The following is a 118,849-nucleotide window of genomic DNA, read 5'->3' on the forward strand; positions in this document are numbered from 1 at the left end:
GTGTTTGAAGCAGTATAGCTTGGGGGAGAAGCCATGATCTCTGCCCTTCCTTGCCTCGGTATTCCGATCTCAGTTCTCTGTATCAAGTTCCTGTTTGATCCAACCCCTTACATCCATGGGAATTACTGGACTGAATCTAGTTAAGGGCTCCTGCCATGTGATCTTTCATTACTTTCTAGTGCATGGAGCTCTGGCCTGGAACTCAGCAAATGGGGGGTTAAGACTGATGCCCTGGCCTATCTCCTCCCCTCTCCATTCCAGACTTCAAAGTCCACAGAAAGCTTGCTTCCCTGACCCCACAGTGGCAGCTCCATCATCAGCTCCTGATCGGTTCAAAACAGCAGATGCTGAGCCCTGGCTGGGCTGCTTGCACTCTACTTTCTAGCCATCTCCTAGGGTAAGCACCAGCATGTTAAGAAAGTGTGGGGCCGACAGTCCTTGCTCCTCCAGGAGAGAGGCACCTGGAGGTCGCCTCACGCAGGGCGTCTGTCTCACGGGTTAGACCTAGAAGGCACCCCACAGGCAGAAGCCCTCGTCTAAGGACCAGGACTCTGGGACTCTGTCTAGTTTGTGATCAGAGCAGATGTTTACTGGAGGGTTAGCAAGTAGAGCAATAGGGGTCACCGGCCCAGGGAGGGAGGCAGGGGGTTGGCAATCGCAAAGAACCTGGCAAGAAATGGAAACGGGAGTTCAGGGACCAGAATTAGTTCTGTTAGTATTAATGTCCAAAATCTATGCTAAATTATTCACAAATCAATGTCCAATTATTTTAATTTTTGGCTCTGGTGACTCGGTAACCAGTGCTGGAACACTGTCTGGGATGGCCTGCTTCCCTGGGGCCAGACCTGCTCTGTGGGATCTGCAGCTCCCAGAGGAGCAACCCTCACAGACTCCAGGCCAGTGGGGGTCCCAAGGCTCAAGGCCTGTTCCTCTCGCCCTCATCTGTGGATTTTTCCAGCTGCTTTTCTTGACCCAAGGATCACATAGGGATACAGATGGAAGGAGGGGGAAGCAGGGAAAACAGTCAGAATGAGCTGGGGAAGAGGCAGACGTGAGGAAGAAGGGATGGCAGTAGTGGTCCAGCCATATGAGACAGGACACTTGGGACATCTTCTCAAGTAGGGGCTGTGTTGGGCATGGTAAGAGAGGTTCTTAGCAGGCAACTCCCCCCCTTTTCCCCCAAGTTGAGGAGAATTGGGAGTTCCTATTATGGGGTGCCTCCTTGTAGGACTGGGCTGAAACCTCAGAGCCCCAGCTGCTAACATCTGGAGCCAGGATCATGTCTGCTAACAAAGGCTGGTGGGTACCACCTGAAGGCGAAGACAGTGTGTCTGAGAAGTTCCTGAGGAAGACCAGGGAGTCTCCGCTGGTGCCTGTAGGTGAGTGGTAAAGTAGGGAATGAGGGGCCTTCTCTCACGGAAAAGGTCTCCTAGCCCTTTCAAAGGAAGCAGAGGACTCAAGTGTCCTGCCCACGGAACAGCCAACATCTAGGAGAAGAGTGAACCAGCAGCAAAGGTGCCAAGGGAAGGGACACGCCTGACAAGGAGTCTAGATGGGTGGAGGTGGTGGCCAACTGACGGCCTGGGGTGCAGGGAAATGGGGGGCATCAATACCAGCATCAGGATGGGAAAGAGTGGTCTGGCGTCTCCCAGGGCTTCCTTTCTCCAGGCCCTGGGAGAAAAGAAAAGTAGCTGTGGGAGCCAACATGGCTGGAGGAAGGTCCGGAGCAGAGCAAATGGGGGGTGGGGGAGGCCCGTGATGGGCTATTTGTATGTAGAGGGCTCACTGGAGATAGACAGCCACTTTGAAAATGCCATTGGGAGTAAACAACTCATGGTCTCCCACCATGAAGCGGCGCGGAAATAGGGGTTTATCCAGATGCCCAGCCTGCCCGGCCTGCAAAGGGTCTCATCAGGGGAGCCATATGATCGGTGACTGAGGCCCAAAGGTCATGTTCTCTGCCTACAGGCTTGGGAGGCTGCCTGGCAGTGGCAGCATACCGGATTTATCGGCTGAAGGCTCGTGGTTCCACCAAGATGTCCATACACCTGATTCACACCCGAGTGGCAGCGCAGGCCTGTGCCGTGGGTGCGGTCATGCTAGGTGAGGGGCTGGTGAGGGTCACAGAACGAAAACGCAGCTTGTTAGACAAAATCTGGCTGTGAGTCCTGATGGTTAAAGGACAATGATTTCAGTCCCACCAGGCTCCACAGCAAGTGGAGGTTTGGGTGAAACCCTCAAACCAAGCCATTTTCAGGGGTCCCTGCTTGGCCTCCTGTCCCAGGCCCATGGGGATGGTGCACAGTTGGTTTTATGGCAGTCTGTCCTGAGAGGTGAGAAAAGTCACACAGCACAACACATGCTGAATTTCCCTTCCTCTGTGGGTCAAGGGGTAGACAGCTACTTACTAGCTGTGTGACCGTAGACAAGTCCCTTTCTCTGAGCCTCAGTTTCCCCATGTGCAACATGATGGTAAGCACCCTGGCTTGCCGACCTCGCAGGTTGCTGTGGGGTTTCTCAGAGAGGTAATCTACACGGAAGGGCTCTGCAGGTACTTGTAGCAGCTACTGAGAGCTAGAGCAGAAAGGGAAGCTGAGCAGGGAAGCTGGACCCTCAGGGGAACGGCTGCAGTCAGGCTCCTGGGAGAGCCAGAGGATGGCTGCAGGGTTGGGTGTTACGGGCTGTTTTCCCTTCTCCTTCCTGCAGGTGCTGTGTACACGATGTACAGAGACTACATCAAAAGAACAGCACCGGGTGCCGGGGAGAAGTAGGATTCCTGTAGGGCCCGGGGCAGCCAGAGCCTCGTCCATCAATCCCTGGTACGTTCCTAATAAAGCATTTTGAGGAAAATCAAGTCTCTCCTTCACACGGGGCAGAGCAGAGTTAGGGACCAGTAGTGGCTGGTGTGTGTGTGTGTGTGTGTGTGTATGTGTGTGTGTGAGAGAGAGAGAGAGAGAGAGAGAGAGAGAGAGAGAGAGAGAGACAGAGAGAGAGAGAGAGAGAGAGACAGAGAGTGTGTGTGTGTGCGTGTGTGTAGGTTTAGAGAAAGGTTTGGAAATCAGAGTTCTGGCCCCCAGCTCCAGGGGCAACAGCCTCCAATCCCAGAAGCCCAATACCTCCTAAGCCACCCCAGGTCCCAATCAGAAGCAGCACGGTAGAGAGGACCGGGTGGTAGGTGCAGGGGATGGGGGTGGGGGGGTGGCAAGAAAGTGGCCCCGATGCTCACAGGAGCACTGGATTAAGAGGCAGGCGTCCCTCCCACCACAGGCCGCTGCCCTGGGGACCCAGGCAGGAAGACTGCAGCTGGGAGAAGAGACTGTGAAGCTTCACAGGAGATGACATATATTCATTCAGAACCCAAGTGCCAAGACCAGACTATTGGAGGAAAGGGGGAGGGGCAGATGGGTAGGGATGAAAGGAACAGAGCAAGGCAGAGGTCAGAATGTTCTGTTCATTTAAAATCCATGTCTAAGGTCAAACTTGTAAAAAAAAAAAAAAAATTCCATGTAAATCCTGAAGACAGGGCCCCTTGGGGTTAAACACTTTGTCCCCTTCTCCTTCTCCGAGCCCGAGCTCTTCTCTGTTCCCTGGGAATGGAGCCAGGCAGAGGCTGCAGAGGAACCAGGAGGCCAAATACTCTTCCCTCATTGGGACTCTGGGTTGGAGGCTTTGGGGTTGTTAAAAATGGCCACAGCAGCTCCCAGATGCTCTCTGACAACATGGAGTCCAGGTCGCACCAGGTCCCAGCTTCAAGTCCAGGATACAGCCCACTGCAGGGAGCAGGGGCTGCCAGGAGTCCCGACACTCACATGGGGTAATTGAGCACAACATCCTGCTTGGCGAGCTCCAGCAACATGGGATCATCAAAGAACTTGCTGATGCTCACATCCTCACTCAGTCCCTGCAGAGAGTGGGGACAGATGTAAGAAAGAGCCCTATGTGGTGGTCGATTGAGCTGGAGGCCGCCTGAGGCCTGTGCTGGGGTGGGGGGCTGGTGGGGTGAAGCTGTGGACCAGCTATTTCAGGAGTCACCACTGGACAAGATAAGGCGCTCCCTTCCTGGCCAGACTGTGTCCAGGGTCTGGTGGCCCGAGGCCTGGACAGATTGCACCTCTTTGCGTTGTACGGTAAACCGCTCTCAGTCTTTGGGAGAAGGGTCCCAAAGGAAGAAATGAAGAGAAATCCAACTCCTGCCAAGAGCCCTGGGGATTAAGGGCTGGCAATGGGCCTGAGGGACACATACCTTCCTGCGACGGGTTTTGATCATGAATTCTCGGGCCAGGTGAGGAGCTGGTTGTGGCTCCAGGGGACGGATGACAATGCTCTTGTCCAGAGGATCACCGGGCACAATCTGAAAGGCAAAGTGGTTTCCAATGGTCCAGCACTTTTCTCTAGGATGTTGGAAATCTCACTTGGGATTTGAAAGGGGAACAGACCAGAGAAGACTGGCCTTGAACAGGTGGGAGGCCGCACTGGCCAGCCTGCACCATTTTCTCACCTGCCAATGGTGGAAGACAGACAAGGAAAAGGCCTGCCCCTGGGTGTGAGTCCGCAGATCGGTCTCAAAGCCAAAAGAGTCAATGGCGGGGATGAAAGCTTTGATGGTGTAGAGAGGGGAGCCTGGGATGGGTGCATCCTGAGTCACATGCCCCCTGCGACAGAAAAACAAAGGCTGAGTCCCTCATCCTTCAGAGACCAAAAGCAGAGAAGGAATCTGTCCCAAATATACCACAACACAGAGTTACCATCAAAGAAAGAATAACCACAATCGTGCTACAGTGGATGGAAAAGGCTGGGAGGGGGGCGGGGAGGGCTCAGTGTCATTTCCCATGGCAGCCAAAGGGGTAGTGACCGCTACATGAGAGTGGCAACACTGAAGGGACAAGGTCCTACAGACATTCCCCCACTGACACATTTCAGTACTTTCCCCGGGGGGTTCTCCACTGAGAGGGGTCTAAGAAGGAATCTCAACTTTTTATCTGCAGTGAAGCAGGGGTCTGCCTTAATCCTTTCCTACTTCATTTTGAAAAAACAGCTCACTAGGTTCTAGGAGCAGGGACAGTACAGGAGGTCCACCTCCTTCCCCACGGAGCCCAGTTACTCTTGCGGTGCTCCTGTTCCCTGCACCATCCCTAACATGCCCACGGCTCACCTGCGCCTGGCCAGGACAGTATACACAGCAGAGACACAATCTGCAGGGGCCTGGACCTCCACGAAGTAGTAAGGCTCCATCAGACGAGGAGTGGCCTGCAACAGGGCAAGAAGAAAGAGTTCCTTAGCTTGGGTAAGGCTGAGGATTGAGGACCTGGACAGAGAAAAAGGCTGGAGGGACTGTGGTCTTGAGACCTGCATAGCTAGAATTTCCACATAGTGCGCCAGAGCAACTCAGCTCCACTCACTTACCATGAGGAAGGCAGAATAGACAACTCTCCTGGCCGTGGGGATGATTTGGCCCCCGCCCCGGTGCAAGGGCTCTTGGGCAACCACTGCATCCAGGATCTTAAACTTGACATTTCGAATCACTGGAAAGGAGATGGGGGAGTTGATGACTGAGGAGTGGTTCTGGTGCTAGTCAAGGGCCCACGTGCAGGGAGGGCACCAGGGAGCCTCTAGCAGCATGGCAGCTGTCTTAAGATCACAAAAGATATGGGACAAAATCACCCTGCAGATGGGTGTTCTGATAGGATACCAAGGCCTATAGCAGAGGACAGAAGTTAGGCACACTTCTTTATGTTTGTTTCAGGCCACGCTCAGGCATTGTAAAGCTTTCCTAGAAGTTTATGGGATTTTTTTTTTTTGTAGATACTTAATTGTTTTTGGATATAGAGTAAGTGCTAGGAATTGCACCTTCCTGCCCACTAATCCAACCTCGTCTATAAACCACTCCGATCCCATCTTCCTCTTTATACCTCTCCTCAAGCACATTCCTTCTCAGGACTGAGAAGCAAATGTCCGTCTAGAAATGACTTCCCTTCCAGGATGTCCCAGGCAATAGCACTTGGATGGGGAGGGAGGAGAGGCAAGAAGAGGAAGCTGACCTAGGACATGGAATGGCCCCATGTACCCCAAGCTGCTTCTCCTGCCAGGTCCTGTACACGAGCCCACCCCACCCCACCTCATACACCCAGGCAAAAGGACCCTACAGGGCTGGAGAGGGGGAGGCAGAGGCACTGTCAGAACTTACACTCATCACAGAGGGGCCCCTCCCTGGTTCCCCACTGGAAACCTTGAACAATGCTGTCCTTCACTGAGCCAAGAAGAGCCTTGTCCACCTGCACAAAACATGAGGGCCTGTGAGCAGTGACCCTGGCAACAATCAGTTTAGAGGGAGGAGAAGGTAAGTATACTGGTAAGAAGATGCACCAGAAGACACAAAATACTTCTGGGAAAGGAAGTACACTTTGTAGTTTCTTCCACTCCACAGCAAAGAAACCACTGCACGGCTCCCGTTAGTTATGCTGTACCTCAGAAGGCAGGGTATCATCCACCAGGATGTTGGGGCCGGTGGCATCAGGGCCAAAAGCCCAGATAGAACGGGCAGCCAGCAGATCCCAATCGTACTTGGTCTGGAAGAATTCTCCCAGTTTCTTCCTAGGGGAAGGAGGAGGAAATGGAGGTTTTCCGGCAGCTCTGCAATTTCTGCATCCTGGGGTCACAATTCCCGTCTTCCCGGGGGACAGTTTGCTTCCCAGAAGGACACGTGGTATCAGAGCCTGGGGAGGCAAGCCGTAGCGCCTCGTCTCCTTTCAGCCTTGAAACCAGAGCCACATTCTCACCTGTTCCACGTGATCTGGACCACCTCATTCTCTATGTCCTCGGCGAGGCCCTTCTCGAGAGGCTCAGCAATCATGGTGATCTTATTCCTAGTCAGAAAGGAAATGAGTAATGATGAGGATCAACAGAACTTGAAGAAGGGGCATTCCTAAGGAGAGGGTGACAAGGCAGTTACATCAGTAAAAGCCAGAGGAGCAAAACAGAGCAAAAACGTTCATTTTCTGTCTTCCTTCACTTGAATCTACCACTCTTTAAAAAAGTAGGGTCTCAGGGCATCTGGCTGGCTCGGTCAGTGGAGTGTGTAGCTCTTGATCTTAGGGTTGTGAGTTCGAGCCCCATGTTGGGTGCAGAGATTACTTAAAAATAAAATTAAAAAAATTCCCACAACAACAGAACTGTTGCCAGGGCAAAACTGTAAGATGATCATATTATACGGAGAAAAGTGGCAGTTGGGACACTCATCCTTGGGGAACCTACAGCAAAGAATTCCACAGCATCATGTCTACAGGCCTAAGGCATGAGAGTGCTAGGTTAAAACTCAAGCATCCTACGCCCCCATCCTGAGACCTAGGGAGTCTCTATTTCCACAGTACTTGTGACTGGGGTGGGGTTGAGGAGGGAGGAGGAGAAAGTGTCCCCTGTCAGTCCCAGGGTCACTCTGACACCCAGCTCACTTCTTATTGGGCGTTTCAGCAAAGCACTTGAGGGAAGATGTCTCCACCACCGTCTCACAAAACGTGACAACGGGATCAGCCACCTGGGAAACAGAATAAATTGTTAGGCAAGATCTAATTTTGTTGGAAGGACAACATTCTGCCAAAGGGAATTCTGAGGTTCCCTTGGCACTACCTTTGTGACAAACCCTTGTCTTAATCAGCATCAGCAATGAGTACAATAGCAGGTGAGAAGTCCTTACCAGCACTAAGGAGACTGAGAAAACTTCGTGGAGTGTGGAGTTTATGTTCCTGAGCCAAGAGTACGTGGGAGTCAAACCTGGGCCTAAAGTATCATCCCCCAAGGACGCTTTCAAGGTCTGTTCAGCCGTCCCACAACCACTCACTTAGCACCTCCCGTGGCTCTGTCACAGCTGACACTAGGGACTGACTGGCGGGATCCCCTTCCACTCTCAACACCTGGCTCTGAGTAGCAGAGCTCCTCCCTGAAGCTCCCACGTGGCCAGCCACCAGGGAACTCAGTATCTTCTAGACCACCAGTCCTGGGCACCTCGGGAGGAGGATCCAAGAGGGGTACTTGAGGGTGCTCTCTCCCACCACCACAGGAACTGGGAGAAAACGGGTACCATCTAGGAGACTGGGGCCATGCAATGGGCACTTTAATCAAGGGGCCATGTCACAACCTAACGACAAATCCAGGAGAACCAGTTCTCACTCTCTCCCTGAAACCCTCCGCTGAGCCCTAATCACCAAAGATGGGTTAACTGTATAACTGTTTCCTTAACAAAAGACCAAGAATCACTTTGGCTTGGGAGCCTGGACTTTAAACTATGACACAGAGAATAACCCTGCAGAAAGGGGCAAACCAGATCTCAAATACCTTCCCAGATAGGGAGCAATAGGTCATGCTTTTCCCTAACATGTCTCCTCCCCAGTAGGGCCCCCCCTCTTCCCCCAGGCCTTCCAGGGGAATCAAGGGTTTGGTTGCTTATAAAATCAGTCTGGAGCCATGAGTCAAGCTCCTGGCCAGGCGGGTACTCAAGAAAGAGGATGCTGATTTACCTTGATGTCGATCTCTGAGTACATCTTCCGTAAATCGTGCATCACACAGTCGAGGTACAGCTCCCCAGTACCCAGAATCACGTGCTCTCCAGACTCTTCCACCTGAAACATAACAGGCCTGGTGGTCATAGCCTGGACCTCTTATGCCAGCAACAGCAGCTAGAAACAGAATCAATGCTAGAGCCCAGGAGGAGGTGCCCAAACCCACTATCAGAATCAGCCACTCCTCAGCATCAGTTCCAGCCTCTTCAAGAAGGATCAGTGGGGAAGTGACCAACGGGTAAATCCTCAGGACATCTGGACCATTCAGCACGGTGCTGCTGGGCATTAGGTCACCGATTTAATTTCCAGCATAACTGTTTAGGGAAAACCCTGCCCTAAGTCTATGGACATAAGCTGACCCTTTAGCCCTGGCCAGCTACTCAGAAAAGTATGCTAGCAGGCTCAAGAATGTAGAAGGATCAGAATGATCACTTTTCCTTCTATATTTTCTGGAAAATCAATTCATAGTGTATATATATATATATATATATATATATATATATATATATATTTTTTTTTTTTTTAAGAAAGAAAAAAAATTATTTCCTCACAAAATGTATAACTGTGATTGTCATTAATCCCGGTCCCTGATATTTCTTTTTTTTCAATATTTATTTACTTATTTTATTTTTTATTTTTTTTTTAAATAATTATTTTATTTTTATTTAATTTTATTTTTAATTTTTTTAAATTTACATCTAATTTGGTGCAACAATGATTTCAGGAGTAGATTCCTTAGTGCCCCTTACCCGTTTAGCCCATCCCACCTCCCCCCGCCCTGTAACCCTGTCTGTTCTCTACATTTATGAGTCTCTTCTCTTTTTATATAATTTTGGTTTCCCTTCCCTTATGTTCATCTGTTTTGTCTCTTAAAGTCCTCATGTGAGTGAAGTCATATATTTGTCTTTCTCCAACTAATTTCACTTCGCATAATACCCTCCAGTTCCATCCACATAGTTGCAAATGGCAAGATTTCATTCTTTTTGATTGCCAAGTAATACTCCATTGTATATATATACATCTTCTTTATCCATTCATCCGTCGATGGACATTTGGGCTTTTTCCATACTTTGGCTATTGTTCATAGTGCTGCTATAAACATGGGGGTGCATGTGCCCCTTCGAAACAGTACACCTGTATCCCATGGATGAATGCCTAGTAGTGCAATTGCTGGGTCGTAGGGTAGTTCTAGTTTTAGTTTTTTGAGGAACCTCCATACTGTTTTCCAGAGTGGCTGCACCAGCTTGCATTCCCATCAAAGCATACCTTCTAAGACACATCTCTTTCTCATCTAAAGATACTGTGGAATATGAACACATTCATGTACACTCGCAGCACCCCCCCCCCCCCCCAAACGTGTCTTGTTTTCAAATGACAGTAACAGACAGGGAATATTTGCTTTCGACATAGGCTGCTGGAAGCTGATCAGAGACAGCTGGTGGATGTGAAGCAGTGGGCGGCACAGACCTGTCACCGGGGGCAGCTATTGCAGACCTTGAACATACCTTGGTGGTGAGGGATGGATAGCTCTTGTTGACCTTGCGCAGACCGTCCAGCATCTTGGGTAGCTCTGAGGGGTTGACTGGTTCCACAGCAATCTTGATAACAGATGTGGTGTTGAACTTCAAGGGGCGGAAAATCTGAGCCTGAGATTCAAAGTGCAGAGGAGTGAGGGCACGTGGCCTGAGTAGGCACCAAAGGTACAGAGGTCAGAGAGGAGGAGACCACTCCCCAACCAGGAGCCAAAGTGCTGCTGGGAGGCAGCCTGAAGGGCCATTTATTCCCATGTAATTTGGCAGAACAAACAGCAGGGAAAAGATAAAGCAACTGCTCCTAACTCCTAGCAACTGAGTGGAGTACAGGGAGAATCGAGCTGGGTCCGATCTAGAAGCTTCAGCCTGTGCTCAGGCCCAGAACCAGGAAGCGGCAGTGACTCCAGGTTAGTACCCTGTGAGTTCCCATGGGACCCTCTAGCTTAAACTAATCCAGTTGCCTTTTCAGAAACTCTACCTCCTCATTGCCTCGGGGTTCAGTTATGGTTGCTGTCTTCACAATTGGTTGATCAACACCTTCGATCAGAACCCAGTTGCCAGCAGGAACACGGTTCACCTCAATGTGGTACCTGGGGCAACAGATGACTGAAATAAGGAGGGGTGCCAGGCACTGAGCCAGGAGCAGGGGTGAACCAAACATACATTCCATTAGGGGAGGGGTACAACAACCAACCATGTAACCTCACATATATGTACAAATGACCCAGGAACAATGGGGCCCCAAGGCCCCATGTAGTTGAAACTCCACATATATGTTCTGACTCCCCCCAAAACTTTTTTTTAAATCTTTTTTTTTTTAAATTTTTTTTTTTTAACGTTTATTTATTTTTGAGACAGAGAGGGACAGAGCACGAACGGGGGAGGGTCAGAGAGAGAGGGAGACACGGAATCTGAAACAGGCTCCAGGCTCCGAGCCGTCAGCACAGAGCCCGACGCAGGGCTCGAACTCACGGACCGCAAGATCATGACCTGAGCTAAAGTTGGACGCTCAACCGACTGAGCCACCCAGGCGCCCCATCCCCCCAAAACTTAACTACTAAAAACCTACTGTTGGCTGGGGGCCTTACCGATAACATAAATAGTCAATTAACACGTTTTGTATGTGCATTCTATATGTGTATTCTACACTGTACTCTTATAAAAAAATAAGCTAAAGAAAAGAAAATGTTAAAGTCATAAAGAAAAGAAAATACATTTGCAGGATGATAGTGTATTTACTGGAAAAAAAAAAACCCACATTAAAGTGGACTCATGTAGTTTAAACCTGTGTTGTTCAAGGGTCAACTGGAATTACAAACTGGTTAGCACAAGGAAGAAAGCTCATGGTATTTTAGGAGGACAAAAGAGGAAAACCTAATTTCAGGTGGATACTACTGGTAAGCAAGGCCCTGCCCAAGGGGTAGAATGTAAGGAGATGCCAAAAGCACCACAGAAGATACTGTAACTCTCCTAGGCCATCAGTCCTCTGCCTTCTAGGGAATGGGTGGATTTGGAGAGGGAAAGGGGGCCATCGGCAAGGTACAGCAGGCACGTCAGAACAGAACTGCCTTGACTCTGCTAGCTAAAAAGCCGAACTTATGAATTCACAAGCAGCCCAGAGGCCCAAGCTAAGTCTGATGCTGCAGATAAGGAACCTATAAGGGATCTAGCAAAATCTTCTATCTTGGTCAAAGAATAGTCCGTGGAGGTTGGGAGACAATTTCTTTTGGGAAGAAACATAAAGGTTGTGACTTAGAAACACAGAAGAGGAAGAGAGGATTAAAAAGAGTAAAAATAGAAAACTTACAAAAGTTTATATAAGCCATTCAAAACTCAAAGGCAAGGCTCTTGGCATTATCCCAACAGTAGCTGCCTTTTGGCCCTAGCAACTCTGGGTAGTAAGAAATAGAAGTCAACAGATGTGAGGGAGGGTCAGCTGATGCCCTATTGAAGTGGCCCATGCAGCTGCTGTGACAAGGCCAAGGCATGCCTCTATAGGCTACTATTGGCGGTACCTGGCCACAGAGATCCAAAGGCGACCCACGGTGCATATCTGGGAGTCTTCCTCATCCTCCAGGGTGTAGTTCTCCCCCAGCACCTTCACGGGCTGCCCAGCATGGATGGTGCCACTCAGCACCCGACCAAAGGCATGAAACTGAACTCCATCATCCGTGCTGTACATCTTGGTGGTGTGGCACATCAGGGGACCCTGGAGGTGGGGACAGAGTGCAGGCTCAACCACACATATTCCCAGGGTAAATACCCTTGTCTCTACCTCCTTGGACAGCGATGACACGGCTCTGCGAGGAGGCTGCCCAGACCTAGAGGAAGGTGTGTCAATCTCCTGGGAAAATTCCAAACCATGCCCTACCCCCTGATTAGTTAGCAGATGTCATAGGCAGAGCAAAGCAAAAAAACTTTCTCTTTTCTCTAGGAGGATGAGGGCAATGGCGAAGAAAAGCAGGTTTAGGATGGCAGATTGCCACTGTTAACTTGCAAGATTACAAGACTTGCTTGCCCCAAATTCCCTCCGAAGATGTAACACAATTCTCAGTTGGTCGTTCATGCTGAGAAATTAGACTAAGAACAGCTGGGAAAAAAATTTTTTTTCAATTAATAAATTAATTATTTTTAAAGTAAGCTGTGTAGGTCCAATGTGGAGCCTGAACTCATGACCTGGAGATCAACAGTCATATACTCTACTGACTGAGTTGGCCAGGCATCCCTGGGAAAGACTTTTTTTAAGTACATTAAAAAAAAAAATTATTGGGGCGCCTGGGTGGCGCAGTCGGTTAAGCGTCCGACTTCAGCCAGGTCATGATCTCGCGGTCCATGAGTTCGAGCCCCGCGTCAGGCTCTGGGCTGATGGCTCGGAGCCTGGAGCCTGTTTCCGATTCTGTGTCTCCCTCTGTCTCTGCCCCTCCCCTGTTCATGCTCTGTCTCTCTCTGTCCCAAAAATAAATAAAAAACGTTGAAAAAAAATTAAAAAAAAAATTATTTACTTTTGAGAGAGAGAGAGAGAGAGAGAGAGAGAGAGAGAGAGAGAGAGAATCCGAAGCAGGCTCTGGGGCTCAAACCCACAAATTATGAGATCATGACCTGAGCCAAAGTGGGACGCTTAACCAACTGAGTCACCCAGGTGCCTCTGGTAAGGACCGTTTTAAAGCCCAAAGCTGACAAAGTTAGCTACCATTTTTTGAATGTTTACTGTCTATCAGGCACCATGCTAAACACGACTGTAAAACTTTCTTACTCTTATTTAACTTTTTAACAGTCATATACATACTATTATCCTCATTTTATCTACCAAGACTCTAAGAAAGATAGAATAATTTTCCCAAAATCATAACACTAGAAGTGGTAACCCTGGGTCTTGAATTCAGGCCTGTTTGACTTTGCTAACGGGGGGTGGCAAGCAAGGATGGAAAGAAGGCATCATTCCTATGACCAGAAAACAGTATCTCCAACAGAAGGAGGAAAAAAACCAGAAATGGGGGTTTTCCCTTACGTCAGGATCACAGTCGCTCATGGCCTCGCCGAGATCAGAATCCACACCGCCAGTGTAGGTGTGCTCAATCTTGGGCTTGGCGCCCACCTTTGGAGAGGGGATATGCTGCACACACATGTCCACAAAGCCTGTGGAGGGAGAAGACAAAGCCATTACTCTACACTCACAGGGGGAAGTGACGGTGAGTTATGGATCCACTGGTGATGGCCAGAAAGCTCAAAGTGCAGGGACTCATTTTCAGCTCTTAAGCTAGGGCACCGTGAGCCCAGCGGGAAGTACAGCCTTGTTTCCTGGGAGTATGCTCTAAGAGCAAGAAGCAGGGCTCAATGGTTCCTTGAACTCAGGTGACAAAAATTTTCAAGTGTCTGTTATCAATTCATGATCTTTCATTGAATATAAGCACTTACTGAGCACTTACAATAAGTACCCCAGCTCTTTAGATCTACTCAGAACAATTCGAGTTGACTCTCTCTTCGGGAAATACTGCATATGTTTCTGTTCAATACATCATCCTGTTTTCTTTTCTTTTTTTTTTTAACATTTATTTATTTTTCAGAGAGAGAGAGCAAGCGAGCAGAGGAGAGGCAGACAGAAAGGGAGACACAGACTCTGACGCAGGCTCCAGGTTCTGAGCTTTCAGCACAGAGCACAGCGAAGGGTTGGAACCCATGAACCGTGAGATCATGACCTGCACCCAAGTCAGACGCTTAACCGACTGAGCCACCCAGGCGCCCCATCATCCTGTTTTTCTAACAGCCAATAGGCCATGAAAGAGAAAACCTCCATTAGCACCTTGGGGAAAGCAGATCTGTTTTCAGTTGGTGTCTCCTAGGTCAGATGGATGGCCAGCCGAGAATGAACTACTAGAATCATGCACCTTGTGGATTTAGACACCTAATAACTACCAGAATCAAGAGACTGCTGGGGCGCCTGAGTGGCTCAGTTGGTTAAGTATCCGACTTCCACTCAGGTCATGGTCTCATGGCTCGTGAATTCAAGCCCCATGTCGGGTTCTGTGCTGACAGCTCAGAGCCTGGAGCCTGCTTCAGATTCTGTGTCCCCCTCTCTCTCTGCCCGCCCCCTGCTCAAGCTCTACTGTCTCTGTCTCTCTCTCAAGAATAAATAAACATTAAAAAAATTTAAAAAAAAGGAGAGAATCAAGAGATTGCTGAGGGGACCCTTAGTCATTACCTTTACTACTTCCCTTATTTTACAGATGAGAAATTCGAGTCACAGAAGAATCAGGTGGCTGACCCAGGTCTCACCACATGGAAGGGCCAGGGCCACAATAGGAACAAGATTCAGGTCTTTCTCAATAGGTCTAGGGCTCATTCTACTATATCGCCTGCCTTCTGTGCCACTTAAATAGAGGAGACAGGAGCTTAGGAGAAAAGAAATCTGAGCCTGCTGCTTTTCCCAGTATTTCCCATTGCTTATGAGTCTATTTACATCACTTATGAGTCTCATAAAAATACTAGAACCTTGGAATCTGTTTCAACATCTCCTTTATTTGCACGCTCCTCCTGGTAGGGAAATATAATTGCTTTTGTTTCCCAAGATAGAGTTCTTGGTACCATCCACCAAAGGAAACAGCTAGGAGAAAAATGCAGGTGCTGTACATCCGGCTTGCAGTTTATTTAAAAAAGCCTCACATCTCTGCACATCACTGGAGTGAGGAAAAGGTCCCCCTGATACGTGTGGCAAAACATGACAGTGATGGGAAGGGGGCCATGAGCTCTTTTGTTACCTGTGAATTCACCAAAGAATTTTTTGCAGACCAGCCTGAGCAGGGGGCGGATATTCAGCTTAAGCTCTTCTTTGGTCAGATGAATGCCAAGCTCATCCAGGGTCCTGGGGAGGCTGGTGTCCACGTCACCCACAACCTGTGTTGGTACCAAATACCATGTCAGCTGTAATGATGGCCCCAGCATGCTGCCTGCTATAGAGGGCAAGGGAAGGCCAAAGGGCAATTTGAAGGGTCACTGTGCCAAGTTCTCTTCTACAGGGAGAGCTCTTGGCAAGGACAGCCATTTGGTTTGAGAGAAATCTTTGATATCTACTCTTCAAACCAATCCTGGGGGGAAAAAAGGGGTTGGTTAAATAAACCTGGCCCTCTCTGATGACCTTCAGTGCTGCCCCTTGGTGTCTGAAAAGCAGCATCTCACCCCACTCAGGAAATCCCTTACTCTTCCCTATTAGAGACTTCTCAGATTTAGAGGATCACTGCACTGGAAGGAACCAAAAAAGGTCACCTAGCAGTCTATCTGCTGGTAGGGCAAGGCCAAGCTAAATCATTCTCAGCAGACTCAAGGTCTCTAATGAGACAGACTCTATAAATTTCTTTTATTAATCCATTCCAGTCTGACACAAGATACTAAGTATTTTTCAGCACTAATAAATTTTAATCATGTTATTTTGTCTTGTTGCTATGTTTTACTCTTTTGTCAGCTGGTATGGCCACACACATTTTGTGTATATGTGTGTGTTAACTGTGCACAGTGCTTATTAAACACTTGAATATTTCATAACTGTCTTGGGAAAAAGGTCTACGAAAACTCCTGTACAGTGTTACCCCTTTACTTCTGCCTTTTAGGTAGCACAAATTCATGCAAACTCAATGTTATACTCTTTTCTTTGGAGAATCCTACATGTCTAACTGCATCCTTACCACTGTCTGATGCATCTTTTTTTTTTTTTTTTTCAAGTGAGTTATATGTCCAATATGGGGCTTGAACTCACGACCTGGAGATCAAGAGTTGCATGCTCTGCTGACTGAGCCAGCCAGGCATCCCGTGATGCATCCTTTCCGATTTGACAAACATCACATATATACAGGTCCAGAAAAGTCATTAAAAAGCAAGCTAATACAGTCATTCTTTTAATGGCTACAAAATACTTGAGATGTACCATAATTCATTTAATCAGATTCTCACTGATAAACATTTAACTTATTTCCAGTTTGTTTCCCCTCTTATAAAATGTATATATATATATATATATATATATATATATATATACACATACACACACACTATACATAAACCAATTATATCTGTAAATCAAATCCCTACAACTGAAATTATTAGTTCTCAAGTATCAAATCTTTATACAAAATTTCTCCATTGCCTTTTCTTTCTTATCTTCCCCCCTTCACTCTGAATTCAACGGCACTTAGAGGACCATAGATCTAGAAGACTGGTGAGCAACTATCCTCATGCTTAGTAAAACAAAACTGAGCAGGTTTAGGGGCAGGGGGAAGTCTGAGTTCACCAACTTTTGCACTCTGTGTTTAGAAAGGCAGGCCTGAACCAGGCAGCCTGACATTCTCACCTGAGCAAGGATCTTATACAGAGGCTCCAAGATAAACTCCACAAAGCTCCTCTGGGAGCTGCTGGTTGGGGCCTTTTTTGTGAATTTTCGTCTATTAAGAGGAAAAAAAAAAAAAAAAAGAGTTATGGGTGGCCCAGCAGGGAGAAGGCTATGTCACTGACCCCAAGGGTGAATTTCCTAAGTTCTGAATCTGAGCAGGGTGAAGGAGAAGGAATGTGTATGTGATCATAACATTTCCAAAGAGAGATTCCCAAGAGAGCATATGGTTATGACTCTCGTGCATGCCTGAGCTGAGCTGTGAAGACCTCAAGAGAAATAGGCTCATCCTGTTAAGAGCTCATGAAGCCAAACCACTTAGAGGAGGATTATTCATGTTTAATAAAAAAGTAGGCTTTGGGGCACCTAGGTGGCTTAGATGGTTGAGCGTCCAACTTTAGCTCAGGTCATGATCTCGCGGTTTTTGAGTTTGAGCCCCACATCAGGCTCACTGCTGTCAGCCTGTCAGCACAAAGCCCACTCCAGATCCTCTGTCCCCCCTCTCTCTGCCCCTCCCCTGCTTGCACTACCCCCCTACCCCTTCCCAAAAGGTAGGTTTTAATCTTAGGAACTCTTTCTCTGTCCTCACTTCCTGGAAAAATGAACGCCCCCTCTAGAGAGTCACATCCCCACTCTACTTACGTTTTGGGGTTGAAGTAGATGTCACCCCAGAGTCTTTTAGCAAATTCCTGGTAGTTAATGTCACCTGTAAGAGAAGCCATATGATTATAATCTACCTAACAAAGTATTGTTTGAAAGTCTGCATACGTGGTTCCAGACGCGTAAGTGGCTTATAGCTGAGGAATTCTAGCACATTCCTTCCCGAGGTCTGGACATTTCCTTGTACCCAGGCAGGCAGACAAGGATACTGAGGCATAGACAAGGACAGGACTGGCCCAAATTAGACATGGCTACACTGGAGCCAAAATGAGTACCCAGGCAGCTCTATGTCTAGGAAGCAAAGAACTGAGCTATGGACAAGGATACGGTTTATATGCTTTCCTTCAATAAAATAGGCCCAACCGCCCACATGCTATGCTCTGTCTGCACCTAAACGCTGTTCCTTCCAGAAGTGGGGCTTAATGGCTCCTTCACTCTTCCCTGATCCACATAAGCTCTCTGCTGCCAGTATGGGCAGTCTCCCAGCTGCAATGCCACGCTAAAGCTCAAACTAGCCCCAAGTCTCTGGAAGGCAGACATCTAGCCCTCTGGAGAGAAAACTCCAAAGCCTACCTTTGTCTCATCTTTTACCAATTAATATTTTTGGTTTGACTGTAACTCTTAATCCTGGTCAGGCTGAGCCAACGGTGGCTTTTAGAATTCAAGATCGTCTCAATCAAGAGCTCCTGTTAGTCAATTTGGTCACATCACCAACTCTGTCATGAGTATTTCTATCTAGATGATTTCACTCAAGATGCCATAAAGGATATTCATCACTTTTCCCCTAAAGCCATGCTCCCCTTCAGACCATTCCCCCTTTTATTGAGGCTACCTTGGCATTTCATCCAGGTTCAAAATCTTTTTCTTCCCCACTTTGCTAATTACCAAATTCTTCCCTTCTTTCCCACATTAGTTAGTGACTCTCTCTCCTTTGAACCACTGTGTCTTTTACACGCCTCTATTACTGCACCTTATAGTACAGCATACTCACTGGACTGAGTTGCTTGAGTGCTCACAAGAACTAGGCCTAGCATGCTGGAAGTTTAATAAACGCTCAGTGGAAGAAAGGGTGAACTTCTCTCTGGTTCTTCTCCTCCTTTTCAATCTCACTAATAACAGGAACCCAATATTCACGATCCTGTATCTGAATACTGGTGAGAATGTCTAACCGGGTGTTCCTTCCTGTACCCACCCTTCTTCCTGGCCTATCTTCTATCAGCTTTGCATGTGTCAGCCTACCCCAATCTTTAACAGCTCCCAACTGCTCACAGGATAAAGTCAAAATTCCTTAACCTGGCATTCCAAGCCTTCCTCAATGTGGTCCCAACCCAGCTTGTCCACAGCTTTACTTCAACTCTCCCCTTTGGTGAAACAGTTCACCATTATTAAATAGGCCATGGGTCCAAACCACCCACCTCTGTGCCTCCTCTTTCAATGCTGCGAATCTAGAACTCCCAGCTCTCTACTCTCCACCTGCCCATGAAGACCCATCTCCTCCTGCCCAAACTGATGCCGTACACTGTTGTTCAACACTCTATAGGTTTCCGTCTACCCCTTGGACAAAGTTCTTAGAAGTCAGAGATTGTTCCCCATGCGTTGCCAGATTCTTAGTTAAGAGGACATGACATCAACTGTGGAAGTACGGTGTGATGGAAAAAACATCAAGTAGATTCTAGTCCCAAGCCCACCAGTAGGTTCTGTAACCCTGGGCATAGTTTTCCCATATGTGGAATGAAGGGGAAGGACTCAATGATCTCTGATATTCCTTTCAGAGCTGACTTTCTAGAAGTCCCAAACATGACTTTTCTCCCCTCCCCTCCTTTGTAAAAATATAAGTATATAGAAAGAATGCAAATGGGGGAGAGGGGTAGAGGGAGAAAGAGAGAGAATCCTAAGCAGTCTCCATGCTCAGTGCAGAACCCAATGCAGGGCTTGATCCCATGACCCTGGGATCATGACCTGAGTCAGATGCTCAACCAACTGAGCCACCCAAGTGCTCCCATACACGGCTTTTCAGGAGGATGATATTGGAACCCAGAGCTGGCTCCTTTGTAAACTAACAGTGGGTTCCTAGGATGGGCAATACTTTCTCCTGAAGCTCAGGGCCATTTTCAATCAGAAACGAAACCATTAATACACTGTAATTACAGAAATGGTCTTGGATTTTGCTTCACATGCTGATGTAAAGAATATGCAGAGACCTGGAAACCAGAACCCTACTCAGGTAAGTTTTATTTATTATCCATCTACTTTCCCTTTTCAAAAGAGCCATCTAGAAACAACTAAATGTATACCTAACGATAAGAAAGTAGTTAAGTTATAGCACATCTATACAGGGGAGTAACTGGCAGTGACAGAAAATAATTCATAGAAATGAATTTTAATAAAATAATTTGGCCAATTCCTGTGATCCGATGCTGAGTGAAAATTTATCTGTGTTATGTTTTATATATTACACATGTCCCTCTATAAAATGTGATCTCATTTATGCAGAACACTAAACACAGAAAGAACTATAAAATGTTTGCATGGTTATGGTAATGAGGTTATGGGTGAGTTTTGCTTTCTTGATGAGATTTTACTGTATCGTCCACGTTTCTACAATGAGGATGCAGTGGATAAGTACATATTAAAAAAACAAACAAACAAGTTGCATTTGCCCATTTCTTTCACAAGAGCAAAGACGAGGTTGAAGGACCACTGAGTGGTGAGAACAGAAACACTGGAGCTCCAGTGCCTGTCAGCTGTGAGACCTCTCACCGGGCCTCTCCGCAGTCCTCAAAACGGGGTGAATTATGACCTCCTCGAAAGGACAGTGTTGGACACTCAGGACATGGTTGTTACCGGAATCTGAGGGAATTGGGAGGCACAGAGGTAAAGAGCACAGGAGTCTCCTGCAGTTGGGAAGCCGGCCCCAGAGCTCTGTGCCAAGGCTCCGGGACCTGTAAAATCATTCAGCTGGGTATCCCGGCGGACTACAAATCCAACTTGAGCTCTTGAGTAGGCCTACAAAATGTCCATGTGCCTACAGATGGCTGGAGAGACAGCTAGAAGAAGCACCACTAGTGACAGACATTCCATCCCTGAGGAAGAGGTCTGAAAGGGCTTTGTGGCCATGGAGAATTACTCTCGGAAAATATCTGTCTCACGCTAACAAAGATTCTTATTCCGAAAATGAGCTCCCTTTTCACCCATTTCTTCCACAGTCACCTTTATTCTTCTATTCTTTAGAAGCCACTTGGCCCAAAGAAAGGGTCTAGGGGCCAAAAAGAGACCGAAACGTGACAATAATAGTTGATAAAATGCTCCCCCAAACAGGGGACCCTGGCATGAAGCCAATTCTAAACTCTTCAGCAGGAAAGGCACCCGTGACTCTGGGGAAGCTGGGAGAAAGCCCGCCAGCCAGAGCTTACCGAAGGTGTCAGCATAGATCTTGGCAAAGGAGCCGAGTGTGAAGCAGATGCTGTACTGGGAGCTGGAGAAGCAGACGTTGCCCAGGAGTGGGGAAAGGATCAGGTTCTCATCGGTGGAGTACATGCTGAAACAGAGACAGTCATGAGTGCAGAGCCGGGCTGTGCAGCAACACCAACATAATGCCAAGGGTGAAGGGTGGGGACTCTGTGTCATCACCCCTCTCCAGCCCTTGTTCTCAGAAGGGGCTTGCATAACACACTCAAGCGCTGCCAGCGGCCTGGCCCAAGAAAGTGACATGATGGAGTTGTTCCCTAACTCCCAGTAACAAGCTGACTTCCCAGTGCTGGGAACTTCATGCATGATCCTGGAGAAGTTAACTGCACCAGACAGACAAGGGGAAACTTGGAGGTCAGAGACAAAGCTCTTGAAACACAGGAAAGGAATCTGATGTGAAAGTGGAGTACCTTTTTGAGAAATCTCAATTTCACAAACACAACAGACATAAATATCAGAAGTGAATAAAAAACAAAAGAAAAAATAAGGGCAACTTTGCTCCCCACTCTCACTGCCCAGTTCCTCTTTATTTTATTAGGCGTTGTTATACAAATTCACATGAAAACTTTATCTTAAAGGCCACGCAGAAGCCACAGCATCCCAAGTTCACTAAAGTTTCAAAGAAAACCAGCTGTATACAGGAATTTAATCCACAACCCTAGCCTCACTGACAGATTGTTTTATGTAATTTCTTAATTTAGAAGTGAAAGTATTGGCTTCTAAAGAGCAGTTTCCTACCTTATTCCACAATATCCCAAGTTATGTTCCCCAGAGGCAACTGCTTTCAACTTTCTTAAAGCTGCTTTCAGAGCAATGGTCCTCATATTTCTAAATAATATGCTCACGTTGCTGTTTCTTGTTTAGAGGCTGAGATCAGACTTCTTATTTTGGTGATCAGGATTTAGCCCCATCCTCTATTTTACGGTAATAAATAAGTTTATCACTTCATCTTTGGGGTTCCTGATATTATGTTGGTCTCCAGTCATTCTCGGCCCTTCTGGAGCCAGGGAGAAGAGATCACTGTTGAGAATTAGTACTACATACGGGGGAGGCTCCTGAAGGTAAATCTGTCTCTGGCCACGGAGGTACCATCCCCAGTCCTTAACTGGAGAGGTGTTCTCTCAATAGGACAGCTTCATCCTGGGCCCTTTGAGGGGCCACAATAAGTCATCCAGTCCTTCTGTCATCCTGCAGTAAGACTGTCTTTATGATATATTTAACCTATTCTTCAAAGTCACCTTGATACTGTATTGTGAGGTCTCCCAGCCATCGCTCATACTTATTAATACAAGCCTGAAATCCATCTTGCTGAAAAGCAACTATGTCCACAAAAACAACAGCCAATAGTTCCTCCACTTACCGAATCTGTGTTAATAACAGCAACTAACATCATTCATGGGGCAGGTACTGCATGCTAAGCACTATGCTAAGTGGGTTACATCAAATATCTACCTGATTTCTTTAAAAAAAAAAAAAAAATTTTTTTTTTAACGTTTATTTATTTTTGAGAGACAGAGCACGAGTGAGGGCGGGGTAGAAAGAGAGAAAGAGAGAAGGGTGCGAGAGCACGCACGCTCATGCTGAGCTGTCAGCACAGAGCCCGATGTGGGGCTCAAACCCACAAACTGTGAGACCATGACCTGAGCCGAAGTTGGATGCTCAACCGACTGAGCCACCAGATGCTCCAAATATCTGATTTCTTATCACATCCCATTAGGTAAGCGTTATTATCATTCATTCCCTTTTTACAGAGGCAGAACCTGAGGCTCTACAAGCATCTCTTGCCCAGGTTCACACACTTGGTATGGGGTGAAGGCGAGACCAAGTTGAGAGTCCCAGGTATTGAACACAACACAGAAGTGAAGGTGGGTCTTAGGCTATACAGCCGGTGAAGGCACAGGGTCAATGAGGCCGAGGTTGTGGAGTCAAACCCTATAGAGCCCTGGAATGTGCCCCTAGCCTTGTCCAAAAAGCTCGTTATGTACTCCCAAGAAATCAGGGTTGCCCCCCAGAGGTGTTCAAGGTTAAGATTTGTAAAAAACAGAGTTCCTGAGGACAGGAAATCCACACCTGGGGTCCTATACCTTATTTATTTATTTATCTATCTATCTATCTATCTATCTATCTATCTATCTATTTAAGTTTATTTCTTTTGAAAAAGAGACAGTGCAAGTGGGGAAGGTGCAGAGAGAGGGGGAAACAGAATCCCAAGAAGGCTCTGTGCTGTCAGTGCAGAGCCTGACGTGGGGCTCGAACTCACAATACTGTGAGATCATTACCTGAGCTGAAACCAAGAGTCAGACGCTTAACAGACTGAGCCATCCAGGAGCCCCGGGTCCTATACCTTATTAATCCGTTGACCTCATCTACGATGTGGCGCAGCTTATAATAAGCATCAGTTGGAGGCAGCTTTAGCTCCAGGATCAGCCGGTCAATCTTGTTGATGCACACGGTGACCGCCAGCCTCTCCTGTACTGCGTGCTTGATCAGCCGCTCTGTGTTTAGCATCACCTGAGAGACACAAGACCCAGAAAGTGGTGGTAAGAGCAAAAAGGGCAGAAAAGTCCAGAGCAAAGCCAAAGAAGGTACTATCTGAAAATACAAACTATGAGGAAAAGAGAACCTCAGGAAACTGATTACTGGGTGTAAGCAAAGGGTAAAGAGGGCACCTGGCAGGACTGAGATACGACTAAACAGCCTGATGATGCTGGGAGCCAGGTTTCTCAGTGCTGGAGAAGGGACAGAAGCAGACTTAGGAAGCAGCTATGGTACTGAATGGAACTGTGGGTATTAGGATGAAAATACGATTTCTTCTTTTTTTATTATTTATCCCATTTAATATATATGTGTAGAAATAGTTGGGGCACCTTGGTAGCTCAGTCAGTTGAGCGTCTGACTTGATTTCGGCTCAGGTCATGATCTCAGTTTGTGAGATCGAGACCCACATTAAGCTCTGTGCTCACAGAGCAGAGCTTGCCTGGGATTCTCACTCTCCCCCCTCTCTCTGCCCCTTTCCTACTCACACACATTCTCTTTCTCTCAAAATAAATAAATAAAAGTGTAAACAAAAAAATAGTTATAGATGTGTGTGTGTATGTATTATCTGTGTTCAGTGAAAAGATCTAGAAGTAATGGACCCCAGGAGCAGTGAACACACCATTGTGTTTCTTTCTATCCCAGTCCCCACTACAAGGAGCCAGAGCTCCTTGAAGAAATAGCTGATTCCAGGACTGGGGCAGGGAAGGCACAAAATGAATCCAGAACATCTTTTTGTGCCTGAAAGTAAGGAAGTACTCCAAAAAAGATGGGGCATGTCAAAAGAACAAAGGAGCTCTACCTAACCAAATCTGGGATAGAGCATCTAAATATGTAAGGAAAGTAATGGATTATAACCCACTGAATGAAATAAAAATCCACGTATCCATACTGACAATAAATAAGCAAATGGGGGAGAAAGGAAAGCCCTTCCTCAAAATAGAATTCCAACCAAAAAATATAATAGGAGGGGATGCCTGGGTGGCTCAGACAGTTGAGTGTCTGACTTTGGCTCAGGTGATCTCATGGTTCACAAGTTCGAGCCCGGCGTCGGGCTCTGTGCTGACAGCTCAGAGCCTGGAGCCTGCTTCAGATTCTGTGTCTCCCTCTCTCTCTGCCCCTCTTCCTCTTACACTGTCTCTCTCTCTCTCTCTCTCTTTCAAAAATAAATATACATTAAAAAAAAAGGAATAATAAGAGTTAGAAAATCATCATTTGCAACTACTATGGAAATAAACTAGGAATGATTAATGGAGGATAAAACTTGGGGTGCCTGGCTGGCTCAGTCAGTAGAGCATGCGACTCTTGATCTCGGGATCATGACTTTGAGCCCCACACTGGGCATAGAGCTTACATTAAAAAAAAAAAAAATTAACAGATGATAAAACTAATAGGCAAAGTTTGAAAAGGAGTAGAATGTATACAGAGCCTCAAGGTATCTCTCCACAAATTATTTATTACCAAGGGGGAAAACAGTAACTTTACACAGGAGAAAACTGGTAAACCCAGCTTAACCAAGCAATCAAAGTTAGCATCACCAATAATGGGATAAGGTAACACCATGGGCCTCCTAATGTGATGGACTAAGAACAATACAGCTACATTTGCACTTGGGTCAAAAATAACCTGAATGCGATCAGGAGCAAACATTCAACGAGGCCAAATAGAGAGACATACTACCAAACAAGTATAATTTATACTCTTCAAAAATGCCGTTATAAAAAAAACCAAGAAAGGCTATTGAATAGTTCCAATCAAATGATTCCAATTAAGAGACTGAAGAGACATGAGGACTGAATGCTAGGCAGCATCCTTGATCAGAAAAGAAAATTCTATAAAGGACACTACTGGGACAGTTAGTGAAATTCTGTAAGGTGTGGAGAAAAAGATCTGTACAACAATATTGTATCAATGTTAAATTCCCTGATTTTGGGAACTGTATTTTGGTCATGTAAGTGAATGTCCTTGTTCTTAGGTAACATGCTGAAATATTGTATTTTGAAATAATTCACGGGGAAAATACACACTCATATGTGTGTGTATACATCTACAGAGAAAGAATTACAAAGCAAATGAGGGTGTACTCCTTGTACTGTTCTTCCAACTTTTCAATAAATTTGAAAGTATGTGTATTCCAAAATGAAATCAAATAGAAAGAGGGAGAAGAAAAAAAAAAAAAAAGCAACTCTGGCTCCCTCTGCTGGCAAAATCACCAATGACAACATGAACAAGGTTAGCCAAATTACCTAATCTCTCAATTTAGAAATATACAAGATGCTTTGAGTCTTTTAATTCCAAACTCTATTTTAGAAAAACTCATTGGGGCGCCTGGGTGACTCAGTTGGTTAAGCATCTGACTTTGGCGCAGGTCATGATCTCACAGTTTGTGGGCTTGAGCACCGCACTGGGTTCTGTGCTGACAGCTTAGAGCCTGGAGCCTGCTTCAGATCCTGTGTCTCCATCTCTCTCTGCCCTTCCCCAGCTCATGCTCGAGCTCGCTTGCTCTCTCTCAAAAATAAAATAAACATAAAAAAATTTAAAAAAAGAAAAACTCATTAATATTTAAAATCCATTTACACGAATATACTCTCCTCCCTCTTTTAATTACATTTGTCATTTTATTTTGGGTCCTATCATTTTGACCTTCACTGGACAAGGAGTGAAGAACTCATACTGAGAAGTAATTGTGACCTTCATAGGCTGCCTTAATTTCAGAGCAAACGTGAGCCTTAATCCCACAGACGTTCATCATCTCTGGTTCCCAGCTCACTCAATGCCACTAGGCATTGTGTGGGGCAAACCTAACATGGAGGAGGGATCATAAGAGGGTAGCGGCAGACTCACCCCTTCAGCCGCATCGATGAAAAGGACAACTCCATCTGAGATGCGCAAGCCAGCTGTGACCTCATCAGAAAAATTCACATGTCCTGAAAGGCAAATACCCAGTAAGTCACCTGTGTGGTGGCAGGATGACGCAAATTAACTTGTAGGTAGCCTAAGGGAACACTGCAAAGCATGTGAGCCCCCAAACATGCCCCTTCCCTTCTCTCCACAACTCCCTACATCGTATAAAATCCTACCATCGTATAAAATTAGGGTAGAGTCATGTGCTTGGATTAAACTTTTATACAGGGGGTCCCCAAACACAAAAAGAAGGAAGTGTTTGCCTAGGAGGGCAATAACATCGACATTCACACACCAGCTAGGTCTCATCAGCAGTCAGCAGAGTTCTGGGAGGCACAAGACGATTCAGAGGCTGGAGAAAGGGCAAGAGGGCCTGGTGCATGAGAGATAAGCCAAGGTGCTGCTGGTGGGGACAGGGAGAGGGGCTGAGAGGTATCAGGGCACTGGGCATCCGAGGATGAGAAGAAGGTCAACCTGTCAAAGCTCCAGTTTTTCTACTTAAAACTCTGCCCTGAGTTGGTCCTTTCCATTAGATAAAGACACAGTCTGTCACAGGCAAGGTATGCTGCTCCTGTGACCTGTATGTCCACTGCCACTTGGTGCACTGACCCCACGGTTTCCTTCAAAAGACTTAGTGTGCCCGAAGCCAGGGCCATGTCTGACTCACCTTCATTATCAAGTGTCTAGCATGGGGCCTGACATAGGCTGGGATGAGTCAATGAATGAGACTCCCTAATATTTGAATATTTTAGAGCAGAGCAAAGAGAGGAGCGAAATAGAAGGCCTGCTGCACAGTGCCTGCTAATTAACTAGTCAGAAGCAAAGGAGACAGTGAAAAAGGAAATTATCTCAACGAAAGGAGAAGTGAAGGAATGTAAACACAAAGATGAAATGCTCTGTTCTATTCTGGAAAGAGAGCACAAAAAACAAGGAGGGCAAGGTTCTCATAGTAAAAGGAATGTCCCACCTGGAGTGTCCATGATATTGAAGAGGTAAGACTTTCCTTTGGTATCTGGCAAGACCACTGTCACTGGAGTGCTTTTGATGCCAACACCTCTCTGAAATCACGAAGAAAGAGTGGTCATTGGGATTTCTTCCTATGCAAGAGGAGTTCCTTCTGCTCCAGGGGCTTGCCAGTTGCTAGTAGTTACGCTGACGTCTCTTCTTGAGTGTTATTTTTATCTAGGCCTCTAATCAGAATGACCCTGAAGATGAGCTATCTTGGTGTTAAACATCATTTTTGCAGAGGTCTCATTCAAATACAACAAAAGTAAAAATAGGGGTGCCTGGGTGGCTCAGTCGGCTAAGCACCCAAATCTTGACCTCAACTCAGGTCACGACGTCACGGTTTGTGTGTTCGAGCCCCATGTGAGGCTCTGCGCTGATGGTGTGAGGCCCACTTGGGATTCTGTCTCTCCCTCTCTCTGCCCCTCTCCCCGCTCTGTTTTCTGTTTTTCTCTCTCTCTCAAAATAAACTTAAAAAAAAAAAAAAACCCACAAAAAACAAAAAGAACAAGTAAAGCGGGATTAAATCTTAACAGAGAATCCAGGATCCTATGATCTTAATACACGGTTAACAAAAAATAACTAAAGCATTATATAAGTGAAACGAAACATCCTGCTGCATTTTAGGGTTTCAAAAAAAATCAGACCCTTTTGGCCCCCGCTGCCACCATGGCACCCATGAAAAAGCTTGTGAAAGGGGCGCAAAAAAAAAAGTTCTGAAGTCTACCCTTGACTGCACCCACTTTGTAGGAGATGGAATCATGGATGCTGCCAATTTGGAGCAGTTTCCTCAAGAGAATCAAAGAGAATGGCAAAGCCAGGAATGTTGGTGGAGGGGTTGTAACCATTCAAAGGAGCAAGAGCAAGATTACTGTCATTTCTGAGGTGACTTTTTTCCAAAAGGTGTTTGAAATATCTCAGCAAAAAATATCTGAAGAGGGGCACCAGGGTGGCTCAGTCGGCTGAGTGTCGGACTTCGGCTCAGGTCATGGTCTCACAGTTTGTGAGCTGGAGCCCCATGTCAGGCTAGTTGCTGTCGGCACAGAGCCTGCTTCGGATCCTCTGTCTTCCTCTCTCTGCCCCTCCCCAGCTTGCGCTCTCGCTCTCTCTCAAAAGTAAATATTAAAAAAATTTTTTTTTAATTTGGAGAATAATCTGTGTGATTATATGTAGTTACTCGCAACAAAGAGAGTTATGAATTGTGTTACTTCTGGATTAACCACAATGAAGAAGAGAAAGATTAAAATGCATTTATCTGGAATTTTTTTTTTAATTTTTTTAAATATTTATTTATTTATTTATTTAAATGTTTTTATTTATTTTTGAGACGGAGAGAGACAGAGCATGAGCAGGGGAGGGGCAGAGAGAGGGAGACATAGAATCGGAAGCAGGCTCCAGGCTCTGAGCTGCCAGCACAGAGCCCGACGCGGGGCTCGAACTCACACACTGCGAGATCATGACCTGAGCCGAAGTCGGACGCTCAACCAACTGAGCCACCCAGGCGCCCCTAATATTTATTTTTGAGAGAGACTGTGTGAGCTGGCGAGGGGCAGAGAGGGAGGGAGACACAGAATCGAAGCCGGCTCCAGGCTCCGAGCTGTCAGCACAGAGCCTGACGTGGGGCTCAAACTTGCAAACCGTGAGACCATGACATGAGCCAAAGTCGGACGCTCAACCGACTGAGCCACCCAGGCGCCCCTATCTGGAATATTTTGTATGAGTTCTTGAATAAAACTTGGGAACCAAAAGTTATAAAAAGAAGTAAGTATTAAAAACACTCTAGTCATACATGTTAAAAAACAAAAGCTAACATCTGTCAATTACTTATCATAAGCTTGCACTGTTCAAAGTTCCTTCAGTAAATAAACCGCACTTACGAACTTGAGCTTTCCATGTGGTCATTTAAGAAACAGAGACAGAAATAAAGGAGAGAGGAAAGAGAGGGGTCAGAGAGCAGGGGAAAGATCCAGATGGAAGAAAGAGCCACCAGCTGGAATGGGAAAGACAGTGAGGTACGCTCACTGCTTTACACAGAATAGAAGCACAACGACAGAGGTACCCACTCTCAAAGAGAAGCTATTCCTAGAAAGAGATCATCATATAGATGGAATCATCTCATGGGTTTTGAGGATGATGTCATTTAAAAAATCCTGTTGGGTTTCTATATAACTTATTGCAGAAATGTAGATATCACCTCTTGGGCTTTGCCCTACTAGGCCAAATTAAAAGTAAGGGTAGGAAGGTCCCCCCACCTACCCTAAAGCTTGCCTGCCCAGCTCTCTTTCAAGTAATATATACAGATCAGGGGACGACTGGGAGAAGCAGCAAGATAAAGAGATGTGAGGTGGGAGTGAGAGAGGGAGTACAGTATAGAGCAAAGTGTTAGCATAAAGGCTCCCCCATATTCCCTATAGAACTCCTGATGGGTCTGGTGTGGGCAACAATTGGATTTCCCCAGGAACACCTACCTCCTGCTCTGTGAAGAGGATGTCAGTGTAGCACAGCTGAAAAAAAAATGAAGCGCTGTTACCAACTGACTTCAGACTCCTCTCCCACACAAACCATCAATCACTTTCCTCCACCAGCTCCCAACTCAAGGGTTTCTGCCTCAGAAGGATAGATGGAAGACAGAAGGGTATTCTACAGAAATTCCAAACAATGAGACCAGTGCCCTCTCAGATGGAAAATGCTCCTGAATGGATTTTTCTGGGGGGTTAGGGTGGTCACCGAGGACCAGGTATGGCTGGAGAGCTCAATTTGATCAAATACACTGAATTCTAAAGTGGTGAAGGGAGACATATCCAGCCTTTATGGAACGCCCCGCACGTCAAAACACTCAATCTAGCAGACACAGAACATTTATTGCTCTGAGACTTGCAGCCACACTTGGCCTCATTCACAGGCATTTAAATTTATCATGAAAACAACAAGGTCCAATTGTATTATATTTATAGAGTAGACTATTAATACTATGACAGGAAAGAACAGGCTATAAAAGTCAGGATATATCAGAACAGAGGAAAGATCCCAAGTGCAGAACAGATCATCCAAAAATACTGCAGGTTAATATTCTCTATGCTCTTGAGAAAGTTAAAATTACTTTCTTAAAGGCTATGAATAGAGATTACAATTATAAAGCAGCACTTTGTAGGTGTCATTATTTATAACAAGAGTGGGAAAGTGGAAGGAAAGGGAAAGAGAGAGACACCATATTCTGAATGGTTCATCCTAAACCCTCCACAGAATTTCTACTCACATCTTGGTCATAGCGCTTCCTGATTTCCGGGTGAGTCTGCTCTATTAAACAATCTACAAAACATGTCTGAAAGGGAAGAGAAGGTTAAGATCTGTCAAGCACAAAGGAAAATCTACTCTACCCCTCCCCCAGTGCCCAATACACCACACAACTTAGGGATAAGGAGAGGAAGAGGAGAGCAAGGAGGATTATGGGACAGCAAGGGATTAACACTGAAGCCACAGGATTATTTTCAAATGAAAGATGAAATCTTTCTTGGACAAAGCATTCCCCCGGGAAATGAAAACTTATAAAATCAGAGTAAGGCTCAATTTCCCCTCTTCTGTCCAGATGTAGACACAAGGCTGTAAGTGGCTTAGAAACAGGCTCCACCTGCTGCTCAGGAAAAGCTAGAATTTCACAAAATGGATTCACACTAGGCATGGAGGCCCCCCAGAATCAGGAGGTCCAATGTTATAGCTTCAAACCCCAACCTGTGACTCTGAGGGCTGAAAAAAAGAGCAGGAACTAAGAGAAATCCTGTTCCAAGTAGCTGAAAGTTCTCTCACCTTGCCATGGTGGAGATGGCCACAGAGGGTCACATTTCTGATAAGCTCCGAGTTATCCATCAAATCTGCCAAGAAGCTGAAAGGAGAAAGGGAAAGAGAAAAGGGACTTTGGCAAAAGCTTCCAAGTGGGGAGTGGCACAGAGCTGTTTCAGGTATTTTGTCAGGAACAACTCTCAGACCAACTGGAGAGCACTCAGAGGCACACGTGAATTTTTACATCTACGTAGTTCTGGTTCTGGCTCTGGGAACGGAAGAGACTTACCCGCGAGGTGAACCAACCTATGAAATGGGGATTTCACCAGTAAAATCATGAGATTTCAAAAGCAAGCAAGAAAAGCAAACCCAAATACCAGTACGAATACACACGGGCACGCACACAAGGACTGCCCCATTCAAAATCTCCAGGTTAGACACTATAGATTTATTCCATTAATGCTAAGGGGACTTAAAATCACTGAGAGAGCTTCTCTTTCGAAATTGTCCTCAGAGCTAGTTAACAAAACTTTTGAGAAACCCCCATCTCGTTAATGAGTTCCATCTTGATCAAAACCAGCACTGTCTGTCTTGTTTATCACCCACATTACTCATGGCAGGTAGCCTTCAGAGGACTTTGGCTCTTTGAAATCTCTAGCCCGCTTTCAAAGACTGGAAATTTGGGGGAACCTAGGTGGCTCAGTCGGTTCAGTGTCTGACTCTTGGTTTTGGTTCAGGTTATGAGCCCAGAGTCATGAAATCAAGCCCTGTGTTGGGCTCCACATTGAGCGTGGAACCTGCTTAAGATTCACTCTCTCTCTTTCTCTCTCTTTCCCTCTCTGCCCCCTCCCTAGCTCACACTCTCTAAAATAATAAAATAAAATAAAATAAAATAAAATAAAATAAAATAAAATAAAATAAAATAAAACAAAAGTTTAAGAAACAAAGATTGGAAAATTTTAAAAATCACCAGTGAGAACACAAGAGAACATGAAGCAAGTTTGGAAGATAATTGAAAAGTTGTTTCCAAAACGGCTGAATGAGGGCAGGTGAGCTGACCATTCCAGAAGGGACCCTACTCTTTCAGATGTACTAGATGTCAACATTTTTTTTTTAAGTTTCATTATCTAATAATGAGTCACAAGCACTTCAACATAATGGGGACCTTACAAATGCAATTCATCAATGAAAATATTTTCAAAAGTCTGCTGTATGAAGAGTCTAAGTACTCTACACATGTATCCACCTACTTGTGCCCTCCTTTCCAAAATATAGAATTGTTATATTCCCCAAACACTTAGCAATCTTATCAAGTCAAAATGCGCTCTGGTGGTCTCAACACTGACCATTACAATACCCAGTTCTGTCTCCAAGGGTGGCTCCTAATACCAAACTAAGAGGTTGGAAGAGAAAAGGCTGAAGTCTGAATGAGAGCCAGGAGAAAAGTTAAGATGGACTCTACATAGTCCAGCAACCATGTACGCTCAAGGAAAATTCTGGCAAATTGTAGGGGAGGATTTTTGCTTTTATAATTCATTGGTTACTTCAATCACAAACCACCTTCTACCTCCACAGAAAAATGAACCCACACTATTTGTGCAGAGAGGCTGAGAAACCTTGTAACTTACTCCATTTCGTACACCGTGACAGGTAAAGTCTGCTCCATCAGAGTGAACTTCTTGGTTTTCACCGGCTTAATTATAGGTTCTAGGCAGGAAAACAAAAGTTGTGATGTGCAGGTTGGCATAAAACATAAAAATACAGAGCCCCATTTCAGTAGACTGAGCTTTCAGAATGTATGATATGTGACATCAATTTATGTTATTCTCAAGGATCACTCATACGTTCAGACACGTTTGGGAATGCAGTTTGGCACAAGACAGAGAAGGCTCTCAAACTATGGACTGAGGGGTTTGGACTTCATTTTGTGGGAGGAAGGGAAAGGGACTGGATATTGACTGAGATCAGTGTCAGTTCAAAATCTATCCTTGCGTTTATGAAATCCAACCACTTCCCAGAAGATGAATGAAAATGATTAAAGAAGTGGAAGATCAGCACTGTGTGGACTGGGTAAAGGAGTTGGGATTCTTTGGATGGAAAAACAGCTCACGCCAGACAAAGAACTTAAAATACAGTCATAAGCACCGAAACCAAAATTCAATAAATAAAGAAGCGATTCCTATTTGCTTAGTAACAAGCTACAAGTTGTACTACATATTAAAACAGGGTTAGACAAATCTCAATTCGGAAGCAATACTGAGCATAGTGAAGAAAAACGAATGAGTTCATTCCCTGAACTTTCCACACAGACCACGGCTACAAACTGAAGCTTTCTTGATCTCACCTCTCATGACCCGGTGCCTGCTGACTTACCGGTGAGAGGCTGGGTGTCTTCCTCTTGCACGATGGTCTCCACCTCAGGACCATACACCTCCTCAGCTGTGGGGTAGTACTTCTTGTCCTCGTGCAGCACCACCTCCATCCCAGGGTGGTCCTCATCGTGATCTCCTACGTCATCGTCATCATCGTCATCATCCATCTAAGAGCAAGAGAGGGGAGGAGGTCCTGAGAGGCACACACCTTTCCTTCTCAGTGACCGCCTACGTTATGTGACTCAAGACCAATGACTTCACAGGCTTGACAGCTTCTTATTTTGAGTTCAGCGCCAGGGAGTCAGTGGGGCAGGCTCTACTCTTGTGTGATCCTTTACAAAGACAAGTCTGTACAGATGGCTCTCCTGCTTCAAGCTAGCCCCTTCCTACATGTGGATCACAAGTGGACGGAGACTGGAGAAAAGAAATCGCTTACCATAACACATCCTCTTAAGGGGAAAAATCACTTCCTTCAAGGGCAGAAGTCAGAAATAAGAGGTAGAAGCTGGGAACAAGTTCATACCTTTAAATTTTTTACTTAGATTCAGAGCTGTTCTTGAAAAATACCTTTGTGACAGATAATAACAGGTGTTGGTGAGGATGTGGAGAAACTGGAACCCTCAGACACTGCTGGTGGGAATGTAAAATGGTGCAGCCACTTTGGAAAAGTTTGGTAGTTCCTCAAAATGTTAACCACAGAGTTACCCTACGACCCAGTAATTCTGTTAATAGATGTATACCCAAGACAACTGAAAACCTAAGTTACACACACGTTCATAGTAGCATTACTCACAATGGTCAAAAAGTGGAAACAACCCAAATGTCAATCAACTGATGACTGGATAAATAAAATGTGGTATATTTATACAATGGAATATCATTTGACCAAAAAAATGAAATATTTACACCTGCTACCACATGGACAAACCTTGAAAATATTATGCTAAGTGACAGAAGCCAGACACAAAAGGCCACACATATTGTAGGATTCCACTTATATGTAATGCCCAGAATAGGCAAATCTATAGAGACAGAAGGTAGATTAGTGGTTGCCTAGGGCTGGGAGAATTGCAGGGCAGTGGTTAAGGGGTATGGGGCTTCTTTCTGGGATGATGAAAGTATTTTACAACTGTTTGTGACAAATAAAAAGTAAATAAATAAATAATATTTAAAACGGGGTGCCTGAGGGTGCTTGGGTGGCTCAGTCAGTTAAGCGTCTGACTTTAGCTCAGGTCATGATCCCAAAGTTCATGGTTCAAGCCCCACATCAGGCTCTGTGCTGACAGCTCAGTTTGGAACTGCTTTGGATTCTGTGTCTCCCTCTCTCTCTGCCCCTCCCCTGCTCATGCTCTGTCTCTCAAAAATGAATAAATGTTAAAAAATAAAACTAAAAATAAAATAAAATGGAGTGCCTGGGTGGATCAGTTGGTTGCACATCCAACTCTTGATTTTGGCCTAGGTCATGATCCTAGGATTGTGGGATTGAGCACCGTGTTGGGGGCTCTGTGCCGAGCGTGGAGCCTCATTAGGATACTCTCTCTCTCTCTCTCTCTCTCTCTCTCTCTCTCTCTCTCTCTCTCTCCCCCCCTTCCCCTCCTACCCCACCCCTTGCCTCTCCCCCTCTCCCCAACTTTTGTATGTGCTCTCTCTAAAATAAAACTTAACAGGGGCGCCTGGGTGGCTCAGTCAGTTGAGCGTCCGACTTCGGCTCAGGTCATGATCTCACGATCCGTGGGTTCGAGCCCCGCATTGGGCTCTGTGCTGACTGCTCAGAGCCTGGAGCCTGTTTCGGATTCTGTGTCTCCCTCTCTCTCTGACCCTCCCTCGTTCATGCTCTGTCTCTCTCTGTCTCAAAAATAAATAAACGTTAAAAAAAAATATTAAAAAAAAAACTTAATCAATAAATAAATAAATTAATTAATTAATTAAAATAGTTGTTTGTGATGATGGTTGCCAGTGAGAAGGAAAACTAGGGGGTTCTGGGGAAGCCAACAGAAGAGGGGATTTTAAGGAGGGAGTGATCAGCCGGGTCAGATGCTGCAGATAGGTCAAGTACGATGAGGACTGGGTCTGGGGCAGAGGTCACTAGTGACTTTGACAAGAGCGGGTTCTGTGGAATGGGAGAAGCAGAGGATAGAAATGGGTTTGACGTAAAAAGGGAGGAGAGGATTTGGAGACAGCAAGTATCACTAACTGTTTTGAGATATGCTGCAATGGGAAGCAGGGTGACAGGAAGGGGGATATTGGATCAGTTAAGAGGATTTTAAGATGAAATATCAGCATGTCTATATGCTGATGGGAATGATCTAGCGGAGGAAAAACTGGCACAGGAGGGGGAGAACTCACAGGTAGGTGAGAAGGGATGGGACCTAGTTTCTAGTAGATAGGAACGCAAACAAATCATCCATAAGAACAGGAGGGAAGGCATATGGCACAGAGGTAGGGAGGTGGGTGGATATACTGGTGGGAGCCTGTTTTCCTTCACACAAATTCCAGCACGTCAACTTCTTTCTTAAAAAGAACAAGAAACCCTCCAGTGGTATGCCGACTGGCTACCTCTATCACCTTTATTTTACACTCTACTTCTATTAACATGACCTGACATTACATTAGCTCTCTGGGTAGCTGTACATATTCTCCTGGTGGTGGCCCCACAATGGCTATTAAGCCAGTTCCCTCCGGCCCCATACTGCTGACTGCATTTTGAATCTAACTGTAGGATTTTATGTAATAATTTCCAACTACCTGTAATTAATTCTAGCTGGGTGTCCTGTTGGTAGCTCAAACTTGACAAATCTAAAATAAAACTACACACGTGCCTTTTTCTCATTTCTATTTAATAACCAGTGTTCTGCTAGTCATCTCACTGTTCCCATTTTCTTCCCCCCCCACCTCCACACCTGTGCACCCTTCCACCATGATGAGCTCCTGGCCTCCTGACCCTCCCTTCACTAAAGGAAGGGTCCCAGCATCGTGCTTTAATCACGTCACCCCCTTTCTTTTTTTTAATTTATTTTATTTTATTTTTATTTTTTGTCACCCCTTTCTCCCAGTTCTCCATTCAAGGCCTTCCAGAGTCTGGTCCCTCCTCCTCTGTGCTTCATCCCTGCAGCCGTCCTCCAAGGACTGCACTGTGGCAACTGGGAGGAGAAATCATTTCCTCCTAACATGCAACCTCTGGGCTCCTGCTCATTGCACTCCTTTCTAGAATGTTCTTCCTTCTTTCCTCCCTCCATTATCAAAATCTTATGCACCTCTTCACTGTTACATCAAAACAAAAACGTTTTTAAAGTCTGTGCATCCCGTGTGGACAGGGAGGCTACAAGAACTCTCGTTCTGCTGGAAGCAGTATTGACTAGCGCAGGCAAGGTGAGGAACAATCTGACTGCACTTCGTGAAAACCCCTGAACTAAACTAAACCCCTGAAATAAACACATTAAATATGTACCTGATCCTGGGATCTGCAACTCTGCTTTTGGGAATGTAACCCAAAGGCATTTTCACATGGTACAGAAAGGGACATATCTGAGAATATCCACTGCAGCTTTATTTTTGGGGAGGAAGAAAGCAATGCCCACCAGGGATTACTGAGCAGCAATCAGACCAGACGGACACACAGCACCAGAGGATGGATCCAAAAGCACATCACTCACTGCAGTGCCCGGTGGAAGAAGTGAGAAGCAGGAAGACACAGAAACCTGATGCCACTGCGGTACTTACGTTAACAATGCAACCACTCACATTTTATACATCATACAAACAGAGACACACGTGCACGTGCTATAATGACTACTATGGTAACAGGCATGAGAAAGAGATAAAAAGGAATTAATAAGTAAACTAAACAAGAGCAGGACCCTGCACGAGCAACAGTATCAAGGAGCATGAACCAGAGTAGGAGGAACTCAACACTAGGGACTGAGGGGAGAATGTTCACACATAGCCTAAGCGATCCCATTTTTTCTTTAAAGTATTTCTTTGTTAACAGCATTAGTAAAATATAATTGATATTCCCCCAAATTCACCCATTTTAAGTGCACAATTCAGTGGTTTTTTAATATATTCAGAGCTGTGCAACCACCACCACAAACGACGTTACGTTTTTGTTACCCCAAAAAGAAATCCTGTACCCTTCGGCCATCACTCCCCAATTCCATGGCCCGAATTGAAGGCAACCACTAATCACTCCACTTTCTATCCCTACAGATGCCTCCCCAGTCTTTGGCTCCACTATGAACATCACTTCCTCAAATACCTTTCTTGGTCATCCCAGCCAGAAATAATCCCTCCTTATAAACTATTACTACAGTACTAAGATAAAAATATTTAAATGGCACTTGTCCCTCCCTGCTTACTGCTATACATATTTTCATACTTCATCTCTCCTGGTGGGCAGTAGGTTCCTGGAGGGCAGAGATAGTGCCTTGGCTCTCTCTGTATCATGATCCCTTGCAAACAGTAAGTGATTATAAATAATGAATGAATTCCTTTATTTAGCTCAGTATTCAAGTTTGTTGAGATCACTCTGAATTAAGAGTCTGCTATCCAGTGCGTTAGCTTATGTCATGTGTGAATTCTCTATCTTCAACTAGGTCATTGATAAAATGGTTGAAAGGATGAGACCAACCATGGATGCCTGGGGCACGTCACCTCTGGTGGTGATCCATTAATCGATACTCTTCGGGTCCCACTGTTCTATCAGCTGTGACCTCTCCTACCTGTATTATAACCCAGCCCATATTCTTTCCATGAGGCCATCATGAGTTATAATGATTACCTTAGGAAGAGTGAAATAGAATAAGGACCAAAAAGACTTTCTATCTATTTGATCTGAATGAGAATGTATTCACCAATTGCTTGTAAGGTGAAAAATATCTCTTTAAAATATTCTTAAAAATTGTTTTTAATGTTTATTTTTGAGAGACAGAGAGTGAGAGGGGGAGGGGCAGAGAGAGGGAGACAGAATCCGAAGCAGGCTCCAGGCTCTGAGCTGTCAGCACAGAGCCCGATGCAGGACTCAAACTCATGGACCGTGAGATCATGACCTAAGCCAAAGTCAGACACCCAACCAACTGAGCTACCCAGGCACCCTTCTCTTTAAGATATTTTTAAAAAGAAAAACTTGGATCGAGCACATGGGTGACTCAGTCGGTTGAGCATCCGGCTCTTGATTTTGGCTCAGGTCATGGCCCCAGTCTTGTGGGATTGAGCCCCTTGTTGGGCGTGGAGCCTGCTCGGGATTCTCTCTCTCTTCCATTCCTCCCTCTCACAATAAATAAACATTAAAAAAAAAAAAAGAAAAAAAGGAAACAACTGGCTTATAAAAAAAATTAAAACCTGGGGCACCTAGGTGGCTCAGTCACTTAATCGTCTGACTTCAGCTCAGGTCATAATCTCACAGTCTGTGGGTTCGAGCCCCATGTTGGGGTCTGTGCTGTCTCTCTCTCAGAATAAATATATAAACATAAAATAATTATTAAAAAAAAAGGTGCAATGTGACAGATGTACACAGGATAATTTATGGGAGCACAGATGATCCAGTACTTTTTTTTCTTTTATTTTTCTTTTTATTTAAAAAAAAATTTTTTTTTTAACGTTTATTTATTTTTGAGACAGAGAGAGACAGAGCATGAACAGGGGAGGGTCAGAGAGAGAGGGAAACACAGAATCTGAAACAGGCTCCAGGCTCCAAGCTGTCAGCACAGAGCCTGACGCGGGGCTCGAGCTCACGGAGCGCAAGATCATGACCTGAGCTGAAGTCGGACGCTCAACCGACTGAGCCACCCAGGCGCCCCTTTTTTTTTCTTTTTTAAGAGAAAGATGAAAATTGCAATAAATTTGTTTTACCTCATCAAGATCTTTGGTCTCTCTGCCCAGTTCATCATCATCTTCATCAGAATCAAGCTCTGGTCCAATATAATTTCCAAACTCGTCATATAAGTCGGTATCCATGATGCTAAAATTCAAGGAAAAGAGGAGTTAGATTCTGGCAAGGTAGCCAAAGTCTCCACAACACAGCCCTGGATTTCTAACCTTACAGTTGACTGTATCCGTCCACACATCTCCTCTCCAGTTACAGCCACCCACTGACTGCTCCTCCCAAAGCCCTGTACTTTCCCCTCCTCGCTGTTCTACTTGTTGTCCCTGTTTCCCTTCTCTTCTCCTATTCTTGTAATACTAAAAAGATTTTAACTTTAAAATAATTTAATACCAGAGAGTTGCAAAGTAGCACAAATAATTTTTTTTCCTAAATTACTTGAGAATAAGTTGCTGACAGTGCCTCATCACCCCCTAATACTTGAGAGTAGGAGTTTAGCAAACTATGCCCTGTGGCCAATCTCGACTACTGCTGGTTTTCATACAGCCCCCAAGCTAAAAATGCCTTTTATTTTTAAAGTTGAAAAAAAAAATCAAAAGAATATTTCATGATATGTGCAAATTAATTGCATAAAATTCAAATTTCAGTGTCTATAAAAACAGCTTTATTGGAACACAGCCATGCTCATTCATTTATAATGTCTGTGATTGCTTTTACACTGTTAACAGCAAAGTTGAGTAGCTGCAACTGAGACCATATGGCTCAACCAGCCTAAAATGTTTACTATCTGACCCTTGGTAGAAAAAGTTTTCCAACCTCTGCTTCAGTGTGTGTGATTCCTACAAACAAGGACATTTTCCTACATAACCAAAACACAACGATCAAAATCAGAAAATGAATAGTGACACATTACTACCACCTAATCCACAGACCTCTATTCAACATTCACAAATTGATTTTTTTTTTAAGTTTGTTTGTTTATTTATTTAGAGCAAGCATGAGCGGGGCGGGGGGGGGGGCAGAAAGAGGGGGAGAGAGAGAATCCCAAGCAGGCTCTGCATTGTCAGTGTGGAGCCGACGCAGGGCTCAAACCCACAAACCATGAGATCATGACCTGAGCCCAAACCAAGAGGAGGATGCTTAACTGACTGAGCCACCCAGACACCCCCACAAACTGTTCTAATAATGTCCTGCACAGCAAAAAAAGCCAACCTAGGATCCCATGTTTGCATTCAACAACAGCTCCCCAGTCTCCCCTTGACTTTTATGACACCACACTTTTGAAGGTTACAGGCTATTGATTTTTGTAAAATGTCCCTTAATTTGGGCTTGCCTGATATTTCCTTATGACTAGATTCAGGTTTTGTTTTTTTGGCAGAATATCTCAGAAGTAATGCAGTGTTCCTTTCAGTGCATCTCTTATCAGGTGGTTCATGATTTTAATTTGTCTCATTAGTGGTGATGTTAATTTAATCACTCAATTATGGTGATATTTCCCAGACTTTTCCAACGTCAAGTTACTAGTTTTATCATTGTAATTAATAAGTATTTTCTGGGTTTTCTCTACTTCAATTATGGAAATTCTATTTAAAGTAATAATTCAAATGCCACCTCCTTCCAGCTTTTCTAGATCCTCAATTTCTCACTACCCTATACTGCTATAGCCTTTTGTACCTTAATCAGCATTTAATTCTGCCATGAATGAGTTTACTACTAATTAACCTCTCCAACAACCCTACAGTTTATAAGTAATAACAGACCAGAGGTGGGGTAAGGGTTAAAAGAATTCAAAGACCTAGATTTGAATCCTAACTTTGTCACTTAATAACTATGTACTTCAAGTAAGTTACTGCACTCCTCCAAATCTATTTCCTCAACTGGAAAATGGAGTGAGTAATCTCCACTGCATAAAAAGGTATGAGACTTAGAGGCGCCTGGGTGGCTCAGTTGGTAGAGCATCCTCTTGACTGTCCGTCAATCAAGAGTTGAGTGTCCAATTCTTGATTTTGGCTCAGGTCATGATCCCAGGGTTGTGGGATCAAGCCCTGTGTTTGGCTTCATGCTGAGCGTGGAGCCTCCTTGGGATTCATTCTCTCTCTCTCTCTCTCTCTCTCTCTCTCTCTCCCCCGCCCCCACCCAAGGCTCAATAAATGTTAACAAGCATTATATTTTAGCCATTCTTTTTTTTTTTTTAATGTTTATTTTTGAGAGAGAGAGAGAGTGCACAGGCACAAGCGTGTGATCAGGGAAGGGGCAGAGAGAGAGGGAGACAGAGAATCTGAAGCAGGCTCCAGGTTCTGAGCTGTCAGCACAGAGTCCCCTGCAGGGCTCGAAACCACAAACCACAGATCATGATCTGAGCTGAAGTCGGATGTTTAAACGACAACCACGCAGGTGCCCCTGGCCATTCTTGAATACAGAGACCTGTATTCCTTGTCCCTAGCTGCCAATGCCTAAGATAGTACCTTGCATGAGTAGAAGTGGATAAATGTTTCAAATATTTAATTCTGAGATAGTGATATTTATCTCAAGTAAAGGACTAGCTCTAAAACTTGTAACTAAATGTAAGTATAGTAACTTTCATGTGTATAGAGATTCTTTTTACTTCCAAAGAGCTATCACATCTGTGCTCATTTCATTCTCCCAAGATCCATGAAATCGCACACATTTTTAGAAAAGGCTGCTAATGGAACAAACCAAGCTAATGTCTACTCCAGAGTCATTGCACTTATTCTCTTCTCAAATGCTCTTCCCTTGGATATTATACCGTGTTCCTTCATTTTACTCAGGTCCCTTCCAAAATGTCACTCTCTGACAATGTCACTCTAAAATAAAAATAGTCCTCCCTGGGGCGCCTGGGTGGCTCAGTAGGTTAAGTGTCCGCTCCTGATTTTCGGTTCAGGTCAGGATCTCACGATTTATGAGATCAAGCCCCTCATCCAGCTCTGTGCTGGCAGCGTGGAGCCTGCTTGGGCTCTCTCTCCCTCTCTCTGCCCCTCCCCCACTCTTTCTCTCAAAATAAACATTACAACAAATATAGTCCCTCTACACACATTCTCCAACCCCCGACTTTCACTGTTTTATTACTATTAGCACTAGTCCCTCCTTCACATGTATCTGTTCACGTCATTTTCACTATCATCTCCTCAACTATGATTTAAGCAAAGTCGTTTGTTTGTTTTTTCACTTAGAACTGTGTTGGCACAAAACAAGACCTCGGTAAGTATCTGTTGAATGAATGAATGCCTCTTACAAGGTACAGAGAAGATAGCTGACTTGCCCACAGTTGCACAAAACTAGTGACCAAACTTCACTGCAGCTTCCCGCTACAGAATAAGGACGGAGGGAGCTTGGTAGAGAAGAAGTCAAGAAGTCAGAAATGGAAGAGGGATGAGATAGGACTGGACAGTAAGACAACGACCTCTGCCCAGGAAAGGAATTTTATACACGGTCGACATTGAGGGAAGCCCAGAATCGAGGTGCGGGCTGTGTGGGGGGGCGTCTCTTTCCCTTTCTTGCTCCACGCTTGTTTACCCATCCGTAAAGCGAAAGGGGCAGAAAGCTTACAACGTCCCTTCCAGATCTGACATTGTTTAATTTCTCATCCCAGCCGGAGCAACTTGCCCCTGACGCTGACGCCGCGCCAGCTCACCTGCCGCTCTCCCAGCCAAATGCTCCTAGTCCGCTGCCGGAGACCACGCTTCCGCCCCACGCCGCCGCACCGCTGCGCCCGCCGTTCGGAAGGACCCCGCAGACGCATTTCTGCTCCGGGGACAGTCCTTTGCCTGAGGGCCGGCTGGGAGGAATGCCAGCCGCGGACCCAGGAACCGAGGAGGTGGCGTCGTGGGTCCCCAAACCAAGATGTGGGCTGCTTCAAAGAGACTGAGGCCTGAGGAGGCACGAATCTGATCAGGCGCCTTGAAGACACCCTGAAAGGGGGGGCCTTCGGGACGATCACGTGGCCAGGCGGTTGGCGCAGTTGCTGAGCAACTACAGCTGCTGGGCGTGGTCCACGTTGAGCTGTGCTGTTCTGCCGTATCTGGGGATTCCCAAAGAAAGCGAGGAAACCAAGGCCTGAGCTTCTGGGGTGGTGGGCAGGGGCGGGGGAGCGGAAGGGTTAGTTTGTTCTCTTTCTTTTCTTTTTTTTTTTTTTTAATTTTTTTTTTTTAACGTTTATTTATTTTTGAGACAGAGAGAGGCAGAGCATGAACGGGGGAGGGTCAGAAGAGAGGGAGACACAGAATTGGAAGCAGGCTCCAGGCTCTGGGCCATCATCAGCCCAGAGCCCGACGCGGGGCTCGAACTCACGGACCGTGAGATCGTGACCTGAGCTGAAGTCGGACGCTTAACCGACTGAGCCACCCAGGCGCCCCAAGTTTGTTCTCTTTCAATGATTGGGGAGGGCTCAGAACTGGACAGGCGCCAGGACACCTGAGTTCAGTTCCTCGCCTGCCCAGACCCCTTCTAGGTGTTCAGCTTACCCACGCTGGGGTGGAGCGGAAGGGCTAAGGGGTTGGTCCAGACCTCCTGCTTCCCTGCCCTAGGGCTGTTGGTGATGGCTCCGCCACAAAGTCTGGCACAATGCGGCAAAAGTTTGAGGTTCAGAGAGGTCTCAGCAAGTAAATGCCAGAGCCCAGACTAGAACCCATGTAGAGGATTTTTCTGTAGAACGGATCAATCAGCCTCACATAAGCAGAGGTTGCAGAAGTACAGTGGCAGAACTGAAGAGGTTGCTCAAGTATCTAGGGACCTGTGCTCCAGCCCTGTTCTGTACCGAGGGATTTGGGAACTGGGATCATAGAGCCCCTTCCTCTGCCACTTCTGCTTCATTTCCTGCTCAGTCATTCCATCTGGTTTGGGTGGAAAGTATCATTCCCCATTAAAAACATTTAATGAGGGGTGAAATTTTATCCCTGGGCTCAAGAGTATAGTTAACGGTAGTTCTGCTTCTGTGGGAAGTCCTCTGTCATAGCACCTCACTATAGAGTGAGCCCATATGGAATGGTGAAGGGACTGAATCCTGAGACCCAAATGTCTCTTCAGTAGAAGCACCAAAATTAAAATATTTTTAGAGGCAGAGAACAAAATTAAGACAAGGCTCCAGGGGCGCCTGGGTGGCTCAGTGGGTTAAGCGTCTGACTTTGGCTCAGGTCATGATCCCGTGGTTTGTGAGTTCAAGCCCCATGTCCGGCTATGTGCTGACAGCTTGGAGCCTGGAGTCTGCTTCAGATTCTATATCTCCCTTTCTCTCTGCCCCTCCCCCCTCACACTCTGTCTCTCTCTTCTCAAAAATAAATAAACATTAAGAAAAAAATTTTTTAAAGACAGGGCTCTAAACTGAAAGTCAGTACTCTGTACTTTCCGTGACAAGTCTTAAGCAAGTTCTCACTGCAACTCCGCTCCCCCTGTAGAGAATTAGATTTTTTTGAGAGAGAGAGAGAGAGAGATAGAGCATGCGTGAGGGGGAGAGGGGCAGAGAGAGAGAGAGAATCCCAAGCAGGCTCCACGCTCAGCAAAGAGCCCGACTCGGGGATCAAACGCATGACTGCAGGATCATGACTTGAGCTGAAATCGAGTCAGACACTCAACTGACTGAGCCACTCAGGGGCCCTGAGTGTTTTTGTAACACCATCCAACAAGATAAGTGGAAAGAGATCCAGAGTACTTTGGGATTTTTGTAGGCTGGCAAAGAATGCAGACACATCCTCCTCCCTGATATTGACCCTCCATGATGTCCATTTCCTCTGCCTTCCTGGAAACAGATCATGGAAAGGAACAACATCATTGATTTCAAGGCTTTGGAGAAAGAGCTGCAGGCTGCACTCGCTGCTGATGAGAAATACAAACGGGAGAATGCTGCCAAGTTACGGGCAGTGGAACAGAAGGTGGCTTCCTATGAGGAGTTCAGGTTCGCTTAATGCTGTTTTTCTCAGCTCCTGTTACTATGTGGACGAGTGTGGATAAGAGCATGTGTTTTGAAGTCAGACAATTCTGGGCTCAGTCCTGGCCCTACCTTCTGCTACGTATCTGATCTTGTGCAAGTTATTTAACCTCTCTGAGCTTCTATCCCTCATCTGTAAGAGAGAGTAACTATTGTTACGATTAAATAAATAATTACATGTAAGATTTTGAGCACAGTGCCTGGCACATGGGAGGTGCTCAAAAGCTGTCAGCTATTGTTGCTGCTATTATTATTGTCATATTGGCTTGTTGATAGGTTTAGTCTCTATTATGCAAAGTCTAGCCACTTCACATCCACAGATAGCATTAAGTCCGTCCTCCAGTCGCTGGCTTTTGCCCACAGGGGTATTGTCCTTGCATCACATCTGAAGCCACTGGAGCGGAAAGACAAGATAGGAGGAAAGAGGACTGTGCCCTGGAACTGTCACACTACTCAGAGAGGGACCTCCCAGGAGGAGGCCACTGAAATCTCCCAGGTGGGTGAGGCCCAGCCTCTTCAGCCCAGTAGGATTCTGTGCCCAAACCTCTAATCCTGTCTCCTTACCACCCATACTTCTTCCTTATTTCTCATGTTAAACCAACAGAGGCAGATTTCTGCCTCCAATCCCAGAAAGAAAAGCAACCAGCAGATGGTGAGGGTGAGTTAATCTGGGTGGAACAAGTCGGAAAGGTGGGCCAGGCAGGTCTCCTCCACGACTAGTCCTTTGACTTGCACTCCCAGATGAGACTGGAGTTGTTCTGCTCCCAGGTTATACGGTAGGTAGTATAGTGATCCTGTGTCACTGTTGGGAGACAGGCCCAGCCTGTCAGATTCTTAACAATCACCTTGAATTCCTTTCTCTCTTTCTGAGGTTTCCATCATCCCTCTGCCCTGCTCAGAGTAAAGCCTGACTTACTCTCATAGAGCAGGGCTATGTCCGCATTCATCAATGGGAACATCCCGGTACAACTGAGATTCTCAAATCATGGCCGGGTTCCTTGGGACCCTCCCTCCCTGTCCCATTCCCAGTTCCCTCATCTGAAAACCAAGTCTACAGGGACCATAGCCTACCCAGTGCTCAGAGAGCAACACTAGAGCTAAGATGAAAATCCACAGTCTTCCCTCACTGTCACTGTCTCAGTGTCGCAGAGCAGCTGGGAGAACTCTGGACTTCCTTTGCTTCCTTGTGATCCAGGAGAAAACACTTCTCCAGCCCGAGACCTCCGCAGAGTTCTACCGTGCTTGGCGGCGACACCTGCGGAGTGGGCCAGAGCGCTACCAGGCCCTGCTGCAGCTCGGAGGTCCAAAGCTGGGTCACCTCTTCCAGATGGACGTGGGGTTCGGACTTCTAGGGGAGCTGCTGGTGGCACTGGCCGAACACGTGAGGCCAACCGACCGGTTGGTGGTGCTAGGGATCCTGCGCAGCCTGGCCAGCACTGGGCGCTTCACCCTGAACCTGAGCCTGCTGAGCCAGGTGGAGAGAGAGGCCTGCAGAGGCCTGTTTCAGAAGCTGCAGGCCATGAGTACTCTCAGACCCACAGAGGAGGAGGAGGGGCTCGGCCAGGAGGAGGAGCGGGGTCTGGAGGAGCAGCCTGGTGAGATCCAGGAGGAGGAAAGGCTTTTGCAAGAGTTGCTGGGGGTGTACCAGGTGGATTGACCGGACCAGTTGCCTCCAGAGCCCCCCAGTGGTCACTGGAGGCTTTTTCTGCTTGTTGTCCTGGGGGCTCTGCAGGACTGTAATGAGAAGCCCACACCTGATTTCCTTCTCAGCTTGGAATTTTCAGAGCAAATAAAAGAATCGAATCTTCCTGACTTTTCCAGCCCCTTGGTGGCTCAGTATTCTGAACTATGTAGATCAGCAGGATGGTCAAGGGCCTAAGAACTTGAAAGAGTTTTGCTTCCCACCCTTCCTCTGCCAAACCCCTAGCCCATGGCCATGAGAGATGAGTGTGGGCCCAACCAGATGCTGGCTATACCAGTTAAAGCCTCCACTCAAAAAAAAAAAAAAAAAAAAAAAAAGGAAAAACCAAAATCATTAATCTTCTGTGGTAAACAAACACTGATCTCCATAGCTCTTAACAAGAATACCCCAACAAATGATTGGACATTTAATCGACAAATAATCAAAGGCTACCTCCTTTGAAGTAAGGTATTTTCCTCAGGGACTGAATTCCTGTACAGGTTGGGCCTGGGAAAGCCCCAAGCAATCAGGTTAGGTCTGGCCACTCTCCTAAGCTGCACATCTGGCCAGATGTGCAGGCGGGTGGGTTTTCCTCAACTCCTGGATTAACCAAAGAGAAAACCTTTCCACCAAGCACCCAGGCGGGGCCTAGAGCAGGAAGGCAGAGATTTTCCTGTTCTAGCACTTCTCATTCCGGTTTCCCCTGACCCATTCTTGAGTGAGTGCCAGCGTTCTAGAATGGGGAGAGGACCAGGTTCTAGAATGGTTTTCCCTCACGATCCTATCTGGAACAGGAGAAGGGCATCCTGTACATCAGCTAGGAATAAATTGCCTGGCCTTTGGCCACTTTCTCTGCAGACTCTTGCTTCTCTTCCTGGCTGCCCAATCCTTTCTCACCCTGACAGTGATTTCTAGAAGCCCAGACCTTTAGTGCCTTGGTTTTGCCCTGCCCCCTCTGACCATTGCCTCCTGCAGGCATGAACCTGGCCCACACCACGGTGCTCCTGTGGGTGTGGGGGAGTCTCCAGGCCTTTGAAATCATGGAGAAGGAGGACATCTTTCAGAGGACCCCCTGCCCTGCTTTTCTGATATTTGACAACGCAGCCTACCTGGCAGACATGAGCTTTGAGCTTCCCTGCCGCTGCAAGCCTGAGGAGGTGTCTGCTGTAGTCTGGTACTATCAAAAACACCTAGGGAGCAGCCACACCAAAGTGCTGACAGACTTCGACGGGCGGGTGCTGACAGAGGAAACCCAGGCGCGCGTGGGCAGTGACATGCTGGTCCGCTTCAGCATCCGCATGTTCAGCCTGTTGGTTTTCCGGGCCCAGCCCGAGGACTCGGGCTTGTATTTTTGTGGCACCCGCAAGGGGGACTACTTCTATGCCTATGATGTGGACATCCAGAGCGGTGAGGGAATGGTGGCCACCTTCAAGGACCTGGGCCAGGAACCCTTTGCAGACGAGCACCGTGGGAGCCTCCACATCTTCACCGCCTTCTGGGAGTGGACCCCCTGCGACCGCTGTGGGGTCCGTGGGGAGCAGTGGCGCATTGGCCTCTGCTACTTGAGGAGCCCAGATCTCTCCCCACGCTACCAGAAGACGCTGCCCGATGTGGTGTCCTGTGGTTCGCAGGCCGTGCCCTGGAAGCTTCGGGCCACGGCCAGGGAGCATACGCCCGAGCTACTGGTTCAGAGCTGCGTGGTGCCCTGTGAGAAGAAGACGACCCAGCAGGGCGTGATGGCCATCTTCAGTTACGTGTCCAAAGTGGGCAGCCGGCCCTGGGTGCCTCAGGTGCCCATTCAGTTCCACCAGCAGAGGCTGGGCCACGGACTCATCATCTCCTGTCCCGGGGCCCGGCCGGAGCACGCCGTGGCCTGGGACAAGGACCGCCAGTACCTCTACCGAACGCAGTACCTGAAGGGCGTCAACAGGTCCATGAGGGTGTTCATCGACCACGGCAACCATCTCCACATCCGCTTCACCCAGCTAAGTGACCGGGGCATCTACTATTGCTGGCGGCAGGGGGTGCAGGTCGCTGGGTTCCGACTGGGTGTCACGTCTCAAGGCCGCTACCGGCCCTCATTCTCGGACCCTGAGACTCGCTCCGCCGTGGAACTGACCCTGATAGGCTACCTGTTCATCACGGCAGTCTTTGTCGCCATTCACCTCTGTCGTTGCTGCTGTTACTTATTTCGCTGTTGTCCCAACTTCTCCCCCTAGGCCCCCCTCTTCCCCAGCTCTGAAGACCAGTTGTACTCAGATGTGTCTGTTAAATGATACCGGATGCCTCTGGGTGGGCATCCTGGGCTGGGACGTGTGGCAAGGGGTGGGGGGTGTGGATAAATCTGTTAGTTACAACCTGCTCCTTGGCAAGTGGGGAAGCCTGAGGCAGGTAGGAGACAGGGGACTGAGGCCGGTACAGAAGTGGCCAGAGTGCACGTCTTCTGACATCATGCTCAGAGAAGGAAGAAGTGAACGTAATATTTATCAAACAGCCTTTTTGATGTTGGCATCATGTTTGAGGTGCTTTATTTTCTTGCCTTCGAGGATTGCCCAGTGGGTACTGGTTGAATTGGGGTCAGCAGGGAGAGGAAAAGGGAGCCTAGTACCTGTCCTCTTTCCCTTCCTCCTCAACCTTGACCCCAGACTGGCAGGTAGAAATGTCAGGTTTAGGAATAAAGGTAAAAACTAGAATGGGGAAAAATGCAGGAGGAAAGTGGAGGTCAAAGTTAGGGCTTTCCCAGGACTGGGGACTGGGTGAGAAGAGGGGTAGAGGGATGGAGGGGGGAGGGGGGAGGGGGGAAGGGCACCAGGGCTGCCATGTGGAGCAGGATTGGAGGTGGGATTTGTCCTGTGGCTGCTGCCACAAATGGGGTTTGGGGTCTCAAGATGATCAGTAATAAGAAGCAAGTTGAATCTTGTCCAAGGCTACTTCCTGCCCCCTCCCCCAGCCCCAGCCTCTCCTGAACAGATCCGAGTCCACTCCCGGGAAGGACATAGCAAATGTCTTTATTTACTTCAGTGACTAAAGGCTGCATGGTGCCCTCAAGGTTGAAGGTTAGCAACAGTGGGTGGCTGGGAGGGAGGGGGAAAGGGCACCAGGTCTTAGAAAAAGGGAGGGACTCTCACTTCTCTGGCCTTAACGGGGTGAGGGGGACCATGGAGCAGGCCCTCTCAGCCCTGTTTCCGGACACAAAGAGTCCTGTGCCTGCCCACCCCAACCCCAATCTTCCCATGGAGCGGTGCAGGTGCTCTGGGTGGAAGTGTCTGCCCTGCACTGCCCCACCTCCAGACTGCAGGAACACAAACCAGAGCCTTTACTCTGCTCATGCCTCCCATTTTCTAAATTATAAAATAGGGTGCTACCTACAATATGGGGATACATTTTGTATTTGATAAAAGGCGCTTGGGTTAGGGAAAAGCAGTGGGTCATGGAGGGTGGAGAATGTCAGATATGTGGCAGTGGCTTCACTCAGCAGCCTTTGCTGGGGTCTGGAGGCAGCAGCAGCGTTGGCTTAGAGGTTGGGTGGAGGGATTATGCAGTAAGAAAGGAGCCTTTAGAACTGGGACAAGGTGTGCCCTGCCCCCGGGGCCAGCAGCCCCCCTCTCTCTTATTTCAGCATTTTCAAGGGGATGAGTCACTTCCATGATTCCCACAACCCAGAGGCCAAGTGTAACTGGCCATCCACAACCCCCATCTCTGATGTCTAGCATCATCCCAATGGCCTCCACCATCTCCACCTGCCTCCCCTCCAGCATTATGGAGGGAGGACTCCTGGGCTTGACCTCTCTGTACCCAACCTAGAGGTCAAGCAGCTCCCCTCTACTCCTTCTCAGCACCCCTTCCCTCTCCACTTACACTATAGATCCCCCAAGTCCTGAGAATCAAGCTCCCACATGCCCATGGCATGCCGACAGGGTGCCCACGTGGCAGCTCAGTGGGACTGAGACACTTGAATCATCACCCAGGAGGCCCTTCTGGGATCTGGGCAGGCCAGGTATTCTGTTCAGTGATTACTCCAGGTGGCAGGATGGCCCCACCCACTCTCAGACTGCTCAGGGTCAGTCTAGAAGAAGAAACCTCTGTGGGGATTTCCCTTTCCTGTCCCAGGGTCTCCTTCTTCTCCAGCAGCCTGAGGACACTCAAAGGTCCACTTCCCAGGTACCCTCAGGGACCTCTGGCTCCGCCAACAGTTGCCATGACAACGGGGAGTAGGGAAATCCAGGTGATTTATTGGGGTCCCTACCTTCCCCCACTTCTCTCCTTCCTCCTAGTTCTAACCCAAGCTGCTCACCCTTTGGGGTGAGTGCCTTGTTAGTTGGAGTTACTGGGTGCAGGGGGCAGGGGGTGCAGGCCTAGTACTGACAGAGCTTAGGGCAGCGAGCTGGCATAGAGACCGAGGGATGAGGGGAACAGCTGGGGTGGGTGGGAACTTGGGTCTGGGGAAATCAGCTATCAGAGACGGGGACAGCAATCCCATCTCCTGCTCAGGCCTCTCACACTATCGGGTAGGGGCCACCTTGGGGGTCCTGCCTCACATCACATCCTTGTGCTCCTGCTTGGACTCCTTAATGACCTGCAGGGGACAGAGAAGCGCACAGCACATTAGTTAGGGGCCCACACAGACATCAGGCCCACTACCGCTAGGCTATGTGACCTTAGACAAGTCCCCAGCTTTCCTGGGTCTTTCTTTTCTATGCTGGGAACCAGAATTCTCCCATGCAGTTGTCAGGAAATGAGGTAACACCTGTAAGCACTTAGCACCATGCCTGGCACATGGTGGCCTGGTATGGTAAGATTAGCCAGTACTGTTGCTGGCATGATGGCAAGGCGGTTATGCCAAATCCCCTCTTCCCTTTCCTTTTGCGGGTTCCTTTTATCAAGCTGCAAACTGAAAGATGGGAGTGAAAACTGCTAACTTTAATTTTCTTCTTCTCTCCCCCAGGCCTGTGCTGGGGGCATCTGAGTCAGGGTGAGACGGGGGAAGACCCGTCAGTGCCTAGGCACCCAGGCTCCCTAGAACTGCCAGTGGAAGGGATAGGGAACTGAATTACATCCAGGTTCCTTCCCCTCTTCCAGAGCCTCCCTGGGAAGCTTTTCCGAGTGATTAAGAACCTTCTCTGTGCCAGTTCAGGCTTTTTTCCAAAGCCTGGCTTCGAAAATTCCTGGAGGCAGCCAGAGCCTGATGGGGCCAGAGTCTCAGGTCTGCCCTCCTTACCTCTCCATCCCGCATCTCCACGGTCTTTACCACAATGTTCCTCTTAAGGTGGCCTTCTGACACGGACTTGGTGTCCAGGCTGGTTTCTGCAGACATGGGGACAAGAGGTCTGTGGGCTCTTGGGTCACTAGACATTTTCCCCCACCCCCAACTTCTCTATGAAACCCACAATCATGAGGATTGAGTATGAAAGTCTATCCCAACCAGGCAGAGAGGGCCTAGGATCCTTCATTATTATTATTTTTTTAATTTTATGTTATTATTTTTTAATATGAAACTTATTGTCAAATTGGTTTCCATACAACACCCAGTGCTCATCCCAACAGGTGCGCTCCTCAAATATTATTTTTATTTTAGAGAGAGGAGGAGAGAGCACAAGCCAGGGAGAGGGGCAGAGGGGGAGAGAGAGGGAGAGAGAGAGAGAGAGAGAGAGAGAGAAATGCAAGCAGGCTCCACACTCAGTGTGGAGCCCAATGTGGAGGTTGATCCCATGACCCTGGGATCATTACCTGAGCTGAAATCAAGAGTCGGACGCTCAACTGACTGAGCCACCCAGGTGCCCCGGGCCTAGGCTTTTTCAAAGGGGATGAAGACCCCCAAAGTCCCCATGGTGCTAAGCAAGGCCTGGCTGCTCCATCCAGTGCTCTGCTCACTTTCCTGGCCTGGCTGCATTTCAGTCCCTCTGCAAGCCGTCACCTGGCACCTGGCTTTCTGACCACCCAGCACTGTGCCAAGGAAGGAGCACATGAGCTTTGAAATCAGGCAGGCCAGACCTCAAGTCCCAGCTCAGCCACAAGACTGTGGGCAAGTTAATTTACCTCTTCCAGCCTCAGTTTCCTAATCTGCAAAATGGGGATGATGGGGTCTACTACTCTAGGTGGGAATGAGGAGTCCTTTAACTGAAATAATGTATGTTAAGTGACTAGCATGTTATTAGTGCTCAATAATCGTGGGTCCCTTTCCCGTTCCTGTTCCCCTCTTCTACTTCCCTCTGCCAATTCTCTGGGCCCTACTGACCCTTTACTGTTTGGCACCTGGCAATATTACCTCGACGACCCACTCTGCCTGGTTAAACTTCTGATACTGAACTAAGCCCTGGGGGATACACATATCTAGTGTTCCTAAATTTCTGGAGCAGAAGATTTTTTTTTTCCTTAGACAAGAATCATTTGAGGGCCACTTACAAGTAAGAAGTCATTTAGGTCCCCCCCCGCCCCGAGAGGAAAATGTAACATGTCACACTAATATTTAAAATTAAGAGCAGGGAGCATAAAACTTTATCCACTACGAGAGCAGCAATCCAGGGGGAAATGATCCTCTGGGCTGAGTCAGCCCTGAGCTGAGCCATGGAGCCTTGGGGACAGACGAATCAAGCAGAGAACCTGGCCATTGGGCACAGCAAGACCCTAGGGGCCTCCCGGTGATGGGGAAGAGGAAAGGCAGAGGCTGGCGTTTGTTCAGAGGCCCCAGAGCATCTCATCTGAGCACCAGAAGACATATCACTTTGAACACCAGCCAGCTCTGCTAGTTTAACCTACATTTACTCTGTGCCAGGTCCTGGGCTGGGCACTGAGGTTGCTGGGAAAATGACACAAGCTTGGCCCTTTAGGGAAAAACCTGGGAGGAGGAAGCCCGAGAGGGCAGGGAAAATGGGCTTGGTGAGGCTCGTTCCCCGACAAGCTGAGAAAAGCACTGTGTCTGAGAGGCAGGCTGCTAACCGAGAGCCGGCGGGGCTCCATTTACAATCTGGTGAGCCTGTATTGGTATAACTTGTATTGTGAGCCTTTTGAGATGTCTTGTGACCTTGTGACTTTCCCCTTCTTTGGTGCTTTTGCCCCCTGTAGTGACAAGCAGTTAAAAAAACAAAAACATAAACATAAAACACTGAGAGGGGCAGAGCTTGCTCAGGGATCTGCGGATAGGACAGAGGTTGAGACCTTCACCCGGTTCTGCTATAGGATGGGGCGCAGGGTTAGGGAGCAGGACACAGGGCAGAGCAGGACAGGAGCAGCTGCGGGCCCCACCTGGAATGCCCTGGGATACTGTGTTCTGGCTGGAAGCTCTGTGGTGAATTATGAAGGCCCCCTGGGCCCCTTTGCCCTGGTCCTTGGCCCCACGCCAGAGCAGCAGCCCACACGGGGCAGGAAGCGGGAATCCAACACCCTGCCCACAGGGCCCTGCTCTACTGACCTCGGATCTGCAGGTTGGAGAAGGTCTGCACAGGAATAGTGATGCTGAAAGACAGCAAAGGGAGAAGAGTGACTGGGCTGCCCAAGTCATCCCCAGGTCAGGTCCCGGTCCAGGGTTATCGTGACAGCCTGAGGCCCTTCTCCTTGCCAGGAAAGGCTCAGCCCATCTCCTGGCTTTCCCCAGCAGCCAACATGCTCTCTGGGGCTGCAAGAGTCTGCAGGGGGCTGGGGTATTGTCTGGGAGGGGAACATGTCTTTTGGAAGGACAGTGGAGGCCCAGAAGATGGCAGAAGGGAGGAGGAAGTGGTGAAGAAAGTTCCGAGGAGGCAAAAGAGGTCAGTCGAGGGAAAAGAAGTTCAGTCTTCATTGGGAGGGTGGGGAGCGAGCCTTTTAGTTTGGGGGGTGACCCAAGTCCTTGCCCTGGGATCTCATGGATTGAACTGAATCCATTCATTCATTCACCAAACATTTATGGAATATAACTGTGTGTTAGGCCAGCACTGTGCTGGGTACGGGGATAGGAGGGGTCTGGACGCAGGCTGTATAAGGCAGTCCCTGAAAGGAGCAAGGAGAGACCAGGGAGGGGCAGCAGGGAGGATTGACTCCCTAGGGCTCACCGGTTCTCCTCGCCCTCCAGCAGCTTCCTGTAGGTGGCGATCTCGATGTCCAGGGCCAGCTTGACGTTCAGCAGGTCCTGGTACTCCTGCAGATGCCGTGCCATCTCGTCTTTGAGGCTCTGCCCCTCCTCCTCCAGCCGGGTCAGTGCCTCCTGGTAACTTGCCGCCTCCCGCGCGTGGCGCTCATCCTGCTCCCGCATCTGCCTCTCCAAGGACTCGTTCTGTGGGTGGAGCGAGCTGGTGCCTCGGGGTAGAGTCACACCACCCCCACCCATCCCAACCAGGACCCCTGCCCTACCTCTGCCCCCCCCCCCCAAGTAACTTTTCAGAGCCCCAGCCCTCAGTCCTGGTGCCCGCCCCTGGCCCTTCTCTCCAGGCTGCAAGGCTGCAAGGGTTGCAGGTCCCCCCTCCGGCTCGCCCACACCCGCTGAGGCCCCGAGCTCACTGTGCCGCGCAAGGACTCCAGGTCGCAGGTCAAGGCCTGTAGCTGGCGCCGGTAGTCGTTGGCCTCGTGCTTGGCCTGGCGGAGCAGCTCAGCGTTGCGGGCTGCGGCATCGGTCAGGTCTGCAAACTAGTGGGGAGAGGATCCTAAGCGGGGGCGCGGCTGGGCTGCACGTCTGGGGCGCACGGCTGGGCGGGTGGGAAGGCATGGTCTCTGGGAAATCAGGGAGATGGGCAGGACCCCAGGCTTGGTGTCCAGGTCTCCCCCAGGACTTTGGCTCTGGGTGGGATTATTCCCATAGACGGAGACCCAGGGAGGGAGGGCACACAATGCCCTGTAGGTCTCCCTCACTGAGCACAGTGCTTGGGCAGGGGACGACTGAACAGATGGTATTTGCCACAGAATCCAGAATCTCCTGGGTTGGCAGCTCTATCCAGGAGCCTGAACCCTGTCCTCCTCTGCTGTGGACAGGGGGTTCTGGTGAGCAGAACCCCGGGTTCTAATAGCCCTCTCTCCCCCCAACTTGGAGTGAAGCTCTCATGGCTCCATCAGGCCTTGACCTGCCCAGAACCATCACTGGCTTCTGCCACTGATACTCCTCAGCTTGGACCCTGGACTAGCATCCCCGGGCCACTGCCCCTCCGTGCTTTCTTGCACTCAGAATACCCCATCCCTCTTCTCTTCAGGTCCTTAGGCTGCTAGTCTTGCCGAGCCCAAATGCCCTCCCTTCGACAATATCCACCCACCCGTATATAAACTCTGCCCAGCAGTGTTCTCTCTGGACACCATATTTGGGTGCACATCACATCTCCCTGGTCGAACATGTCTCTGTGTCCTGGGGAGTGCTGACAGGCAGTGGATGCTCAGTAACCCAGGACACAGCAGAGGCATCAAGAATGAAGGCTCCCAAGGGCAATGCGTAGGGTTAGACACCCAGTTCTACCATTTAGGAACCGTGTGACTTTGGGCAAATTAGTTAACCTCTCTGGACTCCAATTCTCTCATCTGTCAAAGAATAGTACCTTCTTCATAGTGAGTAAGATAATGCCTGCAAAGCACAGGGCCTGGCACACAACGATGTTGGCTAGCAATAATAGTAGCAGGAACAGTAATAATGATAATTAACAGTCATGATAAGTACTTATGGGAAGTTATGACGTCTGTGTGGCCCTGGGGAAGCCACCTCACGTCTCTGGTGAAGGTCAATCACCCGAAGAGGATCCTCTCCCAGCCTTCTCCACCCCATTCCCCCATTCTTTTGTATGGAGCCAGGAGGGCTGCCTGGAGGAGGCAGGCTGGCCCACAGTCAGGGCTACCTTGGACCGATACCACTCCTCTGCCTCATGCATGTTGCTGGCCGCCATTGCCTCGTACTGCGTGCGGATCTCTCTCAGGGCTGCCGTGAGGTCCGGCTTGGCCACGTCCATCTCCACATGGATCTGCTGCCGGGCCAGCTGCTCCTGAAGCTCCTGCACCTCCTGGCCAGGATGAGAGAAGGGATGCCAGGGCTTGGGCCCAGGCCGCAGCTGGGGTTTCCCCACAATGCTATGCCCTTGTCTGCCTGCCCCATGGACCCTGACATTGGCTAAGGGAAATGGGACAGTCCTAGTTAGAGGCAGTGGCATGGCACGGGCTAGGTGAGGCAGAGGGTCATTTGGGGGCCTCATGGTCCTCCCAGGTTTGGCCAGGCAGGAGCACTGCAAGTGTGCCTGGGGGTTTCCAGGTTCCATGGAGTCGTGGATTCCTAATCCGTAATCTGAAGTCAGAGCTCAGTGGTGTCTTTTAAAAATAAATAGCTTTCACTTAAATGGAGACAGGTGGCAGTGGGGGTGATGTCAGAGAGACTGACTGTGTGACCTCAGCAAGTTCTTTAACCTCTCTGGGCTTCAGTCTCCTCCTCTGTGAGGAGGAGATAGTACTGGAAGGGTTCCTACCTCACGGGGCTGTAGTGAAATAAAAAATGAGAGAGACAAGGCCTGTTATAATTCTCAGCAAGTGGAGTGAGTGTGTGAGAATCTTACCAGGGGCTGAGGATGCTCTCTTGTCTCTGTCTCCCTCAGCCTCTCTGTCTCTCTGTCTCTCTCACTTTTGTTCTGTCTGTCTTTGTGTATTTCTCAATCTCACCCTGTCTCCATCGGCTTCAACCTCGGTGTTGGCCTTACCTCCTCATGGATCTTCCTCAAAAACCGGATTTCCTCCTCCAGAGATTCAATCTTCCTCTCCAGATCCAGACGGGCTAGGGTGGCTTCATCTGCTTCCTGGAGTAGGGAGGGTGCAAAAGGCTGCTGGGACCCCAGACTCCTCTTCCCCACTCCCTAGCCTTGTCTGATCCCACCTTCTGTGGCTGGGGAGAGCAGCACATTGCTCTGGAGGGCTGGGCTTGGGGGCTGTGCTTGGGTGAGCTGCCCTCAACCCCTTACCCCCCTCCCTTGCCCCTCCCATCCCCCTGACCTGTCGATAGGTGGCCAGGTTGTTTTCGGCCTCCAGCCTCAGGTTGGTTTCATCCTGGAGCCTGGGGTAAGGGGACACATTTCTGGGTCCAGGCTCTTCTGAGGATCTTGGACCCCTGCCCCAGTCTCCCTGGAGGTGGCTGCCAGAGAGACCCTCTACCCCCTCCCCCCACCCCCAGGACCAGTGGAATGGCAAGAGAAGTGAGGGACAGAGGGTCCTAGACAGAGCCTTGACCAGGAGGGTGAGCAGACAAGGGCCTTTGCTTTAACTCATTACTGAGGTGCCTTATCGAGGTTGGTGCACCTGCTCCTGCTCACACAGGCCCCTCTGCCGGCGCACACTCACTGCCGCATGCACAAACACACTCATCCTCCTGCACTTGAGGGCACACACGCATGCCCTGCCAGCTCAGCAAAACACCGTGTCCCTGGGGTTTCCTCTGACTTTTGGAAATGAGTTTTATTTGAATCTCTGCTTCACAGCTCTGCAAGCTGAAGTGGCCTGACCAGGGTCATAAGCAGGTGACAGGCAGCATCACCTGTGTTCTGAAGCCAGGCCTGCCTGCTCTCTCCCTCACCTCCTTTCCCCCAGAGCCCAGTCCCCCTAGTGCGCACCAGTCTTCTTTTCCCGTTCCTCCTCTGTACGGACCTGGGCTCCACAAGGCCACCAGGCCCTGCCGTGAATGAAGTGCAGAGACCCTGCCTGTGGGGTCCCTGACTCTTCCCACAGAGCTTGCCCCAGTGGGGAGGTGCTGAGAGTGCACCCAGTGGGGAGGTAGGTGCAAAGGGGTCTTTGGGTGGGTCTTTCCCCACCCAGTGGGGAGGTGCAAAGAGGTCTTTGGGAATCAGGTCCCTGAGACTCTAGGCCCCCTCCCAGGGCCCTCCGGTCATCTTGGGGAGCGAGGACAGCCCTCGCCTCCCAGAGGTGGGGCAACAGAGGGGCCGAGGACCATGGAGGCAGAGCCCCCTGCCCGAGACCCGGCTGGCCCGCAGTCACTCCTGCTGGAGCTGGCGGGGGGCATCTTCCCTGTTCATGTGGTCCCTCTCCCTGGACCCGCTCCTCACTTCTGCCTCAGGGTGCCCAGATCCTGCGCCAGATTGTCTCTCTCGACCTCGAGCCGGGCGCTGTTGGCGGTGAGTTGGTCGAGCCGAAACCTTAGCTCCCGCAGCTCAGCCTGGTAGACGTCGGCCAGCTTGGTGGGCTCCTTGGCCCGCAGCTGGTTCAGCTCCGCAGCCAGCGCCTTGTTCTGCTGCTCCAGGAAGCGCACCTTCTCAATGTAGCTGGCGAAGCGGTCATTGAGCTCCATCATCTCTGCCCGCTCACTGGCCCGGGTCTCCTTGAAGCCGGTGTTGAGGGCCCCGGCCAGGGAGAAGTCCACCCGGGCCGGGAGCGGAAGCGGCATCCGAGCCAGGGAGAGGCGGGTGCCTGGCCCCAGACGGCGGCCGGAGGCCAGGCCTCCCCCCACCATCTCCGAGGAGGAGACGTAGGAGCGGCGAACGGCTGAGGTGACCCGTCTCCTCTCCATGCTGGCCCAGCTCTGTCCGCTCCTGGGAAACAACGGCTTTATGGAGGCGTGGGCCGGCCTGGCACCGCCCAAGCTGCCCCTGGCAACGCCCCCTGGCATAGCCTGAGGGGGAGGGGCTGGGCGACAGCTCAGCCATGGGGAGAGCTCTTCTCACCCCACCGAGGTCACTGTGCCCAGAGGCAGGGCCTCCTGGGCACGCCAGCCCCAGCCCGGACACAGACAGAGGTACTAGTGGGCAGTGCCTGGGGCCGGATGCTGGGTCTGGGGCCCTGACCACTGGGTGAGGAGGCCCTTTCTCTGGGAGAGTGGGCCAAGAAAGAGCTGGACCAGATGACCTCTGACCTGCTTTCCACTTCTGAGATCCCATAACCCAGGCCTTCCCTACTCAGCACTCCTGCTTCAAGTGGCTGCTAAGTGCTGGGACTTTGGCAAAGAACAAACCCAGTTCCTCCACAGCCTCCAGAAGCAGCCTCCAGTTACAGTTTCCTGCCTAGCCCCATTCCTAGCAGACTGTTGGACTCCTCCCCTCAGAACACAGGCGTCCCACGTTCCTGCTTTCTCCCCTTTCCCTGAAAGTCTGGAGCTGTGGGCTGTAGTTGGACACCAGCCCTTTGTCTAGAAGGTCAGTGAAAGTCCCTGTCTAGCAGTGGGGGGGGGGGGGGGGGGGGGAGGGTGATGGAGGGAACGTGGAAGCCCCGAGGGGGCAAGAGAGGCAGAGGCTGCATTCCCTGGCCTTCTCCCTGGGCCACACTTAAGCTCCTGCCTCAGTCCCACTGGACTCCTGTCCCCCTTGCTCAGCCTCTCTGCACCCCTGCCCGGAGCCGGCCTTGACAGCTGCACAAAGCAGTTATGGATGAGCTGGCTGTCCCGGCTCCTGTCTTTGTTCCTACATCACCCTGTTTCTCTGGCCACCCCTCACCTCACTTTCACATTGGAGATTTATCTCCTTCGAGTTCCCACGCATCTGGCTGAAAGGATGGGAAAGGTCTCTGGGGATGGGTCAGTTTGGGAACCCAGGAGCTGCTGGGCCCATACTAGGTAGCCCAGGGCCTGCGCCCTATAGCCTGATGCTTCAGATCCACCCCCCGCTTCTGTTCTGATCCCTCAGGGCCAGAGCCTCACCTAGGCCCCTCACTCATCTGTGTCCTTGGACTTCTGGGAAGCGGGCAGCCTTCCTCTCCCCACCCCCCTGCTGCCCATGCCCATGCCTGGGCCTCTGATCCCTTCTCCTGGGCACTTGCTGAATAGAGCCTTGTTTTCCACCACTGGTCAGGGCGCCACTCAGAGAGGGCAGCCCCTGGGGGACTGTGTTGTCTTTATCCCAAGATGCCAGGCTGTTAGGCAGAGTACAGCCCAAGCCCCCAGCTCAAAGACCTTCTCGGAAGCATCTGAGGGGGCTGGGGTGCAGTGGGGAGCAGGCTCTGTGCCCACCCCTGACTATTGTGTCTGTGCCAAGGTGAGTCATTCAGTGGGCACAAGGAGAAGGCCCTGGGGTGGCAGGGGGCGGCCAGTCCAGCTCTGCCAGGTCTCCAGCTCTGTAGACAAGGCCTGGCTGCCTGCCCCCTCGCCAGCTCCCAGAGCCCGCTCACACCCCTGAGCTCCAGTCCGGGCAATGCCTCTTACCCCACACTGGGTAGATGCTCTCCATTCGGGCATGTTATGGGCTGCTTGCCGAGGTTTCCCCTGTGAGTTCCAGCACAGAGAGGGGAGGCGAGGGTCCCTAAGTCTTCAGCCACACCTGATCCTGGACCTGAGCAGTAACATGGGGAGGGAAATCTTGAGGAGGGAACGCCCCATGATTTTTGATCCTGCTGAGGATTGGGGAGCTGGGAAAGGTCAGGGGACATTACAAGAAGAACAAGACTGAGGGCAAACCCTCGTCCCCACTATTCTCTGTGTCTGCGAGCGGCTGTCCTTCCAGCTTGCCGGGCAAGTCACAGTGTGCGGACTTCTCTCTCCGTTCCAGTAAAATCTAGTTGAAGGGAGTGCAAAGCCATCTTGGAGGGAAAAGATGTCACAAGAACAGGAAGGGCTTGGCAGTGAGGCTCACTGAATCGCACCTGTGTGTGTGTGACACAGCACTTGGGCAGCAGCAGAGGGAGGCCCCCCTTCACCCGCTTCGGCCACCTGCCCTGGACCTGTGTCACCCAGGCTTCTCACTCCATCTTCAACCTCCATCTGACCCTAGACCCATCCCCCACGCCCAGCCCTTAACCATCCGAAGATGTCCACACAAGAACCAGGCTGGTTGTGGTCATTTGCCAAACTTTCATTATTTTATATCACACATTCATCGTGGAAAAATCAGAAAACACAGATAAGCAAAACGAAAAAGTTCAATTAGCCATGATTTTGCCACCTGGAGATAATAAACACTACCAGATTTCCCCCCACATCTATAAATTCTTGTTTTTTTTTTTTACAAGTGGGCTCATGCCGTACAAATTATTTTGTAATTTGTTTTTTTTTTCACTCAGCAATATGTTGTGAACATCTTTACATATCAATAAATATTTATCTACATCATCATCTTAACAGCTGCATGGCTCTCCACTGTATGCATTCATTTGCCCAAGCTTTATTGTTAGACACACACTCATCCCCCGCCCCGCCTCTCTCTCTCCCTCTCTCTGTTCTAGATCCCACTATGCCGCCCAGTTGCTTCAAACACATGCAGCTCCCAGCATCCCCCACTACTCCCATCCTTCTGGCCTGGCTGAGGCCCCATCTCTGCGGCCCCTCCTCTCCTGCCTCCCTAATCTAAGGGCCTCACCATCCGAAACCTCAAGCCAATCCCTAGACTGATTTCTGGATAGACAACAGAAAGCTGCAGGCCTTGGAGAGAGGATGCCTGGATGTCCCTCTGCAGGGCCTTCAGCCAAGATGTGCCCCCACTTCAAGCCAAGGTGGGGACAAGATGGTCTCCCACCCCCTATGCCCCTCCCCTGTGTCAGAATCTGCCAGGATGCCCTCCTGCTTACAGGGCCCAAGTGCCTCCTGGGACAGATCAATAGCACACCTGGCCTCAACCCACACACCAGATGCCTAGCGTTTTCTAAATTTGCCAGCTTCTAATTCAAGCCACTAGACTGCTGCCCACTGGCTCTCCTTGTGCCCCTGCCCAGTTCTCAGTGCCTGGCACAGCATGGCAGTCAGCAAGCGTGGGTGGGATGAAGAGAACTTGGGTCTCTCTGGTGGACTCCATGGCCACTACTGAGTCCATCCATCCCATGTGGGCCCCGGCCCCGAGGAAGGGAACCAGGCCCTGGTGGCCACTAGATGGCACTGCGCAGCTGCCCAGGTTCAAGAAACAGCAGGGCGCCGCAGAGGGGAGAACACGGGTCTCACAGCTGTAGGTAGAGTTTCTAAAACCCACATTTGTATCACCCAGAGGGATCACTCCATTTATTCTCTTGAGTTGCTTCTAACTGCTATGACAGTGCCCTCTAGAGGAGAGCAAGGCCATGGGCATTCAATGGCTATGTGATCTTGGATGACTTCACGAACTTTCTCCGAGTCTCCATTTCCACACCTGTAAAATGGGGACTCGCCGCACTTACTTCCAAGGTGGCTGTGAGGATAAAGTCAGTGAAAGCCGGACACAGCAGTTGCTCTACAAACCATAGACTCCATTTAATAACACGTCCCTGGTGCTTTACCTATTTACATGTTAGCAATGGGGCGGGCCTAGAGGGGCCAGAGCTGGGTCCTCCAGGGGGCGCTGGTATGTCTTGTTAGCTCCACTGGGGGTGGGGAAGGGACAGTGTATAGGTACCTTCCCAGGACAGTTACCTGGGAGTATGGAGAGGACACAGGGGGCACCAGCCAGTGAAGAGAGCATAGGAGGCAACACCATTTGCCCCCAGACCACGAGTTGTGTGTGGCTTTGGGGCTGCCAGGAGACAGGTGTGAATTACCTCTGACTACCCCGGAGTAGCAGCTTGCTTTCCCGCCTCCCTGACTCCCCCCAGGGGCCCTGTCCCTCCATCCTTGCCCTTCCCCAGCCATAGACTTGAGGCCCACAACTCCATTGGCTTGAGAAGCTCTGGTGTTTTTATATTTTATTTTATCTTTCTCAAGTAGGCTCCACACCCAACGTGGGGCTCGAACTCACGACCCGCAGATCAAGAGTCGCCTGCTCCACTGTGAGAAGATCTTAGTGTGTCAACATGTCCCATCGGAGTGGGTCTCTCCTGCACCTCAGCCTGAGGCTTCCCAAGGAGAGGGGCCCCATGGATAGGGGCTTCCTGATGTTAGGACCTATATCTTTCCATCAGAATGGAGTCTCCCTAACAATATGGTCCCTCAGGACACCCTCTCTTCTTGGATGGGAGCTCCCTGATGCAAGCGCTCATGGTTCACCATCAGACAGGAGCTCCTTGAGGGCAGGGACTGTCTCCCCTTTTAGCCGGAGAATGGCTACCTCAGGCCCTGGCTGGTTCCTTCTCCTGTCATCTGTCAGCCTGTGCCAAGCCAGCTCTGCTGGTGAGAAGTGCCCAACTCCTGTGGCTGGGAAGTGGCCCAGCTCCTGGACGAACCCCCAGACTCCTTCCCCTTCCTCTTTCCTGGCCGCTGTCAGCTCGTGGTTGGAGGCATCAGCTCACTCACCTTCACAGACCCAGGGGCCAGGCTGCGGCCCTGGGGTTAATAAACTTGGACCCTTTCTCTCCCTGCCTCTCCCCACCCTCCCGGGTGCTTCAGCCTGCCCCCCACTTTCCAGCCTCTAACCCTGAGACCTGCTTTTTAATTGCTTTCCCCGATCTGTTCTGCTCCCTGCTCCCCTCTGTCTCCCTGCCTGACTGAGTCCCTCTGGGAGGGTGAGAGGCAGGGGCCAGATGTGTCCCTGGTGGGAGGAGAGGGCTGGCAGGCAGCCTGTTATTTCCAATCCAGTGGTCCTCCAAATGGACAGGATGCACCAGGGAACAGGGGTGGAAAGGCTGTAGGCGAGTTGAAGGGAACACTTAAGGAGAGCTAGAAAATACAGCCATGGTCTCCAGGCCCTTGGGGGGGGACTCTGGTCGCTTCCTCCCCCTACAACCTCCATCCCAAGCTCTCTGAGGTCCCTCTTCACAAAAGAACCACGGAGGAGGGGAAGACAACCATGAACTAGATTCTGTCTGGGAACCAGGATCCCCCAAGCTTAGCTAAGAGACAGAGAGGACATTCCTGGGAAAACTGGGAGACAGATGAGCAGGGGCCTGAGATGGAGGACTGCTAAGTTAGTAGCATGCCCCACCCCCTCTGGTGACAAAGTCCCCTGTGGGGGCCGAGCTGATGGCTGGGGGTGGGAGGACCCAGGGGGAAAAGCGGGGTCCCTCCTGTTGACAGGTCCCAACACTGAAGGAGGTTTGGGCTTACACTCGGGTGAAAGGGACAGGCACCATCCCGACTCCCTGCGTGAAGGGACAATGTCTTGTTCTGTGTCTGCAGCTCCTGGCACTGAGCCTGGTTCTCTGAATCGGACAGGACTTGGTACCCCAGTGTGGGGTCCAGACACCAGCTTCGGGGCCTCAGGTGGGCAAGGAGATGGGTGCAGAGGGCCTGGGAAGAGAGTATTCTAAACTCCCAGAAGTGGAGTGAGGGGCTCTGCCCAGAACCCCAAGGTGAGAGAGGCCAGGTGAAGCAGGAAGAGGGGCCTTAGATCAGGCTGGGCCTGCAGTGGATGGGGGGGCCATTGATTGCCGTGTCTCCAGGATGACTCTCTTTATGTAAGAACAATCCAATCTCAGAACCTCATCGCTGCCCACGGAGGTCAGCTGGGAGCTGGCTGTCAGCTCGCTGCCCCCTCAGCCCCGGCCAGCTCCCTGCAAAGCTGGGACCAGCCAGGCTGCCTCCTGGCCAGCGGGACACCGTGCAGCGAGCACTCCCAGCCCGACCTCCTGTGATTGAGGGCAGGAGCCACACGTGCTTAACTCCATTGGCAGAGTCTTTGTACATTTAATGGGTCACCCGAGAGCATATCTTGCACCATGGAGCCACAAATGTTTGCTGAGCGAATGGCCGGTTGCAGAACATCCTTGTCAAGAGTGACCTCTTCCACTTGCGGGCTGCCCCCAGCCTAGGCAAATTCTGCCTCGTGCAATGGACCCTGTTGTGTGAGGCTTGCCCTTCTGGCCCTCGTTACCAGCCGCCTTGTCCTGTGCCTGCTGCCCCGGTGCTTGCAAGGGTGATGGTGACCATCAAATGAGATAATATATGTGAGGGCCCCAGGAAATGCGCAAGTTATTCCATTTGAATCCAACAGCACTCAGCCAGGTCTCCTAAGGTCAAGGCACCACGCCAGGCCGCTGGGGGCTACAGATGTGGAGCTGTGACTGCTTCTGTGGGAATCATGGAGCATGGGGGGAAAAACTCATTAAGACTAATTGGAGAGGCGGGAACCCCAGGCACGCAGAAAGAAATGCCTGTTCACTTCTAAAGGCAAACAGCTTGGTGTTATGCGAAGAACCAGACCCTGGTCCGAATCCTGGCCCTGCCACTTGCTGTCTAACCCTGGGCACGTTTTGTTAACCTTCTTGAGTCTCTTTCCTCATTATACCTCATAAGGTCGCAAAGTTTTGTGAGATGCCTGCAGCTGGGCAGGACCCAGGGCGCCTCTTCTGTGTTCTTGTCTCCATTCCTCCAAATAGGAGTCCAAACTGAGTGGGGCAGGGCTCACCAGGTAGAGGGGGAGGTTGCTCCCCCAGAACGGCGAGGACTCATTGGAAATTAGCATTATTTACACACTACTCAAAATGTGCTAAATACCTTTAACATGTTTGTTTTGAGAAGCAAGTTAAACACAGACTCCTATAATTTTATTTACACTATTAATTCATTCAGCCAGCCACATCTTCCTGGAGAGACAGAGGTGAACCTGTGTTGAACCATCACAACCCAAATGAGTGGAAAGGAAAGCCACGAATAGGGTTGAGAGTGGGGCTTTTGGAGCTGAAGGAAGACTGTACTGGGTTCAAGCGGTCGGGGCTTAGCCTTGAGCCTTGAGCCTCACCTGAGACCTGGGGCCGCTAAACATGCTCCCTGACAGCAGGACTCTTAGCAACCTCTGCCCAAGGCCGCAGAAGGATGGTGCAGGCCTGTACGTGGGATGCTTTCTTCACCCACTCAGGAGCAGAGGCCCTTGGTGGGGGATGGGGCCACGAAGTAAGCAGCAGAGCTCACCCTTAGGCCCAGACCTCAGGCTGCCGAAGGAGGCAGTGGGGAACGCTTTCTATACTCAGAATCTTCTGGGGAAGGTTGCTATCCTGTGCAGGCATATGGAAAGAAACACACACCAAGGATGGAGATGGTTTATTAATCATTATAATAAAAAAATATATCTATATCTACATGTACATATATATGTATATATGCAGAAATAAAGGATCAGAGGATATAAACTCGAGTATTAACAGCTCTTACATCTAGGTGGTAGCATTAAGGCTGAATTTCCCTTTCTTCTGTACGCTTCTTTTTACACTGACTGTGCATCCTGTTTGCAGTAGAGTAAGAAATGATAAAGCTATCTTCATTTGGAAATCCAAACACCACTATCATCCACATCATCACTAGGATAGCAGCCCGGGGCTGGGGCTCCTGCTCTAGGCTGCAGGGATGAGGCTGACGGTGCCTCCCTCTCTCACACACCAGGGAGAGTCAGGCTGGGAGCCCCTACCGCACCCAATCCCATTCCATCCCATCCCAGCCTCGCCCCTTCTTCATTGCACAGCGGCCATGACTGCACAGAGCCCTCTGTTAGATGGGAGGGGAGGAGCAAAGTCCCCCAAGGCCACCTGCTCGCGTGGAGAGTGTTATGAACTAGGGGAGGTAAGGTGGTTGCACCTTTAAAATAGCAACATGTTGACACTCAAGATGAATATATACAGGCTGAGAAACTGAGTATAACAAGAGAATGATAAAGAGGGCGGGTAGCAAAATGAATGGCTGGTGAGGAGTGTTAATAAAGGAAGAGGGTGTTGCCCTTAATTGCTCCGAGGTGAGGAAGGCAGGTCAGGGCTCCTGGCACAGGCGGTTCCAGGGACCACGAGGAGCTGGTGGGTCAGGACACCTTGGTGATAGAGTTCCCAGATGACAGGGCTCCTCCAATCCCCATCAGTTCCTGCTGGCTCCTCTGGTTGCCAGGGCAGCGGGGACTGGAGGGGGGTTCTGCAGGCCAGTTGGATGGGGACAGGCAGGGAGGAAGAAAGTCAGGTTCTGTCCCACTGCTCCCCACCCCCACTCTTCTCCCACTTCTCTCATCAGGGTCCCTAAAACGCTGGGAAATACCCCAGGCCTTCCTTTCACCTGGGTCTTGGCCCTCCTGTCCCCTCTTGCTTCCTGTTTGCATCTCCCATTGTGGCCCAGACCATCCCTGTCCCCAGTGCCAGTCACCTGGGATTGTGAGGGGCCCAGCTGGCCTCTTCAAGGTGCTGCTGGGGAGGCGGGCGATGCGGCTGCGGCCACGGGCCACTCCCAGGGAGCGGGAGACTGAGGAACTGAGGGAGGGAGGGAAGGAAGGAAGGAAGTTAGGAAGGTCACAGCCACACCTTGGGACTACAGGGTAGGGGTGGAGGCGTAGAGCTAGACACTAAACCTTGAGAGCAGGGGGAGACCAAGCACCAGCTCGAGCTTCTAAGGCCAGATCTGAAGGCAGGAAGAGGCAGTGGGAAGGAGAGCTTCGTGGGGTATAGCAGGGAAGTAGAGGTGAGGGGTGGGTGATCTGGTCCCCAGATTAACCAGTGAACACTGACCGTCTCCCTCATGGAGAGGAGCCTATAGCCTTTCACTAAAGAAGGGAGATACCCTTCCCTTCTGGTACAATCCTGTACTAGCAAGGGTCAAGGGAACCCCATTCAGTAAGAGAATCCGATGCTGGCCCTGCTCACAGGACCCCTGCTACTGGCTCCAAGGGGTCCAGAGACACAGTGGAGCCCCGTAGCTGGCTCAGCATCCGCTGCCCTGGAGAAAGCTCTGTCTCTCCCCACGTACCCCCCAGCCTCACCTCGCAATGTGCCTCTTCTTGCGGGCTGAGCTCCCAGGGAAGGAAGATGTTGGTTTGGGGCCTTTCATGGTGAACAGGGGTACAGGTCCACTGCGGGAGGGAGGGAGGTAAAGGAAGGCAGGTCAGGAGGGAACCAGGAAAAGGTGCCAGCGCCTCCTCCCTCCAGCCCCCAGCTCGGCGGGTGGGGAGGTTGGATAAGATGACCTCTGAGGTTTCTTCCTACTTAGAAGTGGATTCCTCTGCCTGCCTTACTCGGCCTGGGCTGACAGCTGAGTGACAGGCCTGTTCTGGGAGAACATCCAGATGTCAGTTTCTGGCACGTGCAGGGAACTGGAGTTCAAACAATTTGACCCTTCCACCTGCCTGGCTGTGAGTCTGTTACCGAGAGGTGGTGCAGGCTGTAGGACGGGCAGGGGGTGTGGGCAGCCCACCGCCCTTGGCCTCACAAGTACAAGGTCAGTCTGCCATTTGTTCTTGGCTTTGGACTGTCCCGAGCTGATCATCCTTCCCCTTTCCTGTGGGTGGAAGGTGAAGGTGAGAGCTTCATCGTCTCACTGAAAAATGGCTGAGTAAAATTTTTCTGAGGATCCCCTGCCCAGTTCCAAATGCTGGGCTGGAGGGTGGAATCCGGGGTGGAAATGGCAGGAGCACATATTTATCAGCGGGACTTGGGACTGAGACTGAGCCAGAGAGTACCAGTGATGCAGAGGGACAGAGAGGGCTAGGCCCCTCCTTATTCCTGCTCCCTGCTGGCCGTCCCTGAGAGGGGGTCCCGTTAGCTCCTTGTGGGCATGCCACAAACCAGCACAGAGCCGGCGGCTTTGAAGTATGGACAGATAAGCCAGGAAGGAGCAGCAGTCCCGGGCCTGGGGAAGCGACACTGCTCAGACCAAAGGGGGAAAGACAGCAAATGTCCGGCTCTGAGAGTCAGGCTGGCTTCTACTCTTTGCAGCACCTCTGTTCCCTCGCCGACTCCCCATCCCTGGCCTGGAAGGATGGGAGGGAGGCTGGAAGGGAGACCCACCTGGGGATGAAGGGCTGATCCAGCGTGCTCGGCTCCTGGGGAACATTCTCCCAGCCAGTGCATTCAAGGAAACCCAGTTTTGAGGGGGGCTCCTCTGAGAGGTCAAAGGTGGCGTTGAGGTCCCGAGGGGGCAGGGCCAGAGGAGTAGAGCAGTTCTGCACGGCAGAAGGGCCCAGGGGCACCCGGCTTTTGATGACTGTGGCTGGGCAGATGCGAGGGGAGTGGCAGGAGGAGGAGGCCTTTCCCCCTCTGGGGGTGGTGGGCCCGAGTGAAGGCTGAGCCTCAGGCAGGGACCCCCTCCTCAGGCAGGGCAGGAAGGACTGGCGCTGGCGTTTGGTCCCCAGCTTTGGGGCTGGGGGGCTGTCTGGCTCTGAGGGGCTCGGTCTCCTCCTCCTCTTCTTCTCTGTGGGCCGCCGGGCTACCTGGGCTGGGGTGCGGTCAGGCCCTGGTAGGACCCCCAGAGTGTGCATGAGGCCACTCAGTCGCCTTGCCATGGTCCGGGTCACGGGGCCAGAGTATCCTGGAGACTCTGAACACAGAGAAGGCAGGTGTTACGGGGAGATCAGGGACCATCCAGAAGGAAGGAGAATTTGTAGAATTGGGGGAGACACAGGAGCCTCTAACTCCACAGGTCTGCTGGGACTCCTGTCCACCGCTGCATGACCCAGCAGCTGAGGGCCCAGCCGCCCCTCAGCACGAGCTGGGTCTTGGAGAGGGCATTGATAGAGGCAGAGCAGGGGCAAGACTCACCTGACTCTAAACGCAGCTCCAGAGGTGCCCCCCTGGCCGGGCCGGGTGTGCCTGAGGCCTCGGCTCTGGGCTCATCTTTTTCCTCTTGTACCAGCTGCTGTAGGGTCTCGAACTCTGTGATCATGTCGGGGGTCAGCAGGTTGGCTGCTTGGAGCAGGGAGTACTGTCGCTGTGCCAGGCACAGCACCTTCAGGGCCAACCTAGAAGGGAGGGGAGGGGATCCCGCCCCTCCTCAGACCTGGCCCCACTGCTCCAGCGGTGAGGGGCACACGAGGGTGGGTCCCCTGGCTCCCTCCTGCCTTGCCCCCCACACTGGCGCGCCGGCCTCCCTGCCCTCCCAGCTGTGGCTCTTGCCCCGCTACCCCCTTGCTGGAGACCAAGGCTGGTGGAGATGGTCACAAGCAAGGCAGGAGGGAGGCTTCACCCCTAAATATGCGCCCTGACAAAGACAATGACCTGGGAGGTAGGGAAAGGGCACTAAATGGCCTTGGACCAGAAGGTCTGAGTTTCCTCTCAGCTCTGCCACTTACTAGCACTTGACCTTGAGTAAGTTCATCCACCCAAGGGCAATGTAAGGTAGCAGCAGTGAAAGCTAGGCTCAGGTCAGCCTGCCAGCTCAGATCCAGGCTTCCACACTTGCTGCTGTGTGATCTTGGAGGCACTACTTAACCTCAGTGTCCACATCCTTAAAACGGGGATAACAAATACACCCACCTCTTAGGGTGGTTGGGAAGATGAAATGAATTATTTGGTATATAAAGTATTTAAAGAGGACTAAGCACTGTAAAGTTAACTGTGACCAGTAAAATAAAAACCTCTAGCTTGTCAGGACAAGAGGAGATGAGATTAGATATGCTGTGTTCGTCTCGGTTCTGAGAAGACCCTCGAAAACGCATTTAGTCCACTTCATGTGGGGATCCTGAAAGAGCTGGTGTGGATCAATGCACACTTCACATGCACTGAGGGGCTATTTAAAGGGAATTATGAGGGTAATGCGATTATTGATATTGTACATTTAGATTCTCATAAAGCAAATTTCCTTCCTGTGAGGCACGCCTCTGATGAAAGAATGGACACAGTTATCTCGGTGGGGATTACTCCTGGCCAATAATTTATCCTCAGGTAGCTCTACCTGCCTGGCCATCCCTGAGCCCCCTCCTCTGCCTTCAGTGTCTGCTTGGGGAATCCAAACTCATTTTATAAAGCAGCCACCAGGCCTTTTTGAAAGAAGTCCGGATATAAATTAAAAAGGACACAGCAGAAGCTCATTCTACATCTGCCTGAGAAAAGTGAGTGTCTAGGGAGAAATGCATGGGCTTGGATGTCAGGTGACCCTGGTCTCACCCTGTCCCTCTGGCTGTGTGGCCCTGGTACCCCATCTGGCAAGTGGGGAGCTGGTCTACACCATGGGTTTCCAAATTAGGTTTCACGAAACCCATCGGAGGACATTTAAAATGGAGCTCTGCTTTATCTGTTCTACATATTAAACTTCAGCATAAGATTTCATTTGAAGAAAGGACTTTGTAGCTAAAAAAAATCCTGAAAAACCACTGAACTGGAAAATCTAAGATCCACTCAGTGCCCTGGTGGTCCAAGATTCTAAAGTCTAAAGCCAAAGAGAAATGATTTTCTATTATCTGGTTGTTAGGGTGTTTCCAAGTATGGAGAGGATCTAGCATGTTCTGCAGCCCCTAATACATGGGGTCTTCTGTCACATTTTATTAGTGTCTGTTATTAGCCCTAAGAAGAAGGGAGAATAAAGCCTATGTTCCCCAAATCATAGCTAAGAGTGAAGCACCTTGTCGGGGACCACAAAACCAGAGGCAAAGCAGAAAGGAGAGCCCTGGCGTTCTCCCTCTTCACAGTGGGGGACGCCAGAACAGGGAAGGGACCCTGACTCATCAGTGGGAACCCTGGGGGCCAAGGGGACATCCTGCCAGCGCATCCTGGCCACTCCAGGGCCCCGGGGAGTCAGCAGCAGGAGTTAGATAATGAGCCGCTGATTATTCAGGCTGCAGCATTTTTGCTGAGTAGGGAACAGACACTCCCCAACAAGAAATAAAATTAAACAGGCCCTTCTGTCCGGAAGCTTTAAATATACTGCCTAGCGTGAAGCGTGCCGGGGAGGCAGGAGTGGGGTTGGCAGCAGCAAAGCTAAGTGGCAGGGGATTTATGGTCTAGGGGCCAAGGAAAAACATACTAGCAGCACCTCTCTATTAAGCACAGAAACAAGGGTCCAGAATCCATTTCTCTTTGGCTCTGGGTGGTGGTCTGTATTTACTTCTGAGAAAAAATAGCCACAATCCGTTGATGAAGACACTTGATAAACGCCTGACTCGGGACGGCTGTCCATTTCTCAGCCCACCACCCAACTTCTCTTGGCTGCTTGGTTCCTCCTTGCAGAGGACAGACGGGCAGCTCAGCCCCCAGTCTGGGAAGCACAGCACTAGCCAGGCAGCCCTGCCCTAACTTGGTGCTTGCCAGCCAAATTCTGGATGGAATTTGGTGTTTTGCTCGCCAGTTATGTGGAAGAATAGAGATGACGGGTAAGTACACAGAGTAGGTGATAATCTTAAGTCGTTGAAAGCAGATCAGGGACAACATTGAGGGAAAAAGACTCGACTCTCAACTAGAGCAGAACCAGAGCATTGGCGACGTGCCGAACACCGGCTCCCCCACCCCCACCCCCGAAGGTCGGAACCCATCGCCTGCCACCCTGGACCCCGGAGAAGAACAAGAAGACACCTACTGCTTAGAACAGTCCCTGCCCAAGTTCTGTGGTGAGAGGCAGCCCGTGTCTGGCTTGGGCTGCAGGGTCAGGCCTGGGGACCTTGGCAGTGGGTGTCTGAGGGTCTGCTCTGGTACCTGGATTGGAACCTGAGGAGGAGAGGAGTCACAGGTAGAGGGGCCAGGATGGCCACCCTCCCCCACATAAGCAGATCTTAAAGTCCTTCCCTCCTCCAAGGGGGGGATGAAAGAGGGGATCTTGGGCGGACTGGGTCCCAGTTGATCCTTTCTCCGTCCCAGACTCCTCCTCTCTCCCTGCTCCCCTTCTGGTAACATGCATGCTTGTCACTTCCAGACATAGGCTCTGACAGGGACGCCCCTTCCTGCACAGGATCTGAAAGCCCCTTAATGACTAACACGTAAGACATCCAGGTGGGGAGCCCAGAACTGAAGAGACTCTGTGAGCTGAGGAGGGACATTGCTTCCAACCCTCCACTAGCTCCAGGTCCTACCTCCTCGGCTGGGTTGTCTTCCTTGTCCTCTGGGGGCGGTTCCCGGTCTGGAGAGTTCCCTTCCATGACCCTCCCCACCGGGGCCTCTGGCCCCAGGCTCTCCTCTGGAAGGACTGCAGACCCTGGGTGGAGCTCTGGGGTGCAGGGCTGGCTGGGAAGACGGGACGGTGAGGGGCAGCTGGGAAGGATAAGGGGGAAAGGAGGGGACTTGAGAGGCGGGAAACAGGGTTAGGTGGGGAAAGCAGGGAGGGGTGGGGTCTCTGTGGCACCAGGTGGCAGAGAACCATAAGGGATGGATGCCTGGGTAACAAGTGGGCAGTAGCAGAGGGTGAGAGAGGGAGTTGGTGATTTCCTGGCTTAGGAAACAAGGATGCTTGTCTGTTAATTTTACCTTCTTTTAAATAGTATATGCTCCTTATACAGGCTGGGGGGTGTCACTAACTCATCTGACACAGATCATTTCTTCTATTCTTATTTTACTGAGAGGTGCTATTAGGGCTGTCTAGAATACGCTGTGTCAAATGAGAGAGCACTGGAGGTGGCAATCAGTGTCCTGGGCACTGGCTGGGAACCCTCAACCCCAGGTGGCAGCACAGAAGCTGGGGAAGGGGGGTTTTCCCTTCTGAGCTAAAGAGGGTAAGCATGGCGGCAGGACTCACGCTTGCTGGGGAGGGCCGGATCTGGGGGATTTCGGGAGGTCCTGCGGTGGCGCCTGGGCTCCCGCCTCGTACATTTGGAGCTTCTCCCTCAGGGCAGCCACCTGCAATCAGAGCAACCCAGCCTCTCAGAGCCCCAGGTGAGCACAGGAGCTGAGGGGTGGGCACGGAGCCCTGGCGGCGCCCCACTGCTCATCTCTGGCGCCCTGCTTCCCGGCCAAACTCCCCAGGAGGGCTCCTCACCTCAGCTTGCAGCTGCTGGCAGATGGTGGCATACTGGCTGATGTGACAGTCCAGGCTGATCACATTACTCTTCAGCTAAGATGCGGGGCAGAGAGGGGGGCAAGGTACAAGAGAGATTTCACGTGTTCATTCAAAGCAGCTTTTAGCCACCACCTCCGATGACCAGGCACTATGCTAGGCGCTTTACTCACATTCTCAAGAATCACCCTCCCGACTGGGGAAACAGATCAGGGAAGGGCAGCGATTTGCCTGGGACCACAGCAAGAGGCAGAAGGATGCTTTTGAACCCAAGACTCCTGACTCCCTGATCAATACACTCTCACCAGGCCAGGGGCTTCCCAGCAACAGCTCCAGGAGCATCAGGGCTCCTCAGAGGAGGCAGGGACAACTCTGCTTTTATCTGTGTTACATGTTACTGTTTATGTTGTTTGGCTGAAAATATTGTCCTGCTGCTAAAAACAAGTCTGAAAAAGATCATTGGCCAGCACTTGGCCACCTCCTTCCGTTGTCTCCCTTTTTTTTTTTTTTTTTTTAATTTTTGAAATGTTTTTTATTTTTGAGACGGAGAGAGACAGAGCGCAAGTGGAGGAGGGGCAGAGAGAGAGGGAGACACAGAATCTGAAGCAGGCTCCAGGTTCTGAGCTGTCAGCACAGAGCCAGATGCGGGACTCGAACTCATGAACTGTGAGATCATGACCTGAGCTGAAACCCAGAGTCAGACGTTTAACCAACTGAGCCACCCAGGCATCCCTTATTATTTTTTTTCAAGTCTGGAGACTGTCCTGCCTCTCCTGCAACTGGAGTCTTTCCAAGGATGGGTACTACATGGCTTCTATAGCAGACTCGCCCTGAAGACTGAGCCTCGGGGACTTCTTCCCTCTGCCTTGGGGGAATACTCAGGTAGCGGAGAGAGCTGTGTGGGTCCCACCCCTTCCTCCTCCTGCACCCCCCACAACAGATTGGCCATTTCTGGCTGCCACACACCGAGAGCTTGATCTCTTTGGCCCGGTCAGCATACTTGAGGGTGTTGTATGTGTCCTCGTAGGCCAGACTGGAGGGGCTGACGGTAGCGATCATCACTGTGCGACAGTTGCCCCCGATGGAGTCCTTGAGCAGACGGGTCAGTTTGCTGTCCCGGTAGGGCACGTGAGACTTACGGCCCTGGGGAGACAGAAGGGGGCATGGGGTGAGGTAGCCGGACTGGACGGATCCAGGCTGAGACCCAGGGCTGGAGGGAAGGAACTTTGGTTTTAGGCCCTGGGTCTGTGCGGTTTTACCTTTGCGTCGGCCAGGGCGTTGAGGACGTTGATGAGGGCCAGCAGAGAACGGTTGATGTTGGCACCCTCCCGCAGCCGCTCCCCCTTCGCGTGGGTGCTAGACGCCCGCTCCGAACCAGCCAGGTCAATCAGGCTCATTTTGGCCACTTGAAGGGCCTGAGTCAGACCTGGAACCCGGTCCTGCTGCTTCACGAAGATCTGGGGGCAGATGGTAGGGGTGAGGGGGTGCTGGGTATCAGGAGCCCCAGCTTCAGGCTCCAACCCCTGACCCCTCTCACCTGGAAGATGGCATGGGAGCGGGAGGAGGTAGCATTGGCATCAGTCGGGTGCTGCGTGCGGTTGCGGTTCCCCCTGGTCAGCATGTCCAGCAGCTGCTCAGCTGAGGTTGGCTACGGAGGAGATGCCCAGGAAGGGGGCTGCAGTCTCCCCAAACGGGGCTTCTCCCCCAAAAGGGAGAGCCACTCTTCAGAACCAATGTCACCCCCTGGCTCCCACCACCACCCCACGATCCGGGGGATCCCCAAACTGCCTGGTGAGAGAACCCTGGGGCTGTTCCTGCCGCCGAGCCCAACCCCATACCTGGTGGAAGGAAAGTCCTTGCACCACCACGCCCTTGTCGGGGTCCTCACGGATGGCCAGGGGCCCCTTGGGCTCCAGGAGGTCGTGGATCTGCTCATTGTACACCTGTAGAGAAAGGAAGCAAGAGAGAGGCCTGAGGTGCAGGGCAGGGGCAGCATGCCAGAACACCATGCCAGGAGTGGCACTTTGCAGGATAGTGTTAAATGGCGAGAGCAGGACGGACAGGTTTAATTCCAGTGCAGTCTCTCTCAGAGCTGCGTCTATGCTCTCTGGGCTCTCAGCGAGCCCCCATCGGCCCACTTCCTACCACCCTCTCTCCCCACTCTCTCTCCCTTCCCCCCACCTTTAGGGGTTGTGAGAACGAGGGGTGAGGCTGCCCAGGGCCTGTGAAGGAACAGCCCTACCTCCTGGTAGCTGATGAGCACCTCGAATCGCTTCTCCTCCTGGTGGGCCTCAAGCCGCCTGTACAGTTCCATGGTAGTCAGGTACATGATGCCGGGGTCCCCCTCTCTTCCCAGCATGGTGTGCGTCTTCCCAGCCCCGGTGGCCCCATAGGCAAACACTGTGGGGGACAGAGTGGGGGTAGGGTGGTGGCAGAGCCAGATCCGCCTTCCCTAGGGGTCCCCTTGCGCATTTCCACCCAGGCCAGCCCTCCCCTTCTCCCCTAGCCCCTCCCTCCGCCTCCCTGTGCACAGCTCCACTGCCACTGCCCACGTGCATCCCACCGAGTTCACACTGTGGCTTTTGAGTTCTCTATGCCTATGGCCCAGCTCCCCTGTGGGCTTGGGGCTTCCAGGGCAAAGGGGTCTCTGCTCTGAGTGAGAGCTTCTCCCTTCCCCAGTTCAGGCAGCTTCCTCTGCTGCAGGCCTGCTGTTCCTTCCCTCACATTACTAACCTCCATTCGTGATCATGCATTTGTGGGGGTGATTTGTGATGAAAGTCTTCCCCCCTCTAGAACGCAAGCATGAAGGGGACAAGGAACATGTCTGTCTGATCTGCTTCTAGAGCCCAGTAGAGTGTTTCACAAAGGAGAATGGAGGACCCACAGGAAATGAAAGGGCCAGAACCCTCCTCAGCAAGTGCCCAGCGGAGGGGAAGGTGGGCACATGTCAGAGGGCAGATGAAACCCTTAGAAGGAAGCAGGAAGGCAAGGGCACTACCAACCAGGGCTTTTCCTCCTCGTTGCCCAGATTCTTACCTGAGCAGTTATAGCCCTGGAGGAAGCTGTCCAGAATGCTGTGGGTGGTGTGCTGGAACACGTCCTGTTGGGTGGCCGTCTCACCAAAGACCCGGTCAAAGACAAATGTCAGGTCTTTGCCCTTCTTCTTGGGGCCATCATGGGTACTGCCCCATTTCAGGCCAAGGAAGCCCCCATCGGGCTCCTCAGGGTCAAACACCAGCACCCGCTCATCCACCACCTGAACGACAGGCCGCCGCTGACTCTCCAACTCCCGTGGGGTGGGAGGCCGGACCCGCACCACCACGCGCACCTTGCTGTCCTCCACCGCCATCACCATGGCAACACCTGGGCAGGCACACAATGGAGATGAGGACCAATCTGACCTTAGGCCTGACGAGGCGCCCCCTCAGCCTTGTTGCCGGTCAAAGGCTTTCTCTCGCTCCCTCCCCAACAACTGATCTTCATCTGATACCTCAAGAGAATAAGAATTGCCAGCACCCATCAGTAAATATCTCTTTCTCACTTGAGATGCCACCTATCCAAATGACTTTAGTGCTTTCAGAGGCCCACGACTGGGCTCCTATGTTCCACAAATCTGTCTACACCCGTGCCAGTGCCACAGTTTCCATCTCATTCCTTTACGGTATGCTTTTTATCTAGTAAGGCAAGAACCACCTCCCCTTCCAACCGCCCCTCCTGCCCCCATTAGACTTTCTTTTTCATAAATGTCTTTAATTTTTTTAACATTTATTTTTGAGAGAGAGAGAGAATGCAGGGGAGGGGCAGAGAGAGAGGGAGACACAGAATCCAAAGCAGGCTCCAGGCTCTAAGCTGCCAGTACAGAGCCCGATGTGGAGCTCAAACTCACAGACCCTGAGATCATGACCTGAGCCAAAGTCGGCTGCTTAACCAACTACACCATCCAGGTGCCCCTTCAGAAATCTCTTAACTATTGTCCATGCATTACTGTTCTACTTGACTTTGGGAAAATGTCATCAATTCCACCCCCAACCCAGAACACAACCCCCCAAACCCTATTGGGATTACAAATTGGAATAGTATTGTTTACACATTTATTTTATATTAAAACTTTCCATGCAAGCACATGGCTATTGCCTTTCTATTTATTCAGATATTTCTTACGTCCCTCAGTTAAGATTTTATAGGTTTTCATCTCTTCAGATAGGTTCTGTAATTGTCTTTGTAATACAATTCCCAAGTACTTTAATTGCTCTTATGAAAGGAGAACTTTCCTGCATCTCCGTTTCCAGGTGGTAATTGCTAGTGGAAGAAACACAATTGTTAATTATACATTTGCCTTCTACCCACTCCCCTTAAACTCTTCCTAATTCCAATTGTTTTTATTAGAACTTACTGAGTTTTTCGAGTACATAGTTATAGATCAGAAAAAAAATTTTTTTTTACCTTTTCTCCGTGGTTATGCCAAATATTTTATTTCTTATCTATTGCATTCCCTAGAACTTACAAAACAATGTTGAATAATCATGATGATAATGGGCATCCTTGTCTTGCTCTTGATCCTAAAGGAACTAACATTTTAGTGATTCACTATTTAGAAATTAGTTTTGGACAAATAGTTAATTATCATAATAGGAATTTCCTTCACTCTTTTTAACTTCAAGTTGTTATCAGGAATGTTTAGAATTTTACCTAATGATCTTTCAGCATCTCCTGATATGTTTATGTGGGTTTTTTTCTCCTTTATTTTGTTGATGTGGTAAATTTTTTGATATTATTCTTGGTATCAAACCAACCATGCATCATTGGTAAAAAAAAAAAAAAAAAAAAATCCTACCCTGGTCACACTGAAGTTTTCCTTTTTTTTTTTTTTTTTTGAGAGAGAGGGCGCAAGTGAGCGAGGAGGGGTAGAGAGAAAGGGAGAGAGAGAGAGAGAGAATCCCAAGAGGGGCAGAGAGGGAAGGAGGGAGGGAGGGAGGGAGGAAGAGAGAGAGAGAGAGAGAGAGAGAGAGAAGTGGGGCTCACTGAAGCAGGGTTCATGCTCACCAGAAACAGGTCTCATGCTCACTAGATGAGGGGCTTGAACTCAGGAACCGTGAGATCATGACCTGCGCCGAAGTCAGATGCTTAATGGACTGAGCCACCCATGCGCCCCAGAAGTTTTCCATTTTTTAAAATTAATTAATTAATTAATTAATTAAGTTATTTATTTATTTTTGAGAGAGAGAGAGAGAGAGAGAGAGAGAGAGAGAGAGAATGAGTGGAGAAAGGGCAGAGAGAGAGGGAAAAAGAGAATCTTAAGCAGGCTCCATGCCCAGCATGAAGCCCAATGCAGGGCTTGATCTCACCACCACGAGATCATGACCTAAGCTGAAATCAAGGGTTGGACACTGAATCAATTGAGTCACCTAGGCGCCCCTGAGGTTTTCCATTTTTAAATGGCTAAATGTGTCAACCTTCTTTTTTTTATGGTTTTATGTCATATTTAAGAAGATATTCCTTCCCCGAGGTAATTTTCTTATATTTCTGTCTCATACTTTTTCTTTCTTACATTTAGCTCTTTATCCAGACAGAATTAATTTTTTTGTGAATGAGGTTTGTAAATATCTTTTCTTTCTTTCTTTCAATGTTCGTCTATTTTGAGAGAAAAAGAGCATGCATGTGCGTGTGCATGAGCAGAAGAGGGGCAGAGAGAGAGAGGGAGAGAGAGAATCCCAAGGAGGCCCCACACTGTCAGTGAAGAGCCCAACATGGGGCTTAATCTTACAAATCGTGAGATCATAACCGGAGCCAACATCAAGAATCAGACACTTAACTGACTGAACCACCCAGGAGCCCCTCTAAATATCTTTTCTTTACAAATGGTAAGCAATTATACCAAGACCATTTATTCAATAGTGCATTCTTTCTCTACCAATTTGAAATGCCACATTTAACATAACTATATTCTCATATGAACATGAATTTATTTCTGGGCTCTCTATTCTCCTCTACTGATAGGTTCCTTCTGCAGTAACTTGTAATTGCAGTGGTTCCATTACACACATCACCTTTGTTCTTTTCTTGGCTATTCTTGGGCATCTTGTCTTGCAGATGATTTTGGAATCAGCTTACAGAGTTTTATGAAAACACCTGCTAAGATTTTAATTGGGACTACTTTGAATTTATAAATTAGGGGTGCCTGTGTGGCTCAGTCAGTTGAGCATCCGACTTTGGCTCAGGTCATGATCTCACAGTTCGTGGATTTGAGCCCCGCGTCAGGCTCTGTGCTGACAGCTCGGAGCCTGGAGCCTGTTTCGGATTCTGTGTCTCCCTTTCTGTCTCTGACCCTGTCCCGTTCATGCTGTGTCTCTCTCTGTCTCAAAAATAAATAAACGTTAAAAAAAAAATTAAAATTGCATTTTCAGGGGCGATTGGCTGGCTCAGTTGGTGGAGTCTCCAACTCTTGATCTCAGGGTTGTAGAGATTATTTAAAAATAAAATCTTTGGGGCGCCTGGCTGACTCAGTCGGTAGAGCATGAAACTCTTGATCTCAGGGTTGTTAGTTTGAGCTTCATGCTGGGTGTGGAGCCTACTTAAAATATAAATAAGTAAGTAAGTAAATAAATAAATAAATAAAATCTTTAAAAATAAATATAACAAAATAAAAAATAAATAAAATTGCATTCTCTATTTTTTTCTCCCAGAATATGGGAAAGCAACTTCTTTCTGGATGCAGATCTTGTATCTGGCCACATTACTGATTTCTCTAATAGACTGTCATTGATTCTCTTAGGTTTTTCAATTAAATGATGATATAGTTTGCAAAAAATGAAAGTTACTTTCTATTTTTAGCTCTACTATATTTAGTTCCCTACCCTCCACTGTCCATTAGGAATGGACATTACATTTTATCAAATGCTTTTTTTGGCGCAGCCTGGATGATAACAGTGTTTCTCCCTTTTTTTTTTTTTTTTTTTTGGTAGCTCTACACCCAACATGGGGCTTGAACTCACAACCCCCAGATCAAGAGTCTCATGCTCCACCGACTGAGCCAGCCAGGTGCCCCATTTTTTAATCTGTTAATACAGGGGATGGCATAGACAGATTTCCTAATGTTGACCCGGTAATAATTCCAAACATTTATTTGTCTATTCCCTCTTGATTTCACCTCACATCTCTCTCTGCTTATTTCATTCTCCTTCAAGCCAGCCTACCAAGGGTAGAGATGGAATTTCTGGAATGCAGGAGTCACGGATATCCTGGAAAAGTTCATCCTACCTCTAGGGATATATTAACAGGGTTTAGGAACAGGGGCTGTTTCTGGGGGATATGAATAGATGAATGCTTTCCCAGGAAAGACTAGGTCCTACTGACAGGAAATAAAAGTGAGATTTCTCCCTAATACTCCAGTAAATTACTCAGTTTTTCCTTTGGGAATGAAGCAGAATTGAGCTGATTTGAAACTCTCAGTCCCTATCCCCACACTTCGGAATTTCTTCCCCACACAAAACAAGGGAACGATATCAACCAATAATAATCTTGTTACACTGTATAGTTCTTTTCCTGTCCCAGCAATCAGACTGCCATAATAAACATAACAGCTAAATGCTCACTATGCAGGGGCTGTTTGAAGCACCTTATGGATACCATCTCCTTTCATCTCCATTGCAATCCCACAAGATAGATACTATTATTATACTCATTTTTCAGTGAGAAAATTGAGACAGAGAGGGTTAAGCAACTTGCCCAAGATCCCAAGGCTAGTACGTGATGGAGCTTGGTTCCAGCCCAGGCAGTCTGACTACACTGCCTTATAATGATATTATATATTATGCTCTCATGATCACATTGTTGTAATTGTCCCATATGTTTATATAATAATTATAATCCCTTTTATGTAACCAGCATTATGCATTCTGCAAGCACTTTCAGATATATGGACTGTACCTAATTTTCAACACTCGGAGAGGGTTCCTGTCTCCCATCCTTGCATTCCTGCCCCCAGGGAGCCCTACTCTTATACCCAGGGACGAAAAGGCAGAGGGTACCTGGCCCTACCATCTTGGTCTACACTGGCTGCCTTAATGGCAGTCCCAGCCCCCCACCAGGAGGGTTTTAGCTGAGGAGGAGCCACAAAGCAGCCTAACATTCTAAGCAGGAAATTAAAAAGGGCACTGGCAACGGAGTGCACATAACCTTTACAGTTCTCTCCTCTCTGCCTCCTGAGGGCCAGTGAGGCAGACTGTTTGCCTAATGAGATGTTTTCCTTCTTCCTGAGACTGTGCTGGGGGCACAGGCTAGGGGGTATGGTGACACTTGGCATGGCTGCAGCTAGGACGTCTGGGTCCTGGTCTCCGCTCTGCATCTGACTGGTGGGGAGGTCTTTCCGGCCATACCACATCAATGTCGTCAACGTCGCATCAGCTTCCCCCTTCGAGAGCCAGAGAGAACAGCTACTGATCTGATCCCACCTCAGGGGGATGGGGAGATTAATGAGAGAACGTTTGTCAAGTTTGCTTTGATCCTCGGTTGGAAAGAGCATTTCAGCCCAAAGTACAAGGGAGATGATTCTTTAATAAGATCTTCAGGGTTCTGAGCCAGCCACAGTCACGTCCTGTTTCTAACCCAGGGCAGCTCATTAAAACCCAGAGGCTAGTTCACTGCCGAGCTGGGGCTGGGAAGCCAAGATTCAGTTGTTTTCAGGGTAGGCTCCTCGCCCACCCTCATAGGGACAGGCCAAAAAAGAACAAACTCCTTAGAAGCCCCTGGAGAATTTCTGAGGACTTGAGGGGATCTGGCTGCAGACATCGGGAGCTGGGAAGGCAGAGAAGGTGCCTAGCCCTTGGACATTCTATTTTCATAGGGGTTGCTGTAATCCCCCTCATCACTCCCTTACATCTCTCACATGTCTTTCTGCCTTTCTTTCTTTCTTTCAAACTTATTTATTTTGAGAGAGTGAGAGAGCGCACATGCGTTAGTGGGAGAGGGGTGGAAAGAGAGAATCCCAAGCAGGAGCCTGACATGGGGCTCGATTTCACAAACCGGAGATCATGACCTGAGCTGAGATCAAGAGTCAGATGCTTAACCAACTGAGCCACCCAGGGGGCTCATCACACGTGTGTTTCTTGTCCTCAAGCTTCAAAAAAGCAGGACCCTCTTCTGATACAGTCTGTGCATCAGGTCCAGATACGTAGGCACCAGGTCCAGCATGCAGTGGATGGATAAGAGCCAGAGAAGAGTAGGGTCTGAATCCAAAAGTTTAAGAATAACTACTATTATAGCTAACATTTATTGAGCACATAACTATGTATCAGGCACTATGCTAACCGCTTTTCAAATGTTGTCATTAACTGTCACAACAATCTCATTCTGTGGCTGTTGATACAATTGTTATAATCCTACTCTACAAGGGAAACTGAGACTCCGGAAGGAACTAGTCACATCAATGGTAAGTGGCAAGGCCAGAATTTGACCTTGTTCTGACTGTCACCAGAGGCATTCTGTTTCATCTTAGACTAGTCTGTTCCATAGCTGGGCTTTTGCAATTCCCATCTCCCCTTACTTTGGTACCCACAGGGCAACATCTAAAGACCACTGGTTCTTTCTATCGGTAGTCGATCAGAGGAAGGAGCTGTTTTATTTTGGTTAAAAAAAATTTTTTTTTAACGTTTATTTATTTTTGAGACAGAGAGAGACAGAGCATGAACGGGGGAAGGTCAGAGAGAGAGGGAGACACAGAATCTGAAACAGGCTCCAGGCTCGACCCATCAGCCCAGAGCCCGACGCGGGGCTCGAACTCACAGATGGTGAGATCGTGACATGAGTCCAAGTCGGACGTTTAACCGACTGAGCCACCCAGGCGCCCCATGATGTATTTTTTTAATATACATTTCTGACTTCTGATGGCTAATATTTTCTTTGAGATTTTAACAACTACATTTACAAAAAAAGATTGGTAATTTTGTCTCAATTCTGGTATCACAAAATAGACTGGAAATGTTTTCTCTTTTTTTAAGGGGAGTTTGTAGATTAGAATTTTTCTTCTAATTGCTCATAAATTTCTGGTGGAATTTGGTGGGTTTTTCTTTTTTCTTAATGGGTAGATTTGAAACTAATTCAATTCCTCAATGGACCTAAGTGTGTTAAAAATTTCCATAATTTCTTGAAAAATAAAAACAAAACATTAAAAAAAATTTTTTAAAGGAGTGCCTGTGTGGCTCAGTCAGTTAAGCGTCTGACTTCGGCTCAGGTCATCACCTTGCAGTCCATGAGTTTGAGCCCCAAATAGGGCTCTGTGCTGACAGCTTGGAGCCTGGAGCCTGCTTCAGATTCTGTGTGTGTGTGTGTGTGTGTGTGTGTGTGTGTGTGTATGTGTGTGTGTGTCTGCCCTTCCCCCACTTGCATTGTCTCTCTCTCACTCTCTCTCAAAAATTAAAAATAAAACATTAAAAAAAATTTTCCCATAACTTCTTGAGTCAGTTTTGCTAAGTTGTTTTTTTTCCTAGAAAATTGTCCAAAAGCATTGTTAAAAGGGTGTTCCATTGAAGTCTCTCTTTAATGTCTCAGTAACTGAAGTTATGCTCCTGTTTTCATTCCTAAGATCATTTTTCTTTATTTTTTAAGTTTTATTTATGTAAGTAATCTCTACACCCAACGTGGGGCTCGAACTCACCACCCAGAGATCAAGAGTCGCATGCTCTTCTGACTGAGCCAGCCAGTCGCCCCCCCAACATCATTTTTCTATTTCTTTTCCTTATATCTTAATCAATATTGACAGAGGTTTGGCCTTTTTACTAGTCTTTGCAAGATACAGCTTTGGTTAAGTTAATCTTCTCTATTACATAGTAAAGTTCTATTTCATTAATTTCTGCTAACTCCTTTAAAAATTTTTTCTACACATGTATTCTGTTGTCCTGTTCTATCTTAAGGGGTCAAAAGTGCCAAAGCTAAGAGGAGAGGCATCCTAGGAGCAGTGGCAGAAGGCATGGTTTTCTGTCATACAGATATTTTATTCCTTCCTTTACTCAATCAAATATTTACTGACTGCCCCAGTAACTAATTTACGGCCGCTGGCACAGCTCTGCAATCAGTTCTTCCGTATAGATGTGCGGAGAGGGTCTTAGCTACTCCACACAGACGTGCAAGGGTCCCAGGTCTCCAGATTTAGTGAGCAGAAGGACCTTTCACAGAGCGGATGCACAGAGGGCCGGGCCCCGTGCTGCTGTGTCGACCCCGTCCAGGTCCTGTACAAATGAGCAGAGGGATCCCGATCTCCACGCAGTTGTGGAAGGAAGCACCCTGTTCCCCCCACCGCGCCCCGTCCCGTTCGGAGGGAGCCACCCAGAACCTGCTGGGTCTCCACGCTGCACCTTTGGGTCTGGCGCAAAAGCTGCTTCCGCCCTGAGCGGCTGGGTCCGCCTGAGCGCTGGAGCCCGCGGGGCCGACTCCGCCGTGGGCCAGAGCTTACCCTTCCTCGGTTCCCCGTCGCTGGTGTCTCCGCTCACAGCCGGGTCCGCCGCAGCCGTGAGCCCCGGACCACCGGAGAGCTCACCCCACACGCTCGCCACCCGCTCCAACCTTCGCCCCGCGCCGCGCGTTCAAATTAGCCGGGTCTGCTCATCCGCGCTTCCCATTGGTCACCGTCCGGATCGTTGATTGGCTGTTTCCTAAGTAACAAAGTACAGCGCTGAAGTGTCAACTGTGCGCTTGCGCACTTCCCCTTACTGCCTGCTGGTTTTGAGGCAGCGTCTCCGACTATGGCCGCACCAGACGGGGAGAAACCTGTGTGGAGCTGGAGTACCGGGGAACAGCGGCCTACGCTGCCGTCCCTGGGACTGGGTTCATCACCACGTGCAACAACCAGATATCAAGCACGTTTTCAAACCTTTTTTTCTGTGGGCCACGATGGCATCTACCGATCCAAGAGGGACTTGTTAGCCACTGTCCAGGGTCTCTTCTCACTCCGCGACCATCCCAAGAATGAACTTCGAGAACAGCCTTGATACGGAAAAGCCGGTGGAGACAGAGAATGGCAATTCCACCCTTTTGACTTTGACAGCGTCAGGAATAGCATGGACTGGTGGTTGAATACGAGGCTCGGCTCCTTAGCGCACCGCTGGGCAGCACTGTCTCCATCCTTCATAATCGCCAGCTGCTTGGCTTCTGGTGGGCCAGCCTCATGCTGCTCCTCAATACTGGAGGTTGTGGAGGTCAGAGAGAGAGAGAGAGCCCTGCACTGAAATCAGGAAGCCCGATTCCAATCACTAGTGACTGAATCACCAATTAGTGCTAAGACTTTGGAAGTCATGGCTGCTCTCTGAGTGTCCGTTTCCTCGTCTATAAAATGGGGTAAATACCCCGTCCTTCCTACTCACCTAACACAGCATGGATGTGAAAGCCTTCCAAACCCCTAGCATTTGTAAGGGGACAGCTTTGTATGAATCTGATTAGGATGAAACAGGTGATGCCTGCCTGGAGCCAATTGCTGACCAGTTTCATTAACCCGATCAGTCCCCACCCTGGGACAATGAGAAGGTCTGAGGCATCCAAAAGAGCAGGAGACAAAATTTCCTCAGTGGGCCTGACATCAAGATGGTAGAGTCACTACTTAACACCTGGTTTATTTGACCCAAACTCTTCAATCACCTACCTGGACCTCCATTGCCTGTTCTACAAATGGGATAGCATTGCTGTTTTGGTGAGAGTAACATGAGAAAACGATACAAAGTGCTGTCACTGTAAAGCTACAAGAAAATCAGGGTATTCTTGCCATCTGCACTACCCAGGAGAAATACAACTCCTAAAGCATGGCTTCCAGCTTAAGGGTCCCATCCCCTCTCACAGAGATGTGCATTTTAACAGAGGTTTGGGATCCCCAGGAACCACCAGGGAAACAGATTCCTCTTGTGTCCTTGTCAGCCTGGTCTTGCCTTGGTCCAATTCTGGTTTGGACAATTAACTGGAGAAGGTGAGGTAAGACAGGGAGCAGAGGCTGTCCTGGCTGTGGGCAATGGGAAAGGGGACACCTCGCTTGTTACTTACAAAGATTAGAAATAATGTAAGTGCAGCATATTGCCGACATCCAATGAGATGATAATAGGTATTCTTGCATTCATTCGTCCATGAGGTATTTATTGGTGGGCCCAGAAGGTGGGGTGGTGAGTGATAAACACCATCTCCTATCTTCATGGAGGTTGCAGCCCATGAGAGAAAATAGACAATTAAGCTAGTACTAAAAATGATGTGATATATGGGCTATAAAGAGAATGAAAAAGAGGGTTGGGGGGAAGTGGCATGCAAGTTGAAGCCAAAGGAACTGTTCCTTGAATCTCAGAATCCAAGGGAAAAGAATTTTGCTGGTAAGAGAGTCATCGGAGCCCATGATACTGAGAAGCTTTGGTGGGGCCTGGCCAGGCCCACCTTAGTGGACACAAATGGAAATCCCCTGGACCCAACACTGCAGATGCTGATAAAGGGAGATTAGCCTGGCATTGGCCTAACTGGTATTTTGAGGTCTAGAACTCAGATGTGAGGGTTAGGTGAAGAATGTTGCCTTGTGTGGCGGCAGATGTTTCTGGGCTGATGTGGCCAATATGTTGTGAAAGGCAACAGGATCTCGGCTCTGGTGAGGTGTGTGTGTGGCTCTCTCACGATCTGCAACTGACAAGATCACCAAGCCTAGGTGCTCAAAGGAGGCTGAGGGGAGGCACATCCTCCCCGAATACTTATCACTACACCTCCTTGCACCTGCGTGTGGCATTAGCTGCTCCAGATATAGATCAATCTTCAAAGGTCTGTGAACCAAGTCCAGGACGTCACTCTTGCCATCCTTAAACCCCAGCCAGAGGGGCACCTGGGTGGCTCAGTCAGTTAAGCTTCCAATTTCAGCTCAGGTCACAAGCTCGCATCTGTGAGTTTGAGCCCCACGTTGGGCTCTGTGCTGACAGCTTGGAGCCTGCTTCAGATTTTGTGTCTCCCTCTCTCTCTATCCCTCCCTGTCTCTCAAAAATGAATAAACATAAAAAAAAAATCCAGACCTTGAAGTCTGGCCTAGCACAGAAGTCAAGCACAATGAAGACTGAGAAAGTGTCCACTCGGTTTATCAGCAAGGAGTTCACACTTGGCCTTGGTAGGAGCCGTTTCAGAGGAGTGGCAGCAGCCAGACCACAGTGGGAGGCGAGAAAGTTGTAACTACTCTTTTAAGTCCTCTGGTTGTCAAGGGGAGCAGAGAAAGGAGGTAGAGGCTGGAGGGAGATGCGGGGTCAAGGGAGGATTTTTTAAAGGTAGGTGAGCTTTGAAGGATGATGGGAAGGAGCTGATACAGAGTGAGCCGCTAAAGAGTAAAGAGAGGTGTGATTATCAATTAGGTGAGGTCCCCAGCGAACATGGAAGATACACTGATCAACCACTCCAGTTAGCCCACCTGGGACTGAGGGGTTTAACAGGATATAGAACTTCCAGTTTGAAAACCAGAACAGTCTTGGACAAACAAGGACAGATTTGGTACGCTGGTGGGAGGGCCTTGGATACAGAACACAGTGACAAGTTGGGCCCTGGAAGGGGGGACAGCTCTTCCATGGAGGCAAAAAGAAGTAAGAGAGGAGGGGCCCAGATGCAGGGAAGTTTGTGGATTTTATGGTAGAGGTTGGTAGAGTCACCCTCTTGACTTCTGCCTTCTCCAGGAGGTAGGAGATGTGATCACCGATCGGATAGTTTCACATTCCATCTCCTGCCTTTGCTACCAGGCCTGTCACATCATGGGTACTCAATAAAATTGGCTGAAGGAATTAGTGAATGGATGAGATCTGGGGTAGGTGTCACAGGTTGGGTACTCCATGGGGCAGACTCTGAGGTGGAGATCAGTGTGCAGGAAATTTACTGGGATGTGCTCTTGGAATGAACACGCGTGGAAGAGTCTTCAGAATTGTCCTGAGTGTAAAAGCCCTGCTAGGGTACCAGGATTTTAAACCCTCATGCTAATCTATCATTGGAAACAGGCTGACCTAAGAAGTGGGCAGGACCTTGGGCAAGGCACCCCCCATCAGCAGAGGCCATGCCTGAAGGGGACAGCTAGCCCAGAGCCACCTGCCGGCAGCACTCTCAGCAGCTGGGGAATAGATCTTTTGGTCCTGAAGGAGACCTAGGCAGTACATCACAGCACCCACCAGCAGGAGGTGGAAGTTTAGGAGAGTGACAGATGTTTGAATAGCTGCTATTATGGTAGAGTGTTTATTATGTGGCAGGCACAGTGTTATGTACTGAGTCAGCCATTGTTATGTGGAAGATGCTCTCGGTGTGGCCTTGGAGACCTGCAGGTGACTGCTGGGGGAAGTTCAGGAAGCCTTCATGGAAGAGCAGGCAATGGACCTGGGCTTTGAATAATGAACAGGTGTTCCGTAGGCAGTGGAAATAGCCCAGGGTGTAGTGGACCCATCCTTGGCTCTGGGCAGGCTGGAGAGGTCTGGTACTTACCTGGCCCTATGCAGTTGTCCTGATCCACGCTGGGGTCCTCACTCAGGGAGCAAAGGGGCCTGTGCCCTGGGCACCTGGGAAGGAACCCTCAAATTTACCCTTCACCATCTGGGGAAAGGCAGGATCCCTGCCCCTGTACAAGCTGGCCGGGCAGCAAGCATTGTGGGAAGGCATGCCAGGTGACCTGGTTGGGGAGACTGTTCTGGGTGGGAGGGAGTGAGATTCAACCCCTCTCTGCTTCCCGAGAATGGCCAGGCAAGAGGGCTGCTCCCAGAAAGGGTAAGCCATATGATCTTGGGTGAATTAATTCACCTTTCTGTGCCTCAGTTTTCTCATACAAAAAATGGGTGTGTTCGTAGTAACTATCTTGTGGGATCATTGTAAGGTTTAAATAAATGAATGCATTTGAAATTCTTAGAATAGTACATAGGTGTTCTTATGACTTGGGTGTTGATACAGAGATGAGGGTATATGTTGTTCACCCAGCTCCATTATTTCCCAAGCCCTTGGACAAGAGAAGAGAAAACCCTCAGTTCCCTGGGTTCTACCCACACCAACCCCATCCCCAAGAAGGCAGCTTCAGCAACAAATCCTAGGGGCGGGCGGGGGCAGCTCAAATTTCAAAGGGGGAGACCTTGTAAAACCTTTCCAAACATTATGTAAGTAAAACTGTAAGCCTCCATTTAGTCCAGCTCCCTGAGAGTAACTCCTCCTGACAGTTTGGGAAGCCTCCCCCCGCCCCCTCCAATAGCACTATGTCCTGGATGTCTCTGTATGACCCCTGTGGGTATCTTGAAGCTCTGGATGGTTTTTTTTACACATGTTTCTTTTAACCTTTAAAAAAAATATTTATTTATTTTTGAAACACAGAGAGAGTGCTCAAGTGGGGGAGGAGCAGAGAGAGAGGGAGACAGAGGATCCAAAGTGAGCTCTGAGCTGACAGCAGAGATGCTCAAACTCATGAACCGTGAAATAATGACCTGAGCCAATGTCAGACACTTAACCGACCGAGCCACCCAGGTGGCCCCTCTGGATGGTTTCTTATGCATCTCTGGAGCCCACACCAAACTAGGGCCTGGCCCATTGAAGATGTTCAGTAATGTTGGACAAGCAAAGCAAGTAGGGACAGGTGGATCACAGCCTTGGGGCATCCCTTCTCTCACCCCATATTGGAGGCCATAGAACAGAAGGGTGGGGGAGTCCACACTGGACGTGGGAGGACTCAGGGCATCCATTTTCAACACTTAGCTCCACACTTTGTGTACCCCAAACCAACCCCTACCCTATATTCACTTTGGGATTATCAGGGTGGGAGAACAACCCAAGAGTCTTCATCTTCTTTGATGATCACCATCACCATCCCAGGCACTGAAGTACAACTGAAAGTGGTTTAAATCATGGGGCTCAGGAAAAAAAATCACAGGGCTCAGGAGACTTGGGTTGTAATAATAATCATGCATTTGCATTTTGCTTTATAACTTACAGAACGGGTTCTCACCCACTACCTCACAGCAGCCCTTCAAGTAGATATTTTTATCGGCCCCATTTTATAGATGAAGAAACCGAGACTCCGAGAGGTCAAGTGTCTTTTCCTGAAACACTGAGCATGGCCAGAACTTGAACCCAAACCTTGTGTCTCCACTTGCCGCTGTCTCTGGTTCTATTTCTGTCCTGAGCCAACCTGAGCAATCTTGGCTTTCTCTCGGGGTCTCAGTTTTTCCAGCTGTGTAATAGGAGTTACCCACTCTGTGGTTTTGATTCTCAGTTTGGGTGGGTGGAACTAAGGGGGAACATGTTGAAAGCATGGGGGTAGCCCCCCCGTTTTCCCTCCGGCCCCCAGCTGCCCCCTCTCAGTAACCCTGCCACCCCCTTCCAGTTCCAAACATGTGTAGACTCCTCACTTCCACTTTATTATCACCTCATTTGTAGGATTTTGAGGTTTGTTACCTGGAAGGGGGCGAGGAGCTCACACCTCCAGTTCCGTTTTTCAAATATACCTTCATTGCTTGTGAAAATAACCTTATTAACAGCATCTAACCTGCTACAGCTTATGGGGGCACTCAGATAAATAAATGCGGAAGAAAACAGGGCAGGGGAAACAGCACAGCTAGCTGGAGTAGTGCAACCTTTGTACCCCTGAGATTTTCTCTTAGCCCTTGGGGGTCCTATAAGGGTGGGCAGCACGCAGGTGAGCCCCCCCCCCCAAATAGCCTAGAGCAATCGGCCGCCTTCTCTGGGTCTTTGCCTCCTGCCTCCTCCTCTGGTGTTCAGAGATCCTCTGGGAAACAGCTCCCGTGCCTCCGCAGCTCCCCTGTCTCCTGGATGCTTGTCCGGGATTGATTCTCTGGGCAGCTCCCCCTCCGAGCAGTAAATGAAATATCGGTTACCAGGAGTGAGGCGGGAGGCAATTAACCCCTAGACCTCACCGTGGCAGATGTGTTTGTAGCAAGCTGAAGCGGAGGGCTGAGCGCACCTGCCTGGCTGTCCTGCAAAGTCATCCAATTAGGACAGTCCCCAGCGGTGGGCTCCTGCTGTCCCCTCTGGTCCCCATGACCCCAGAAAGCAGGGCAGCCCCAGCCCCTAGGGCTGGCAGCTGCCTGGGCACAGGATGGCCTACCTTTCCTTGTGTGGGTGAGCTCCAGGGGCACCTCCATCCTGACACCCCCTGGCAGGGACATTATTCGTTAATTAATCACACATCTTTCTAAAGGGGAGGCAGCCTGGAGAGCTTTCTTCCTTCCTTCCTCCAGAGTGGGACCGCCATTCTGCGTGTCCAGTCTCCTTTCTATCACCCAGCCAGCCCTGTCCCCCTGGAATGTTCTTGTACCAGAAAGCCCTTGACTGAGGAGGAGAGACACATGCCCTGCTTTCAGGGATCCCCCAGTCTAAGGGGAGGTATAGCTCCTGCTCTCGGGGATCCCCAAGTTGAAGAGATAGAGTCGGTCCCTCAGGGAACCCCCAGTCCCAGGGGTTGGTCTTAGAAAGCCCTGGTTCAATAGAAAAAGCGGTGCCTACCCTCAGAGCCATTGCGAGGAAAGCCACAATCTCTGTGTTTAGGAAGTCCCCCAATCCTGGAGATACACACCTTACCCTCAACTTGCTCATAACACTGTCTTTGAGGACCCCCAGTCTGATGGAGGAGACAGAGAACTTGCCTTCAGGAAGCTTCCCATTCTAATGGTGGAGACACAGTCCTTGTCCTCCGGCATCCCAAGTCTGAGGAGGAAAAAAAACCCAGACTTTGCCCTTGGGGATTCCCTGTCTGATGGGGGAGACACTTTCCCGACAGTTTCCCCTGCTGCTGGGATGCTGCCTGAGTGACTGCAGGATACCCTTGGTGCCCTGCAAAGGAAGAAAAGGCCCTTGGCTTCAGTCCATCTCAGTTATGCCACACGCTTGCTGCGTGACCACAGGCAAGTCACGAATTTTCTTCAGACTATGATTTCCTCATCTGCAAAATGGAGATATTAGGCCCATCTCTCAAAGCGACACAAGGCTTGTCCAGTCACCAGAAATAAAAGCAAACAAGCCAGCCGGGCACTCCTACAGAAATGATTAACATGCTTTTTGTAGCAGAGGTCCCAGCCCAGTCCCTGTGGCCTCTGGGGAGGGGTGGGGAGCCGCCCAGGTATGTGGCTGGGTACCCCTGGGCCAGTGTGGCCATTAAAGAATCACAGGGGCCTGTGGGTGGCACTGGAGGCAGGGGGAAGCGCCTTCTAATCTAATCACTCTTCCCGAGGAAACTCTCATTCCAGCCAGACCTGCCAGGGGTTTTATTGGGTTTGTGGGGACCCGCGGATTTCAATCTCCAGACCCCACAGGGAAGGAACAAGCATTAAGCTAATTTTATTAAATGGCCACAGCTGGCAGTAGGGGGAAGTAGGGGCGAGAAGGGAGGATAAAGAAAGTCATTCAAGGCTGCCAGCCATGACAAGGGTCCATACATGGGGCTTGACTGGGACGGAGGCCACCCCTCCTTCCTGTCTCTCCAGCTGAGCCAGCTGGGGGTGGGGAGGCCAGATGGGACTTTTCCTCAATGTAGAGCCCCGGGGTTCTCCAAGAGGCTCGCCCCATGGCTGCTGCCCAGTGCAGATGCTTGTAAGTACATGAAGCCTCTGCAGGGCAGGGGTGGGAGTGGAAAGGCTGGGCACAGCGAGGACGGAGCTGCCTCAGAGCCATTCTTCCTCGGTTCTGCTTTGGAGACACCAGATCTTTATGAAATATGGTGCACCAGCCGAGAGCGTAGTCCTTGGTTCCAATCCTGGCATTTGCCTTTTCCTAGCTCTGTGACCCTGGCAAGTTACTGAACCTCTTTGAACCTCAGTTTCCTCACCTGAGATGGATAAAAGAATAGCACCCAGGTCAAAGGGCATGTGAGCGTTTCCTGCCGGTCTACCCCCTCCCCACACAGATCTAAGAGATAGTATATATAAGGTTCTTACGTGGTGGTCTGACACAGAGTGGGTGCTCTCTAAATATTAGCTATGGTTATTTAGGAATGCCCTAACTACTACTGTCATGGTCACATGGTCACAGGAGGTAAGGGAGGCAGACAGAGCCAGGAGACTCAACGTGTTGTCTCCAAGGAGCAGGGCTTCTTGGATTCAAGTGCAATCACAGAACTTAGTGACCATGTCACATTCATCAAGATATTTAACCTCCCTGGAAGAAGAACAAAATCTAGTCACCCAACCTCTCAGGGCTCCTTGGAGGCTTGAGTGAGGTGCCATACCTGGAAGTGTTGTGCAAACTTTCAGCGATGTATAAATAATAAAAGCTATGTTTATGAGGTAAGTCTTGTCACCTACATTTTATAGGTGAGGAAACTGAGGCCCCGAGGTGAAGTGCTTGGGCCAAGGTCAACCAGTTTTTAGTGCAAAGTGTGTTCCTGTCATTGCTGTCACTAACCCAGAACTGAAAGAGGAGTCACTTGCCCAAGATCACACACAGTGGTACCAGACTGAGAGCCCAGGTGTCCCAGTTTAAACCTTGCTGATGCCACTTTCCAGGTCAAACAAATGGAACTTTTCCACCATGGAAGAGGATGATGTAACTGGGCTGCTTCCTGTTTCTGCTGCTCAGGCACGCTTGGGCTGTGGTGAGCATTGGGCCCCTTGGCCCACCTCCTCTCAGAACAGCTGTGATTCTGGGACCTGGCTGCCCCCAGATCCATGGGAAACTTCCAGCAGACCTCTTCCCTTTCTGGAAGAAGGCAGGGTTCATGGTCCCCTCCTGCAGCTCCTCTCTAGGGCACAGACCCAAATCCAGTGGGATGGAAGTGTTTTTATTAGAGCTTTGGTCAGACGGGGCGCAGCCGGGCTGGGGCTTTAGCAGGTGCTGGGACGCTATCCAGCCCCAACCCACCCCTCTCCCAGGAGGCGCTACCCCGGAGCGGGAGGGCAGCGCATCCGAGCACAGGAAGGGACCCCGCCAAGACCTGTCCCCAGTCTGGGGCGGGCTGACGAGCTGGGTGGGTAATAAACAGTCCTATTGTACAAATATACAGCGCGGGCCAGGGCGGGGGCGGTCGACAGCGCCTCCCGGGAACCGCGACGGTGCGCTCTGGACCCGGCTCTGCGGCGAGGGCGAGCCGGCAAGGAGAGCCTAGCCGGCGGCCCGGGTGGTGATGAGGGCGGGCCGGGGGCGTCATAGCCAGGGAGGGCCGGCAGCCAGGGCTGGGGCAGCGAGGGGTTGGGTCTTCCTCAGCCCGCCGGGAGGGGGGGCCCGGGGGTGGGGGGAGCTGGGTAGGGGACGGAGGGGGACGCGGGGAGCTCAGTCGGAGTAGATGATGAAGCCGGAAAATGTGCTGTATTTGTTGCTGTTGCCGCCGTGAGCTTTGCCTCCGTCGAGTTTGATGAAGACCTCATCCCCCGCGTCCAAATGCAGGATCACGCTGTTGCTGGCGTAGTCATAGTTCTGGTCTGCGTCCTGGGCTATGGCGCTGGCGCGCACCTGCGGGGGTGGGGGTGGGGGTGGGAATAAGGGGGTGGGGAGAGTAGGGATGGTGTGTGTGAAAGGGTAGGGGGGAGGAGGGAGAGAAGTAGGGTCGGGGAGGGAGGGGGACTGTCAGAGGTAAGGCAGCCACGTGGGTAGGATCTGGAGGCCCTAAAAACCTGCCTTCAACTCTGCCTGCTTCTCTCGCGTCATCCCCCACCCCTTCCAATCATAAGTGTATGTTTTGGGAATGGGTTATAGAGGAGCCCTGGATTTCTAGGGCAGGTGTAATCTGGGTCTGAATTAGGAATTAAGGTGGAGTTGGCCTCCTTAACTCCTGTAGGTCTTACCGTCTGGCCTGCCGAGGACGTCAACAATGCCTTCAGGGATTGCCCAGCCTGGAACTCCCTCCTTGCAGAGAGGAATTCTCTGGAACACCAGGGGATGGAGGGCCATCCCTTCTCTCCTTATCCCTTCCTCTCTGCTTTAATTGTAACAAAAATACCTTACCTTTCAGCCACACCCACCTGTTCTTATGTCAGTGGATGGACACAGGGATGGACACCTTGGCCCCATAGGTCAGGTGGCTAGACTAATGCCAGCTGGCTACTAAGCAACCACCCTAGTACCAGAACCCAATATTTCAACTCCTTGTCTGTAGTTCGTTCTGGGGTCTTTCATACTGGAGCAGTGAGATGGAAGGTCTGGTAATTATTTCCCCTCCCAAGGCTCAGATTGAGCCTGCATCCTGGCCTCCAAAGAGCTATAGATATACCTGTGACTATTATCCCACCCACAGAGGACCTTGGGCTCCTCCTGTCTCACCACAGAACGGTAGAAAGGAAGTGGGTGGAGGGAGGGAATCCAGGCTTTCCATCTTTGTGTGATCCTCAGTCTGATCTGCTATCCCTTCCAGTCCTTGTTTGGATGGGTGAGGGGAGGGACAGGCAGTTCAATGAAGCAAGAGGGCACCAACATTTGTGTGTGAAGTCTGCTGGTCACTTCTGGGGGCTCCGACTATCATCATTAGATACTGAGGGTGAGTGATGGTGAACAAATTCCCTCCAGGCATTCCTCTCCAACTGAGTCAACACAGGGCCTGAGCCATAGGATCTGGGGCCTTTCCAGGATAGCCTGGGTGGAGAATGGGAAGACAGGGGACATCTCCAAGGTGCAGGCTTGTGTTGGGGGAGGCTGCATTGAGTGGGGTTCTCTCAGTCAGGCTTTTCAACAGCCCCTCTCCAACCGGCCCCTTTCCTGAAGGCAGCTCTCCCAAAGGCTAACAGTCTGGGCTGGACCAAGCCAAATTAGGGGAAGGGTCCATTCTCCTTCCTGGGCAGGAGACAGAACTGCAGGTCAGCTGTGCCGAAGCTGCTGAGTCAGCAGCAATGCTACAATGGGGGCACCCAACGTATTTGCATGCTGGCTGCCATTTAAAGCCCAGATCCTTCCAGTCCCTTCTCTCCCCTCAATCTCTTCTTCCCCCGACCAGGGGCAAGAACCGTTTGGGGACACTTAGCTGGGAAAACTCACAGTTCAGCTAAAGGTGGGAAAAAGCAAATGAGGGGAAGATGCTGTCTTTCAAAAAGCTCAATTTCTCTGTTCAGAAAAAGGATGAGAAGATCCCGCCTCACCACTGCCACCTTTATAAAAGCCTTCAGATGGTGGGGGAAAAATTTTTAATCTGGATGGGGCTTTGTGTTACTAGGAAAGCACTCAAAGAAAGCAGCCAACTTCTATATTGTTCCCTGGGCCCTAATCCTCGTAGTATTTATTATTACGTATGCATTTCATTATCTTTGCTAATAAATTACTACTAATAACAATTATTTTTATTACCCAGATTAATTGAGCTTTAACTCATTAAAACAGTGTGCTTCTTAATAGCCAAATCCATTAGAACACAGTCATCTGTCATCAGGAATCTCCTGGTGATGTGACAGGCATCAGAACTGTTATGCTTATGTTTATTATTTATTCATCACCATGATTGTTGCTGTGATTATCCTAATTATCCACGGAGGCAGGAAAAATTGATGCCCTTCCATCCTTAGATAGTGGGGGGATCCAGGAATGGAACCCAGGGGTCCTGATTCTCTGCCTGAGACAGGAAACAGTTGAGGCATCCAGCTTCTCCTGGAGGCCATGGGGGAAATTTGGGGAATTGAGGCTGCCATGGAAGGAGGAAAGCAAGTCTGGGACTTGTCACGAGGGGGCGCTGTAGAATCACCTCCTCAAGGGCTGCCAGGGGAAGGGAAACTGAGGCAGTGGTCTGATCAGGGCCCTGGAGGGAGGAGTGGGGAGAACCCAAGAAACAAGCTCCTGCCCCCGGATCAGTGCTGGGGTGTTGGATGTACAGGAGTGGCTCCCACAGGCAACCAGCCTGGCCCACAGGGGACACTTGTGCTTTCACATATTTCCTGGGTCCCTGCTGAGTTAGGCACTGTGCTCTGTGCTGTGAAAAGCATTCAGGGCTCGCTAGAAAAGGACAGTGGGGAGCCCCTCTCCCACTGCCAGGCATCAGGCTGAGCTCCAGTGAGGCCTTTATGCTGGAGTCCTCAATTTATCTACTACCCCATCTCTCACCTCACTCAGGTTCTGTTGTCCAAGCCCTTCCCCGTTTGTGATATTCACCTCCCCAAAGTCCCTGCCCTGGACAAGTGGCGCCCTGGCCATAGACCCTGGTCCATCCCCACACAGCCCCCTCTCTCCTGGCCCAGTGTATTAATTTCATGTCTTCCCTGACATCCGAACTGTGGATCTTTGAGGCAGCTGCAGGGAGCTTACCTCACTCAGGGCACCACTCCTAACTTACAGCCCCTTCCTCGGGCTCCTCAGATCCCCATGTCCTAAAGACCAGGCCTTGGTGTCCTCAGGCTACACAGTGGTGACTCAAGGCTCCCCTTGGGGAGAGGGGCTGGTGGGCCTCAGGCAAGGACAGAGCGGGGGGACTCGGCGCTTCAGTGACCTCTCCCCTCCCTATCTTGCCGAGGGAAAGGCCAAGGACCAATTTCAGTCCTGCCTTCCTGAGGAAATTCTGGAAGCATTTCTTCAGGCAGGAAGCCAGAAAGGAAAAGCACAGAGCCCAGCAGTGCCCCAGGTCTTGCAGCCATGGGAGGCAGAAGCCCCTCTGTTCTGTTCCTGTCCATTGCCCAGAGCCATCATTTTGTCTCTGCTCACTTGAATGTCCTCTTCTACCTCTGAGCCAGCCTTTCCCTGCACTTGACCTTTTTATTTCCTCCCTAGCCATGTCTCCTCACCTTGGGGACCAGCCCAGTTTTGCCATCCTCTCCCCTGACCAGGTTGGTCTGAGTGGGGGCAGGCACCAGTGAATTATTCCCTCCAGCTAACACATTTAGGGATGGGAGTTGCCAGCTGAGCCCCCAATCCCCCTCTAACACACCAATTGCTGGGGTGTGTTATTGGGTGGTTACTATTATCTCTCCTGCACAGACCATGAGGTCCTGTAGGGCAAGTGGATCAAACCCCTGCTACCTAGCTCCACACCTGCCTCTTAGTCGGGGCTCGAAGTGAGTACGTGGGATGACTAGTGAGACTTAACGAGTCTTTTGAGCAATCTGGAAGGACAAGTCACAAAGAACGTACGGGAGAGGGGTGTAGGCCCCAGTTTTTAGTCGGGGGGCATGGTCTGAGTAACTGTTAAAATGCTGGATCTGTGAACCCCCTAGTTAAAGCCACCTCCTATTTTCTACTAGCCTGTGGTCCCACCGCCAGTGAGTACCTCCTTGTCAGGTTGTGCCAGTGCCTTGCCCCTACTGAAGGGGGAAGAGGCTTTGAGATGGTTTCACCTCCCAGTGACTGAAGCAAGTGATCCTGCCCAAGCAGACATCACCTTTGGGGTCTCCTCGTGCCTCATCTCTGGAGCCCCACTGGAACCTCCTGAGGTGGTACAAGGCCTAGGGCCCACTGGTGCTCTGGTGACCAGCTTCCTATCCAGACAAAATGGGCCCCCAGCCCCCTTAGACCTCAGCTCGGTGCCAGCCCAAACTTTCTTTGGGAAAGGAAGAAATTCTATTGATGAAGGTGACATTGCTGCATCCTTTATTGGTGATTAATAAGGGAAATCGTGGGGCTGTCTGCAGAGTGAGCTCTCACTGGATACTGAGGCCTCCCATTTGGTCAGGAACGAAGAACAAAGAGGAGAGACACGGGAAGCCTCATAGAGACCAAGTGAGAGAGAAACACTCAAGGAATAAAGAGGGGTGTTAAGCCTGGGGGGAGAGAGGCCAGAGACTCAGGAGAGACAGATAGGACTGGTAGACACAGGAGACAGATGGGGACAAGAGACAGAGTAGGAGAAAGAGGCAGGCAGGAGAGAAAGAAGAGGGGGCAGACTTACAAGTGCCTGGTAGTCTTTGTGCTGACTCCCAGGCCTGTCCTTTCCCCCACGCCCAAGCCAGGGTCTACCTGCAGTGGGAAGGATTCCAACAGGGTCCGGGGTCCCAGTCGCAGGAAATTTCTTCCCAACTCCCACCATCCTAGCTTTAGTTCTGACCCATGCTGGTCTCCTTCACAGGAATGCTCCGCCTCACCGCCCCCCCCCCCCCCAGTGGCCCTAGGCCATGGTGGTCTGGGAGCCCTGGAAAGGGAGGGAGTATCAAAAGGAGAGTGAGCTGGGCAAAACTGTCCCCCTAGGGCAGGATTAGGTCGAGGCTGGTTCTGGGGCAGCAGTTACAGGAAGAGCACCATGTACTACCCTCACAATACCAAGGGGCCCACCTAGCTGCCTGCTAGCTTCGGTCTTTGGGATGGGGAAAGTGAACGCAGAGGATCCCCTGACACTCCTGGAGTCAGGAGCTGCAGCTGCAAGATCAAGGGAGGGGGAGTTTCCACCTCTTTGCCTCCCTCAGGAGGAAAAACTTTTCCCCCCAGAGGTTGCTTTCCTGCGCCTGTAGCTCTGACACGGTGGGAAGCGGCCGGGCAGCCCCGCGTTTTGCAAAGGGCGTCAGATCGGCGCAGTGGTCCCTTCTCAAGGGCGGAGGATGTATTGCAGCTAAGGCTTCGCGCCCCTGGCTCCCTTTGCCTCTGTGCCCAAAACATCTCCTACAGCTCTCCTTGGCTTGCGCGCCTAGCGGTGCGCCTGGACGCCCGCGGGCGCGGAGGCTGCCTTCCCTAGAGCCCATCATTGCCCTCCCCTAATTGCCCGCTGGTATCAACCAGAATTCCAGCTCTCAGATATCGCTTCCCAAGGGCCAAGCCCCCAAGGACCAGTCCGCGCGCCTGGGAGCCCTGCGCTGTGATTATTTGCATTTATCTCCCGCATTTCCAAGCCGCGCGCAGGTGCCCAGAGGCGTCTGCCTTGCAGCCAGTGCCCAGGAACCGAAGAGTTAGTGCCAACAGGCCCACCATCCCCGCATGTGATGCCTAAGCGGGGCCGCTGTAGGGTCTCTACCTGTGCTCGCTGGTACCCTATGCCCCGGGCTCCCTGGGTGCCCTGCCCCCAGGCCAGCCCCATGCCCCCGCCGGGCCCACCTGGCCGTTCTTGCAGAGGTCCGCCCACATACTGGTGCCGTCGCCGCCTCGCATGAGGACGTGGTAGGTGAAAAAGTAGGTGCCGGGAATGTTGCACGTAAACTTGCCGCTGGTAGCGTCGTAGTTGTTGCCTAGGTTAGTGACCACGTCGTCGAACTTGAGCACCTCGTAACCCTCGTGAGGGTTCTTGAGGCCGGCGTAGAAGGCCACGCGTGGCACCGTGGTGTAGGTGGCCGTGCTGATTGCGCCGCTGCCCCCTGCACCCGGCAGCCCGGGAGGGCCGGTCTTGCCCGGCTCACCCTTCTCCCCGGGTGGCCCCACAGGACCCGGAGGACCTGGATCCCCAGGGGGCCCGGGGGGGCCCGGCTTGCCTGTGCGGCCCGGTTTCCCCTGGGGGCCCTGCACCAGCGTGGAAGGCGGGGGCGCGCCGCTCTGCTCGCTCAGGGCGTCGCCGCCGTCGGGCCGCGCGCCGGCGCCGGGGCCCCGCGCGGGGTAGGGGTCGCATACCATGCGGCAGGTGCCCAGCATCTCATAGTGGCCGTCCGGGCCGCCCGAGCTCACCAGCACGGGGATGAGCACCACCAGCACCAGCAGCATCACCACGCCCGCAGCGGCCGCCAGCAGCGTTTTCCGGCCGGCGCGGAGCCTGGGGAGCGCCGGGCCGCCCGGCCGCGCCGTCGGGGCAATGGTGCCGGCGGGCGGGGGGCGCGGGCAGGACGCCCGCGCTCAAGGGCGGTCCGGCGGGGCTGCGGGCATGGGGCCGGGCCCGGAGCGCCGCGCTGCGCTGGATGCGCTGCCGAGCCCAGCCGCCGGCTCCTGCCTCGCGCCTCCCTCCCGCTGCGCGGCCGGACTGTGAGCGGCGGCAGCCGCGTCCTGCCGGGCTCCTCCCGCCTCCTCGCGCTCGGGCCACCGCCCCCTCCGCCCCGCCCCGCCCCGCCCCACCAGCTCCGCGCTGCTCCGCGCCCGCGAGGGGTGGGGCTGCGGGCGGGGTCGGCACCTAATTGGGCCGCTGGCGGAAGGGCTCCGCCCACCCAGGGGGCGGGGCCGGGGGCGGGGCCGCGGAGATGAAGGCCAGAGCCCAGAGAGGAACCCGGAGACTCCGCGAGCTACAGGCTGAGATTCAGAAATGGGGAGGATACTAGAGTCTGAGAAACAGCAGAGTCTCCTACAGGAGATGGGGGAGTAGAGGCCGAAAGCCGAGTGGACGAGAGGGCTACAGGGAGAGCTAGAGAGAGCTGAGGGAGACAGAGAGGAGAGGCCTCGAGGGTTTGTTTCGAAGAAAACCGGGAAGGGAGGCTCCAGGGGCCACCGCACGCAGGGTGTGGAGGCTGGGTCGCGGGTTCCCCAGTCTACGGGGATAGAGAACAATTGAGGGGAGTATGAAGCGGGGAGCAGAAAAAGGACAAGGAAGAGGATGAGAGGGAAGAAGAGAGGAAGGCAAAAGGAAGATGGGGACGGGGGGGGGGGTGGCATTCTGCACTCAGGCCTCGCAGACCACCCATCCAGGAGATCTGAGGATGGTGTGACTGTCAGGGTGCGAGATCTGCGAGCACTGACAGCAGCTGCCCCTCCTCTTTTCTGGCGCCCAGCTGGCTGTTCCCTGGACCCATCTTCCTCCAGGATGGGCAGGATATTCTACCCATACCTCCTTGCCTCTGCCCCTTCCTCACCGAGCTCCAGGCCAGACAAGGCTGCTTTTTCCTGGGGGTTGTGTAGGGTCCTCCATTTTCCTCTGATGACACCTCTTATCCCTGCTTTCAGACAAGGGAGAAGTGGGAGCCCTAAATAAGAAAGTGGGCACCCCACCTCATTTCTACATTCTGACCAATGCAAACAATCCCTGAGTGGTAGCTCCCTTTTCAAGCCTCCAAGAGGGGCGATAGGTCTCCTCCAGCCCCTTAGCTCCTCCTCCACCCTAGCTTCCTCAGCAGTCCCCTAAATCTTCTCCCCGTCAGGTTGCATGAGGCAATCCTCTTCCTCAAGTGCAGTAAAGTGTTTAGGTTGCATAAACGGAAATGTGTCTGCTTCCATCAAAATATTTGTCACATTATTTGAGGCCTCGCTCGTGCTGCTCCACTGCTCCTCCTTCACCCTCCTTTATCCAGCCCACCAGGGAGGGCTCTGCCATTGGGAGGCCTCTGGCTTCTGCTGAAGGATGACCCTCCAGCTTCTTTCTTTTCTCCCAAGAGGCCCCGTGCCACCTCACACTCTCCCCCTGCTGACCTGTCAAAACGTCCACATGATTCTCTGACTTTCTCTACCCTAGGTTGAGACTGATTACAGCTACCCCTGGGAGGAGGAAAGGGACACGAGAATGTGAAATGAGGAACTATGAAAGAGGACCTTCCAAGCACTGATAGCAGCGTGAGGTTGAGTGGCCCCCACCACCAAAGAAGGAGCAAAAACCCTCAATAAATAGCATTTGTCCTGGGCTTACTGCGTGCAGGGCCCTGTATTGAATGCTTTACATACATGATCACACTCAATCTTCACACCAATCCCTAGAGGTAAAACCCATCATTATTCTCATTTTACAGATGGAGAACTGAGGCTCTGACAAGTTAAGAGATTTGCCCAAAGTCACACAACTAATAAGTGGTGGAATCGGGATTCAAACCCGCAGCCCAACTCCAGGCTCTTCCAACCCCGGAGGGATTGGGTCTTTAGGTACTGTTCACTGTCCAAAAAGAAGAAGGTGGTAAGTCTGGCAGAAGGGGGACGCTGGGCTGTGCAGCTAGACCTCCCAGGCTCAGGAAGACAGTCCTCAGCTGTCAGTCCGCCTCCTCCCCCCACCCCCACCTTGATCTCCCCTAGTATGACTTCTCGCAGAGAGACAGAGTTGGTGACCCGAGGGACAAGTGCGCCGTCTTTAGCGTGTGATTTGCACAACCCCCCTCCCCCAGGTTCGCACGCACACGGGTCTCTCCCCTGCTGTCCAGCCGGGGCTCGTCTGCCGCCGCCCCCACCCCCACCCCCACCCCCTCAGCCCTCCCAGGACCCGCGGAGAAAGTGCGGCGGGCGACCCAGGTCGGGGACCAGGCGGGAGCACCCGCCTCCCGCGCTTTCCCCGCGTCCGAGGGGCGCGCTCACCGCGGCGAGGCGGCCTGGCCGCCCGCCCCCCGAAAGACCGCCCGCTCCCTGGCGCGGTGTGGCGTCTCTGTCAGCCCAGCCGGATTCTCCCCGCTTCGCTGGAGTGGAAAATAACGGCTTCAAACTTTGCAGAGAGGAGCTGGTGCCAGCACTTTAATTAACAGCCATCTTGGCCTGTGAGCCTGGGCCACCGGCTCCCGCCTCCCGCCTCCCGCCGGCTCGCCGGGCCCCGCCTCGGCCCCGCCCAGGTCCCCGAGGGACACGAACCCCCACCGCGGAGTCGGGCGCCCCTTTTCCGCCCGGACGTGAGGGCCTGGACGGTTGGGAGGGCGGGCGCTGCCTTGGGGGGCGTCCCCCAGCTTAATGACTGCGGACCTCCCCCACCCCGCCCCCCCCACCAAATTCTCTGGAGCTCGGCGGTTGAAGAATTCGAGATCTGCGTGCCAGTCCTAGCTGGTGATTTTAGGATAGCCTAACCTGCAGCGCCTCAAGTGTCCTCCTCTGGAAAAAGGGCTGTTGTGAGAATGAAATGAGATATAACGTAGGTGAGCACCGGGCTCTGTACCTGACCTTTGTTATGCATCCAGTAAATGGTGGCTAATATAATTCTTTCACCTCCAGGCTAAGAAGGCCCTTCCACCACCACTAGGCCTTGGGGCTCTTTCTCCTGCCTTCTTCCTACAGGTTGCTGGTCTTAGCGCTAGGATAGGAGGACCATGGCCTAGGCTTCTAAGTTCAGAGACAAGACTAGATGAGTGATGAAGGGCCCCTGGGGTTCTGGCTTTCTGTTCTCTTCCTCAACCACCTGTCAAGGCCAGGGACCCAAGTTTACAGAAGGGGAAAGACATGAGCAGCGGTGGAAGAGAGCTGGGGGCTGAAGATCTGGCTTTGTTTTCCCTCCTGTGACTGGGAGCCCCCTCACTCCTAGAGCCCCCGTCATTTCAGGGGTGGGGAGGGGGGTGCTGGCCATTGCGGCGGTGTGCGGAGGGTACAGTAAGACTCTTCATTTACACATAGCTGACTTTAGGAAACTGGGTGGCTGTTCCGTGGTATTTTGGGGTTTTTTGAATGAATGTGAGTGGGTGTGAACGTGTAAGAGACAGTTTGTGTTAGTGTGTGTCTGGGTTTGTGAGTGACGAGGGGGATGCTGTGCCCTGAATCATCAGCTGGCAGACCTGCGTTCATTTGTTCACTTGTTCATTCAGTAAACATTTACTGAGAACATCTAGCTGGGCGCTATGACGTGGTAGTGCTGGTGTGTCCAAAAATGAGTAAGACCGAAGCCATACCCCTGAGGAGCTCACTCTTTGGCAGGTGACACAGGCAGCAAGAAATGGTAAATGTTATGACACTTATGAAAGTTTTTTGAGCACTCACCAAGGGCAAGATCTTGTTCTAAGTACTTTACATGGATTATCTTATTTAAATTTAACAACCTATTATCATGGACTTAAAACTATCACATGGCTTCCATCATTGAATATCAATAACCCCATGAGGTAGGCAGTGTTATTTTCCCCATTTTATAGCTGAGGAAGGACTAAGGCTTGGGTACGGGTTTGCATTAGGCGATATGAAGCACAGATGGAAAAGTCTCTGTCCAGAGGACTCCGGAAGACTTCAGAGGGATGGTGTCACTTTTTCCATCTGTCTCATGCATCAATCCTCCGTCCATTCTATAAGCTCATATTAACTGACTGTCCACCGCATCTCTTGTTATCACAGGACACAGTGATGGCATGAAAAGGCTTCTGACCTTATGTAGTTTACAGTGTCTGGAAGGAACCTGGACAGTTAAACAACCACCTGCTATCTAGCTTGACAAACTACCTGGGAATATGTGGGGTGCTATAGGAGTACGCAACAGTGTTGACTACATTAATCTGAGGGAGGGAATCATAGGGAGCTCCCTGGAGGAAGTGATATTTAAGTTTAAGCCCTGATGAAAAAGGATGGCAAGGTGAAGAGGAAGGCCACCAGAGGTGGAGGTAAAAGGGAGGGAGGGAAGATTATTCCAGGCACAGGGAACAGCCTGTGCTTAGGCCAAGCTTGCAGGACATTGTGGGCTGTGACAAGGAGTGTATAATTCATCCTAAGGGCAGGTAGAAACTACTGAAAGGTGTTGAATGAGTGATATAATCAGACTAGAAGGATCTCTCTGGTTTGTGTGGAGTGGAGGGGTTAAAACATAGTAAGAGTATCATAGGCAGATTAGGTAGGAGGAAGTTGCAGTGGTCCAGGTGAGAGCTGATCGTGGCCTGATGTGGATGGGATGGGAGTGGGGTGGGGAGCATATTTCCAGGTTTGTAGAAGGATCTTGAAATGTTTATGAAATGAATGAAGATGGATGAATGTTTTTGCGGTCACCTGGGTACCAATGTGTGCCAGTCACTTTACATACGCTATTTCGTTTAATCCTCACTAGAAGTGTAAGGAGTAAGCACGTCGGAGTCTTCATGTTGGAGATGAGGATGCTGAGGCTCAGAGAAGTTAAGTAACTTGCCTGGGATCACACAGTTGGTAAGAGAGAGAGAGAGAGTCAGGATTACAACTCAGGTCTGTTTGACCCCAAGTAGGGGCTCTTTACCACTTGGCCCAACAGGTACGTACCTGGTAGGAAGAGCAAGGAAAGGCACTTGAGTGAGAAAGAACAGCTTGAATCAGCCAGTTGTGTGAAAGGCATGTTTTTGGTTTTGAGTTGAAGCCACTGGTCTACAGTCCTGGCTCGGGCAGGATGGAGGGCTGGGCAGCAAGAGACAGAGGCTGGATCTCAAGGCTGTTAGGCCGTGAACTTGCCGTGTGTGTTTGGGGAAGTCTCATCACACTTTAGGGCTTTCATTTCTTTCTCCGGGCTGGAGAATTGTCCAGGGCAGCTCTGAGAGGTTGTGATTCTCCTATTAAAGAAAACTCCCCATTGTCATCCATTAAAATATTTAAAATCCCTGTATGACATTTTAACTCAGATACTTCCAGATCCACCACGGGAAAGGCCTCCGTAATTTCAGCCCCCTTTGGAGAGGGAACGTTTGGTCAACAAGGGTGAGAGAATGGAAGTTGTATTGTGATCTGGGGGTGAAGGGCCAGGACACCCTGAAGCGGGTTGGCCCTGGGGCTAGGACTCAGAATTCCTCAGTCTGACTGGGTTTCCCAGGTTGGTGAGGAACCTTCTTCAGAAGCCCCTTCCCCAGCCCCCATATCCGGAGGAGGAGTGGGTGGCATTAAGGGGGCAGAACCCAAGAACCCACATCATAGGCAGGTTTTCATATTCCCTCGCCAGAGAGCTCTGGGCTTTGTGCCTGGGGGTTCCATTTGTGCCTGGGGGTTCCCTGGACCTCCTTCCCCTACCCCCCTCCCCACCTCAGCCCAGCAACCACCTGCTGCCCCTCCTAACCCAGCACGAGGGAGGCGGCTCCGAACAGGCCCTGGCTGTGGGACTGGGACGAGAGACCTAATAAGAGCTGCGTCTCCCAGCTGCATGTATAAGTAATGAGGCTCTGCAGCCCCAACAGGAACCAATATAATGGCGGGTGCGCAGGGTCAGCCTGAGAGACAGATAGCAGGACGCGGGAGTGACAGGCAGTGCAATTATGCTGAGCCTCCTGCAAAGGCAGCAGAGAGAAGGCCCCTGTCTGGCCAGCAGGGTCTGCATGCTTCTCACCCCCTCCCGCAGGCATTGACTATTCCAGAACCCCCTCTCCCCTCTACTCCCTGCTCCCCCAGCTTCAGGCAAGGTGGTGGAAGGCAGAGAGGAGGAGAAGGGTTGGGGAGAGGGCAATGGAGGAGCAACTGGGCTGGTGGGGAGTAGCTGGTTTTCCTGGGTTCTGGGGAGAAAGCCTCCTACTCCCCAGGATGACTGGGGAAGGCTTTTTCTTTGGAAGTGTTGTCTCTCGTAGGAAAAAGCCTACCCCTGCATTCTTATCCCAGGAGACCTAGACTTAGGGTCTGGAAAGGTTTTAGAGACCTCTCCTTTGACACACAGGGAAACTGAGGCCCAGAGAGGAGAACTAGCTTGCCCGAGGTCATAGACCTATCGGAGGCAGAGCCAGATGGGAGCTCCTTGAGCCCTTTTCGGGACCCTACTGGTGGGGGTCAGGAGGCAAGGGGAGGAGGGACTGATTGATCCCCCCAGTACCAGGTGGTCCCCACAGGCTCTCTGAGGGTAGTAGTGGAAGGTGCGTCTTGGAGAGGTCTGACAGCTGGGTGTGGGGGTTGGAACTCTGTCTGCAGCAGTGTCCTTGGAGAGCCCGAATCCACCAGAGCTGGGGGGGCCCAGCCCCACTTCCGTATTTAGGTGCTCATATCGGAGCACCTCACAGCCATGTATTTGAGAACGGAAGTAACTGAGACAGGATCTCTGAGGTGGCAGGGCCAGTCGAGCAATGGACCAGAGCGGCGGGTGCTTAGTAAATGTTCACTAAACTGAACCCTTGAATGGGGCCAGCTTCAAGGACGTGCCGCCTGTGCACTGACAAAGGCCTTGCCCCCAGAAGGGACCTGCACTTGGTTTTCTGTTTTGCTATCACTGTCTTGAAGTTGGCTCCACATTTTCATCTCATCCTGGGTCCTGTCAATTACATAGCTGGTCCTGCTCCTGAAACGGAGATGTGGTTTGTTCTTGGAGGGGCTCTCCTGGCTTTTCCCTGCCCCAAGCTCACCCCAGGATCCCCCAAGTGGAGGGGAGCACAGAGCTAGGAGAAGCTGACGTTTGAGGGTCTCCACCCCACAAGGGCTGACTATGCATGTGTGCGGTTGGGAGAACCTGGCTGCTCTGACCTGTCAGCCTCCATCTCATCCACGGGCCTGTGTGCCCATCACTGACTCAGGCAGAGGGCAGGGCGTGGGGTGTATGGAGGTGGGTGCCAACACACAGACCTCCTGGTCCCAGCTGGAGTTCTCTGTCCCTTGGGGAGACTTGGGCTCTCTGCTTATTTGCACCCGGCCCCCACTAGGGCAGGAGGGGCTGGCTAGGGGTGGGGTGGGAGGCTTAATTAGCAGCCCAAACCAGGCAGCAGGCGGTGGGCGCAGAGCAGGCTGACTTTTCCCGCTATAGATCTGCTCTCCAGGAGAGGCACTAGCCGGCTGGCTTAGGCTCTGGCTGGGCTATTTTAGGAATATTCTTAACTCTTCCTGTGCCACCGCCATCACTGGACCTCTCTGCCAGCTCCAGACTGTCCTCCTCCCCATCCCTCCTCCCAGGTCCTTGCTTTTGCTCTCTGGCAGCTGAGAAGGTCACAGTTTCCTCCTGGGTGAGGCCAGCTGCCTTTCGCCAAGAGAAGTTTCCATCTCTGCCCCCTCCCTCAGCTCCCCTTGTCCCGCCCTGTGTCTTCTCCCTCTCCCCTTCATCACAGCTCTGGCCTAAGGAGATTAGCAGATTTCAGCATTTCCCTAGCCCCTTCTTCTCACCTTGTGAAATTGGGATGGTTAGGCTCCCCGACCATAGTGAAAACAGCTGGCCTGGGCCCCTGAGAAAAGCCAGGAAACCACAGTCCAGGCCTCCTGCCTGCATGACTTTAATGCCCCATTAGGGCCAAGTTTCCATTTGGATAGCCCACACAAGCAGCCAGAACCTCACAACATCGTGGGGTTCCCTCTCCCTATTTTTTTCTCCCACTCCAGTGCCTGGCTTCTTGGACAAATTAGGCCAGGATACAGGGATTACTTGGGCAAGGCCAAGGGAAGTCCCACTGGGGCCCAAAAGGGTCCATCATTAATAAACCTGAAATTCTAGTTAAGATAGGGGAAGAGGTCTCAGCTCACTTGGTCTGGGGTTCCCATGTCTAGGCCAGGCCTGCCTGAGCTAGGAGGCCTGGGACACCTTGGACTTTGGTGCCATCCCCCAGGCACAGTGCCTCCTGGGTCTAGGAGTTGGAAGTCACCACCACGTGCCTCTGGGAAAGCTTGACTTGGAGATCCTGGCAGATGGCTGGTGATTCCACACAAATGCTCAAGGGCCTAGAATTGATAATCAATCTCTGCCTGAGAAGGGATACTCTCTTGGGCTGGTTCCCCAGGGCATCTGAACACGAGCCTGGGCCATGGTGTTGACAGACCAGAGCAGGTGAGCCCTCTCCACGGGTCTCACCTAACACAACCTTCTCCGGGTTCTGCAAGAGCCCAGCTCCGGAAGCGACAGGGCTGGCTGGGGTAAGAGCCGCAAGTCCTCAGCCTCCAGTTTAGAAAGATCCAGATGGATTTATCAAGGTGTCCTGAGGAAGATTTTGAGTTCAGAGAGACAATACCCTCTAGGGACTCAGGGAGAATTCTGTATCTTTTAACAAGTAAGACCCCCCCCTCCCTTTACCCCTAATTGAGAGACATTAATAGGAGGCAGGAACTTGACTGTAAAGGAGCCCCACCCCTACCCCCATCCCTGTCTGTCAGGTAGGATTGGTGCAGCCTTCCTGGAGCAGAGGCGCTGAGGAGGAAATTTCTGGCTCCACAGTTCCCGAAGGGGCACGCAGGCTAACCTCTGGCAAAACTAGGAGCTAAACCCAGGAGTCCTGGCCGCCTGCTTCTCCAGTGTAAGTCCCGTCTTTCCATCCCCCGCGTTCCCTCCCTTTCAGCTTCCAGGCTGGGAGCCCCAGCTGGTGGAGGATGTCTTGCTCCTCAGCAGCTGGGATTTGTAAATATTTATAGGAACATGGAACAGATCAGTGGCTGACAGGCCCAAGGAGCGGCAGGGGCCCTGCCTGGAGCTCAGTAGCTTTATTCCCCCTTCCCCACAGCCTGACCTAATTGAGGGAGCCCGGGATGACAGAGATGGGGCTGACCAAGCAGGGCACGGGGCCGGCAGCGTCCTCTTTCAGAGATGCAAGCTCAAAGGATGCCCTTGTCTATGCGCCGTTGGGCTCTGCTTCTACACTCAGAGTCCCTCTCATCCTTCCAGCCCTGGCCCAGCTCCCGTGTGCTCACATACCCATTGCCCCACTGACCCGCCCTCACACACACTCTTTCAACACTCATGTACCTTCACCGTCGTGCTCATGTGTGTGCACACACACTTTCTAACTCCCACATCAACGCTCATCTCCTTCTCACAAACCCACGCTCACACCTTTGCACATGTGCCAACTCACACTCACAATCCCATTGGATTTCCAGGTCCCAGCCACTCCCCACCAGTTTTAATCACAGGTGCTGGGAGGGAACCTCCTGCTCCCCGACTGAGGTGGGCTGTGTATGTGGGGGGGGGGGGGTGGTGGCAATCGGCTCTGGTCTCAGGGGGTGAGGAAGAGGGAGGACCAGTGGATAGAGGTGTGGGTCAAGAGCCATTCAGAGCCAGTATCAGCCTGGAACAGAAGCAAGACGAGACAAAGGCAAGTCAAGGAAATGGAGACTGAGCAGGGTTAGGGCAGATGGGGCAGGAACTGGGGACAGAGGGCCCCCCTGGATGAGAAGCTGTCATATTCTTGCTCCAGTGGCCTGTGAGACCAGCACTACCCCCCAGCTGGGGCCTCTCCCCTCTGGATCTTGTCACTGTGGCTTTGCTTTGCTGCTTGGGCAGCCGGGAGTGGTGACAAGGAGAGAAGACAGTGCCCAGGGCAGCTGACGGTGCCACTCTGGCCCAGTTGCCAGCTCACCCATCAGTGCCCATCTCATCACCCACAGGGGTCCAGATGAGACCAGTGACCAGCCCAGCTGCCCTTCCCTCACAGGGAGGGCCACAGCAGGGGGAGAGAACAACTAGACCCTGCTCTCCTAAAGGTGGGCACACTTTGCCCAGGCCCCCGGCCACTGAATCTGAGCTTGGGAACTATGGGCCCTCTGCTTCCAGACACCCAGGACCTAGCAGACATGGACAAGAACTAGTGCATGAGGCAGGAGCTTAAGAAGAAAGCCACTATGAGGGACCAAACATGTTTTTGCCATAAGCGTTTTACTTCATCTTCTTTACCATGCACAAGAATGACGTCTTCACACCCTGTGCCCCTGGATGCTGTGTTAAATAATCATCCCTCTTGCCTCGGGTGACCGTCTCAGGGTATTAGTTCTGGGGCATCAATCAGTCCGTTTGTACTCTGAAATCTGGGAACGACCATTTCTATAAAGTCAGACAGGCAAGCAAATAATAATAATAATAAAAGAGCAGGGAATGTCGTGTTGACTGCCGTTTTCCTGTTTTTCAATCATCAGTGCTGCGTTCCACCTAGGTTTCGACGCCCTGATTGATTCATGCTTTCTCAGGCCCATTCATGTATTTCCTCAACAGCCATGATTCATCCAGGCGCCAGGCTCTGTGCTGCATCCTGGGAGCCAGTGCAAAAGCCAGACAAGGCTTTTGCCTGTGCGGTATTTAGGGTTGATCGAAGAAGACAAACAAATGCACAACAAAGCGTGATGTCCCCACGAGGCCAGGGAACAGTGTCTAGGCACCCAGCCTGGGGACCCAAATGTCCTGCTCTTCCGGCTGAATGCTTGAAAGTGACATGGAATCCTTCTCTCATCCCAGGTTCAACATTCCCTTCTTGCCCCTCTCCTGTGTCTGCAGGTCTGCCCTCCTGGGCAGCCAGACCATCTAAGGATGGTGGACAGAGTGTGAGTGTGAGGCTGAATCTCAGTTTGGACACTCATTGGCCTGGCGGGTGACCTCAGGCAAACCATTCATCTCTCTCAGCCAGTTTCCTTTTCTGTTAAAAGGCAGTAACTAGTACCCATCACAGTGGTACCATCAGCATCAAATAAGATTGAATATATAAAGCACCAAAGATGGTGCCCAGAACACAGTAGGACCTCAACTTATGCTAGCCCCTCGCCCTGCCCCTTTTCCAGTGTTATACTGCAATCTCTCCTCACTGGCAGGAGGAAGAAGCTTGGGCCGGGGTGCCGCAGAACCCAGAGATCCATGCACTATGAATCTATGCTTCATGCCATCCTCCCAGGAAGTCCAGCCCCCTCTGAGGCGAGCCTCTTATTTGAGGGGAAGAGGGTGGAGAGGTCCGGCTTTGCCTCCTGGACTATCTGAACATTCCAGAGAAATAGCCCCTTTCTTCATCCTGTCTCCCCTCTCTCTGGCTCTCAAGTGAAAAAAAGCATTACTGTGTGTGAATGGTGGTTGTGAGATGGTGGTGGTGGAGGTGACGAGGGCATTGGTGGTGGCCGTGGAGGTGGTAATGGGGAAGGTGGTTATGATGGTCATGGTGGTGGTGAAGGTGCTGGTGATGGAGGTCACAGTGGAGGTACTGATGTTATTGGTGATGGTGGAGGTGATGATGGTATTGGTGGTGGTGAAGGTATTGATGGCAAGGGGTGATGATGGTGATGGAGGCGGTGATGATGGTGAAAGTGGCGTAGAGATGGTAATGGTATTGGTGGTGGTGAAGGTGGTAATGATGGAGGTGATGGTGGAGGTGGCGATGATGGTGATGGAGGTGGCGATGATGACAGCTTAGGTGGTGTTGAATGCGATGATGGTCTTTGTGGTGGGGGGTGGATGGGGGTGTTGGAGCTCTTTTCAGAATCTTATGCCGAGATTTTGAGAGCTAGAAGAGTTTACTTAGTTCCAGCTGATCTACGGAGGGCCTTCTCTGGCCAGATCCTGTGGTGCTTGCTTCATTTTCATAACAATGCACAGAGATTACTGTCTCCTTTCGCAGATAAGGACACGGAGACCAGAGATAACAAGTGACCTGGCTCCCGCCTCCAGCTAGTAAGACAGGAGAGGTAATTTAAACCCTGGGTCCTTTGACTCCTAGCCGCATATTCCTTCTCTAGACCATCATGAAGCAACCTATATTTCATAGCAAGGGAAATGGAGACCCGGGGAGGTCAACTGACTTGCCCAAGTTCATGCAGCAGTTAGAAGCAGAGCCTGGCCATTTCCTCTTCACTTCTAGGTCTTGGCATCCTTCTTTTCACCAGGGGCTGGGGTCTCATTGAGGAGGACAGAGGAACCACCAGCACACTACCCGCCACAGCCCTGACAGGGGCCCAGAGTCCAGACCTCCTCAGGTCTCTGGGGCAGGCTCTATATCTGCTGTCCTCTTGACCCTGTACACTGTCAACTCCAGTGTCATCTCCAGCCTCAGAGTGAGAGTGACAGATACGCAGCTGCTGCCTGACCCATTATACTTGACACCCCCTCCCCCAGATCTGACTGTGAGCCTCCTTTGGCTGGGGCACCAGACTGTAGCAGCCACGACTGGCATCGAAGAAGAGGGACAAGTGTTGGCACTCTCTACCTTCATCCCTGTCTGAACTCTGAGGTGGTGAGCACAGGGGTCCAGTTGTCTTGCTGCTCTCTTCATTCTTTGCTGGTTCTGGACCTTAGGCTCCTGCTTAAAAAGAAATCAATGGGTAGGTTCCCCTTGACCCAGCAGGAATTAGTGAAAAAAAGAAGAAGAGAGAAAGAATTGTGCTTAGGCTGCATAGTATGCCCAGATTCCCTCCCCCAGGGAGACTTCTGGGATTCATCCCACACAGTTTTACTCCCCCTGACCCCTTTGACCATTCCTTCAATCTCAAAACTATGTGTCTGACTCTAAGTCTTGAGTCCTGGTGATGATGATGTTGGAGGCGATGATGATGATGGAGGTGGGGGTGGAGGTGGTGATTGCAGGGTAGTGGAGGTGGTGGTGATGGTAGGGGTGGTGATAGGAGCTCTTCGATGACTAGAATGAGGTATGGCCTCCTGGAGGAAGGTGAGGGGAAGGTTGGCCGATCACTACCTTCCTCTACCTCTTCTCCCCAGGTCTTTAACAACAGCTACTGTCTATTGTGCGTCACCCATAAGACAAGTGCTTGCTCAGTACATTGTATGTAATAATTCATTTAATCTTCCCAACAGCCCTATAGGGCATGCCCTACTATTTTAGAGACAAGATAGCTGAGGCACAGAGAGGTTAAGTAACTTGCCTAAGGTCATACAGCTAGCAAATAGCAGAACCTCCCCTCCGCCACAGCCCCACACCAGAGTCTTGACTCCAGAGGCAGAACTCTACACATGCAGGAGAGCTGGTGTGTGTGTGCAGATGGGACTTTAAGGGGCTCCCACGATCCTGAGGTTTCTATGGCCAAGCAGTACCATCTGACTATCTTCTTTCCTCCCCCTTCCTTGGAAGCTCTCACAAGGGAGGTGGGGATCAGGGATATGTGCAAGAAATCTAGGTTCCACCAGTTGGTGGTCACAGAATGGGGTGAGGGGGCACTTTGCCTGGCCCACGGCTGGCAGCTACCCCAGCTCCTGCCTAGGGCTCCCGCTGTGGGGAGCTCCATCCTGCTTGCCTCCCTCCCTCCCAGGATCTCATTATATCCCTAAGAGAAACTGACAGCCTCAATATCTTACTTTGCAAATATAGTTTATTCCTTCAATAAAGCCGCCTGCGCTGGGGAATGTTTAAGCCCCCGCTCTCCCCCGAGAGCCTCATTTGAATTTCTAAAGTCTTTAGTCCTCCAATGGGGCAGCCGGGTAATGAAAACGCAGCCGCTTACAGGGGATTCATTTCCTGTCCGGTCTGATCGCGCCGCTGCCACCACCACCGCCACCGCCAGCGCTGCTGCCACCGCCATGGAGGAGCTGGAGTGACCCACCCATAGGAGAACGCTGGCTACCTGGATGCTGGGGGGTAGGGGGAAGAGACGCACTGGCATGGGCCTGAGCCCTCGGGGACCCCTCCACAGGGTCTCTATGCCCAGGGGCCCCTAGACAGCGTCTCTTAGGCCAGGGTGCTCCCCCCCCCCAGGGGCTCTGCCCACTAGTCCCTGGGGGTGAGGTCTGCTCCCTGGCTGGACCCCCTCACTCTAGGGTAGCCCCTACCCCAGGCCCCCATGGGAGTCTCTAATTAAAGGACCGGCACGCCCCTCGGGGACTCATTAGGCCCGCTGTGCAGAGAACATTTAATCATTGCTCAGAGCATCGATTGGAAAATCAATTTCTTTGTCTCTCCGCACGCGGCGCTGGAGAAGTGGGGGGAGCGCTGACCTCCTTCTGCTGCCATGTAAAGTGCCGCACATTTAATCAGGGAACAGAAATCAATTAGCCACTTACGAGGTTGGCTTTAGTTACCGAGTAGGCAGGGCCCGCGCCACAGCTCAGCCGCTGACAGCAGCGAATCTCTCACACCCCACCAGGCTGGCCGCCCTGTGCATCCCACCAGCTCTCGGGGGTCCCCTCCCCACGCTGGGCACCTGTCATCCATGTGCACCTCTGAGAGCCCCCAAAGAAGCCTTGTAAGGCTCTCTAAACTCCCAGCTCACAGTCATAGCTTCCCTGGCTGACCCCCCCCACTTACCACCCCCATAGGCTCTGCCCTGCCACCCTGGAGGCTACAAGCCACGGAGACTCAACAGAGGCCGGTTCAAATCCCAGCTCGCTTCCTGCCGGCTTCTGGGAGGTCAGGGACGCTTTTGAACTCCTCTGAGCCTCAGCTACCTTATGAGCACTTTACTCGTGAAACAGGAAGAATGACAGTCCCTGCCTCAGCAGAGGGCGGTGGAAACCCAAGATTTCCTGAAGTGCCTACCAAAGGGCGAGGCTCACACCCGTGGGGCCAGTGTCCTTCTGGCCGCATAGTCAGCCAGGTTGACAGAGGACAGGGGGTGTGAGCCCTGCAGGACAGGGCAGGTGGGCCCAGTGTCCCCCTCATTTTCTCCTGTTTCCCCATCACCTTCTGGGGGCATGACTCTGAATCACCTCTGCACCATCACCCATTTGTCCCCTCCTGCTTGCGCACCCCCACCCTGCCACAGGTCCCCGTTGCCCCCTCACCTGGGGTGATGTGCCCTCCCTCACCCCCATGCCACCCCACACAGCTCCGGGGGTACAAGCTTCGCAGCGCTGCCTCACGCACCCAGCGTTATACACACCCAATTACACAGAGTTGTACACAGTCTGCACGCTCCATTACACACAGTTCCACAGAGTTTCTCCTACAGTGACAGTCACAAGGCTCCCGTCCCCTCACGCAGTGCACACACCGCCTTCACAGTCGCACAGCCGCCCCGCCACTCTTCGCACGCACAAGCACTCTTGCCCGGTGTCACCTGTGGGCACCCCACCTCACAGAGTTGCACACCAGCGACACGCGCACTCACGCGCATACACACGCACACACACACCCGTTCCCTAATAATATTAGACATGCCATTTCTTTTGCATGACAGTTCCAGTGGAGATGCTCAGAGCTGTCACTTGGATGAAAAATAATGCATAATCCTCGTCTTCCTTCCTTCCCTTCCCTTTCTTTCTTCCCTGTTTAATGAGCTCCTAAAAATATTCCTTGCCGTCTCGCCAAGGCTGTGGGCTAAGTGTGAGTCAAGCCTCCCACCCCCTCCCCCCTCCCTGTCCCCTCCCTCGGCCCCCTGAGTGGGCTGCAGGATGAAGGGTCACAGCCAGTCTCAGTGCCTGGCCAAGCCCAGGTCAGGCTCCACAGGTCTCTGACTCCCCCCAACCCCAGTGAGCCCACCTGAGCTGGGAATGAGACACGGGTGGGAGCAGGAAGAAAGGCAGAAGTTCCCCTCTGCCACCTGACCACCCTCAGCAACCCCCTCACAGCTCCCGACCAATTTCACACCAACGGTCCCATCCACCATCCCACCCACCTCAGGAGGGAGAGGCCTGCATGTGGCCAAGGTCCTACCTCCTTGAACACCTGCTTCTTTCTGCCTCCCAGAACTCAGAGGAGAGAGGAGGAAGGGCCTCCCCGAACCCCTGGCTTCTAGCAGCACCCAAGCGTGGCTCTGCTGGGAAAGGTGCAGTTGTCATGGCTTCCTCCAGTTCATCCTTCAAGCCCCACATCAAAGTCACCTCCTCCCCGAAGCCCCCCCTAGTTCACACAGAAGGAAAGATTCGTTCACATTACATATTGACACACTTTCATAATATTAAATCTACTGAGGAGAAGCAATCGTGTGCCTGGTGGGAACTTTGTCTCTCTCTGGGACTCTCTCCATCCGGTGTTTTGTTTCCTTATGGTGTCATCCCCACCATGCCTGAGTTCCTTCAGACTGGGAACCTGCCTGGCCTGCTTGGAGAGATGGATGGGTGGGTGGATGGATGGAGAGATAGAAGGATGGATGGGAAGTGATCCACTTCCCAGAGGGAAGAGGGAAGAGCTCAGCGTCACGAGTCAGGAGCCTAAATGTCCACCCGATTTCTGTGAACCTTTGCCGTGACTTTGGGAGAGGCAAAAGCCCTCTCTGGGTCTTGGTTTCCCTATCTGTAAAGTGGGAGAGCTGGGCCCTGTGGTTTCCCAGGCAGCTTGCAGCTCTGGTGACCCTCATTCTATAGGAGCAGATGGAGAAAACCTGCCTGTGGCCTTTAATGCCCCATGCTTCTGCATGAAGTGGCCGTGGCCTTGGCCCATGTGGCAGGCGCTTTCCGCACAGCTCTGGGGCTTTATTTTCCCAGCCTTTCTGTGCCTTACCTCTTTCCATACCGCTCCAGTCTCCTTAATTCCACTTCCACGTCTTCCTTG

The 118,849-nt window shown here is 50.7% G+C and overlaps 7 protein-coding genes and 1 long non-coding RNA gene across 16 annotated transcripts; 4 read left to right on the forward strand and 4 right to left on the reverse strand.

Moving 5' to 3' along the window:
• The first annotated feature begins 239 nt into the window (after window positions 1–239).
• Window positions 240–3,389, forward strand: HIGD1B (HIG1 hypoxia inducible domain family member 1B). Of its 3 annotated transcripts, XM_015086579.3 has the most exons (5): window positions 900–1,139; window positions 1,229–1,379; window positions 1,969–2,103; window positions 2,707–2,819; window positions 3,268–3,389. In XM_015086579.3, the coding sequence occupies exons 1-4, from the start codon at window positions 1,137–1,139 to the stop codon at window positions 2,769–2,771; spliced, it is 354 nt and encodes a 117-aa protein (XP_014942065.2). In that variant the 5' UTR covers window positions 900–1,136; the 3' UTR covers window positions 2,772–2,819; window positions 3,268–3,389. The 3 variants fall into 3 exon arrangements, with proteins under 3 accessions (XP_026904837.1, XP_014942065.2, XP_026904836.1); XM_027049036.2 differs by lacking the exons at window positions 900–1,139; window positions 3,268–3,389 and adding an exon at window positions 240–397 and having other exon boundaries at window positions 2,707–2,866; XM_027049035.2 differs by lacking the exon at window positions 3,268–3,389 and having other exon boundaries at window positions 905–1,139; window positions 2,707–2,866.
• A 48-nt stretch (window positions 3,390–3,437) lies between these two features.
• On the reverse strand, window positions 3,438–43,407 carry EFTUD2 (elongation factor Tu GTP binding domain containing 2). Its single transcript, XM_027049028.2, has 28 exons — window positions 43,150–43,407; window positions 39,527–39,635; window positions 33,681–33,846; window positions 32,936–33,014; window positions 31,335–31,410; window positions 30,787–30,852; window positions 29,999–30,034; window positions 27,493–27,583; window positions 26,466–26,548; window positions 23,431–23,597; window positions 21,032–21,156; window positions 17,601–17,664; window positions 16,923–17,013; window positions 15,340–15,475; window positions 13,593–13,720; window positions 12,100–12,293; window positions 10,563–10,674; window positions 10,058–10,198; window positions 8,511–8,612; window positions 7,449–7,531; window positions 6,777–6,863; window positions 6,465–6,591; window positions 6,185–6,272; window positions 5,404–5,522; window positions 5,153–5,247; window positions 4,499–4,652; window positions 4,244–4,351; window positions 3,438–3,901 (listed from the first exon to the last, which is right to left on the reverse strand). Exons 2-28 carry the CDS (start codon window positions 39,629–39,631, stop codon window positions 3,806–3,808), a joined length of 2,919 nt encoding a protein of 972 aa, XP_026904829.1. The 5' UTR covers window positions 39,632–39,635; window positions 43,150–43,407; the 3' UTR covers window positions 3,438–3,805.
• Window positions 43,408–43,877: 470 nt separating this feature from the next.
• On the forward strand, window positions 43,878–47,250 carry CCDC103 (coiled-coil domain containing 103). Its single transcript, XM_015086590.3, has 3 exons — window positions 43,878–45,405; window positions 45,802–45,934; window positions 46,634–47,250. The coding sequence occupies exons 1-3, from the start codon at window positions 45,263–45,265 to the stop codon at window positions 47,093–47,095; spliced, it is 738 nt and encodes a 245-aa protein (XP_014942076.1). The 5' UTR covers window positions 43,878–45,262; the 3' UTR covers window positions 47,096–47,250.
• A 153-nt stretch (window positions 47,251–47,403) lies between these two features.
• Window positions 47,404–50,563, forward strand: FAM187A (family with sequence similarity 187 member A). The gene has a single exon (XM_015086560.3). The coding sequence runs from the start codon at window positions 48,097–48,099 to the stop codon at window positions 49,336–49,338; it is 1,242 nt and encodes a 413-aa protein (XP_014942046.1). The 5' UTR covers window positions 47,404–48,096; the 3' UTR covers window positions 49,339–50,563.
• On the reverse strand, window positions 50,112–59,589 carry GFAP (glial fibrillary acidic protein). Of its 2 annotated transcripts, XM_027049029.2 has the most exons (10): window positions 59,101–59,589; window positions 58,037–58,097; window positions 57,748–57,843; window positions 56,902–57,063; window positions 55,589–55,714; window positions 55,144–55,364; window positions 54,528–54,571; window positions 54,056–54,175; window positions 52,338–52,423; window positions 50,112–51,695 (listed from the first exon to the last, which is right to left on the reverse strand). In XM_027049029.2, exons 1-10 carry the CDS (start codon window positions 59,559–59,561, stop codon window positions 51,654–51,656), a joined length of 1,419 nt encoding a protein of 472 aa, XP_026904830.1. In that variant the 5' UTR covers window positions 59,562–59,589; the 3' UTR covers window positions 50,112–51,653. The 2 variants fall into 2 exon arrangements, with proteins under 2 accessions (XP_026904830.1, XP_026904832.1); XM_027049031.2 differs by lacking the exon at window positions 54,056–54,175 and having other exon boundaries at window positions 59,101–59,588.
• Window positions 59,590–66,834: 7,245 nt separating this feature from the next.
• KIF18B (kinesin family member 18B) lies at window positions 66,835–86,062 on the reverse strand. 6 transcript variants are annotated; one of them, XM_053211885.1, is made up of 17 exons: window positions 85,918–86,062; window positions 79,515–79,576; window positions 77,508–77,834; window positions 76,714–76,871; window positions 76,310–76,414; window positions 76,009–76,119; window positions 75,731–75,928; window positions 75,438–75,614; window positions 74,454–74,528; window positions 74,214–74,314; window positions 73,555–73,732; window positions 73,065–73,192; window positions 70,316–70,515; window positions 69,566–70,094; window positions 68,542–68,631; window positions 67,932–68,035; window positions 66,835–67,032 (listed from the first exon to the last, which is right to left on the reverse strand). In XM_053211885.1, exons 2-17 carry the CDS (start codon window positions 79,528–79,530, stop codon window positions 66,965–66,967), a joined length of 2,565 nt encoding a protein of 854 aa, XP_053067860.1. In that variant the 5' UTR covers window positions 79,531–79,576; window positions 85,918–86,062; the 3' UTR covers window positions 66,835–66,964. The 6 variants fall into 6 exon arrangements, 3 of the variants coding, with proteins under 3 accessions (XP_053067860.1, XP_026904678.1, XP_026904679.1); XM_027048877.2 differs by having other exon boundaries at window positions 66,835–67,706; window positions 85,918–86,061; XR_003417035.2 differs by lacking the exon at window positions 66,835–67,032 and adding an exon at window positions 68,924–69,056 and having other exon boundaries at window positions 67,976–68,035; window positions 68,542–68,823.
• A 112-nt stretch (window positions 86,063–86,174) lies between these two features.
• LOC128313413 (uncharacterized) lies at window positions 86,175–103,780 on the forward strand. The gene is made up of 2 exons (XR_008294073.1): window positions 86,175–87,422; window positions 103,615–103,780. It is a non-coding gene; the product is annotated as an uncharacterized LOC128313413 (long non-coding RNA).
• Window positions 95,170–102,237, reverse strand: C1QL1 (complement C1q like 1). Its single transcript, XM_027048875.2, has 2 exons — window positions 101,349–102,237; window positions 95,170–95,873 (listed from the first exon to the last, which is right to left on the reverse strand). Exons 1-2 carry the CDS (start codon window positions 101,943–101,945, stop codon window positions 95,694–95,696), a joined length of 777 nt encoding a protein of 258 aa, XP_026904676.1. The 5' UTR covers window positions 101,946–102,237; the 3' UTR covers window positions 95,170–95,693.
• Window positions 103,781–118,849: the final 15,069 nt, after the last annotated feature.

This window comes from Acinonyx jubatus, chromosome E1 (assembly GCF_027475565.1).
Source record: "Acinonyx jubatus isolate Ajub_Pintada_27869175 chromosome E1, VMU_Ajub_asm_v1.0, whole genome shotgun sequence".
In the NCBI taxonomy this organism is placed as follows: domain Eukaryota; kingdom Metazoa; phylum Chordata; class Mammalia; order Carnivora; family Felidae; genus Acinonyx; species Acinonyx jubatus.

Excerpts from the sequence above, each read along its gene's own strand:
- C1QL1 (XM_027048875.2), bottom strand. The coding sequence starts at position 101,945 with ATGCTGCTGGTGCTGGTGGTGCTCATCCCCGTGCTGGTGAGCTCGGGC. Across the intron at positions 95,874-101,348 it reads ACCTCTGCAAGAACGGCCAG|GTGCGCGCCAGCGCCATAGC; the intron begins GTGGGCCCGGCG and ends CCACCCCCGCAG.
- GFAP (XM_027049029.2), bottom strand. The coding sequence starts at position 59,561 with ATGGAGAGGAGACGGGTCACCTCAGCCGTTCGCCGCTCCTACGTCTCC. Across the intron at positions 57,844-58,036 it reads ACCTGGCCACCTATCGACAG|GAAGCAGATGAAGCCACCCT; the intron begins GTCAGGGGGATG and ends TCCCTACTCCAG. Across the intron at positions 57,064-57,747 it reads TGAGGAAGATCCATGAGGAG|GAGGTGCAGGAGCTTCAGGA; the intron begins GTAAGGCCAACA and ends CATCCTGGCCAG.
- CCDC103 (XM_015086590.3), top strand. The coding sequence starts at position 45,263 with ATGGAAAGGAACAACATCATTGATTTCAAGGCTTTGGAGAAAGAGCTG. Across the intron at positions 45,406-45,801 it reads GCTTCCTATGAGGAGTTCAG|GGGTATTGTCCTTGCATCAC; the intron begins GTTCGCTTAATG and ends TTTTGCCCACAG. Across the intron at positions 45,935-46,633 it reads AGGCCACTGAAATCTCCCAG|GAGAAAACACTTCTCCAGCC; the intron begins GTGGGTGAGGCC and ends CTTGTGATCCAG.
- HIGD1B (XM_015086579.3), top strand. Across the intron at positions 1,380-1,968 it reads GTCTCCGCTGGTGCCTGTAG|GCTTGGGAGGCTGCCTGGCA; the intron begins GTGAGTGGTAAA and ends CTCTGCCTACAG. Across the intron at positions 2,104-2,706 it reads CGTGGGTGCGGTCATGCTAG|GTGCTGTGTACACGATGTAC; the intron begins GTGAGGGGCTGG and ends TCCTTCCTGCAG.
- EFTUD2 (XM_027049028.2), bottom strand. The coding sequence starts at position 39,631 with ATGGATACCGACTTATATGACGAGTTTGGAAATTATATTGGACCAGAG. Across the intron at positions 27,584-29,998 it reads TCCTCTTCACAGAGCAGGAG|AGAGGTGTTGGCATCAAAAG; the intron begins GTAGGTGTTCCT and ends TCGTGATTTCAG. Across the intron at positions 6,273-6,464 it reads ATGATACCCTGCCTTCTGAG|GTGGACAAGGCTCTTCTTGG; the intron begins GTACAGCATAAC and ends TGTTTTGTGCAG.
- KIF18B (XM_027048877.2), bottom strand. Across the intron at positions 68,036-68,541 it reads AAGAAGAGGCACATTGCGAG|TTCCTCAGTCTCCCGCTCCC; the intron begins GTGAGGCTGGGG and ends TCCCTCCCTCAG. Across the intron at positions 67,707-67,931 it reads TGGGCCCCTCACAATCCCAG|AACCCCCCTCCAGTCCCCGC; the intron begins GTGACTGGCACT and ends ACTGGCCTGCAG.
- FAM187A (XM_015086560.3), top strand. The coding sequence starts at position 48,097 with ATGAACCTGGCCCACACCACGGTGCTCCTGTGGGTGTGGGGGAGTCTC.